At 35.0% G+C, this 142842-nt stretch overlaps 13 protein-coding genes, 3 long non-coding RNA genes, 1 other non-coding gene and 2 pseudogenes across 33 annotated transcripts; 8 read left to right on the forward strand and 11 right to left on the reverse strand.

Annotated features, from left to right (window-relative positions):
* Positions 1 to 3539: 3539 nt before the first annotated feature.
* LOC103828439 (transcription initiation factor TFIID subunit 14) lies at positions 3540 to 5197 on the reverse strand. Of its 2 annotated transcripts, none has more exons than XM_009104042.3 (6): positions 4966 to 5197; positions 4802 to 4890; positions 4517 to 4738; positions 4265 to 4452; positions 4065 to 4198; positions 3540 to 3976 (listed from the first exon to the last, which is right to left on the reverse strand). In XM_009104042.3, exons 1-6 carry the CDS (start codon positions 5044 to 5046, stop codon positions 3908 to 3910), a joined length of 783 nt encoding a protein of 260 aa, XP_009102290.1. In that variant the 5' UTR covers positions 5047 to 5197; the 3' UTR covers positions 3540 to 3907. The 2 variants fall into 2 exon arrangements, with proteins under 2 accessions (XP_009102290.1, XP_033131320.1); XM_033275429.1 differs by having other exon boundaries at positions 4065 to 4192; positions 4966 to 5196.
* A 571-nt stretch (positions 5198 to 5768) lies between these two features.
* LOC103828440 (kinesin-like protein KIN-7K, chloroplastic) lies at positions 5769 to 7875 on the reverse strand. 2 transcript variants are annotated; one of them, XM_009104044.3, is made up of 4 exons: positions 7630 to 7822; positions 7461 to 7562; positions 6192 to 6998; positions 5769 to 6103 (listed from the first exon to the last, which is right to left on the reverse strand). In XM_009104044.3, exons 2-4 carry the CDS (start codon positions 7487 to 7489, stop codon positions 5929 to 5931), a joined length of 1011 nt encoding a protein of 336 aa, XP_009102292.1. In that variant the 5' UTR covers positions 7490 to 7562; positions 7630 to 7822; the 3' UTR covers positions 5769 to 5928. The 2 variants fall into 2 exon arrangements, with proteins under 2 accessions (XP_009102292.1, XP_009102293.1); XM_009104045.3 differs by lacking the exon at positions 7461 to 7562 and having other exon boundaries at positions 7630 to 7875.
* Positions 7876 to 20823: 12948 nt separating this feature from the next.
* Positions 20824 to 22455, forward strand: LOC103828444. Of its 2 annotated transcripts, none has more exons than XR_625284.3 (7): positions 20824 to 21112; positions 21278 to 21510; positions 21601 to 21631; positions 21704 to 21787; positions 21859 to 21974; positions 22059 to 22139; positions 22229 to 22455. XR_625284.3 is itself a non-coding variant. In XM_009104047.3 (7 exons), exons 1-7 carry the CDS (start codon positions 20947 to 20949, stop codon positions 22281 to 22283), a joined length of 756 nt encoding a protein of 251 aa, XP_009102295.1. In that variant the 5' UTR covers positions 20861 to 20946; the 3' UTR covers positions 22284 to 22452. The 2 variants fall into 2 exon arrangements, 1 of the variants encoding a protein (XP_009102295.1); XM_009104047.3 differs by having other exon boundaries at positions 20861 to 21112; positions 21704 to 21777; positions 22229 to 22452.
* Positions 22235 to 22999, reverse strand: LOC103828443. Its single transcript, XM_009104046.3, has one exon. It carries the CDS (start codon positions 22928 to 22930, stop codon positions 22427 to 22429), a length of 504 nt encoding a protein of 167 aa, XP_009102294.1. The 5' UTR covers positions 22931 to 22999; the 3' UTR covers positions 22235 to 22426.
* Positions 23000 to 26980: 3981 nt separating this feature from the next.
* On the forward strand, positions 26981 to 28457 carry LOC103828445 (cathepsin B-like protease 2). 2 transcript variants are annotated; one of them, XM_009104049.3, is made up of 6 exons: positions 26981 to 27215; positions 27469 to 27522; positions 27616 to 27696; positions 27813 to 27969; positions 28038 to 28121; positions 28202 to 28457. In XM_009104049.3, exons 1-6 carry the CDS (start codon positions 27144 to 27146, stop codon positions 28297 to 28299), a joined length of 546 nt encoding a protein of 181 aa, XP_009102297.2. In that variant the 5' UTR covers positions 26981 to 27143; the 3' UTR covers positions 28300 to 28457. The 2 variants fall into 2 exon arrangements, with proteins under 2 accessions (XP_009102297.2, XP_009102298.2); XM_009104050.3 differs by having other exon boundaries at positions 28047 to 28121.
* A 1336-nt stretch (positions 28458 to 29793) lies between these two features.
* Positions 29794 to 34023, reverse strand: LOC103828460. The gene is made up of 2 exons (XM_009104060.3): positions 31012 to 34023; positions 29794 to 30936 (listed from the first exon to the last, which is right to left on the reverse strand). Exons 1-2 carry the CDS (start codon positions 31075 to 31077, stop codon positions 29887 to 29889), a joined length of 1116 nt encoding a protein of 371 aa, XP_009102308.1. The 5' UTR covers positions 31078 to 34023; the 3' UTR covers positions 29794 to 29886.
* Positions 34024 to 35247: 1224 nt separating this feature from the next.
* Positions 35248 to 44286, reverse strand: LOC103828461. The gene is made up of 3 exons (XM_033275408.1): positions 43041 to 44286; positions 42296 to 42922; positions 35248 to 42198 (listed from the first exon to the last, which is right to left on the reverse strand). Exons 1-3 carry the CDS (start codon positions 44250 to 44252, stop codon positions 41623 to 41625), a joined length of 2415 nt encoding a protein of 804 aa, XP_033131299.1. The 5' UTR covers positions 44253 to 44286; the 3' UTR covers positions 35248 to 41622.
* Positions 44287 to 44794: 508 nt separating this feature from the next.
* Positions 44795 to 46168, forward strand: LOC103828446. The gene is made up of 2 exons (XM_009104051.3): positions 44795 to 44949; positions 45033 to 46168. The coding sequence occupies exons 1-2, from the start codon at positions 44884 to 44886 to the stop codon at positions 46038 to 46040; spliced, it is 1074 nt and encodes a 357-aa protein (XP_009102299.1). The 5' UTR covers positions 44795 to 44883; the 3' UTR covers positions 46041 to 46168.
* Positions 46169 to 47565: 1397 nt separating this feature from the next.
* LOC103828447 (vacuolar-sorting receptor 2-like) lies at positions 47566 to 49299 on the reverse strand. 2 transcript variants are annotated; one of them, XM_033275409.1, is made up of 5 exons: positions 49276 to 49299; positions 48627 to 49199; positions 48439 to 48505; positions 48210 to 48338; positions 47566 to 48123 (listed from the first exon to the last, which is right to left on the reverse strand). In XM_033275409.1, exons 2-5 carry the CDS (start codon positions 48651 to 48653, stop codon positions 47978 to 47980), a joined length of 369 nt encoding a protein of 122 aa, XP_033131300.1. In that variant the 5' UTR covers positions 48654 to 49199; positions 49276 to 49299; the 3' UTR covers positions 47566 to 47977. The 2 variants fall into 2 exon arrangements, 1 of the variants encoding a protein (XP_033131300.1); XR_004449371.1 differs by having other exon boundaries at positions 47570 to 48123; positions 48210 to 49035; positions 49116 to 49199.
* LOC103828448 lies at positions 49282 to 59086 on the forward strand. Of its 2 annotated transcripts, none has more exons than XR_004449372.1 (4): positions 49282 to 49603; positions 49760 to 50166; positions 50624 to 52290; positions 52441 to 59086. It is a non-coding gene; the product is annotated as an uncharacterized LOC103828448 (long non-coding RNA). The 2 variants fall into 2 exon arrangements; XR_625289.3 differs by lacking the exon at positions 52441 to 59086 and having other exon boundaries at positions 49328 to 49603; positions 49760 to 49849; positions 49987 to 50166; positions 50624 to 51327.
* A 664-nt stretch (positions 59087 to 59750) lies between these two features.
* On the forward strand, positions 59751 to 63136 carry LOC103828450 (protein HEAT-INDUCED TAS1 TARGET 4). Its single transcript, XM_009104052.3, has 4 exons — positions 59751 to 60769; positions 61516 to 61594; positions 61670 to 62100; positions 62180 to 63136. The coding sequence occupies exons 1-4, from the start codon at positions 60608 to 60610 to the stop codon at positions 62441 to 62443; spliced, it is 936 nt and encodes a 311-aa protein (XP_009102300.2). The 5' UTR covers positions 59751 to 60607; the 3' UTR covers positions 62444 to 63136.
* Positions 63137 to 63583: 447 nt separating this feature from the next.
* Positions 63584 to 65210, reverse strand: LOC103828452. The gene is made up of 5 exons (XR_625291.3): positions 64937 to 65210; positions 64407 to 64857; positions 64193 to 64335; positions 63940 to 64096; positions 63584 to 63832 (listed from the first exon to the last, which is right to left on the reverse strand). It is a non-coding gene; the product is annotated as an uncharacterized LOC103828452 (long non-coding RNA).
* A 4720-nt stretch (positions 65211 to 69930) lies between these two features.
* LOC117127060 lies at positions 69931 to 70037 on the reverse strand. The gene has a single exon (XR_004449818.1). It is a non-coding gene; the product is annotated as a small nucleolar RNA R71 (small nucleolar RNA).
* Positions 70038 to 79981: 9944 nt separating this feature from the next.
* On the reverse strand, positions 79982 to 82443 carry LOC108869040. 2 transcript variants are annotated; one of them, XM_033275844.1, is made up of 5 exons: positions 82087 to 82443; positions 81762 to 81994; positions 81600 to 81684; positions 80636 to 81495; positions 79982 to 80548 (listed from the first exon to the last, which is right to left on the reverse strand). In XM_033275844.1, exons 4-5 carry the CDS (start codon positions 80769 to 80771, stop codon positions 80277 to 80279), a joined length of 408 nt encoding a protein of 135 aa, XP_033131735.1. In that variant the 5' UTR covers positions 80772 to 81495; positions 81600 to 81684; positions 81762 to 81994; positions 82087 to 82443; the 3' UTR covers positions 79982 to 80276. The 2 variants fall into 2 exon arrangements, with proteins under 2 accessions (XP_033131735.1, XP_033131734.1); XM_033275843.1 differs by having other exon boundaries at positions 81600 to 81994.
* Positions 82444 to 92448: 10005 nt separating this feature from the next.
* Positions 92449 to 94870, forward strand: LOC103844478 (annotated as a pseudogene).
* Positions 94871 to 107877: 13007 nt separating this feature from the next.
* Positions 107878 to 111821, forward strand: LOC103844368 (serine/threonine-protein kinase STY46). Its single transcript, XM_009121168.3, is given in 17 exon segments — positions 107878 to 108294; positions 108358 to 108481; positions 108555 to 108616; positions 108695 to 108826; positions 108893 to 108947; positions 109255 to 109362; positions 109568 to 109618; positions 109789 to 109955; positions 110026 to 110133; positions 110239 to 110312; positions 110421 to 110596; positions 110822 to 110917; positions 111065 to 111082; positions 111085 to 111147; positions 111242 to 111295; positions 111374 to 111508; positions 111585 to 111821. Coding segments are annotated over 17 exon segments (1707 nt in total). The 5' UTR covers positions 107878 to 108100; the 3' UTR covers positions 111675 to 111821.
* LOC103844367 lies at positions 111817 to 112472 on the reverse strand. The gene is made up of 3 exons (XM_033275425.1): positions 112262 to 112472; positions 112122 to 112187; positions 111817 to 112050 (listed from the first exon to the last, which is right to left on the reverse strand). The coding sequence occupies exons 1-3, from the start codon at positions 112346 to 112348 to the stop codon at positions 111919 to 111921; spliced, it is 285 nt and encodes a 94-aa protein (XP_033131316.1). The 5' UTR covers positions 112349 to 112472; the 3' UTR covers positions 111817 to 111918.
* Positions 112473 to 112619: 147 nt separating this feature from the next.
* On the forward strand, positions 112620 to 115741 carry LOC103844370. 10 transcript variants are annotated; one of them, XR_004449374.1, is made up of 5 exons: positions 112620 to 113011; positions 113094 to 113827; positions 113966 to 114157; positions 114267 to 114430; positions 114645 to 115741. It is a non-coding gene; the product is annotated as an uncharacterized LOC103844370 (long non-coding RNA). The 10 variants fall into 10 exon arrangements; XR_004449375.1 differs by having other exon boundaries at positions 112684 to 113827; positions 114645 to 115292; positions 115353 to 115741; XR_004449378.1 differs by having other exon boundaries at positions 112684 to 113827; positions 114645 to 115257; positions 115353 to 115741.
* Positions 115742 to 140619: 24878 nt separating this feature from the next.
* Positions 140620 to 142842, reverse strand: part of LOC103844372 — a 6948-nt pseudogene continuing 4725 nt past the window's right edge.

A 142842-nucleotide genomic window follows, 5' to 3' on the forward strand; every position in this document is an offset into this window, starting at 1 on the left:
AACGGAGCCTTGACGGAGAAGAACCATCCATCCAGAACGGTCTTCGCTGAATTCCAAGCGATCAGAGGATCTACGTTTCGATAAACACAATCGACATCAATCGATCCCTCAACGAGTGAAAGGAAAGAGAATCGATAGGACCAATGAAGCCACAGAACCGTAGATCTAAACCATAATCGGGAAGATTCGATAAAACCGCCATCACCACCAAAGAGGAGCGTGACACGGAGACAAGAGCCGGCCGTCCAACACCGGAGAAGAAGGTGAGGGCGCCAGAAGCAAAAGCCGGCCGTTCACCTAAGATAGATGCAACGCCGGAGACTGATATCCGGACGGATGAAACCGTAACCGGAAACACCTGAGTTGGAAGTCCTATGCCGGAGAAGAAAGCATGGACTCCATAACCAAAAACCGGCCGACCATCTAAAGAAGATGCGACGCCGGAAGAGCCCAACCACGGGCGATGAGTCGCCGGAAAAGAACCAGCGCAAAGCTTCTCTTCTTCAACTTCTCCTCTGTGAAAGGTTTTAGAGAGAGAACAGAGGAAAAGGAGAGAGAAAGCTTGTTTAGCCGTTCATTCAATGATTCTAATTGTAACATTTTTTTTTTCATTTACTAGTTTTTAAAGAAAACTTATCGTTAGGACTTTCACATTAGATCATCTAAATATCTTATAATAAATAACTAGTTTTCTTGTAAATTAGTTAGATAATTAACTTTTAAGCGATAAAAATACAAGCTAGAATGACAAAGTGTGATCAAAACTATTTCTTTCAATTTCGCTTATTTTCTCTTCTTCATTATAACTTTTTTATTTAATAGCAAGATACTCATTAAAAATCATTGATGATGATGTCTTTACATGGTTGACAAAGAAAAATATATAGTGTTCATGTGTAGGGGAGATAAGCTAATATATTATAGGCAGTTGATTTTAATTTACAAACTCATGAGACTGAACATAATATCTGCACACGTTAACTATATCAAACTAACCCCAATGCGAGCTAATTTTTTTGAAAATCTACACCAACTGATACAACGAATCTTACAGTAATATATATAATATCTGCACACGTTGACTATATCAAGCGCTCGTAGCTTGGTGGTAAAGGAGGTACAGCTGTACTGCCCGCCACCCGGGTTCGAGTCTTGGCCACAACGGATTTAACATCCCTTCTGTTGGGGCGCTGGACCCCTTCCGGGGGATAGTTGGGATTGTGGCTGCCCAGATACCAGAGTTATCAAAAAAAAAAAAAAAAACTTGCCTAGCATGATGTAATATAGTTAACACTTTCATATAAAATCTAGGTATGTTAAAATATAAATCATGAAAAATGGTACAAGATTGCTCTGAAAACAAAATGCATACAAAAAGAGTTAGTCCGACTACTGCCCCTAATCAATGACAAGTGTCTATTATTCATTGAAGACTAGGTTAAGATCTGCACCTTGTGCGGAATAAATATTTTATATACAAACTATATACTATATTATTATTTATTTTATGATTTTTACATATTAAGAAATAATAAAATAATAAATATATGTTGAAATATTGAGAAATCAGTAATATTACGTATATAATTAAGTTTGCTTGCGCATATAAATCAAACTATTACTTTTGTTTATTAACGATCATTTTATGGTAAATAAATAAAATCATTTTTATCCATTCTATATTATATAATTAAATTTAAATGATATTAACATAGATATAAAATATAGTTTTAGTAAAGCTGTTTATTAAATGAAGTTTTTAATCATATGATTTAATGATTATTTTTATCTTATAACAAAAATTTAAACCATTAATAAACTTTTTAATTTGAAATGTCTAATATTTTTAGCAATTTATAATCATTTTTAATTGAATGCAAATTTAAAAATTAAAATATTAGTTAAGTTCTCAATATTTGCTCAATGCAAATATCAATATATAGTTTGTATTTTATAGGATATGTAGTTTAATTAAATGATATATATACATATATTAATATAAACACTTATTAAAAAAGACTTCTTACTCATGTGGTTTATAACTTTTCATATCTTATTATAACAAAAAATTTAAACCATTGATAACAAAAATTTGTTTGAGACTTTTAATAGTTTAGTAATTTATACTCGTTTTTAAAAATTCAAAATACAACATATACGAAAAAATCTAATTTTTTATTATATGGTTAATGCAATTGTATAATTTATTTTAATAACAAAGATTTAAACAAAAATGATTGAGTATATACAAATTGTTAGCAAATCTTTGTTACTGGAAATCATTAATTGCTATATATATTTAATAACATTAGGTAATTTCGTAGCTTTTATTTAAAAAAAAAATGAAGAATAACTTTTAATACTAATAAATGATTTCATGATCAGTTTAATGAAAACTATATTTTATATTTAGATGGACTTACTTTTTAATGATTCTCAAAAATTATTCTCATGATGACACGTGTCATGCTTCTAATGTTATATAATGCTTCTCTTTTAATATATAGAGGATTATATTTGATCACTATTAATGATTACATTATTCTGGTTTGGATAAGATAATCAAGAGGTTTGGGTTCAATTGATCTAGTGGTTTAAGTAAGGATTTACTAATGTTTCTACACCATAAGGTACGGGTTCCAATTTCCTCGAAAATGTGAATTATGCAGAATATTGGAGAAAAGACTTACAAAAGATTTTCGGCATGGTGCAATAAATACTGTCAGAAATGGATCTCATATGGCGGTTCATGGTGATGCATTCAGTCATGAATCCTCATAAAACATGTAGAATTGTCGGTTGTAATATCATCTATGTAATGTTTCCCATAGTTTGTAATTGCATAATTAACTAGTTTCAAAAAAAGAATGTTATAAAAATTTGAAAGTAAAAAGTATAGGAAACTCATAGACCCACCAACAAAAAGGAAAAAAAAAAAGGTCAGACATGTGATGTTCAACATGTATTCTACAAAAAGTTAACTAAAATTTTGTTAAAAAGAAAAAAGAAACCAGCAGACAAGGTATTAGAAAAAAAGAAAGAGCCAAGAGAAATATAAGAAGAGGCTTAAGTGTGAAGGGACCAATGTCTTGAAATCATAAGACTCACCCATGTGGGCTACTATCCAAAAACCTAAAACATCACCAGCAACACCAACTAAGCAAAGAGTGTCACAACACATAAGCAGACATATATTCCTCACCATCCAATATGAGCCACCAATTTGATTTTATTTCCTTTGGATCACCTAAGGTGGGGCAGTTGATTTCCCATGTTCTATGGCCACAAAGAAAACCAATGATTTTGACATCTTTGTCTCTCTCTCTCTCTGTTTCGGTTTCCAATTCACATGTGATTATTTTGAATCTTTGAGCTTCACAAAACAAGAGCCTGATAAATGTCATTGTCACAAGTCGACCCTACCCACGAGAAGTGAATGTGTGTTTCTTCTAACATAGAAAACAAACTAAACAAATCTGCAAGCGCCTAAAATTTACGCATCCCCACATGTTCTATTGAATGAAAAGACAACAGACAGATCAAGAAGTTGACTTTCCATAAAGAAGACAAGGAAAATGCCAGTTTTTTGAAGGCACTGTTCGCTTCTTCCATTGCCTTTTCTGCTATACAGATAAGGCATGCATGAAAGATAGAAACCTCTAATGCCTAAGTCCGAGTGAAACTTGGATTAAAAAAAAGCTTGCAGCATGTGTATGGCAAAGAAAGATTTGAGCTAACGCATATGCATTTGTCTTCGTCTCATACACCCATATTCGACCATAAGATGGTCTTTTCTTTACATGTTCTAACCGTTAGAAAATGTTTTCTGCACCCCCATACAAAGTGTATCACACAAAACTTCCTAGCAAACTTGTCTCTGTTGTTAACATTCATAGCCAGAGGAAGACTAAAACTGTTCAGGTTGCACATCTACCATGACCAACTGTCTTTTTAGCTCTGCAATATCAGCTTGTACCTGATACATAGTAAATACAATCAGATATTAGCTCGGCTATATCAGCTTGCACCTGTTAAATAACGAAAGGTAAGCAAGCTGCGTAAACCTTCTGACGAGTAGCCGTAAGTTTGAAAAGCTCATCTGCTTCTGAGAACTTCGAAAACCAATGGCTAAGGGGATGATCTTTGGTGTCTCCTTTCTTCATCTTATAGTAACTTTCATCACCAGCGTCTCCTGCAACATTACAGTGAAAACCATGCACCAGCAATAACAAGTGATTCAGAAGAGACCATAACAAGAACACACCTGGAGGAGGCAGGTTGAATCCCTCTGGGAGCTTAGGGACGTGAACAGCCGGGTGATTAATCACACGGGAGAGGAAACACTCAAAAGGGTCAGGGAAGACAATCTCATTGTAAGACTCAGTGACAACAGGTACGTTAGGAGACTGAGGACCACTGTAGATCTCCGGGTTCAGCTTCAACAAGTGAGACCTGAAAGAAGTCCATCACAACTCGATCCACTGAAACGCACAATCAACAAAGTGTAAACACTCACAGCTCTAGCTTCCTTTCACAGGCATCAGCGTGGAAGAAGATGGTGATATCGATTTTGAACTCTCCCCAGCCACACTCAGACAATGTGAAAGGAGGCGAGTCGACAACTCGAGTAGGGCTCTTGAAACTTGGATGCAAATGGAAGATGACCTTCCTTATGACCGCACCGAGATCCTCGTTTGTAGCTCCACGTACGTAGACAGTCCAGTTATGTGTTCGGTATCTACAACAGAATCAAGGTCAAAGATTGAAACTTTGAGGTTAAGTGAGGAAGAAAAAGACTCACTCTTTTGCTTTCTTGCCGCGGAAAAACGCGATCGATCCACACACAATAGGTACAGAGACTTCAACACCATTGACCCTTCTTCTCCAATTCTACAAAATCACAAAAACGTCGTCGTATGGAACGTAAACCTAGAAACGTCGTCGTCGTGTTCATTGTGTATATACCTTATTATCATCGCCACCATCAATGCCAACGCGTGGCTTCGGCGTAGAAGCAGAGAACCTCTCGACATGAGAATCCTCCATGAGTCTCAAATTGCCCTACTGGACGACGGTTCCTCTTTCTTTGATCTTACACACACTCTCTACGTACGGAACAGGCTGACACGTGGATTAAAGGTGTTGGTTTATTTTATTTACCACGTCATTTATGGTTTTGTCACGATGACAAACTAACTCGGACTTCTTGCCGTCTGATATACAGACGTAGTAAGGGTTACATGCCGTTTGTTTGGAGGAAAAATCATAGTAAATCGGATCATATGAACTACCTGTCGTTTTATTGAGGAAAAACACAGAAAAATGAAACTGGTAGAAAACTGAATCGGTTTTGTTGTCGTCTGATATCCAGACGTAAGGACTACGTGCCATTTTGGAGCAAAATTCATGAAAATTGGAATTAGTAGGAAACTAAATCGGATTCGGTGTTGTCTGATATTCAGACGTAAGCACTACCTGCCGTTTTAGAAGAAAACCCATAAGAGATGAAATGGCAGAAAATTAAATCAGACTTCTTGCCGTCGTAAGAACTACCTGCCGTTTTAGAAGGAAAAACCATGGAAGATGACACAAACAGTACATCTTGCCGTCTCATACACAAACGTAAGAACTACCTGCCGTTTTTGGGAGTAAAACCATGAAAGATGGACTGGTGAAATACTAAATCGTACTTCTTGCCGCCTGAACTACTTGCCGCTATTTGGAGAAAAAATCATAGATGGACTAGCAGGCTCTATAAGCCACGAGAAAGTTATAAGAATGTTTCTTTTTATCTGAACCAAAGAACAATAGAGTAAGCAGCTTTGCAACAATTTGGAAGATCTTCTCTTCGTCAAAACCATTGTCTTTGTCTCAAGAAAGAGAAAAAATCATAACAACAAGAGATGAAGCGAAGAAATAAGCAAATGTTCAGATGTTTGATGCACTTAAAGCCATAACTTTGCATTGTTCATTCAAAGCTAAAAGCTGAGCTTCTTTCTTGTCAAGAAGTGCCGTCAACTTCACATTCTCTTCCATCAGTTTCTGAACTTCAACCTCCTTCTGCGCCTTCTCCCCCTCTAGTTGTGTCGTCTTACTCACCAACCTGTTCCACCATCAACAACAATACACACAAAGCTGATGATGTTTTAGTTACACACAAAGGCTGTAACAAAGAAGATAATGAGACAGACCGTTCAAAGAGCTCTTCGATGGTTTTGAACTGTCTCTCAGACGAAAGAAGCGTTTCCCTGACATTGGTGAAAGTGCTGACATAGCTTTTAAGAGACTCGAACTCTCTCTTCACACGACACAGCTCCTCTTCATTCTCCACAGCTTTCTCCCTCTGTCTCATCGTCTCTTCAACTAGCTCCTCAATCCTTTCCCTCATCTCGCTCAGAACACTATTCGTCCCGTGGGCAAACCGCTCCATCTCTTGTAACTTTACAGCCAGCTTCTCGATTTGGACCGTCTTCTTACTAAGCTCTTCCTCTCCCAAGAGTACCATCTCCTTTTGCACAGCAGTCTCAGATTCCGCTACTGAAACTCTCTTAACAAGAAACTCAAGCACGTTAGTAACCATCTCTATGGACTGGAGCATCTCACTAGTATAAGCTCCATCCTCTACACCCAAGGAGCCACCACAGTGACTTCTAGCTTCAGACAATGTATCTTCACAGGAAGATGAACCACCACCGTCTTTAAGTACCATCTGAGATAGATCAGGAATGGCCAAGACTGTAGCTTTTGATCTCAAGTACCGCAACAATGTCGCAGTCGTTCTCACCCTACCAGAAAGAACACCTAACTCCTTCCTGGCGTCTTCCTCTGAACCGAACTCAAGGCAAGCCTTGACATCCAAAAGCTCAGCTTCTAAACTATCTACCTGAAACCGACGAGATTCCAATTCAGTCTTACATATCTCAGAGTCTTCCCGGGTTAAAGACTCTTGCGCAGATGCATTAGTGTCCTCTTTACAAGCCATCCACAGTCTCTTCAAACTGCAATAAGTCATAAAAAAACACAGCTTAGAGCCAAAACCAAGGACAAATCTAAATTATATCTCCTGTAGAACATGTGTTAACTTTCTCCTAGACCGATTATTAGCCTGTTTAGTTTCATTTGAGTTTGAAACAAAGAGTACGAGGAAGTGGGAACATTTCAATTCAGACAACAATGACTGAACTTAACAGCTATAGCCTAATTTCAGGACAGATATAGCTTCTATTTTTTTTAGAACATGTGTTTTAACTCTAGCCTAGACCGATCATTAGCCTATTTAAAGCTTGATTTGAGAATAAAAGAAAGAATATGAGGCAATGGGAACATTTCAATTCAGACAAAGATCATTGAACTAAAAGGAAAAAAAAGGATTAAGACAAGGTAAGGTAAGGTAACAAGTGATTTTGATTGGCGGGTCAAACAAACACAAGGCAGTGAAAAAAAAGAGAGAGAGAGAGAACCGAGTTGAATTATAATGATCTTCAATCATCTAGAGGTATTGAAACGGAATGAGACATAAAGGACGCAGGTTGATCATATTTGACGCGAGCAATGACTTAATCTTACATAAATCGAAATTGATCTTAAAGATTATTATTATACAAAAAAAAGGGGACAAAAAGTTCTCACAATTCGAGATCATAAGCTCCGGCTGCTTGATCGATTGATTCGAGGAACGAATTAGAGGCAAAAAGGATTTGATCTTGCGTTGAGGGTTAGCCGAAGAGAGCGGGTGAGAGAGATTGGAAGGTAGAGGCTGAAATGGGAAAGGAACCCAAAGCTGCTTTGCTTTTCTTTTGTTTTGTTTTCCCCCTCCTCTTCCTCAATTTATCCTTTAATTTCTTTTGATTTTTTTTGTTGGTATAACCATATGCAAAATATCACTAATTCTTTTCTTTTTTTTTTGTGTGTAAAATATCACTAATTAAGAAGGCGGAATAAATCCTATATATATTATTTATATGTATTATATGTTCTTTTATATATTATGAAATAATAAATATATATACATTAAATAAAAAATCAGTAACTATTACGTATATAACTAAATTGATGTGAACACAAAAATAAATCTTATTCATACAAATAATTATTTTTTCTATTTATATGGTATACAATTAAATTTAAATGATATTTTAAATCATTGATAACAAAAAAAATATTGTGGGATTAATAGTTTTAGTAATTTAGAATTTTAAAAATTTATAGTCGTTTAAAAAATCAAAATATAACATAGACAAAAGAATCTAAAATTTATTTTATGGTACATATAGTTGTTTAATTTATTTTGTTAGTTTAAAATTAAACAAATATGATAGAAGATACACTACTTTTATTAATATTTATTACTCAAACCATACTTTTCATATATATTTTAGTCACATTAAACAATTCCGTAGTTTTTATTTAAGAAAAAAATAAAGAACATTAATGATAAATTTATGTTTAGTTAAATAAAAAAACTTATTATATATATATATATAGAAGGACCAACCAATTTTCTAAGGATTCTAAGAGTGTGATTGGTAGTGGTTGTAGGTGTTGTCCACAACCACATTTATTTTTACAGTACTAAATACATAGTAATCAAGATTTAATAAAAAATTCAAAATCACAGCTCTTGAAATAACCTACAGCTGTATAAGTGCTCTGTAGAGCCAAAAATCTAGAGCAAGTTTTTGGATATTTTCATAAAATTTTTAAGCAATAAAATCTAAATCCAAGCAAAAAAATCTACATTTTTTTTTCTACATCAAAATTTTTAAAGTTACAGCCATTACCAATCGGACCCAAAGATTCATTGTGGTGATGCCAGATAGCTACCTAAAATGTTGTAATGTTCTAAGTAAATATAAAATCATTCAAGAGTGATTTGTTTTACGAAAAAGAAAAAGAAAATTTTTGGTCAAACTCTATGAAGAGAATGTTTTGAGTTGGAACATGTGTTTTCTTTGGTTTGCGTTTGGTCAAAATCAGTTGAGTGTAGTTAAAGAATGTAAAGGTAAATCAACATAAAAATGTGTGTGGAAAGTCTAGTGTGACTTAGTTTACAAAAAAAAAAAAAAAAAAAAAGTCTAGTGTGACTTATGCTGTAACTGAAAAGTGAAAAAGTGTCATAGGAGATTATTTTCTCCCTAAATTATCAATATGCTAGCTCTGATCTCAGAATATAACTGTTTACTAAAATGATGAATTGAAAAACAAACTTTAATACAATATATTTAAATGTACTAATAGGCCTAATAGAGAATGTGAAAACATAGGTTACTACATATTCGTTCTCCTTTGGAGTTCGAACATCAATGACTAAAGTTTAGTATGATCTTTCTTCAAACATGTACTAATTAACTTTGTCAAACACGGTACGGCTTAATTATAATCAGTTCGTTAGTGTTCAAAACGAAACAAATTTGGGATAAACAAAGAAACAAATCACTTTGAAAATAATTAACTCTGAAAAATAAATTCAGTTAATAAACAAAGAAACAAATTACAGGAATACTAATTAACTTTGTCAAATAAAATCAGTTGAAATGGAAAGAATATGTGGAAAAATAAGTAAATAATCAAAATAAACTACAATATGGCAACAAATAAACAAACAAATCTTAGTCAAAAGTAAGTAAATTTGTGAAAATAAACAATTTATGATATATCAGTTATCTTAAAATTAAGAAAATTTAATGGCAAAAATAAAAAATTCCATCAAACCTACAAAAGAAGAAAAAGTGAAAGAATCGGATAGACTCGGGACGTAGCCTGTTTCAGGTACGAGTCCTATAACTTACGATCTCTTTCATGGTCCACTTCTGGTCATCAAACCAGATCTTAGAAATATACAATTTTGGTTTATTTGTTTTTGTTTTGACTATACAATCTTGTTTTTATTTAAGAAACTGAGTATTAGAAAGAGTATTAAAAATGGATTCCTTCAAACTGGTGGTTATTTTCACTCTTCTTGCTATGACGGCCATTTCATGTGATTTATTAAAACTATTTTTTGTAATTATTAAACTATTGTTTATTTATTAAAACTGTTTTTTGTAATTATTAAACTATTTATATTTTTGTGATTAAAAACTATTTTTAAACTATTTTTTATTTAAACTTTTTTTTTATTTATTAAAATTATTAGAACTAATTTTTAAATATGTTTTTTTTAATTTACAGGTCTAATGATGATCAGGCCCGGCCTCGACAGCGTCGTGGTCGTGGTGGTACGGGGAGCCAGTCTCGGGGTTCGTCCAGCCATATTCAGGATTCCGTTTCGCCTCACAGCTCCTACCATACATCTCCCTCTCTATTACCCGCTCATGCTCCTCCCGCTCCCACTGCTGCACCCGCTCCTGCTCCTCCGGGTCCTCCGGGAGTGATGAGTGTTGCGGAGTTGGTTCGACAGCCCGGTCGTGACCATCTTCCCTATCTCACTCCGTATCCACATGGACGGGGTCAAACATGGTAATTAAACTTTTATTTTTTTCATTAAAATTTGATTCATTATTAATAATTTGTTCTTTTTATTAGGTTCAACCGATCCAGAAATGGGATCAGCGCATGGATCAACCGTATGATGTACTCGGCCCTCGACAAGGGACATCCAACTTTCACTGACTTCCCTACCGACAAGCAGCATCTGTGGTTTCGTTAGTTTGCGGTAAGTATTCTAATTTTTTACTAATATTTTTAATCTTTAATATAAATTTTCTACTAATTGTGTTTTGTTTTCAGCAAGAATTCAACTGGAATTCCGTTGATACGCTCTTTATCTATCACCACTTCGTCCATAAAGTTATGGACAACTATGGGAAGCAGATCCACGAGTGGAAGAAGAAGTGGGAAATAAACAAGGTTATTTTTAATTTATTAAACAATTTTTTAATTTATTAAACTATTTTTTTATTTATTTAACTATTTACTTTTTTTTTATTAAAAGATTCCAAAGTCGATGAACAACACGGTCTGGAAGGAGTTGTGTGCACATTGGGATAAAGAAGAGACGAAAGAAACTTCTTCCACCAACTCCACCAACCGCAGGAGCGACCGTAAAGGGAAGGGCGTCTTCAAGCATAACTTGGGTGCTCAATCTATTGCCACTCTGGGGGATCGCTTGGTAAGTTCAGCCGTTTTTTCTTCAATTATTTAAGTTTTGAAAATTTGTTTTTTGTGCATTTCTTCAAATTTCTAATGTTTGTTTAATTTATGTTTTTTCAAGGCGGAAGAAAATGATGGCGAGCCGGTTGATGATCTCGCCCTAATGAAGAGGGCGTATATCAACAAGAAGACCGGCCAGATTGATGATGGTCTTGTGAGGGACGTGGTCACCCTGGTCCAAACTCAGGTGCAAGACGAAGTGTCTCAGCTTCAAACTGAGGATGACGATTCGACGGCTTCGACCAACTTGTCTCGGGTTCGAATCAACGAAATCGTTGAATCGGTAAGTTCTTTTTTTTTTTAAGTTCAATTCATTTATTTCTTGATTTTTATTTTATCATCTTTTTATATTATTTAAATTTGGCTATTTTCTATTTCAGTCGGTTCCAAAGAAGAAGGGACGTTTAGTCGGTTTGGGTCGTCGCTCCCGGTCGGCTGCTCCTTTTTCTGCACCACCGCCCTTTGTTGATCCAGAAGTACTTACGGCTCAGTTGAAGGACAATGATGATCGCATATCTGTGTTGGAGACCCAGATGGCGGCTCAACAGGCGGGCTATGAGGCATAGAAGAGGCTGAACGAGCAAATGATGGAGATGATGAAGAAGATGTACCCGAACGAGGTGTTCCCGAACGTGCAAGACCCGTAGTTTTTTTTTTTTTTTCAAAAACTCGGAATGTCTTATTTTTATTTGTACAACTATGAATATTATCTAATATGTTTTCAATTTTAATTTTAATTTTATATTTTCGAATTTAAATTTCAAAAATTTTAATTTTTTTAAAAAATTAAATTTTTAAATTTTTTTTTTTTTAATTCCGAGGAAATGGACCCTCGGAAATTTCCGACGAACATTTCTTCGGAATAAGTCGTCGGAATATACCGAGGGACTCTTCCTCGGAATTTTCCGAGGGCCACGTTCCTCGGAAATTCCCGATGAAAATTCTGAGGAACATTTCGTCGGAACTTCCGAGGATTAGACCATCGGAAAGTCCATCGAAATATCCCGAGGAAGTCCTCCCTCGGTATATTCTGAGGACTTTTCCGACGAACTGGTGGTCCTCGGAGTTTCCTCGGAAATTCATTTCCTCGGAATTCTGTCGGAAATTTCCGAGGGATTTGCGAGGAAAAATGAATTTCCGAGGAGTTTTTTCCGAGGATTTTTTTCGTTGGTATGTCGTCGGAATAGTGTTATTCCGACGATATACCGACAATTTTTTTCTCTCGGTATGCCGCTGTTTTCTTGTTGTGCAATATGGTAGCTCTGATCTTGGTATAGAACTGTTTACTAAAATGATGAATCGAAAAACAAACTTTAATACAATATATTTAAATGTAATGATAGGCCTAATAGAAAATGTGAAAACATAGGTTACTACATATTCGTTCCCCTTTGGAGTTCGAACATCAATGACTAAAGTTTAGTATGATCTTTCTTCAAACATGTACTAATTAATTTTGTCAAACACGGTACGGTTTAGCAAACACGGTATGGCTTAGTTATAATCAGTTAGTTAGTGTTCAAAACGAAACAAATTTGGGATAAACAAAGAAACAAATCACTTTGAAAATAATTAACTCTGGCAAATAAAATCAGATGATAAACAAAGAAAAAAATCACAGGAATACTAATTAACTTTGTCAAATAAAATCAGTTGAAATGGAAAGAATCTGTGGAAAAATAAGTAAATAATCAAAATAAACTACAATATGGCAACAAATAAACAAACAAATCTTAGTCAAAAGTAAGTAAATTTGTGAAAATAAACAATTTATGATATATCAGTTATCTTAAAATTAAGAAAAGTTAATGGCAAAAATAAAAAATTCCATAAAACCTACAAAAGAATAAAGTGAAAGAATCGGATAGACTCGGGAAGTAGCCTGTTTCAGGTACGAGTCCTATAACTTACAATCTTTTCATGTAATTTTATAAATAGATCTCTTTCATGGTCAACTTCTGATCATCAAAACAGATCTTAGAAATATAAAATTTTGGTTTGTTTGTTTTTGTTTTGACTATACAATCTTGTTATTTTTTTTTTTAAGAAACTGAGTATTAGAAAGAGTATTAAAAATGGATTCCTTCAAACTGGTGGTTATTTTCACTCTTCTTGCTATGACGGCCATTTCATGTGATTTCTTTCCTGGTATATTTTTCTTTTCAAAGTATATATTTTATTTATATTGTATAATTTTGTATGCCCTCCAATTTGTTTTTGGTGATTGGTAGTTGAAGCGGAAATTTTTGTCCAAGCTGCGCCTCCGATGTGTGGACCAGATTGTAATGGTACATTCTCATTTCAACAATGCTATAACCATTGTGTTGAATTAGGTTATAAAAGAGGTTTTTGCATTCTATCCGAACCTATCAGATATCGTTGTTGTTGTCCTTCTAACTGATCAAATATGTTGTGTCCTAAAAGTTTCAGAAAAAAATATGTTGTGTCCTTTAAATTTAAAACTATGGTAGTGTTATTTTGTATTGTGATGATCAAATAAATCTATGAATAATACGTATGTGTTTTTTTGTGACATAAATAAAAAATCTGTTTTATGACATGTTTTCTAATAATGTTTTGGCATTCCGGTAAACACATTTGCTAGCAAATATTTTTAAAATAAATATGCATAAATCAGTAATTAAATAACATAAGGAATATATAATAAAATTGATGATTTTGTTCCGTAAATGAGATATGGTTATCAAAATCAATTCTTTTTTTGTTTCCGTTTTATATTATTTCCAAATAACATATATAATAAAAGAAACATTTGTTAAAAGAAACAATTATTATATTAGATTATACATTCATAAAAAGGAAAGTTCACAAAAAATGATGTTGATATTTAAAATAATATATTTCTTTTAAAAAACAATTTTAAATAACACAATATATATATATATTAACTAATAAAATTATTTTCTTTATATCAATATATTTTCTCATATTATTAAAAAAAATTTCAATCACATAAACTAAAATATCTTTAGTGACTTAAAAATATTTTTGAATTAAAACTACAGAGATATTTTATTTATATTTTGTAAAATATATTGTTGATAAATTTAAAATTATGATTTAAACTTTATTTATGTTTATATCAAATGACATAGATAAAAATATCTACAATTTTTAAACTAACTTAATATTTTACTTATATAGTATGCTTTTTCAAAAACAATCCACAAAGGATTTTGTGAAATTGCCACAAATACCACATTCATAGTATCACTTTTCATGATTACACTAACCATTTTCAATCTCACTTTTAATAAAAGATAAAATATATTTATACCCTTAGGGTTAACTAATCTAGACTTAAAGTTTAGAGTTGATGGGTGGGTAGGTTTTTTGGAATTTGAAACGTATGATTCTAATAAATATATAAATAAGTACTTAAAAATAGAAAAAAATAGTTTCAAACATAATTTTTGATTTCAAAAAGAAATTTGAAAACAAAAGCTCGAAAAAAATTCAAGAAAAAATAATTTTACAAAATTTTAAATTTGAAAAAGTATAATAAGGAAACATAAAAAAATATTTTTTAGTTTAATAATTACTTATTATTTATATAGAGAACACAAGTAAAAAAATATTTTGCCACTTAATGAAGAATATATTTTTGAAAATGTTCTTTTAGTGGTGGTAAAAATGAATAATAGTACCATAAAAGTGGTAAACATGAAATTTTCCCAAGGATTTCTGGGTATTTATTTTTTGCAGGTTAAACATAATTTCTGTAAAAGTGTAATTTTTTGTTGTTGTTTATTTAAATATTTAATATGTTATCTTCAAAATACTTTTAAGCAAAATAACATATTTAGGAAAAAGAAGCTATAATAATTTTTACTGTATGTTATTCGGATCAAATAATTATGAAAGTATTACTTTAGAAGTCACTATCCTACGTTTCACATCCACCTTAGTTCTTATGGCGGTTAATTACATTGGTATACTTAATGAAACAAAAATTATATCAAATTGTTAATTATCAATAAAATTATTTCTTTTTAATTTGGTTTCATTTTATATTTTAAATTTTATAAACGAAAAATATATATTTTGATATAAATAATATTTTCCTTAATCATAATATTAAATAACATGATATATATATATAACATATTTTATTGATATACCGAGGTATATATATTAAACATATTTTATTGATATACCAAAGTATAATTTACTATATAATCAGAAATAAGAGACATATTATATATATATATATATATCTAAACGAATAAAGATATTTTCTTTATATATCAAACTATTTTATTATATGATTAAATGATACATATATTTATTAAACTATATATAGAAATGTAAAACAACAACCAAAAAAAGTAAAATAATAAAATTGATCAAAACTCTAATTTGTTAAGAATAAAAACGTTATGGTTGAATTTAGAAACTTATATGCAATACAAAATACCCAAATAATAACTAACTCAACCGGGTTTTGGATATCCACATACCTATATATTATTCGAAAGTACTCATTTAAACTTGCATTATGAGAGAACAAGTTGTAAAATGCTTACGTCTCTGCTTATGGTTACAATGCTTACAAAACATGAATCAACCATGTCAACAACAAAGAATGAAAGTGAAGATGTTGTAACTCGTAACAACGAACCTATTGCGTTCACCCATATCAAAACATGAAGCAATCATATCAAAACGTGAATGAAAAGAAAATCTCTATACCTTTATTAAACTTCAACGCACTGCAAAATGACAAGAGTCATGTTCGTTTCTCTGACGCTGTCGCAGCGTTGAGCGACATAAATAAACAAACAAGACCGATAAATTAACAAACAATACCGAGAAATCTAATTGCAGCGTCGTTATAAAGTTACCACCGGCGACTATTGTTACAAATCTTTTCCGTGTTTTCTTCATTGCTGGAAATATTAGCGGCTCCCATTCATCTGTTGATCTGTCGCTGGCGTCAAACATTATTATCCTTTAACTCTCTGTTTCAACTTGTTGCTGACCTGGCATTTTAGATCCTTTAATATTTTCTTGTCGCTCAAAGCTGACGCAGCATCATAGAAACGGACAAGGCTAAGGATATAAAAACCAATGCCAAAACCCTAAAAGCAACTGTCAAAGCTAGAGCACGACATATCTCAAATGAAAAGGAAATAAAAACCAACACCAAAATGAAAACAAATAGACCTCTCCGGCTTCAAGCTTCAGTCTTCAAGTCTCAAACTCTGAAAAGACAAACAAAACAATATTTAAAACGTGAACAAACGTATGACAAGCTTCTATCTACGGGTTGTATTTGCACAATCATCAAAACAGAACCAACCTTAAAACAAGCTTCTTTCTTCAACAGTTTGACAACTTATAATTTAAATCAAGAGCAAAGAAGAAGGAGACTATCTCTGAGTGTGTTATTGACTTATTTGAGAAAGGAGATGATGTATTTTTTTGATTAGTTTCTTTCTCCATCTCAAACACATGTAACTAAAGATATTCTAAGGTTTACAACTTGCATATATTAGATTCGAAGAGGATAACAATTAGGAAATGATTTCGGGTATCAGATTCAGGGAGATTTTAATTTTTGATATAGAAAGTGGAGATATCTTTAGTTATAAAAATATACTACATATATGTTAATATCATTTATATTTAATTATATGTCACATCAAACAGAAAAAAATTTCGTTTGGATTAATAAAATTTATTTATATGTTTGCACCAATTTAATTATATACGTAATAGTTACTGACTTTTTAATTATTCAATATATATTTATTATTTTATGTAAAAACATATAATACATAAAATAATTTTTATATATAATGTTCATCCCGCGCAAGACGCGGATCTTAACCTAGTATATGTGTATAATAGCTTGAGAACATAATATAACTTGCAGTAATATAACTGTGCACAAAAAAAAGAACATAATATAACTTGCAGTATCATTAAAATTTTCTAAATATATTTCGAACTATTCATAATGGACATTGTTTGAGGTGCCTTATACACACCCATCAATGCCCCACCTCCAACAATGTCTGGCCTAATTTATTCAAAGTCCATTGATGGCCAAAACCCAAATAGCTAACCAACAAAAAGAGCAAAGTAAACGACTTCTGAGTAGCGAGCTAGAGCACATGCGTCCTAACCGGTCAGAGAAGTACATATGATATAGTAATTCACATTAAATGCTTAAGACGAAATGAGCTGAACCTGCGTCGCAGCGAATATGTGACCTCATTCTAACAAAGTCCAAATATATGATCTCATCACGAAGGATGACAAGATGTATTTTGTCTTATTCGGTGCACCTTTTAGCTATAGAAAAGGAGACATTTTCTAACCAAGGAAAAGACTGGTTTTTCTCTCGAGCGAGCATATAACAGAAATAACTTACTGATCTCAATACTCATGTAAGAGCGAGCTCGGTTTGAATATCGAACTCGCCTAACGTTTATAATCTCCCTTTACTTCGATCTACTTTTAATATAAACAATATTTCTGACTTACTTTATCCTTTAATCCTTTCTTTAACACAATCCTGAACTCACTACTCAATCTTCCTAACACGTCTCATTGATGACCATTAGGCACATAAAATGTTGCCTCGTTGAAGACCTTACTAGAAAAACCTAATAGGAAAAACTGTTGTTATAAAAAGTGCAGCGCGCGAATGACTTCCCATCATGTGTACATACATCGAGATATATGAGACAATGTAATCCAGTAAGATGAATTTGCTTCTTTGGAGTAGCAGTAGATAACGCCTTGATGAATAAATAAGCCAAATTGTCACTTGAACGAATTTGTAGGACCCAAACATTGCTATTCTTCTGCAGTGCATGATTCATCCTATTATTTGATCATTTTCTTCGATTTTCTAGATCTCAAGAAGACTTTTATCTTTAAAATTCTAATATCCCCTTTGGTTGTCTATCATTTGTGTGTGTTTTCTACCTTGTTAAAATTTTGTCATAGAAAAACCCAGTAGGATAAACATCCTGATAATGAACAAGAGTATAACCACACACACAAACCAGATTTCTTCCTCTTGAAGCAATATCTTTAGGATATGTATTCCAATCAAAGAATTTTTGTTTTTTTAAGATTTGAGTATAGCAAAATAAACTATTTTTTATTTCTATTATAATATCTACGGTCTTTAAATTTTTTGTCCATAATTCTGTTTTGACATAGACAATAATTCTTGGTCTATTTGGGCTTCAAACTAAATCTCTTTACATACAATCGTCTGCGAATTCTTCTTGTACAAATGAGTTATTTATGCTCTTATAAAAAAGTTACTATTATGACTTTTAATTATCATATAGAAATAATATCTTTCAATCACAAAAAGATTAGTAACTTGATCAAAATAAACTTAAGGTATGGTACTTCAGGACTAAACATATTGATATCACTCAAATTACCCCGAACAACTTTACTCTTTCAAATAATATGTTCAGTTGTAGTACTTAGAGATCGAATCCACATGGAGCGTGAACACACAATAAACTCAAATTGCAATTAAAATAGATAATAAATATGAAAGCAGTAAATAAAGTAAAGCAGATTGAACAAGGCAGTTGTTCAAATGGTTGATTGGTTTGTAAGCAATAAGAATAAATAGCTAGATCTAGGGTTTCAGGTAATCATGATTATAGGGATATATAATGTTTCAGGTATGAGAATGACAATCCTAGAACTCGATATATAATGCAAAAGATGTCCAGCTTCCGCTGTGAGTCTAATCTATTGACTAAGTCCAGTATCTCAGATGTCCCTTGTTGACACAGATCGATCGTTGATCAATGCTATTGAGTTAGCGTCGATCGATGGTTCCTTAGGCAAGCGTTATCGAACTGATCAATTAAATTCACTATATATCTATGGTATATCACATACATAAGATTTTTATATCCCTTGGAAACGAACTTGTTTCTTAATTAAATAGCTATAGTTTCGGGAACATGATTTTATATCATCAACCCTTCATGGATTTTATATGCAACCAAAAACATAAACTTAATCCTATATATTCTACATTGATAAAGACCTTTTTTTGTTCACAAACAACAAGAGAGAGAGAGAGAGAGAGAGAGAGAGAGAGAGAGAGAGAGAGAGAGAGAGAGAGAGAGAGAGAGAGAGAGAGAGAGAGAGAGAGAGAGAGAGAGAGAGAGAGAGATTGTACATAAGAGAAGTTACAATCTGTTTCAGGCGTAGATTGAGAGCAATGAAAGCTTGAAAACTGTATCGTCTTTTCACTCTTTTGCAAATCTCATATCAAGATTACATGATTACACTAAACAAGTTATGAGAGATTCATGTTAACATTGGGGGAAAATAAGAGACCTTGAGATATGAATCCTAATACGATTGAGAGAAACTTCAAAACACAGAAGCAGAGATGAGTGATGAACATGTATCTAGTGAGATGTAGATTGCAAAGGAGAACGGCGATATAAGCAAAAACCTTCTGATCTAAGGAAATGAAAATGTGTCTAAGACCATGATTAACCCGGGTTCTTAGGGTGAGGTTCTTAGCTTCGACTAAGAACCATTTCTTAACTTTTAACTAAAAAAAACTAAGAATTGTCTCTTAAATAAAAGATATAAGAGCCGGTTCTTTGCTGAAAAGTGGAAAAAAATATCAAATCATAAATTAAGAACTTCAAATTAAGAGTCAAGGTTAATCATGCTCTAGTGGGTCCTATTGTGATTAATAGGCCTAGTAGACCAAGTTATTTTAACAATAATTTTTCCTTTTTTTTTTGAACATCAAAAGTGTCCAATATATGTTGTTGCTTACTTCAACTCTTCTCCTTGCATTGGGTGTTTAGATACCCATTCAAATTTTGATCAGATTTTTTAAGAGGTTTTTGAATTCAGTTTCTTTAATCCTGTTTAGATTTCATATATCTTCAAATTAGATTTGGTTAATAATACTTTAAATTGAATATATTTTATAATTCTATATATGACACATTTTGGACCCGGATTCGAGTTCGGATAATTTTAGATCAGTTTGAATATTTTTAGTTCTCGCATCAAAATAAACATAAAAATGTAATTGAAAGATATATATATATTGAGGTTTTAAATGCTATTGCATATACTAATATAGATTTCGAGGTCGGATTTTTGACTTACTCATTCAGATTTGATTAATTTATATTTCAAATATATTCTATACCATTCTACATTTCTACTTAATCCTATTTTTACAGCTTTGATCAGATATGAAATCAGGTTTCAAGTTCAAGTTTTTTTCTAATCGCGGGGTTTCACATTTTGCCTAGGTTTGGCACATTTATTTGGAACCAAAGCATTGTAGCAAACCAAGCCAAAAAGTGATATTTGGTTTGGGTTTCGACCCTATCAATTATCAGAAAAAAACCCTATATTTGTAGAACCAAAAAAAGGAAACACAACTATGATATAGTTTATATATCTATACATTTAGTTTTAAAGTTTAAAGTAATCAAATAATTTAAAAAAGTTATTTATAAACCGGAATACACAAAAAAACTAAATTACCATAATAATTTTTTCTGAAATATTTTAAAAAATTTGAATTATCTAAATCTTTATTCGAAAACTATTTGTTTTGCCCATGCCTACTTCATCCATCTCTCGCACCCTTCCTTCTTCTAATGTGAATAATGGGCCTAAGGTCTTTTATGGGCCTAGTTTTATAATATAAGGTTAGCCCATTTAAATTCCTACTTTCTTCAAAGGTGGAGACCGGAGATTCGTCGCCGGAGAGTGAAGCTTCCGAGAGGAGCAGGAGAAATGGGAGATGGAAGAGAAGGAGATTGGGAGTGTTTAGGTTGCAATAACAGGAACTACGCGTTTCGATCATTCTGCAACAGATGCAAGCAGCCTCGTCTTTTCATGGACAACAATACCTCTCAGAACTCCAAGTGGCTTCCTCGTATCGGTGATTGGATCTGCACTGGTTCGTCCCTCTTCTTATTCAATTCAATTGCTCAATACTCAGATTGTTGATGATTAGATTAGATTAGAGGCCTTAGGTTGAGATGTTTTTGTGTATTCTGTTGTATATGGAACTTGCTTGTGTGCGTGCGTGCGTTTGGGTGTGTGTGTGGTGACGTGGCAATAGGTTGCACTAACAACAATTATGCATCACGAGAAAAGTGTAAGAAGTGCGGACAACCAAAGGAAGTAGCAGCTTCTCTTCAGAGTCATCTCAGTTACTTCGCCCTTGGACCTGATCCAGTCGACCAACTTGGTTCTTTACTCCCTTTCTCTAATCAAGCTTTGGCTCTTAAAGAGTGGAGGAGCGGTGACTGGATCTGCACATGTGGGTTTCACAATTATTCCTCTCGTATACAGGTGAGGATCAAGTGGGGTTTAGAGTTTAGGGTCTAGGCACTTTTCGGATTCTTGTTTACTCATTTTCGGCTTTCGTGTGTGTCTATGCAGTGCAAAAAGTGCAATGAAACAGCTCCACTAGGTATGGCTGTTTGTCTAGTTTGAACACATGCCAATGCTGTGCTATGTTATCATTAAAGTTTTGGGGTTGCAGCATTTGGAACGAAGAGATTAGCATCAGAAGTTTTGGCTCATGAATGGGATAGCAAAAGATTGAACCAAGGATATGTGAGCATTAGTTAGTGTCCACATTCAAGAAACATTCTAGTTACATAATCTTAGCTATGTTTGTTCTGGCTTTTTGTGCAGACAAGCATGCAACAACAGTCATCGTTTCCTGGTATAAGCTCAGGCAGTTTCTCAAACTGGCAACTTCCTCTCCTGTTTCAACAGCAACAGTTAACACCTGCTTTACTTGGAAAGGGGTACGGTTTCTGATCTCTGCTCTCCACTGCTTACTTCGTTTCTCCATAACTTGGCTGATTCTCCATTTGTTACTGATTAAGTAGAGCAAAACAATGGCGTGATGGAGACTGGATGTGCACAAACTGCAAGAATCACAATTATGCATCTCGATCAGAGTGCAATAGGTGAGTTTCAACTCTCTTCGAGTTTACATTTGTTTCTTTGCATTAAGTTAAGGTTAACAAAAAAATGTTCATTTTGGTTTTCATTTCAGGTGCAAGACTAAACGAGATATCATTGAGCAAGCCATAACTCCGGCACAATCTTGAAGAATCAAGAAGAGTGTTCTTTTACTGTCATTACAAAAATACTCAGTATCTCAACCTTGTTTGATTTGGGTACACATTACTCTGAAACTGGCATGAATATAAAGCCTCAAAATGTTTTATAACAGAGAAAGCGAAAAGCTTGTTTAGCCCTTCAAGATGTTTTTAGGATCAAGAGGAGGTGTATCAAGCTGATAAAGATTCAAAGCCGGTCCAACGAACCGGAAAAGAATCCAACCACCAATCACAATGTAGATTGACGCATAAGCCAATTTGTTCAGCCAAAACAACAAACCTTTCTCTCCAACATAAAGCTCCAACGCTTTCTCATTCAGTGTCATCTCTTCCCATGTCTTCTGAACAGTTTTCTCAGCTTTCTTCCCGTTTTGCCCTTCACCTGAACCTTCTTCCCTCATTCTCCTTCTTGACCCTCGTTTGAACCTTATCTCCACTCCATCCAACGGCTGAGAGACCTTCTCTTCACTGCTGTTGTTGTTGCCACTGTTTGAGCAGTTTATCGAGAGAGATCGTCTTTCTTGACGACGCAACACGAACTGGGTCTGCGTTATTGCTCCGTAAGATTGTTGCTTCGGATTGATGATGATAGTTGGTTTAGCTGAACTGGGAGCTAAGAAGTGAAGAGTTTTCATTTTTGTTTAGTTGGAAGATTCTGAAGCTACGAAGAAGATAAGCTCTTTTATCTTCAACCATTGAGAATTAAGATACCTTGTCCTTTCACACGTAGTAACCCGAAACTAACGGACTTTAACTGAAATTAAAAAGCCCATAAAAACGTCATCAAAGTGGCCCATAAGCCCGTAAATCGTTGCGATCATGTCAAGGATCTTGTGGAGAAATCATAAGGTAAACGCGGCTTACCATGGGTTGCGTAGAAACGTCTTCGGGGGCTGGATGGAGATAAAAAATTTGTTCATTTAGAATCATCTGGATTACTTATCTGGATGAATTAAAAAATTTAGGTTTACTTTTTAAAAATAAGATCTAAATCGAACCATCTGGATGAAGATAGTTGTGCCAAAATCATAAAAACGTATTTTTTTGCCAAAACCGAAAAATCGTTTTTTATCGCCAAAACCGAAAATCACGATTTTCTGCCAAAACCAAAACATTTTGTTTTTCCACAACAACCGAAAAATCTTGTTTTTCCCTCAAAACAGGAAATCTTGTTTCCCATTAAAACCAAAAAATCTTGTTTTCATGTCAAAACCAATTATCGTGTTTTCCTGCACTTTCCCAACGAAAAAAACATTGTTCCGCCAGGAAAATTTTGTTTTCCTGTCAAAACAAGAAATCTTGTTTATCCGCCAAAACTAAAAATATCATTTTCCCGCTAAAATCAAATGTCGCGGTTTTCCGTCAAAATGGAAAAACACGCTTTCCTACAATAACCGAAATTTTTTTGCTTTCACGCTGAAACAAAAAAAAATGTTTTCCCGTCTAAATTGGAAAAATCCAATTCCCGCAAAAAAATTAAAAAATCTTATTTTTCTACAAAAACTGAAAATCTCATTTTTTCAGTAAAACAAAAAAAAAATTTCGGCCAAAACCGAAAAATTTGTTTCTCGCAGAACTGGAAACAAAACCAAAAAACAATGGATTATATAGATGGACAAACAAACAGTCCCATAAAATATAAATGAATCATCTAGGTCGATCATATAGATATAAAATGACCTATGGTAAAATGAACAACTCCTTTCAATACACAAAACAACAAGGTGGGCGGGGTAGGCTTCAAGGTTCTTGATTGTTTTAATCATGCTTTTTTGGCGTAGTCTACTATTGTCTTTTTCGCATTGTTTGACTTTTTATGATCACATAGTCATTAAAGTTCTCAGCCATTTTTTACTTATTCTAGATTATTGTTTTGTTGTTAACTGTTGGTTGATAATATCTTTGTTTGGTTTGGATTGTAAGTTGAAGTGATTTTTACCAAATCAGGTATGTCTGTAGATCTCATAAACTCATAAGTTCTTTTAGGAGGCTAGATCACCAAATCATTTATCAGTTACTATATATATACATTTATACATATATGCCTCTGAATAAATGCATACGTAGTTTACACATGTATAATTGTATAAATAGTTTGATGAGTAATAGTTTGATGAGTAATAGTTTATGTGGCATTTTTGCATGCAGTCCTTAGAGAATATGATTTCCGTCCTAAGATTCTCAATAAATTATAGCAATATTCATTCGTTGAATATACATGCTTATAGTTTCTATACAACTACGTACTAGTTTCTTGACTACATAACTTTGTACATGAATTAATTATCGTAAGAAAATGATCATTTACACTTAACATGGAAGCTTAAAGTTCTGAGATCATGCTTCGTGTACTTTTCTATACATTTGGTGGGCATGCCTGCTACTATATATGTATGCCTAGATATACATCTAGGTACAAATCCATGTATGCGCACACACATTAAGGTAAATATTTTTTTATGTAGTCTGTATAAGTGTATCTATATAGTAGATAAGTGTTAAACTTTTTGCATGAAAGATCATATATATTTTCCTGTAGATTTGAGTTATATACTACTGTATAAACTACCCTTCTATTATCCAAATTACTCCACACTTTTTTTAGTACCAAGATTAAAAATTTATACAGTTTTTACTGTATGTCTCAAAAGGATTGTGCATAGTTGGGAAAAGTTATATAAATGTATATTCATATCCAAAAGATTGCATAAATAAATAATAAAAGTAGAGTATTAGAGAAAAGCACGGATGCAATATTGTAATACGTCTAGATAAGTAGTTGTGTAAGAATAAAGAGAATAAATGACGAGAAAAAGACTAGAATAGCACCAAACCAAGTTTTTGTTCCCAAAGTAGCACTCAAGGCTCAAAGTCATAAAAATAGGTTTTATTAAAGAGATAATGTACACTTATACCCCTAGGGTTAATTAATCCAAACCTTAGGGTTTAGAGTTAAGGGGTGGGGTTTTGGAATTAGGGTTTAAAATTTTATAAATAATAAATAATAAAATAAAAAATAAAAATTTTAAAAACAGTTTCAAAAAGTATTTTTAAATTATAAAAATAAAATCTGAAAAAAAATAAAAAAAAAATTTGAATTTTTTTTTTTAAAAAAAATTATAAAAATTTAAAATCTGAAAACATATAATCTGAAACTATAAAAAAAAATTATTTTTTTTTTTATTTTTTTATTTATTTATTTTAGTTTGTTTATTTAATTTTAAACCAATGGTATTATAGATATTTTACCCTTTAATGAATGTCATTTTTGTGACTTTCTCCTTCTAGTGCTATTTTTGAGACATAAACTTCAAAATGTGCTATTATTGACAATTGCCCATAAATGACATGCAATAATTATTGTTAAATAAAATAAAGAATTCATCCTCTCATTAGATTCCTAACCTAAAAGAGACTGCAAATATGTAGGCCAGTTAGGGTTTTTGTAGGCACGATTGATGGGTTCTTCCCTTTCTTACAAGTTTTTCAAATAAAAGTAATAATTTACCATTCAATTCAACTTTTAAGATATTTTTTTAGCAAAAAAAAACTTTTAATATATCATGTCATTTTATATTACTGGTTAAGCCTCATTTCTAAAAACTTGTATTTTGGGAGGCCTGTTGATGCTTGCTATTAATTATATTAAATTATTTTTCAGTTTGTTCACTTGTTGTGAGTGTAGAAATCGAAGATGTATAAATCCAGTTCTTCTATTTATAACCCAACCAAATAAATTTCATAATGGTGGAAATGCGATATATTTGTTAGTTTACAAAACGTATACAAGGCAAATAATCATGAGTTATATATGAAAAAAAGAAAGTCAAGACAAAGATAGTAGCATTACGAAAAGCACTAGATTTCCATTAACTTGAGAATGTGACGTTAAATAGGTTTATTGTGATGTGTAAACTATACATTAAAAGTAAGTGACCTAGAATTTTGGAAAAACGTTTACAAGTCCACAAGATGAAATGAACAAAGGCTTAACAAAAAGTAGGCCCGTGAGAGGGCCCATATAGGTTGACAAGTCATATAGCATGAATCTGGCGGAACCTCTTAATCAAGGGCCTATTATAATAAGAGAAAAAGACTATGATAGCATCAAACCAAGTTTTTGTTCTCAAAGTAGCACTCAAGGCTCAAAGTCACAAAAATAGGTTTCATTAAAGAGGTAAATATACATTTATACTCCTTGGGTTAATTAATTCAAACCTTAAGGTTTAGAGTTAAGGGGTGGGGTTTTAGAATTAGGATTTAAAATTTTATATAAAAAAAATACTAAAATAAAAAATAAAAATTTTAAAAACAGTTTCAAAAAGTATTTTTAAATTATAAAAAGAAAATTTGAAAAAAAAAAAATTTCAGAAAAAAATTATAAAAATTTCGAATCTGAAAACATATAATCTGAAACTATAAAAAAAAATTTTTTTTTTATTTTTTTTTATTTTTTATTTTTGTTTGTTTATTTAATTTTAAACCAAGGGTAATAAGGATATTTTACCCTTTAATGAATGTCATTTTTGTGACTTTCTCCTTCTAGTGCCCTTTTTGAGACATAAACTTCAAAAAGTGCTATTATTGACAATTGCCCTTATAATAATGGTTGGTGGAATAAACTGAACGGCCAAGATCTCTCTTCCTTGGAATAAAATTAATTAAATGAATGATGTGTCATTTTGACCCAAAAAAAAAAAAATGAATGATGTGTCATTTTCAAGCCCCTTCTCTTCTTTTTTATTTTAGAAAAGAGATCATCTTTGAATTGAATACCTTTTATTCAAAAAAAGTCTCTGGGCAAATCATTGCAACAGAATTAGCAGAGGAGGAGGGGAGGGGAGATTCATGGCTGAACATCATCATCGCATCAGAGTCTACTTAGCCTCTGCTATCTTACTTTTAGCGGTTATTAATACGGTACATCTTCTTAATCTCTCTATCATCATCATCATCATCATCAATCATCGTCCTGTTTTTCTTACGAAGATCCAGACTTTTGTGGATGCCTTATCCGTCTGGGAGTATTGAATTTGATCTGCCTTTTGTTTTGGGTTTTGACTCTTTTGTTTAAAAAGGATTCAAACTTTTGTGGATCGCGTCTCACATTTTAGCAGTGTGTCTCTGGATCATAAGTAAAGTCTTTTGACTTTTTTTTTTTAATTTTATTCAGGGAATTGCAGCAGAGAATCTTTCTCAGCAGAAGCTAACTTCCCGAATTCTTCAGGGGTTTTTTTTTTTTTTATATAAATCTTAATCCAAAAGCCCCCATTTTCACTAGTCTGCCTCATCCATTGTTTTGATCTACTTACTTTTGTAGAATGAGATTGTGAAGGAAGTCAATGAGAATCCAAACGCTGGATGGACAGCTGCTTTCAATGATCGCTTTGCTAACTCCACCGTCAGTTTCTTACATCTTTCTCATTTATAGATAGATACATACTAACGCTTATCATTGTTCCTCAAACTTGACTTGTCTCTTTTGTTTTCCTTTTTTTATTGTGTATGTATGCTCAGGTTGCAGAGTTTAAGCGCCTCCTCGGTGTTAAACCAACACCTAAGAACGAATTCTTAGGCGTACCTGTTGTAAGCCATGACATCTCTCTCAAGCTTACTAAAGAATTTGACGCTAGAACTGCTTGGTCTCAGTGCTCCAGTATTGGAAGGATCCTAGGTCAGTCAATTATCTCTTTCTTTCTTTCTTTCTTTTAAAACATGATATTATACTGACTCCAAACTTAGATGCTATAGGGTTTGGGTTAAGGTTTACGGTTTGGGAAATGATCGGATGGTCACCAGAGTGTGCTAGATATCCAGCCGATCGAGGTAAACCGAAAAACACATCTCGTGTTTAGTTTGTTAGAGTAGACTAAAATCTTTTTTTTTTTTTTGTGATTACATGACAGATACATCAGAGGGTTCAGTTTTACATTGGAAGCAAAGAAGAAGTGGAGAAGTACTTGGCTTGAGTGAGTCAGTGTACACCAAACATGAGCCCTTTTAGTTTCTATTGTAAGCCATTTGGTTTGACTACATGGCACATCCCAATAGATGCATAAATGATGAAAGTTCTATTTTGTTATCTGTCAAATATTAGACGTATCAGCTGTTTTACTATTGAGCAGAAAACCAAGTTAAATTTATACAAAAATCATAGTACTAGCTGATTTGGATCGACCTTAGGGGATAGCATTTTCACGTTCCACAGATTCATTTCAAAAACTATCGTCGTAGTTAGACAAAAGCAGGACTTTGCAGCCGCACTTGACCCATTACAAGTCAGAAACTTATTAACTGATGAGTATTTGGTCATTTCAGTGGAGTTTGAGATGAGAAACTGTTGGCTGCTTTAGCAGTTTGTGGGATCCCACTAGTCTCTAATTCAACCGAACTTCAACATGTAGTCATGCACACACACACATAACTAAATTTTTTTTTATAAATGCAATTCAGATTTAACTTTTTTTTTTTTTATCGCCCATGTTTCACCTAACTGATAACCCATTATCAAAGCCCATCCTCTCCATCATTTACACCTTTGATTAAGATTCACAAATGATGATGAAACAAAAAGATGATAATGCATTTCAGAGAAATCGGTGTTTGACAAAAAAAGAAAGCATAAAATAAGAGTAAGGACGAAGCATTGACAACAAAGAACGAGGCGACAAAAGAAAATCGCTGCCTTTAACGCTTTTCACATTGGCCAAGTGCCTCTCTCTCTCTCTCTCTCTCTCTCTCTGCTCCCACCACACACTTTACTTTCAAACCCTAGAAAAAAACCAATCAAATTCAATTAACCACAGCTTGCTCCGCTAATGTCGAGCTTCATTCTCCTCCTCTTGCCTTTACTCTCCACAATCTCTTGCCTTTACTCTCTACTTTCATCTCTTTCTCCGTTAATAATGGTGGCGGGAGACTGTGAGTGTAGATGGTGCTACGGTTCCTGAGGAGATAGGCAGTTTCGCTATAGCTAACTTGGAGGAGGAAGAGGAGAAGGAGAAGGTGTTCTTGTTAAGCAAATCAGAAAGCTTCGAACGTGATGTTCACTAGGATCGAATGGGAACGTTAATCTCCATTCTTGGAGCTTAGAAGCTACAAGTGTCCCTAAGGGTGAGCGGCGATTATGGTGGAGAAGCTTGGCGAAGAGGGAGGGCTTGGGAGATTGTGACTTGCTTTGTAATGACCTTTGGATCTACGTACAGGGCTTGTGTTCTTCGCTATATGGGCCAGCCTGAGGAATGTGGGATCAAGACAAAGGAGTTTGCGTACGAGAAAATGGAAGCTGTGATGAGTAAAACTATGAAAACAATTCAAGTGTTGTGATATCTATGCGTGTGTGTTTAGGATATGAGCTTTTATGTAATCAAGTAGATTCTTCACTGGCTAATGTATCCCCCTTGTTTTCCTTTCATGTGGCAACATTGTTTCTCTTTCGCATGATCAGTTTCATTCAGCATGTAAAATGACTGAGATGGGATACTGGTCTGTGGTAGAAGAGAACAAACAAACTCAACCTCCTACATTAGATATGTAATGCAGTTTACTTTTGAAGAACATTCGGGCAAAGCAAAAAAAAAAAGATAATACATTAAAATAAAAACGTACAAGATGGATTGCTACGACTAGCGTTGAGGTAAGATTGAGGTGGAATGAAGTAAGGGGCAGCGAAATTGGAGAAGTTACTAGTCTTACACTTATCAGCGATAGTGAATATTCCACGTTCGGTTTTGTCTAAGAAATAGATGGAGTTTTTGCATTTCTGGTGGGAGCTAGCCTTGAGACAGAAAGGCTCAGACTTTGAGAGGAAAATGCAGAGATCACCAATGTCTTGAGTGTAACGCCAATGTGAAGATTGTAGCTCGAACACCCACATTTTATGCTCTTCCATCCTCCCACCACCACCCTCCTCGTTATTTCTCTTTCTGAACCGCTTAATCATAAACATTTCTTTCGTCGATCTCGACTCCACCAACTCTTGGGTCTTGCAACACGAGTCTAATTCTTCCCATTCTGACTCCAACAACTCAGGAAGGACAACGCTACACGTCTCCACCTTAAACGTTTCATCAACAGGATTCCAGTATCCTATGCTTCTGCCCCCAGAAGCCACCATGGCGAACTTGTTATCCATCTTTGAATAGATGACTCGGGAGGAGGAGAAGCCGGGGTTTTCGATTTTGATGTTGACCCACTTGTTATTCTTCCCAGCCGGCCTGCATAGGCTGAGCTGAGGTCCAGCGAACTTGACGGCCAAAATGCAGTCGTCACGAGGAGAGGAGGATGACATGGCCACGTTGGTTACCAGTTTTGTTTGGCAATGAGCAAGAGTTTCGAAATGAGGCAGTGTGATTCCACTGAAAGCTGAAGACGCTCCCGGGTTGAGATCATCTGCAAGATACGGGCAGCCGTCTCTCCAAGTCAATACCCAGCCATGAGATGCTCCCATCGTTCCCGTTTCTGTCATCATCTCCATGGGCACCGTCTTTTCCAAAACCCTGGTCCAACAACTAGGCCCAGAAAAATCTGTGATCATGAGTCTACCGATATTCCCTTTAACCTGATCCTCTCCACAATGTTCAACGCCGTAGATGTGACATAGAGGGGTTTCGGACAATAACCGAGCGCCACCCAGGTGTCTCTGCGGAGGATTTATCCGACATTAGAAGCAAAAAAAAACAAAAAGGGCAATGAGACAATAAAGATAGTTGCTTACAACTCCTAGCGCAGGTGGTTTCCTCAGACGGAGCCTCGAGAGACGGCTGAGAAGCAGAGAACTCATAGTGGTGTGATGCTAAAATCCTAATTGAAACATTAAGTTGGTGGTAACAACGACTCTCACCACCTTAAATAAATATGAATAGCCTTGTTCCTCAAGTTTCTTTACCATTAAGTCTTTCCATAACTACTTTTGCCTTTCTGATTTTTCCTGTCAAATTTATTTTGGTTATAAGAAAAATGAATGGACCATGAATCCATTGTTTACCTAATTCTTTTAACGGCTAAGAATTTTTTCCATAATTTTTTTTTTTTGCTGCCTTACTCAATTTTTATATTACTCTTTTATATATTAAAAAAGTACAAGCCCAGTCAAAGTAGATTTATGCACGTTTTAATAAGTTTGGATAAATTTTCTTAAAATTATAATTAAGTTGGGATAGTTTTTGGTATTGACCATTGGTTCGGGTTCTATTTGGCACGACTGAAATTGTTGGGGTCGAAATTGACATTTTTCTTTGTATATCAAAACGATGTCGTTTTATCTTGTTAATGGTTGATTTTATATTGTTAACGGTTTACTAACTTCTGTTACACTCAATATAGATTTAATCACGTTTTAAGAAGTTCAGGTAGTTTTTTTGAATTATAATTGAGTTGAGATCGTATTTGGCACCGATAAATTGTACGGGTCGTAATTGGCACGACCAAAACTGTTAGGGTCGAAATTGACACGTTTCCCCTAATTTTTTGTTAAAAGTTGTATTTAATCATTAAGGTGTTTTTCTATTAAAGATTGTATCTCTTTCTTATTAAAAGTTGTGTGTTTTCAATTACTAAAAAAATAATTAGTGATGAAAGGCTGTGTTTAGAGTTTACCCAAGAGGTTAGGGTTTACCCATTAGTTTAGGGTTCACCCAAGGATTTAGGATTTAGGGTTTAGTGTTTTATTGATAATTTTAAAAATATTTAAAAAGATTTTTTTTTGTAACAACTACTATTTTCTTTTATGTTAACATTTTTATTTTTTTTAAATAATATAGTTTAACAATATTTTGTATTTTTTTCCTTTTTTAAAAAGATATTGAATATGACATAGCTAAATCATATTGTTTGGTGAACCTACAGGTTTACCATAGGAGGTGAACCCAAAAATTAGTCATTAATAAAACCGGATATGACTATTCACTACATTAGTTACACAAGTCTAAGCAACAAAACATTTAATTTAGTAGTTTAACATTCATAATAATTTAATTTACCGGTTTTATAAATCAAACAAAAAAAAGTTACCCGTGTTTTACGCAGGTCAGAATCTAGTACTATTTAAAATCTGATGCTATATTTTTCATACTCTTTTTATCATATTGAATTTATATTGTAGTATTATTTATATGAAAATATACATAAAATAATATATTTATATATTAGTTTATATTATATGTATACATTATATAAAGGCCAAATTGGCTAGAAATACAAGAATCAGAAGTTATTTAGTATAGTATGCATGTTAAAAATTGTTTGCATAGATGGAAAGCGAAAGACAAATGAAATGACCGTAGTCACCCGGATAGCTTCGTTTGTAGTGTCTATAGGGTGCAGTGGTAGGCTAGGCATATCCACTTTAGATTCACTTGTCAGAGATATAAAATGAAAACGACATTTTGTATCACAGTCTTCACACGTTTATTGCATTTTTGGAGTTATCTTTTTCCGCGGAGTTGACATGCAATCCGACAACTGTAATCATATTATTCATATCTATTTATAAATGTAACCTTAAAGAAACGAGAATTAGAATATCTGTCCTTGATTTTTGTAAAATAGACATTTCGTCTCAATATATAAACCGAACGTTGTGTCGTTAAAACATACAAAACAATTAAGCCGATTCAATTATTCCAGTTATTTTGAAACCTGACGTGATAACGGTTTTGTAGCGGAAGTTCATATGTTGGTCTTATCTACAATAAGATCAGAAGTGAAGGCCATGCAGACCATAATAAAGATATATATATTGAGGGGAGAGCCGATCATCATGCTTCCTTTTAAATTGAATGTCACTGTGAATTGAATTATGAAATACACCCATTGGTGTTACTGAGGGATGACGAAGATGCAATCTAACCGGGGCCATATTACAGGAAAACGCCCGTATTTCTCCGCTAATTGACATACATATGCATGTCGTCGTATATGAATGCCAATTTACGATAAAAGTGTATACCATTGGTCACAAACATAGAGTGTTGCATAACAGAATATGAGAAGATTGAATCAGAGCGCAAAAACGAACTCCAAACTTTATAGTGATTACAAATGTTATGTTACGTTAATTGCATATGGAATCCATTTTTAACGGGTCTTCAACGAGTCCAAAATTGTACCTAAAGAGTATATAAATTAGAGGAGGAAAAAAGAACAGCGTAAGAATGAAATGGAGTAATAAGTAAACGGTATACTCAGAGAAAAGAAATCAATTTGAACCGCAAATATAGTATGTCTTAACCGAGTTTGTAAAACAAAGACCGGTTTAATGAAATCGATTATGTCATATTATTTAATAAAATATTCAAAGTGTCAGAGATATTTTCCAGAAGCTACAGTGGAATGATGAGGTCTACTACTAGGTAGCCGGTGCAGATCCAACTTGCGTCTGAGCTGGTTTTTGTGTAAGTAACTACACCTACATATCGGTTTCTCGCTATATAAAGACACTTCCAGCTAGAGAAATCTGGAATCAAAGAAGCCAAAAAAATCCAGTTTACTTTATAACTCCCGGTAACTTCTTCTGATTAGATCTAAAGGTATTTTAATTTTCTTGTTTATACGCTTCTTCATTTAAGGCGATAATTATTAAAAAACTTTAAATTATTTTTTTTCCTTTCTATATGTCGTCAAATTTTATGTTTACTATCATGTTGTTAATGAAATCTTGCAGATGGGAAGGTTGTTTAGGCTTGTTATGGGCCTATGGAGTAAATCCTCCAACGGGGATTGGAGTTTTCAAGAAACCGGTTCTGGTCACGACGAATCCTTGATAATTAACCGGAACGACTCTTTTGAAGGAGTTTTAGAGAGGATTCGCATAATGGTCGATCTTGGAATTCTTACACCGGTGGCACTGACTTATCAACTCCCGGACTGGATGCTTGAGCCTGAGGGGGCTAAAAGCCCTCCGATCACTTTGTTATGCGATAAAGATGTTGAGATTATGTCAACTGTCAGCGACTACATGTATGACCCGGTCCTCTACGTAACTAGTGGGCCTGAACAAGTTGCCAAGTATCAGTTCTACTGTCGTTCACCTTTCAAAATAGATGAAACCACTTACCTTAAAGATGGAGTAACCGAAGAAGAACATCGCGAAGCTATAAGAGGTTCAGTTAATTTTCCAAAACATTTGATTTTTATAAATTATATATTCAACGATATCAGCAATAACGTTTTTTTTTTACTTATATTGCAAGACTTGGTGGGGGGACATCCAATCGTGTGTAGCCACCATATTTTGGAGTTAATGTACAACGAACCACAACTTCTCCTTGTCTACCGTGTTGCTCTTGAGATTGAGATGGTCTACGGTGTACCCAACGACCATGAAGAAACTGAAGATCCCGCTGAGTTTCTGAACTTAACCGGTGAAGAAAATATGGCAACGGATGAAGGTGTCTCAATTCATCCTCTTCATCCAGCAAATGACGATCCGAACATCCAAGGTATGGAGAGAGTTAACGTAGATGAAAAACTATGACAATTAGTTCCGTTGTTGTTGATATAAATTGCTATCAAGTTTGCGGAAACTATGTATGTTTAAAATAATAAATATTAAATTTGTTTAGATTGACTAAATTTAATAGAAACTGTAAGTACAAAAACGTTGCTGTATTTTTTTCAAAACGTTTGTTAAAGTGTATTTGTAAAGATATCCAAGTAACCAAGTCCTTTTTTTGTGTGATTTTGCTAGTGTGATTTTGCTAGTGCTCCACGGAGAACCAATCACAATTGAGCAGCTGGAATATGCATTCATAGACAATTCAAGTCCTTTGGATGTGGAACCTCTTAACGTATGGAGAGAAAGCACCCCCGATGACGCAAATTGGGATGCTATGATGGACAATGAAGATGGTTATGAGGTCTATCTTTCGCAGCCACCACACCCAACTGAAGGAGTTCTTGGTCTCTAACTTGCTCCCAATAAAAGGGTTTCCGCGCCCCAACCAACAACACTTATCATCAACGATGGTAGTGAGGGTTCTTACACCGGTTCTTCAGACAGAGTGAACGACAGCGTCAATGTAACAAACCCTGCTACACAAGATGACGTGGAACCAGTTTCAACGCTCATGATAGGTGATATTTCATTACTGCTAACCTTACGTAGTTGACAAATTTAATGGTAAATATTACCCCTAATGGTCATATAATAATATGTATAGGTGACTCTTCCGCAGCAGTTGGAAAAGAGAAGACAACCTCCGCCGATGAAGTTGTCGTCGCCACGGATCCACCTGTGACTCCAACCAATACTGAACCCTGCCTTGATTTAACCCTTGGAATAGGTTTGGAAAAAAAAAACGACTGCTGCAGTTCCTATCAGTGGTCTGGATGACGCGTCTTCGGAAGCTGAAGCAGGAATCAGTGGGTTTGATCCCCTCTTTTAAACCTAAGGCTTGGTTTGAAATGAAAGTAACATAAATAAATACTACCTTTTGATGTGAAATATGTGGCCGCGGGGAGTTGGTTTTTTGTTGTGTTTTCTGAAACTCTAATGATGCATAATATGTAATCGGCACCTTGTAATGTCAAATAATATTATGAAATATTAATGTAAAATATGTTAAATTAAGAGTGTATTTAGGTTTCTACTAATTCAACGTGGGAAAACATATTTGTAGGTAACGTGCCAAACAACTCAAGTGAACTGTATGAGGGAAAGATATTTTCTAGTAGAGCGGAATTCAAACAACACATGGCATTGTACGCATTGCGACATAAATTCCGGTTTAAAAATTCTCGTTCATCGACCGATGGAATGGTTTTTCGCTGCATAAGTTTAAGATGCAACTGGAGAGTGTATGCAATTAAAATGAAGAACGTGGACAAGTACGAAATTCGGAAACTGATATTGGAACATTCATGTTCAGTTGACGATCGAACAGGTAGAAACATTAATTGAAACAATGGAGGGTTTGTGAAAAATATAAAGCTGGGTAAAAATATGCCGTTGATTCTATAATACGACCCATATATTTTCCATAAATTTGCATTTCAAATAACGTTATAACTTATTCTTTAAACCAAGACGCACATTTATTTAAGTCAATGGATAAAGTAACATTTGGGTAGAGATAGAGAGAATGATCTGTTTTCAATGGGAAAAATAAAATATTGGATTAACGATATGTAGTCCTTTCTATTTTTCACGTAATGTTAACTCTAAACGCAGGTTACGAAGAACAAGCCACACATTCTGTCGTTAGGGAGTTGATGAAGCCAAGATTTGCAGGGAAGGGATGCGGACCGCGCCCAAATGAAATAATTCAAGGCATGCTGAGCGATCACAATATTAGAATTTCGTATTGGAAAGCTTGGCGTTCCCGCGAATTTGCCCTCCAGTATGCAAAAGGGTCGTTCAATACCTCTTACAAGTTACTTCCAGAGTACCTGCAAAAACTCGTTGTAGCAAATCCTGGCACCATTGCAGAAATTCATACAGTCCACGATGCTAATGTTGGTCATCGATTCAAATACATGTTCCTTGCCCTAGGTGCATGTATTACCGGTTTCAAGCAAATGCGTAACGTTATGATCATTGATGGCGCTCATCTTAGTGGAAAATATGCGGGTTGCTTATTATCGGCTTCAGCCCAAGATGGCAATTACCAAGTATTTCCAATAGCTGTGGCCATAGTTGATGGTGAAAACGACAACGCATGGGAGTGGTTTTTTAAAATTCTTTTGGAGTTCATCCCCAACAATAACGACCTTGTAATTGTATCAGACAGACATTCTTCCTATGAAAATTATAAGCAACTGAATATCTTCCTGCTATTAGGGTTTTTGAAATGTGAATAGAACATATTTATGATTCATTCAAATATGACGATATGTGTAGGTCTATCCCGCAGCAAAGCATTGCGCCTGCATTTTACACCTGCAGCGCAACATCACGACACATTACAAAAACAAGCACCTTAGCTACTTGGTCGGAAAAGCTGCACGGGCATTTCAACTCGGTGAATTTTACAACGCTTTCAACGAAATCAAAAACATAAATGGTTCCTGCGCAGAATACCTTACAAGTATTGGTTTTGAGCACTGGGCCCGAGCACATTTCTCTGGAAATCGATACAACATAATGACAAGCAACGTCGCTGAAACATGGAATTCAGTTCTCCGAGAAGCGAGAGAGTATCCAATCGTGGCGTTGGTGGAGTTTATAAGATCGAAACTGATGGATTGGTACGCAGAACGACGTAATGTTACATTGGAGGGAAATGGGAGATTAACTCCACGGGTGAAAGATATTATCGAAACCAACTTTGACAGAAGCGGTGGCCTGATAGTAAGCCGGATTAACAATGATGAGTACGAGGTTAAAGAGATGAATGGTTCATCATTCCACATTAACCTAGTCAAAAAAACTTGTAGCTGTTACTCATTCCAGATGCTACTCATACCTTGCCACCATGCAATTGCGGCAGCAATCAAAGATAAAGTTACTATTGAATCTCTAGTATCTGAGTTTTACACTTTGAAAACGCTAGCTGCTGGATATGCAGAAGACATAGTACCCATAACGGACGATGTCAATAACTGCGGAATAACCGTAGATGGTCAACAGGAACCATTACTAATATTCCCCCCCGCAAGTAGACGTCCTCCGGGTAGACCTCGAAAGAGCAGGATATTGTCTACCGGAGAAATGCGGGTAAAAAATATCTATATATATATAAGTTCGTTAAAACACCATGTTATAGTTAACAACCCATTTCCTTTCCACAGATGAAAACCCCAAGAAGAAGACATCTATGTAGCCGTTGCAAAGGAAAGGGACATAACAAAGCAACATGCAAAGTTCCGATATAAAAAATTTATATGAACTCGGAGGAGGCTCTTCACGGATGATGAAGGTGTTTGATATGCATGGTGGAATGTGAAAGAAAAATAAAACTGTAACATGTGAATGTAAAATATTTTATCCATGTTAGGACTGAGGTAGGTTGTACTATTTTCCGAGAATGTGATATAAATAAGAAGCCAATTCCGTTATCTAAGGTTGTACACGAAATATTTAGTATTTTGTGAGCTTCGTGAAGAAGTTATTGCCCTTAATTGGCCAAATAGCTCACAATGCTTAAACATGGAGGACATATACGTAGCCAAATAAATTCGTTATATACAATTAAGGAAAACATTATCACGCAACAAAGCAGAGATAAATCCAGATATCTACTCAAAAGTCAGAGAAGGTTTGATAAATCCTGAAGTAGTTACGGAGCAATAGTTCACCATATGGGAAATGTTAAAAACAATGTTACTCATGTTCCTTTATACAAAAAACCACACAAATTTAGACATTCAATCTAAAGAATAAAGAACGCAAAGTATCATGTAAAACAAACCGCCTTAAATAGGGAAAATGACATATTAATATCATTCATACCTCTCGAACAAAGATTACCTTAGGTCATCTAATTTTGGACCTTCCCCTCAATAGACAACTCATTTGAGATGTCAACCTACAATAACGTGTTTGATGTCCAATCCATTTTTTTAGTGTAATCGTAATTTCATTTAAAACCTCTCTACTAAAGCGAAGTTGTAATAACTGGAAACTACAATTCCTACTGTGTGTTTACATTTATGTAACTAGCCAATAGAATGACATAATATTAAAAATATAAACGATTCATTCCACATAAACATAGAAATTATGGGTTGCCAAGTACAAGCATCACATAATACATAATGAACATAAACATCCAACATTTTTATCCGACCATGCAGATAATTATACAACAGAGTACATTTATTCAGATAACATAGCTTAGAGGAGAAGTCATTAGAACTTTAAGAGGACACTCAGTGCCTTATTGTTGGAGAAATAGACGAACATGGTTGAAGCAGAGGATTTCACGGAGCGGATCCAGATGTAGGAGAACCAGATTCTAAGTTAAAAAATATAGATATGTTATCTACAATTCATATAATATAACTTAAAAGTCAGGTATAATTAGTATTCAAGCGAACCTTCGTTTCCAAAACGAGCATCGGAACCACTGCCAGATGCACCATTTCCACGATCCTGTTTATACTTTTCAATTTCAAGATGGGCTCTGTAGATTCCTACTAGCTCTTGCTCGTTAAATATGTCCTCTAGAACCTCCTTACTTGAAACAAGTTCGCTTTCAGTTAGGCCTGCAACCAGATTTTAATGTGTTTAAAATATAATAGTGAATGTGAAATAACTAACTCATTTAATATAAAGTCTAACCACTGAACACAAATGTTGCTCCGCCCACGGAGAAAGTTGTGTTGCTCAGAAACTGGTAATGTGCAACATCTTCAGGACCGGATGAGACGCACAGCGTCAGTGCGGCATACCAAGAACGAAGACTCATCATTGCTTCCACTTCCGAAGTTGTAGTTATCGGTGTGGGAGGCGTTCTAGTTCCCTCAGGTTCGAGAAGCCATTCTGGTGGGTGATAAACTACTGTGAAGGGAGTATCCGGTTTTAAATTATAATGGTCACGGATGATACTCTCTAAACCTTCAAACGTCTATGTCGGCTTGATTAACACCGTCAAGCCAAGGTCACTTGGCCTCCTCTGGAAAATCCAATACCCATCATCATTACGGCGCCAAGCCCCGTGGAATAAACGCACAGGTAATACCGTGGACATCTAATGAAAATATGTTCAATTAGTATTGGATATGTACTACAACATAAGGAAAAACTTATTTTCGTACCTTCTTTGATTTGTTCAGCTTATCGTAATGTAAGGAATTTGCAATGATGTATGGTCATAACATTTCAACCAATTTATAGACCCCAAAAGCAAGCAAATAGAAGATAAGATCAAGAGAACCCTATCGTTTCGAAAATAAATATTGGTCTATGGTATAATATAGGTATGATGATGAGATTCGAGAAATCAGTTACCCGACATGATGTGCTACAACAGTTAGCAAATGCCAAGCTCTTACCCATACGCGTGCCTGACTTGAAGAGACGTATCATCTCCAGCCTCCGATTTTCTCGCTTAAATTTATATAAAACCGTTTTTGCAAAGTAAGTGTTAATGTGGTGATTACACTACATTAACACATATAGTTAAGCAGCCGTTAGTGTATAAGGGAGAAGACCGGTAATTATAGTAAGACCAGCATAGGAAATTATCCTAACACAAAGTTTAACATTTTAAGTAGAAAAATGTGTGTAAAAATGACAATGCGGAGGTTAATAATAGGAGATTCAAACATAAAAGGGGGCTACCTAATAAAAGGTGTTCTTAGAAAACAAACATTCCATCACAACATAGAAATGCAAATAAACACTGAGAGAGTAGAGAAACTACAAATGAACTCAAATGAGCGATATTGTACTCTAAGCCGGTACGTAGACTTTTTAAAGTTGAAGTAGACTCTTACAACTGAAGGTGAATTTAAAGACAATTCCAAACTTAGAGAAACATAAAATTAGTCTAATAACAACAACAATCCATGATCTAGAGCTTCTCCTTGAACTCGTACGCCAATATCGCAGCCCTTTTTCCTTCATCCGTTAGAACGTCACTTCTAATACTCTTGCACGCTTCTATGCCATAAACAGCATGGGTCGCCATTAAGATTAGAGACATTAAGCGAGAATCCGATGTTTTTGATATTTGGGGGACTGATTTTGGCCTCGACACATCAAAACACTGGATCACAGGATCTTCTCCTACATCTTGACATGTATATCGAGCTAGATAGGGTAACATCTGGACCAGAGGAGTTAGATATTTCTCCATTGAAGCATCATTATGCAGAGACGTAGCACAGTCAAGAATTGTGATGTGGCCACAGCCAGCATCAAAGCAAATACCAACCCAATGTTTATTGTCGACATTGAATGGAAAGTAGTACCTTCTAGGGTGGTGCTTTGGATCTCCATTTCTGGGAAAAACATCCGTCAATAATGTGGGGAAATTGTACTCCTCTTTATTAGTACTCTTACGAAACTTGTGAAAGTTCCTAATAATTGCGGAGACAATTTTGGTTTCAAGAAATTCACCACTGCGTGAACCATGGGGAAGAATCTGACTAAGGAAGCCACTACGTATAACTCTGATAAGAATATCAACAATCTGTAACAATATATATATCTAATGAGAAACAAACTATATTTAAATCATATCATTTAAATTCTATTAAGTTCAACTCACCTTAGCCGAATAAATACGTCTTTTTTCAACAATGTAAAGGATTTCCTTCACTGATACAACTATTCCCGAAACATTGACAACGCTGATACAACGATGTAGTAGTATGGTAAAACGATAACCAGTTGTTGCAATGCCAGATAACTGCTATATTTTGTTTAAAAAAATTAAAATACTTACGAATTCCTCTTTACGTCTGATGACAGTTTTTCGAACTTCCTTTCCATAGCAGACATATCATCCAATAAGAAAATGAACTTCCGATATTCTCTCAACCGTGACAGTAAATGAGGACCACACTGGTATGTTTCAAGAAGCCCTGACGGAACCGTCTTCTGCCTCTTGCTCTTGCGACATAATTGCCTTTCTTCTATGTTGTCAGCTACATGTATAGGAGGCACAAGATCTGCGAATTCATCCTCGCCTACCGAAACATTAACTATACCCACACTCTGTTCTTCTTGAGTAAGACCAAGCGAGAATGAAGGTTCCTCCTCTACATTATGTGTTTTCCTTTTATGTAACTCCTTAATAATAAACAGGAAAACTAAGTAATATAGAAAAGTATGAAATTGTAAGAATATGAGAAATCTATAAGTAAATTTAAACAATCTTACCAATCGTTGTTGAAACGAACTTTGCCTTGCACGACTCTCGCTATTGGCTGACTGGGCTCCGTTCGGCGGTACCAGAGTAACACACTCATATCCGGATCCATTATTATCCTTCATTGTTGGAGTCCGGTTCTCATCCTATTTGTTTAAACGAACATGGACAATTAAATAACAAAATTAATAAGATGTAATGCAATACGAAGGTCCGAGTCTTAAAATTATTCAAACATATTACCTGACTCATCCGAGTCGACCGTGGCGGAGTAGAGTAGTCACTAAGATTGCGTAAAACATTTCGGATAGTTACTTCATTATGATCAGCCACCGGAGTCGTATGGTTTGATGTGCCTGAAACGTCATTACGAACTGGTGGGGAAACATATTGGGGCGCAACGTGGGCAGCTAAGTAATCTTTGCACAATCCAGAAACCATATCCTTAACACTGTTAATCATGTCCTCCTTAAACTTTACCAGCACGGACTCCACTTGTCTAACAACTCTCCCCTCCATCTCAACCAGCGTAGAAGATGCGACATTTTGGTTTTTCTCCAATAAATCCAACCGAGGTTTCATTTTCTCTATCACAGTTGCCGCAACATAAGAAGGATCATTGCGTTCAACATTATTCTGCAAATTATTTGCTTTCTTTGACTTCGACGATCCTTTACAAAACTGTCGCATATACTCCACATCAATCTGTCTCATCCCACCTTCGAAAGAAGAGTAATTATAATTTATATTACCCTTTATGCCTTCAACCAGGTTCTCGACTCTCGAATCTTGCTCTTCGTCTGAATAAGCTAAGTTTCCAGCATCAAGAGGTTGTAAAGGATCGTCATCAAGGATGCTATGAACAATAACCTAAACATACAAATTTTTGAAATCATTATTTTCTTACAAATAAGGTGAATCATGTAAACATATATATTCCGTCATAAGGAGAAACGGTAAGATTAATAACACTATTGAAATCACTTACATCAGTTCTCTTGTCTACACTTCGCGCGTGAGCAGGGTTCAAAGTGTGTTTCTTCCGGAAAATATCACGGCCAACTCCATCGAGATCTTCGACATCTGATTCAGATGAAGAACCCGTATCATCCACCACCTCTGTCAAGGCAGGTACAGCTTCAACCAACACTAGCTGTAGACCGAGTACAAATCCTTTAACCGCAATCGTATTTTGAGACAGACCAATCTCATCTCTCTCTTTAATACTACCCATAAGCAGGTCAAAAGAAAGCCTCCCCCACGGGAACGCAAAAAATTCCCCAAGATCTTCAATAGCTTCCGCATGCTCTCTAGATATCTTCATGTTGAGGCTTGTAGGAAGAAGGACCGATTCGAGAAGAGCCAAACATGCATATTTAATCCGGATTTCCTTATCCTTTACAGTTTTCCGGTACAGCATCTTGATCAAAGAAGAGACGGTAACCACCTCAACTTTTCCAAACAAAGTTGGCCAATAGGGTTTCTCCGATATAGTTTTCTTAAGCTTCATCTTCGACTTCCGCGGAAAATTATCGCATGGTAATCCCGTCACAATTGCAAATTCTCGAAGGGAGAACCGAACCGGTTTTCCGGAAAATCTAAACCAGGCCTCATGTTTCTTCTTCGTTTTGAGCTGCCTTGATAACAAATACCTTGCGAATCTACCCGAAAATACCGGTTTGTCTGCAATCTCGATCAATCTACCAAAAGAAGATTGCCTAATAATTTCAACTTCATCTTCCTCTAACGCATTAAAAATACGTTTTAAAACGCTCGACGATTGATAAGTAAGAACACGAACACCTACGGGTTCCTCGCCAGCTGCAAACATCATCTTTGGAATTGGCCGCATCTGTTGTTCTTCTGGTGAATCCGGATGATCAACAAGCCGAGCAGAAACCATCTCTAAAATTATCACCCTCCACAATTGCAAAAGACAGTTTGCGTATACTCCGAAAAATAAAATGAAGAAGGAGATTGAATAGTGGTAAGGTAATAATGGAGAAAAACGTTTATTTTTTAGGGGAAATGAGTTTATTAGCGTGCTGTAGAGTGGTATAACATAATCATGACCTCTGCCAGATATAGCGTAGCATAGGTGTGTCAGAGGGAGCTGAAGTGGAGTAGGGGTACTTTTGGAATTTTTGAAAAAACGAACAGTTATAACCGTGGAGCTAAATAATCTTTTTTTCATGTACATCTACTGCAATTGCCTTTATATAAATAATTTAATTAAATTAAGGTATGCTTTATTTTTGTTTAATATGATAAAAACATAATAAATGATTATGATTATATAGTTTCTTAGTGATACTAAATGTAATTTAATAATTGTTTTAGCTTAGAATTGATTTAGGAAATAATTTATTAAATTAGGAAAAGACAAATAATATTAATGTAAGATGTTCACTTAATTAAGTGGCATAGAGTTGTAAAGAAGTGGTAAATCTAAGTGGTAATTTTATATTTTTGTAATGGACTTGTACTTTTTTAATATAGAAAAAAAAAGTAATATAAACAATATATTGAGTAAGGCAGCAAAGAAAAATTGAAGAATTATGAAAATAAAACTATTAGTCGTTATAGTAATTAATTAGGTATACAATGTATTCATATGGTCCATTCATTTTTTATAACCAAAATCCTCGGAAATTGAGAACCACAGAAAGGCAAAAGTAGCTATTGAAAGACTTGATGGTAAAAAACTTGAGGAACAAGGTTTTTTTTTTTTTTGTCAACGCTTGAGGAACAAGGCTATTCATCTTTATTTAAGTGGGGAGTCTTTATTACCAACTAATGTTTCAATTAGGGCTTTATAGCATCACACCACTATGAGTTCTCTGCTTCTCAGCCGTCTCTCAAGGCTCTGTCTGAGGAAACCACCTGCACTAGGAGTTGTAAGCCATCACTCTCTCTCTTGTCGTAATACTTTGTTTTTCTTCTTTTGATGATTATGATGATGTCGGGTTTTACTCTGCAGAGGGGAAGATACCTCTGTGGCTCTCGGTTCTTGTCCCAAACCCCTATCTATCGCATTGTACGCGCTGATGATTGTCGATATAGTTCGGAGGATGAGAGTGTCGGCAGACTCGTGGTTCGCAATGTAAATGCTTCGGAGGAAAAGGACGAGGTTTTGGAAAAGATGGTCCCCACGGATTTGATGAATGGAACGATAGGAGGATCCCATGGTTGGGTAGCTACTATGGACGACTACTTTGTGCGTCTTCACGATGATCTAAACCCGGGAGCGTCGGATTCAGATCCGAAGAGAATCGTACTGGGTCGTCCTAAAACGCTGCCTCATTGCCAAACCGAACTGGTAACCAACGTGGCCATGTCCTCTTCTCCTGAGGACGGAGACTGCATTCTGGCTGTCAAATTCTTGGGACCTCAACTCAGCTTTTGCCGGCCTGCTCGGCAAATTCGGGGATATGTAGAGTGGGTCAACATCAGAATCGATGACCCATGCTTCTTTTCGTCCCGAGTCTCTTATTCAGAGAGATATAAGATGTTCTCCATGCTGGCTTCTGGGGGCACGTACATAGGATACTGGGATCTTGAAAAAAAAGACAGATCGCAAAACTTGAGTGTTTGTAGATCCGACTTGTATACACAGTTTAACCAGTTTGAAATGCAGCACACGTCTAATGATTGCAGGAGCGAACTCTTGGTGGAGGGACCCACAGGTGAAACTTTTATTGTTAACTGGTGGGCAGGGATCTTGAGGCGTTTCATGGTGTACAAGATAGACGAATATATGGGAATTCACACAGCCAGTTTCACTAAAGACATTGGAGATGTCTGTATTTTTGTCTCCTCCAAAGGTCAACCCTTCTGTCTAAAGGCTAGCTTGTATGGACTAACCTCAAACTACATCTATTACGTTTCTGACCGTGTCTCCGGAAAAGTCAGTATCCGCGATAATGTTATTGTTGGTAGATTGGGCCGTTCCTTTGCCCCTTACTTCATTCCACCCCAATCTTCTTAATTAATTTGGATTGCACTTGCACTTCCTTTGTAGCATCACAATGATAGAGCAACTCTGTTAGTTTGGTTGGGGATTGTTGTTAGCTAATTAATTTTATCTTAAAAAAAAAAAGAGATGAGATATTTCCACATACTTGTTGCATGTGTTGGACTTTAATTAATTAAAGGATGCAACACTTCAAACAAAATCGTGTCGGTTATGAGTCTGCTGATTTAAAGGCACCGTTAAGTTAGCTGAGTCAATATATAAAGCGATCAAGTGCAACTAGAGAGAAGATGACTGAGAATCAATTGGATTTAATTTTATTCTTCCCCATAACAAGTTTATGAAGAAAAACTCAAGAGTATAGTAAATCCATCTTATTTATAGGGTTTATAATTCAAATGCATTGCATCTGTTCTTTGGAATAACAATCTTTGCTCATGTAATACAGCAAAGTCGTAGATGTTTGCTCCAGCGACTGTGCGCTTCTACGGTTCTACATAAAGTAAGCTGTCGCCACTACGAACTATGTGTATGTGCTTTTAAATGAAGTTGTTATGTTGTGTGTTTCTACTTGGTTTTAGTGCTCTGTTCATTCAACTAATAATAGTGACAAGTAGTCTGATGATATAATAATAGTACTTTTCTTAAGAAAAGTTTCCTTCCTCTTTGGTATCTTGATCAGTCCATGTAATGAGGTTTTATACATGAAACACACAACTTTAACCATAACCTCTTTGATTTTCAGTTCCAATCATTTAATAAACTTGGCATTGGCCTAAAATAAGAACAATTACACTCAATGAAAATGCAGAAAAGAGCAAGTAGTAAACACACAAATAAAGATAACAAACTGAAACTGATTTGGATAAATTTGTACATACAGAAAAGATTATCATCTTTATTATTTCAGAAACTGCTCGGTGGAAATGAGAGAGTATCTAAACGTTGGCACGCTTCTGAAAGATTCGAGAGACTTGGAACCTGAAGCCCTCAAAACGAACTGGTGGTAGAATGCAGCAATTGCAGCTCCAACAAATGGTCCCACCCAAAATATCCACTGTTACATTTTATTTAATCACCATCAAATAAGCCAAAGTTTCTTAAAAATATGACTAACTATTATCTATATTTATACTATTATTTGCGAAGTGATTTTTTGCAATGGAGCTTCCATGTTAAAAGTTGGAGCAGTTAATATCAAAACTAAGAGTTATCCAAAAGCTAAAAATATATTTCAATTATTTATTTAGATAAGATAAGTGATAAAAATAAATCAATAATAAGAGTTATCCAAAAGCTAAAAATATATTTTAAAATCAGAAGATAATTATTATATATATATTGTGTTGTTATCTAAAAATATTTGTTAGTAAATAGTTAAAAAATTAAAAACACAGATATTTTCGTTTATAAATTTGCTTTTAAAAAATTAAAAACACAGATATTTTCGTTTTATATATACATATATTTTCATTTTTTAAGTTTGCTTTTAAAACTTTATAAATTTTTCCTTTTTTATTATGTATGTTATTTGGAAAATTATAAAAAGGAAAATATATAAAAATTTCAATAATAGTATTTAAATGTAATAGTTTTAATTCATTAAGGGTATCAGGGTAATCAACCATCGTGAGAGTTAACGCGAGCACGACACATAAGAAACTGACTTCTCAAATAATATTATTTTATATATATATATTTTTGTTTTTAAATTTGCTTTTAAAACTTTATAAATTTTTCTTTTTTTATTATATATGTTATTTGGAAAATTATAAAAAGGAAAATATATAAAAATTTCAATAATAGTATTTAAATGTAATAATTTTAATTCATTAAGGGTATCAGGATAATCAACCATCACGTGAGCGCGACACATAAGAAACTGACTTCTCAAATAATATTATATATATATATATATATATATATATATATATATATATATATATATAACTCTAATCAAATATTGAACAAGTATGTTCTAATAAGCATACCCGGATTCTGTATTTGTAAACCGTGTAAGCTCCTAAAGCAGCTTCTCCCAAACCCATTAGTATTATCCATATCACCCCCCAGCTTACGTCTCCTCTTGCATCCTTACCTAAATGCATAGTAAAATTTTAATTTTTATCACCTTGATGATCTGACACTTTTTCTGGTTCCAAGGATTATGTGATGAATACATACTTATGCAAATATCGTGCTCTCTGATGTAAAGCAGGCTTCCACTGCAGCTGCATTCATAGCTTCCCCATGTGTTCTTGCATTTGCAGCCGCGACACTGGCACGCTGTTTTCTCTTCACACTCATTCACATCTGTATTTATAACACATTAACAACATGTGGGGGGGGGGGGGGGGGTTAGTTTTTAGCTCAAGCTCTTATATTTCATATGTATAATCTATCCAAAGAATACCTTCGCAGTTTTTCAGCCCATCTCTCTTGAATCCAGGTGGACATTTGCAGCCTTTCGAATGATCATCCTGAACAACAGCAACAACAACAAAAATAAAACGTAAGAAACAATCATTGTAAGTCAAATATATAGAAAGAGAGGGAATATTTAAACAGAGGATGGAATGTTTTGAGGTATGGACATATTACACGGCAAGCCGAATATGTTCTTCCCATTTGGGTATGTTTCCAGCATCCACCATTGTTTATACCACAACGCAATGCCCCTGACGCTGCAATATCCAAATTTACATGTGAAAAATATCATCAAGTTAATGATAACATACATTTGAGCATTTTTTTACCTTCCCAATGTGTGTAACCATCACCCAAAAACTTGACACCTTCAACAATGGGACATTGACATACTCTTCCTCTGAAAGTGTCCTGCAAGAATGATACTCCTTTTACTGAAACATATACGTAGATATGTAGCATAACTATAACAAAACAAGAAAAATTCGTTAAGATATCTTACACACCATGCAAGCTGTAATGTTGGTAGTCTTATCCTCCCAACACCCTCCATTGTTTTGTAAACACTCATTGGTTTCTATGTCTGCGCAATCACAGAATCCAGAACCATACGTTAAAACTAGTGTATATCAAATAGAGATATGTACAGGAAGTAGAGAGGACCTTCGGTTAAGCATATGGGTGGCTCAGTCGTCTCGCGGAACCCTGAGCAAAGGGCCTTAAGCACCACAGATCTCTCCAACTTCCCTGTGATAATAAAAATATTAAATAAAAACCTAACCAGTTAATAATGTCAAAACGGAAGAACTTCCTTGCTTCTCACCTCTGTATTGTCTGTTGTTTATCATAATAGTTGGTAGTATTGTCACATCTCCTCGCGAACCTTTCCCAACCTTGAACAAAATTAGGAATTAATAGTTAGAAGACTTACATTTGTGAAAAGAGAGAGAGAGGGCTCAGTTTTTTTTTTATAAGACCCTGGATTAAGTTTCGTTCGTGCCGGTTCGTCTTAGATTCGTCTCCTCCAAGACGTTACGGATTCATCAGTTCATCGCCATTAAGAAGCAATTTACTCCTTTGACCCACAGCTACCACAATCAAACATTCAATGTTTCGTATTCCTCTTAGGGTGTTTATCCTCCTATAAAAAGGTCAGACCTCATCTCCCAAATGTCATCTTCTCAATTCATTAAAAAAACTAGAATCTTATTTTCCTGTTTAATGGCGTATTCATCGATCTTTCTTACTGATTTGAAGGCTGGCAGCTATTCTCTCTCTTTTCTCTTATGGGTTTTTGTTGTTCGCAGGAATCCAGGATCGTAGCTCTATAGGTTCACATGATCCATCAAGACCCAAAATGTTCATATTCATCTGTACATCCAATTGTTCCCATAAAGGTTGGGTCTATCTAATTCTCTCCATCAGATTTCTGGAACAGATGATTCTGTTTTTTCTATTAATATAGATGATGTTTTCAGTCTGATTAAGATGTTAACTAGATGTATATATACTCTGAGGACAATTGCTTTTGCAGGAATATAATGAAATCAGCTAAGCTGTTAGTCGGTCAGGCTATCTTGGAAGACCACTGAATATCGAGAGTACTTTCAGAGTTTCCACTGGCTGTGCTCATGGCTTTGGTTTCTTTTTCTTCGCTGGTACCAGTGTTGCTGTGATAGCCATATTGCTCATTCACATCACTGATGTCAAAACTGTAAGTTTTCATCAAATCCCTTTTGAGCCATTACTTCATTGCTTCAGTATCAATCAATCTACTTCCTACAATATTTAGTTGTGAACAGAGGTTACTGCTACTGCTCTTCCAAGTAAAGCTATTCTTTTAATTCATTACTGTTTTTTCCTATGTCTTCTATATTGTCGCAAAAAGCATAAGCGATAGTCTCTTGAAAAATATTTCTCTTGATCTTGGTCAAACGTTTTTGTCTTACGGACAGAAATAATAAAGAGAATATTGGAAATAATAAGTTTTTGTCTCACTCCAACTCAGCTGCTTTCTTGAATTCATTGGTCTGTTTTTATTCACAAGTATGACTATGCCTTTACCATGCTCAAATAAATTGGTTGACATGATAACAAAATTCCAAACATATGAAACATCTGGAGTTTATTATGTATTAACAAAATACACTTTCGCCAATGATATTGTGCAGATAGTTTTACTCGCTAAAAAGTTAAATAGTATTTCCAGAAGCGGTGGTGATCACTGTGGCAGAGGAGGGGGTCGCGGTGGTGATCACGGTGGCAAAGGAGGGGGTCGCGCTGGTGGTGGTCATGAAGACCATGTCGGCATGGAGAAGAAGAAGAATGCGATGGATTGAAAAGATGTGGAATGGTTCGTCGACCAGTGACATGGAGACGATGGATCTGGGACTATTCTAAGGATCACCGTTATTCTATTTAACTAGAGCATGTGTCATTCAAGTGTCATAGAACCTTGGTAACATTCGGAGTTGGTCCTGTGCTCAAACTCCGGTATCCAAAAACAGAATAGCGATGGACATTGCAGGTAGTGTGACGAGAGAGCACATATTCCAATCTTATATTGCAAGGTTTGGCCCAAGTTGGCTACAACAACATCTGCTAACTGAAGCTCTTGACTAGCATGGTCTGAAGGGATTAAGGGTGAATTTCCATTTTCATGTCCCTTATGCCATTGCCTAATTCGTTTTTTTTTTGTTTTTTTTTTGTATGGAAACATTTGAATTTATCAAAAGGAATCATTCAGTGTTAAAAAAAGAGCATGCGTCATCGGTATCAATAAAATTTCAGGATTTGATTTTCGTATTTTTTTTTATCAAAGTTGTAAGAATATTGGTCTCAGTTTGAGATTTAAGATTACACTTTTTGGTTTCAACCTTAAAAATCTCTGACCACAAACTCATTACCAAAACATGGAGAATTTTTTTTACCAAATGATACTCTCTTTTTTTCTACAAAAATATGCTTTGTTTTCTATAAGTGAAATGACTACAATTTCATTTTTGAGGTGTTTTACCTTTGTATTGGTTTGTTGATACTCAAATGATGGTGAACAAAATGCACCGGAACGGAAAAGTACAAGCTATACTAATACCAAAATATTCTGCGACCTAAATATCCAAAATCCGACCTAAATAATATCTACCGAACTCGAACGGAAATGGTAAAATATTGGAATGGTTTCGGAATTTTTATCCGAAGAACTGAAACTGACACGAATGAAATATTTTAGGTACCCAAATTTTGTTTAAATTATAATTATATATTTAAATATAATAATTAATTTAAAAATATAATATCCAAAATATTTAAAATACTCAAAAATACTTGGAGCTGCTTAAACATTTTAAAATGTTTAAAATGTTTGAAGCAGTAAAAAAACTCAAAACACTAAAATATTTAATGGTTCCCCACTCAAATATTGAAACGAACCATTTTTCATGATAGTTTTATGCATTTAGTTATACATAATTATAACATATATATGTATATTACTTTTATTTTGGAATTTGAAGATCTTAAAATATATTTGGGTTTCAAGAAAATAAACATAATTTAAATGGGTAGTCAAGCCCGTTGAACCGGACCCGAACCAAAACTAATAAACCCATAATCTGAAAAGACAGAAACTGAACTCGATCGGATACGTGAATATCTACCCATACATAAAACTAAAATTTAAAAATATCAGAACAATAATTTACATTGTTTAACTGCTCTTAAGAATAAATCAACAACATATCATTCTTATAGTCACGACCATTAAAATATCTCTAACAATATTATAATTCTTTTAAAAATAAATAGGAACTTAACAGTAAAAAAATATGAAACAATTGTTTACAAATATAATTTTTAAAAAGATTATACAAACAATTTTATGCAGTTATAAAAATAATTGTAAAAATATATTGAAAATCATTCTAAAACAGCAATATATCTTTATATATAAAGTTAGGTTTGATTCCCTCCTAGGCTGTCCACATAGGCGGACACGTCACTAATTCGAGACTTGAGAAACCGACACATGTCTGCATTCAAAACGCGGTGTTTCATTAACTTGGAGTTGGAGTTGGAGATCGTGTGGGATTTTGGTGTAACTCATAAACATACGGGAATATTGTCGTGTGGGTCTCAGATCAAATTAAAAATAATAATTTTAAAAGTATACTTTTATATTTTAGTATACAAATAATGTCGTGTTCTTCGTCTTATGAATACATCATAAAAACAGCTCTTTTGATATTGTTGATATTCAATCCGATCATACCGGTATGAGAAAATAATGTAAATCAACATAACCGAGTACAATGATTTTAATTGGATTTACATGTGTCGAAAAAACAATAAAATGATTTTATTTATTTCAATGTGTAAAATAGCCCATAAAAACCAAAAAAACTAGATAAACCGATAGGTTTTTAGTATATTAGTGAACATACATATAAAATGTATAATATTATATAGTGAATGCAAAATTGAATTTTCTAATAAATTGATGTAAATGGGTAAAGAAATAATTATAGGAGCACTATTTATCGTGAAATCATAGGTCCATGATTTCACGATAGATTTCACGATAAATAGTGCTCCTAACTTCTTTTTTTTTTTCATACAATAGCGCAAACATATTATTATATATTACTCATACTTAGCTATTTGAATAACGACACTCTGATATTTGAAAATTTTGAATGACTCTTTTTGTATGGTAAACGGTTTTATTTCAAAGTATTAATACATCAATGCAAAAACATATTTTGCAAGATAATTATACGCATCTGCAACATAAGCTCTGTATTACATACGAGCATGGATTCTATAAAAAAAACGTCCATGCAATATTATCATTTAATTTATATATATATTGTTAATTCATAACGCAAGTTTCCACATTATTAATAACTTCTAAATTAATAGTAAAACATGTTTGATAAATTTTAAATTTATTTAATAACGATAGACCGTATTCAATTTAAAAAGTAACATGGAAGTTGAAGTATGAATTTCATTAATAGAAAACTATCACATCTTAATTAAAACATACACGAAGAATTCCTAGTAAGCGCGAGTCATCAGCTCGCGTTGACTACGTCCCAAGACTTGCTTCGGCGGGTCGATCCGGACGGAGGATATTGTCAGGTGGGGAGTTTGGCTGGGGCGGCACATCTGTTAAAAGATAACGCAGGTGTCCTAAGACCAAGCTACTCACACTAACAAAAAGTTGTTTTGGCTTATATAATATAAGTTTTTCATTAACATATTTCTCTGGGATGATCATTCATAATTGTATGTGGACATCATTAATCTTATTATATTAGTTTTATCTTCATAGAATAATGAAAGTTACTGTCGTTTTAATTCAATCCAAAAATATTTATTAAAAATAGAAACATGATCTCTGAATTCTATTTATTAATTTTTGTTTATAATATCGTTTTCAATCTACAATTGTTTTAAAAATACTTTATAAAATTAATGTAAATTCATATAAAATAATTTTTTCTAACTTCCCGCCCGACCCTAGCATTTAATAGAATAAGAAGTTGGTTAATACCAAGGGAGCGAATAACTTGATCGGCGCATTGTTTGTTGTACTTTTCGTGTTTCATGGGTGATGGGACAACGAATGGCGAAGTCGGTGACATAATCCCACCAAATCCAAGGCTTTCCACTTTCATTCATCACTCTAAAGAAGCAAGCTTGGCGTAAATTTTGAATTATCACGTCTCTCCCGTTGTATCCTCTGGAGAAATCTTGCTCAGGGTCAGGAGCACAGTACCTTCCTCCGTTGATGCATTGCGATTTGCATTGTCTGCTTGCCAGAAACGCTTCAGGACAGTACCAAGTGATGTAGTGGGGAGTGAAGCGAGTGTATCCTCCTAATAGTGTTTGAGCTGTGAAGAAGATGATCGAGATGTAACGAACTTTCTGTTATTTTCATTAACTGAAAATAGAGTACATTGGTTCACTTATATAGTGATTGGACTCCGGTTTACACAAATCGTAACCGGTACATTAAACCACAATAAACCAACATCTATATACTCTAATACCTCCTTTCTCGAGAATCTGAGCCGCTCCTTTGAACCTCTTAAGGAACCGGATCTGTGCATCACACTTGGATCCGCACTCATCATTGCTGTTGGTCCATAGCTCGTAGGCTACTCGGTCGTTCGGGTGTGGAAGAGCCTGAAAGAATATTCTCATATTGTTATTCTGTTTTGTAACTACCGCATACTAAACTGCTGTAATATAGGGAGATCACTCCCGCCAGTCCAGACTTATACGGACGGGTACTCCTTGATCTATGGCCGTTTTGATGGTGCTCCCTAGAGATCTGCTCAACAGCGCTGAAGGAATCGTGATGTTCAGCAGGTATTCCGCATCTGCTGTTTCGTCCTCTGGGGCGTCCATGGTGATGAGTGGCTCCGGCCTGTTATCCGCCACCAATATTGTCGCAGCACCAGCTCGTTGCGCGTTCCAGGCCTTTAAGGTGAAGTAACAATCTGGGGGAGGGGCCAAAATCACAACAAATAACTGAGTCATGGGTTCCTTGCATAGCAAGTCATCCTAGTTTTCATGTAAATCAAAAAGAGAGAAAGGAATGGGGGACCTCCTCGATCGACGAGAACGAATGTGGGCAGTCCAGCAACTCTAGATATGAAAGAGATGTCGAAATCCTCAAAGTTCTTGCAAGCCTTCTGGTTAGCTTTGGGGTAAACCACAGAGCCAGACATGCTTCCGCCGTACTGAGGAACACCAAAGTTGCCAAGGGCGCATTCATAAATTCCTCTGATGAACTCGGCTGAAGTCACTCGCAGGCTATTCTTCTCAACCACGAACATCCCCATGCACGAACCCCACCACATCACCCATCCCATTACAAATAATCTTACATTCTTCATCATCATCATCCCAGAGCCGTGCTTACCCTTTGTCAAAAAAGCCAATGGCCTTAGGCCCCATAATTTTTACTTAATATTTAGGGCCCCATTTTATATATAAAATACATTAGTTAGTGTTATTTATGTTTTACGGAGTTTGATTTTATATATATTTTTATCTAGATTTTAGTTTGGATTCTCTTGTTAGATTTCAATCATAAACATCGTCACTATATATACCATTTTAGTTTTCTGTGAACAAACCAAAATCTTATATGAAAAAATCATTTGAAAAAAAAAATTGTTTTAAATGTTGTCAAGAGAAAAAACTTGCCTGAAAACGCACGCACGGCACCCGATAGATACATTTCTCTGTTTGATTTCTAATATTGGCTAACCTTTCTATTTTCTCTCTTTCACTTTAGCTTCGCTTTCCCTTTAGATACATTTCTCTGTTATGTTTGTATAGGAGTGCTAATTTCTCTAAAAAAGGAAATTGAAACTGTCAAACTAACTCTCAGAGCAAATATATCTTCCGCTTTCTCCTTCCTGGTTTTGACGTGGCAATAAACACACTGACGCGATTTGGGGCTAATAACCTGATTTATGGGTCTTTTCTTCTGAATATATATATTAGACCCATATTTCATTTTCTCAAAGTTGTATATGCCTTATCCCTTTTGAGCAACGTTATGCCTTTATCCAAGAAAGCCTTTTCGATCCCTTTTATTTCCATCTTGTAGTTGTGTAGTAGTGGTAGTAGCCTAGTAGGCTTTTAAATATATTTTTTTTTTTTTTTTTCCCAAATTGTTATTTTATTGATCAAATGGGCCAAGCCCACGGCCGAAGCCCAAATACAACAGAGCACAACCCAAAAAAACCCAGCCACCTAGCGGGCAACAAGCATAAAGAAACGGCCGAAGCCCAATCAAAGAGACATGGCCCAAGGCCCAAAAACCACACCGTCGGGCTTGATCTGGATCGCGTGAAGGAGGCCGAGCTAAACCACGCGTAAGAATCTGGCTAATCAGCTCGCCACGTGTCGTCCGCCTCGACTTCGACGCACCATCCTCTCACAGCCACCGACGCTTACCACCGTAGCCACTTTTCGCCGGAGCTCCGAGACTACAGAGCATCCGCGACATCATCGGTCATCTACGCCGCCTTGTCTTCTCGACGGAGAGTTCAAACGTTGAACGAAATCTCATCCGCCAATGCATCACCGGAAACCCTAGACAAGCAAAACGTGACCCACCGCTATCCTCCTCATCACCACTCGTAACCGTCGCCGGAGATCTTCTTCTTGAGATCTCAACCGCTGCGACCAACGGGTCCATAGCTGACCCACGAAACACCTCAACCTTCACAACCTCGAAACCTTCACCACACCCAAAAGACCTAGGGTTCTAAGACGGCAGGGCGGAGCTTAGTAAGCCTCCACTCTCCGTGACCAAAAAACCGGCGAAGAAAGAGCTGACTGAGCCTCCTCTTCCCGGACACTAGAGCGGCGTTGGTGAGACTGAGAAAGCCTCCATCCAGGCTTTTAAATATAACAGTATAGATTTTTTTTAACAAGTATTAATTATTTTTAAGCAATTTCCAAAAATACTAATTTCCGGTTGACTATTAAAATAACCGGACGAAAGTACGTCCCTCTTTTTATGAAACGCGGTCTTCCGAGTACCCGAACCTGTGGACCATTTATCTGGTCAAACAGCTTTACACATATCAAATCGAACAAACCATGATACCCAGAAATATATATAACTAGTGTTCTTCCCATGCTATGCATGGGTTAAAATAACTGTATTATTAATTATTTGATGATAAAACTGTAAATTTATAATTATTTTATTAGAATAAATTATGATCTTATACTATATAAATGTTGATATGAAAGGCATGTGAGATAGTTGCATTCAAACTAAAAAACTGAAAATGGTAAAACAATATTGGAAAACAAAATCAAAATTTATTATTTAAAACAAAATCAATTATACTTATATGCATAGTCATAACTTTTAATCAAAATCAAGTATTGTTAAGCATCATGTTTATGAATTAGATTTACCAAAATAAAATAATTTTAAATTGAAACACCGAAGCTATACGTAATTTACTTTGGACACACTTCACAAAATTTACCAAAAACTACAGTAACCAAAAGGTTAAACCAAATAGCTTTCACAGAAAATCCAATTGGTTATGCAGTTTATATATGCACTATTATCTAGTTTATTATCTTCATCTTCTTATTTTTTCTAACTCTTATCCCTCTTTAAACAATTATTTACTTTTTTCTTTATTAACATCTTCATCTGCAAAACAAAGGATTCACTTGAATGTTAACAGTAACAAAATCAACATCTAAAATGACAAAGTCAATTTCCTAAGAAATGACAATTCAACATATACCACAAAACTTTTACTATATGAAAATATTTTTTATCAGTTAATTAGATTGTCTAAGTATCTAATATCATGAGCGTCAAGGGATGCAGAAGAGTAATAATTTGTATTTAGATAAAGCTATATAAACTATGGATAAATGTAGCAACTTACAGTTAAGAATAACTAAACTATCTCTATTAACAATTTACCTTAATCTCATTCCCGCAGCGATGTGCTATCTTCACCTTCCTCAGTGGTAAGATGATCTGGCCTTAAGTTTTGCTTGCAAACCAGACAGGGGTTTACTTTAGTTTGTCTTCAAAGTTTCAATCCTTGAGGATATCTTTTAATGGATTTCTAGTTTGTAAAGATCCTCAATATAACTCCCAACTTGGTTTGAAAAAAAAAAAAAAACTCCCAACTTGGAAGTCAAAGAAAAACAATTTTGATTAAGTAAAAAAGTTTGATTGCCATTGCGAATACAAAGGGTTTGATTCAATAAAAAAAATTTGTGTATCGTAACTTGGAATGCTTCTCTGGATACAATATTGAATGGTTTATACTTTAAACCCTCTATAAATTAATATTTCATAAATTAATAATCTCTGTAAATTAATAAATTTCGTACATAAATTGATAAAATAATAAAATAATAATATTTTTAACAATTCTATGTAAATGTACAGTCTCATTAAAATTATAAATTAATAATCTATCTCTATATATATTTTATATAAGTATAATCTCTCTCCCTATATATATTTTATATAAATACAAACTTAAAATTATATCTAAAACCACATAACAATTCTATGAAACATAAAAATATACACCAAATAAGATAATAAAATAATATGAAAGTTAAATTTCTACAATTTAAACAATTTAAATACGGTAAAATCAAATATTTTCTTATTTTATTAATAAAAATATTCAAAAATAGAAATAAATCTAAAAATGAAATTTTTGTAAATTAATATCTCTATAAATTAATATAATTTGTAAGTCTCAATATTACTAATTTATAGTACAAACATAAACTTTCAATAATTAATGAATATATCGTATTAATTGTGAGTATCTTTACTTTAAATCTATCTTATTAAAGTAGAAGTACTTTAAGCTTTTGTTTGGCAACATATATAGCAGTTAAAAAAAATAGTGTTGTTTGGAAATATGGATAACAGTAAGTTATGAAAAAAAGTAATGACTTTATGCTATTAAAAAAATTAGAAGTCTGTTACATTATATTAAAAAGTAATGGGTTTATGTTACATGATATACATATTCAAATCAAAATAATAATTTAAAATTGATTTATATAAAAAATTCATTCAAAAATATACATATATTCAATTTTGATTTTTACTAACATATTTTCCAATAACCATTATAAAAATATTTTTAATATATATAAGAAAAATACAATACAAAGCCCAATTTTAAACACCAACTTCAATTATGGTTTTTATATTTCACTTTGAAATTTAAAAAATAATATATGTGATTATTTATGATTGTACGTATAAAATATTATTAATTATAAAAAAAACTTATTTGATGGTACGTATAAAATACGATTAATTATATGATAACACATATTTTGTAACATTTGATGACACATATAGCTTATTTAATAGTGATTAGGGGTGAGCGTTCGGGTTCGTTTCGGATCTGTTTGGGATTTCGTGTTCGGTTCAGATCTTTGAGGATTCGGTTCGGATTTGGATAACCAATTTAAATTGGTTTGGTTTAAATATTTGGATAGAGAATTAAAAACTATTTAGTATTTTTGGAGTTTTGAGTATATTTTAACTATTTTAGATATTTACGTTTGATTATTTTTATATATTTTTAAGTATTTAAACAAATTTAAAAGTATCATATATATCTGGATGTTTTTATGTATATAAAATCTAAAAATAATTAATATACATAAGTATATAAATATATTTTGGTTAGGATCGGGTTAGGTTTCAGTTCTTCAAATACCAAAATTTTGAATAATTCGGATATTTAATCAATTTCGGTTTCGGTTTGGATTTGGTACTACTTATTCGGATGAGGATCGGTTCGAATATTCAAATTCGATTTTTTTGCTCAACCCTAAATAGTGACATAAAAAACAAATAGCATCATATTTTTTTAAAAATACACTCGCGTGGACGCGCGGATCAAAATCTATTTTACAATTATAGCATGATATCACGGAAAGGAAGATCTTAACGTATTTTGATCACTTTGAGAAAGTTAATATGAACACAATAAGAAACAAAAATATTTTCTCGTTTAAATTACTGAAGTGCACGATTCTAGAAGGATATATATGCATTGCAAAGCATGAAATCAGGGATATCGATTAGCTTGGTCAACTACATATGGAAACTCCAATGAACTGGGTGGTTATTTCCAAATTTGTGACCACGATATCAATGTATTATTCCAATTTTAAAGCAACTTATTAAAATGTCATTTATCGTTAGTATACTTAGAGATTTGTATGTTAGTGTACATGACTATAACGTGAAAATCATTATAATAAAGTCAACACATGTTTGCCTTAACCGAATTTGATTAGATTTATTCATGACTATAACGTGAAAATCATTATAAACTACAGCCACTTCGTTGATTCAACCTGCAAAACTATATTCTTTAATTAGAAATGAAGAAGATCTCGCGCCGAAGTCTTTTTTTCATTCCCACTGTTCTAAAGCCCTAACTCCTCAACCAGGAGTGAATAAACCTTCTTTTATATATAAAGATAAATTTTTTTTGGTCACATATCATTGTAATTTGTAATGTATTTGTAATTAATACGTTAGGTTGCCTACGATGTCGTTTAACCTTGACGACTTGGAAGTCTCTCATTGATCAATGAGAAAAGAAGGAAAAGGCATTCACCAAACGGCCTCGTTTCCATTAAGTAGCAATCCGACGCCGTGTACGCCACCGTGCGTTAGTCTGCGTAGGTTTCTAGAACTTTCTATAAATCACTACGCTATCTTCTTGCGAGTGTCACTCTCCTTTCCTTCTCAGGTAGCTTTCTCCTCTTTCATAGCCGTCTGTCTCTCTGTTAGTTTTCGCTTATCTTGCTTTCGTTCCTCCATTGATTCTGCTTTGTACCTTACCTTTGCCTCTGCCGTGCAACTAATGAACAAAAGCTGAACTTTGATATCTACGTTTAGGGTCTCATTTTTGTTTTGGTCTTAGATTTGAATCTTTCTTTCGGTTTAGTGTTCCTTTGCTATCATGTTACTCTGGTGTAGCTTAAAGCTTCTTGCTTGACCATTTTTTTCTCGGAAAATAACGAACTTTTTGCAAACTTCGAACTTCAATAACGAACTTCGAACTTCGAAGCTTCTTAGCAGTGTCTCTATGCTTTTGCTTTATCATATCGTCTCTGTGAATGTCTGACCTGATTATGAAGCAACGTTGCTGAAGCTTTAGGGTTTAATTTTTTGTTTCTTAGATCTGAAGTCATCTTCCGGTTTAGTGATTCTTTGTCGTCATGCTACTCTGCTTAGTCTAAAGCTGCTCTTTTGATGTTTTTCTCTCTGAAAGTTGCGATCTTTATGCATAAATCGAACCTGAAACCATGTCTTCGCTCTCTCTCTCTCTCTCTCTCTCTCTCTCTCTCTCTCTCTCTCTGATGTCGCTTTATATATCTTCTTTGTGCTTGAATCTGATTGAAAGCAACAGTCTTTAATACTCTCTTGATTCGGTCTACTTGGAGAATGTGTAATGTAACATCTTTTTGGTCTGCAAGTTTCGTGTTTGTGCAGGAATTAAGTCAATTGCAGAAGATGTCTCACGAGTGTCATCCCGACTGCCAGCGATCAATGGCTTCCAAAGAAGAGCATGGTAACTTCAAATGACTAACTTTGATCCGATTTTTGCGTGAGATAGTTATGTTTGGTTTGTTTTCTTGCCGTGTAGATTCAGCTGAGAGAGCTGCCACGGTAGCAGCCAATCTGATCAGCGCTACGAGGCACGTACTCAATCTGGACCGTAAGATGACCGAGTACTCGGCTCAGTTCCTGGTGGACAACGCTCTCCGCAAGAAGAAACCGGGGAAGACCGAGGCCGAGCTTGAAGAGATGGAGAAGCAACAGCAGCGACGGGCCAAGATCACTGTCAAGGACTGCCTCGAGTGCGCTTTCAAGGAAGGGATACCGAAGAGAGAGAGCTGGGCGCATTTGGGATGTGTCTCCCCTGTTCCTGCGTTTGCTTATTTCATGCCTCGTGTGCCCATGAAAGGGAAAGTGATCGAGGTTAAGAACCTTGAGGACGCGATTAAGTTGACGAAGCGTCATCTGATAGCAGCGAAGCTTCTTGTGTTCAGTCCTGAGATTGATCATGTTGGAAATGTACACTACCTCTCTCGTTCTCTGATTAGTTGATGATTAAAGTTTTGATTATAATCTTTGTTTCTTAATTGTGTTTCAGGGAGTTTACGTTGGGCCATCAGGTGCTGTTGGTGAATCACGTTACGTGGGACTCAGAGACGTGATCCTATGTGGAGAGGAGAAGTTCGAGGGAGATGATGTTATGAATGTGCAGATATGCTACAAGAAGAGGACTTCGATCATCAAAGTGTCTTTGACTCGCATGGTTGCCACACTAGCGCTGGCGGATGAAGGAGACGAGTCTCAGACCATTGAGCCGTTGGGTCTTCTCGTTGACTTCGTCGTCCCTTGCATATTCAAGTAAACACAAGGTCTTAAGATGATCTTGTGGTAAGTATCGATCTAGAGAAAACAATATGGTATGTAATAAGTGAAGTAATCATGAAAACCTTATGCTAGTAGTTCTTGTGCGACTTGTTTGATGTTTAAAGTCTTGTTCTAGGAGACTCTTGTGCTGTCAGTAAAGAAGTTTGTGATTTTATATCAGTTTGTTAGACCGTTTGATAGTAATGATTCCAATCAACATCCCTCGTTAATTGCATTCTACTTTCTTATAAAACTATTTAATGAATCGGAGATACCATAGAACATGCAAAGGTGTACGTTTAATAGTTCCATGTGACGATTTGTTCCATAATTTTGTATAATATTTTTTGGGATACACTTTCTCATTAAAGTAGATATATATATATATATATATATATATATATATATATATATATATATATGCCGATAGAAAATACGAAACCAAAAGAATTATATTACTATATAATTGACTACTTTTCCACAGCACGTCAACTCTAATTTATGTATTTAACTCTACAACGCCAAAAATTGACAACTTTTAAAAGTAACAAACAAAATTCTATTACATAAGTATGAAATAATGAATTTACCACGATGGGTCAAGAAGAAGAAGAGGACTAGAGGAGATGACAATTCAGTTTACAATTGCAGAAGAAAATAGACGATTCAAGTAATAGGATTATAGGAATTAGGAAGATGATATTAATTAAGGATATGTTTAGACTTTAGAGCTTTATGGTAACAGTAACGAAAAAAGGTGATAAATTTAGGTTTAAGTTTAACTAGAATTTCCTTTTTGTTTACTTAATTTAACTTTATTGTAAAAAAAAAAAAAAAAGTTATTGTGACATGAGAGAAGCGAACGACCAGCCACATTTAAATGTTAACACTAAGCCACTATACCACAAAGACACATACAAAAATGTGGCCGACATATTTTGATAAATTTGCCGGGCGGAAGCCAGTTCTTGATGGGCTTGGCCCAAAGGCCTGCTCTGCGTGTATCCAAGCAGAATGTTCAATAGCGACATATGATCGAAAACAGTTTTCCAGTGTAACATTTTAGCGATGTTCATGTATCTAGTACAATACTCCAATCTTGTATGTGTGTTTAAAACAAGTTAATGCGGAAGCTTAATACTTGAAAGAAGGCCTGCTTTTTTTTTTAAATAGGACTAAGCAGTTGGGAAAAGTCAAGGCAAATATGACTTTATCCACGCTGTGGTTTGTCGTGCTTTTGACAGTCTATGACATCGCTTATCATGTTATAAAAATATGCACGACATTTCTGAGAACTGAAAATACACTAACATCATCCGTGAGGATAAAAAAGGGTTTCCAACAAGCCTGCTCTTGCTGTAAATCCATCGTCGCCAGTGAGTCCGATCTGAAAAATAATTGAAGCGAGACGATGGTTTTTAAAATTACTCGGAAGCAAGTTCTCTGTAAGCAAGCAAGCATATCAAATAAGAAAGCAGAAACAGGTAGGCTCACCGCTCCATCTGCTGCTTCCAAAGAAGAGCATATGTGTCGCGTATGGTCCCTCCAGAGCTAACCAAGGCATCAACCTCCGCCTGTTTGTTCCTCTCCGACCTCTCCTTCTGCTGTCTGATGAGCGTTCCTCGGAAATCTTGAGGCATGTAGGTCATAACTGTAAAAAGGAAGAAGACAAAAGTATAAACACAGGCTGGCTATTTCTCTCTCTCTCTCTCTCTCTCTCTATGCATCATAAAACAATAGAACTAACCAGTGTTAAAGACGCTCTCAGAGTTTTTCGTCTGGAAGGAAATCATAGCAGCCAGAGCTTTATCAAAATTGTCTTTGAGATGTCTCAAAATGGATAATAATTCAGCATCTTCTGGTTCGCTTCTTCGATCAGGGAAGCTTCCCCTAGAAATATGAAATAAAAATGTATGAGGAGATTCAGCAGAAGGAAATAATACAAAAGTGGGATCGGGAACCTTGAGATGGGGGAGATTGGAGAGTCAGTAGCTGAATCAGAGAAGCCATGTCAGAGGAAAGCCGAGAAACGTCGTCGGAAAGAGGAGGGAAAGGATATTTGTTGTAGTATGACGCCAGAAAAGCCCGGGTGATGGGCACAAGTCCGTCAGTCGAAGCCATGTCTATTGATCTACTCCCTCACACTCCACCACCGCGATCCAAGCTCTCTCTCTCTCTCTCTCTCTCTCGAATTGAGGAATATGATGTGATGGAAGGAGGATGAAGACAAGGGATATTCGGGGAGGTCTTCCGGCATCTAACTTAATTATAAACTAACAGTAAATACCTATTTTCAGCCAAGAAAGACACAACCTTTGTAAAGAGATACAAGAAGCAAATCTCTGTTTCTACATGAAAGCTGGTCACTCAACTCTGGTAAGCTCGCGGATGATCATAAGTCGAATCAACCAACTGAGACACGTCCAAAGTTCAAAGAATATCAAGAAACAGGCAGAGCTGAACACATTCCATATATGTCTGTGTGAGATACCTGAGGGAAGACAGTGATAGGTTTTAAATTGAAACACATCTGAGTTCTTTGCCTTTGTCAATGTTTCCTCCGATAGAGGAATTCCGACGAGATCCAAAGCAACGCCTCCTAGCTCCTCGAAACTCAAATCCAACCCTGATACAGAACCTTCGAGAGATCCAGCTAGACGAAGAGCGTCAACGGCGTCAGAGGTTTTTACGAATTCTAAAAACTCTCTTTTTAGAACCGGTTTATATCATTCTTTTTCTTTTTGATTTATTTTTTTGGCATTTTTGTTAAACAACCTCTATTTAGCAACCTCCAACGGAGGTGCTCTAACCACCAAAAAAAAAATATTTTTCAGAGCCCATTTGCAACTCTCTTAAGTGGCCTTAAACTATTATTTTACAAAGGATTGGGCCTTCAAAAAATCTATCAATGAGAGTTTACCATCCATTAGTACAAATGTACAATATCCTTGGATATTTTAAATCTAACAATACTAAAAAAGGAATATCCTCAACTCTAAAAATGTCCACGTCAAATTAATAAACCAGTCAATCAAAAGATTTCAAATTGCCACATTATTTCATCCTTCATTCGATACATCTTCCAACCGGGCCATTCATGTGGGCTTTAAATTGGACCATTTCAAGCCTATCTCTCATCGCAAGTCGTTTCCGACTCTTTTCCTTCGCTTTCACCGTTTCGTCGTTTCAACATTATGCAATTTTTCGTTATCAATCCACTCTTAAAACATTCACTTATGTTTTCTATTCATTTCACCTTCTTTGTTTCTCTTCCTATAATTTTCTTCATCTAATCTTACATTCAACCAAAATCTACAACCCCACAAAAGAATATAAAAGCTTTGGCTATGGGATCTTATAAAGCCACCCAAAGTTTCCCTTTTACAATTTTACAATTTTTGATTGGATCAAGATGCTGATGGGTTTTGAAATCGTTCACAAACTCGATCTCTGTTTGTTGGTAGTTCTAGAACATTTGGAGCTGTTGAAGTTCTTGCTGTGGTGATATGAAGGCTCCTCCTCCAACACTTCTTCATCCCACCATATCCGCCCTCTACCAAACACAATTTCTTGAAATGTAAAGGTATAGATTATTTTAGAATTTAGAGATAACCTTCTGGGTTTTTGTTTCTATAATTTGGTTCTAGATCAATTCTTCAAAGCTGCACCTTTGGGCTATATAGTTTACAAATCATGGTTCCTCTTTTAATTATTTTCAGCATCTTCGAACATAATATGATGTCTTGGAATCGGTTTCGTTCCAAAAGGTTGGAGAATTTTTGATTACCAATTATTATAAATAGCTGTAAAGATCATGACTCGTGAGACATGTTAACTATGAACCAGTACGAATCATATTAGATAAAAAAAATATTGCTTTAGTTAGGAGTTTATGAACAAGTTTTGTCTTTTTCCATCTATATGGGAGTTCCCATGATACAAAGATATTTTTATGCTTGGTTAATTCTTTTTTTTTTTAATCTGAATGTTTTCATGCATTAGCTGCAAGTTGTAGCATAGGTTTCTTTACACCTTCTTTTTTTTTTTTTGATCAACTGGTTTCCTTACACCAGATGGCGGTTAGAGGAGTATGTCAGCTAAAAAAATTGGTAGTGAGCTTTACACCAGTTCCTAGGCGTAACCTAAATCAATATCTTCTTTGCATAATTCATTAAGTCTCTTAAAGTGGCAGAAATATAAAGAAAAGTTGATGATGTGGATCCCAAGTTCAACTTACATTCTTGTGGGAACCGAAATTCGCACTGTCGATTTACGTTTAAATTAAGAAACTAAGAAAACCCTAATTTCCCAGAGGTCCCGGATCTCTGCGAGAGCCAACGACAAGTGACCAAATATATACGGAAATCGTGAAAAGATAACAAACGAGTTTAGAGAAAACATTATATCTTATTTCGAGTCTGCGTAAGAGCGTTGCGATCATTACAAGAGATCATAAAAGCTTTGGCCGCAAAGGCTGTCAACGAGTTACCTAGTTCTAGCGGCCTAAAAGCTCAAACCTAGTTTAGTCGCAGCTCGATAACAAAAGACGAAAAAGATACAGAAAAGGCTTTTGATTGATTTCGGACTGAACCTTGTTAAAGGCTGTCTACGTACCCCTTTCGAGGATCAAACCGAACGTAGTTCAATTGATAGAGCTGGACAAGAGATCGAACTGCCTGGGCGAGTTCGTCAAGTAATTGAGTGCCAGTCATAGAAACCGAACTTGTCGAGAATAAAACCTAAAGTTTCTAAGTGCAGAGAATTCCGAGTCTAAAAAGTTCTCCCTCATGCCTTTCGCCTATGACTCCTTATATACTATCTCCAAGGTCGGTTTACGCTTTTACTCTTCTGCCCTTAAGCCGTCATAGCATAAAATGGAGATATTCTATATTTTCCGATCTTCGTAATTATCCTCAAAATTTCGTATTTTTCTGCGAACACTTGACATTTATCCTTCCTTGCGCGCAAGCTTAAACCGCGCTACGGTTTACGAGCTTTTGGTTAATGAGTCGTAGGATGGGCCTCGAATCGTGTTTTAGGTCCTTTTGGGCCGTCTTCCGACTCGAAGCGTTTACTGCGACTTCTTTCGATAAAGAACGAACTTTCCGTGGTTTTATCCGCAGAGTTTGATCGATGATTTAGAATGGCGGAAAACATGAACTGAGTTTGCTACGGTCTTCGGGAGATAGCATCGAAGGATAGACGAGAGTGCACGGACTGGTGTCGAATCGACGTTTCTGAAGAGCTCGGTCGCTACGTAGCGACCGAGCGGGACAGACGTACGGTCGCTACGTAGCGACCGAGCGGGATGGACGCTCGGTCGCTACGTAGCGACCGAGCTTGGATCGAGCTCGGTCGCTGCGTAGCGACCGAGCGGGATGGACTCTTGATATCTTGCATATTTACATTGTTTTATCCATTCATCCATGAGCATTTTCATCATATAGATTAGGATTTAGCCATGTCTAGGTTGCATTTTGCATTCATTGTCCTTATTAGGTGTTGGAGTGCCACATGGAGTTCTTGGGGACATTTGGATGCATTTGGAGCTTAAATGACGTGAAATAGGTGATCATTGGACGAGCAGAGCATGGGAGCGAGGTTCCGCAGCGACGTCATGAGGTCGCTCCAAAGCACCCCCCAGAGCGACTTGCCCAGAGCGACGCCCCGAGGTCGCTCGCATCTCACACCCCTCTTGGAGCGACCTCCCAAAGCGACACCCCGAGGTCGCTCGCGTCTCTATGGCGAGACGACACGAAGCGAAGCCTGGAGCGACCTCTCAGAGCGACCCACTGAGGTCGCTCCCGAAGGCCGGAGCGACTTGTCGGAGCGACATGCCGAGGTCGCTCCGCGTCTATTATCTGCTCGATTTCTATTTTACTTAAGGGCCTTTTGGTCATTTCATTATGCACGTTTTACATTTCTAAAACCTATGTTTTAAACATCTTTTGTAGCCACCAGGGCAAATGATCTTTTGATCTATTGAGAAATACACAAAAACTCTGTGGAGAAGTTCATCTCTTGGATTTTGATTGTTATGTTCTTGTGTTCTTGTTGATTTCTTATCTATTTCTCTACATGATTAATCTGAAATCCAATATGGGTTTAAGAGGAATCATGGAGATTAGTGAGTAATCACCTTTTGAATTCATGGGTTAGGGAGATTAAGGGTGATTAGGTTAGAGCTAGGATGTTTTAGTGTAGATCATTCGTATTTCTTGCTAGTAGAGTAATCATAATGCATCTTCTGAGTTGGCCACTCAGTTGTTGATCCTTAGGCATTTCTCACCCGAAAGGTGTTCGATGAAATGCCCGAGACAACTCTCCTAGGCTTTTAGTATACTTTGCCAAAGACATTTGTTGTTAAAGGTGCTAAGATAGCTAATAGACTTGTTAGTAATGATTGCTTTCATATTATTCAACCAAAGACATTTGATGTTTGAGATATGTTAGCAAATGAGCATTCATCTAGACATAGAGCTTGCTTAGAATTGTGTCTAGGCTTAAGGTTGATAGTTTGATTGATCATTTGCCATCTTTAGTTCGATACTTGATCACCCAAGGTCTAATCCCTATGCCCATGAGTTCTCTTTTCCCTTAGTCAAGAAAGTATCATTCTGTTATTGCTTTCTAGTATTAGTAGTAGTTTAAAACTCATCTAAATCATTGGTTGCACTTAGATTAAGTGAGTACTTGCATTCTCAGTGCTTTGATATCCCTCAGAACTGGTTCGACAATCTTTTATATTACAACATTTGTCTTAGGAGCCTTGAAAACTCCTAACATCAAATTGGCGCCGTTGCCAAATTCTGAGTAGATTTAAACATTGAGATTTGGTCACTTGCTTGAGACTAAGTCATTTTTATTTTCTTTTGTTACTGATTCATCTTCACCTCCCTTTTAATCTACAGGTGTATGAACTTGCGGAGCAAGGGTCCATCAAACCTAGTTCCAAGAGCTGCAGACATCAGAGCTTTAGAGAGAGAGTGTGCTAGAAAGAGAAGAGAAGAAGAGCAACAGGCTCACTTGCAGAGATTGGGTACTGATATGGAAGACATACATCAAGATGATGCGGGCGTCAATGGAGCTAACAACGGTCTACAAAACCAACAGCGAGCAGCTCGACCCATTGGCACTTACGATCGCCCCAACATTCATGGTCATAGATTGGGAATCCGAGCACCAGCTGTGGCAGCCAACAACTTTGAGATCAAATCAGGACTCCTCAACGTGATCGAGAACAACAAGTATCATGGCTTGGCTCTAGAGGATCCATTTGATCACTTGGACAGGTTTGACAGCTACTGTGGGTTGTCAAAAACCAATGGTGTGTCCGAAGATGCCTTAAAGCTCAAGCTATTCCCTTTCTCTTTGGGGGATAAGGCACGCCAGTGGGAGAAGTCTCTACCCAGTGACTCCATAACCACTTGGGATGACTGCAAGAAAGCATTCTTGGAGAAGTTCTTCTCTACTTCAAGAACTGCTAAGCTGAGAAACGAGATTTCCAGCTTTCAACATAAGAACTTGGAAGGCTTCAGTGAAGCCTGGGAGAGATTCAAGGGCTACCAAGCTCAATGCCCACACCATGGCTTTTCTAAGGAGAGCTTGCTGAGCACATTCTACCGTGGTGCTCTTCCTAAGTACAGAGCCAGACTGGATACAGCTAGCAATGGGTTCTTCTTGGGGAGAACTGAGGAGGATGCAGAAGAGCTGGTTGACAACATGGTAAAGAGTGATGCAGTCTACAGTGGAGACCACGACAGAGGCAGTAGAACAGATGATAAGCAGACGAGGAAAGAGATCAAAGCTTTGGAAGACAAGATCGACCTACTCATTGCTGAAAAATCCACCCAAGAGCAGCTGACGTTTGTTAGTAACTCCAAGCAGGAAGATCCACTTGCTGTCAATGAGGTTGAGGGTTTGGAAGGTCAAGAGGAGTTGTGTTTCATTAACAACAATGGTAGCTGGTACAAAAAGGAGCCCAACTTTCAGTACAACAACTACCAACAGAAATCCTATCCAAACAACCAACAGAGTGGCTATCCGCCAAGAAACAACCAGCAAGGCACTATCAGCCTCAGCAAAACCCCTCGTCTGGTTCCTCTGCTCCCAAGAGAGCAGCACTGATACCTTACTGAAACAAATCTTGGAGTCTCAGACTAGAAGTGAGAAGCATGTTGGTTATGAGTTGAAGAACCTTCATACCAAGATTGATGGGAGCTACAATGAGCTCAACAACAAATTCTCACACCTTGCTTCTACAGTCAGGAATTTAGAGAATCAGTTTGCTTCCATGAACACTCACCAGAATCGCCAGCAAGGATCTCTACCTGGAAAGTCTGACCAAAACCCCAAGGAGGCCAAAGCTATCACCCTTAGGAGTGGTAAACAGTTACCTCCTAGAACCCTCACCAAGGATGCTGAGAAACTAGGTGAGGGGGTTGCCATCAACATAGATGATGAAGTGGTGATTGTTGATGAGAAGATCAATGACGAGATCTTGGAGAAGATAGTGGAAGCCAAAGGTAAAGGAAAGGTTGGGGAAGAGAAGAAGACAGTAAAGGATGGTGAAGTTGTAACTCCAGCAAGTGAAAGTTATTTTTTTCCTCCTCCCTATGAACCCAAACTTCCATTCCTTGGTAGATTCAAGAAGCAGCTGCTAGAGAAGTACAAGGCTCTGTTTGAGAAGCAAATGAGTGAAGCTCAGGTTGCAATGCCCATCATTGATGGTTTCATGTTGATTCCTCAATACAGCAAGTTCCTGAAAGATGTTGTAGCTGCAAAGAAGAAGGAGATGGAAGGCATGATGATTCTTACCCATGAGTGCAGTGCCATCATCCAGAGGCTTGATGTTCCAGAGAAGTTAGAAGATCCAGGATGCTTCACACTACCTTGTGCTCTTGGACCTATGGTATTTGAGAAATGTCTCTGCGATTTGGGAGCTAGTGTCAGCTTGATGCCTTTGTCTGTTGCAAAGAAGCTTGGATTCACCCAGTACAAGAAGTGTAGACTCTCTCTGGTGTTAGCTGATCGTTCAGTGAAGTACCCTGTGGGCATCTTAGAGGACCTCCCTGTGAAGATTGGAAGGTATGAGATACCTACAGATTTTGTGGTGCTTGAGATGGGTGAGGAGGCTCAAGATCCATTGATTCTAGGAAGACCATTCTTAGCTACAGCAGGAGCTATTGTTAATGTGAAGGAAGGCACGATTGATCTCCATTTGGGTAAAGAGAACATCCTCCACTTTGACATCAAGAGGAAAATGAGGAAACCAACTGTGTTCGGGCAAGCCTTCTACATTGAAGAGATGGACACTCCTGCTGATGAGCACCTTGAAGAGTTACCACCTGAGGACGACGAGGAGGGATCATCTCCCTCTACTCGTTCCCCATAGAAGGTAACCCACCACACTCCCCTGTATATACCATTTTATTTTTGCATATTAGTCTTCTTTTCGGTATCTCTCTCTCTACTTGACAACACAGAGACTGTGTAACTCAAGTTTGGGGGAGGTACCAAGTATTTGATCATGTTTGCTTTGATGTTGTTTCATTGAGTCATGCATTGCATACCTATTTGCATATAAAAAAAAATCAATCATTTAGTTTGCATCATTTGCATTTCTAGGAGAGTCTAGAGCATATAGGTTGCATTCACTTGCATTGGGAGCAATGATTTTAAATGTCTTGTAAAGAACACTACATTGCATCTGAGTAGCTTTTGCACCTCTCAAAAAGACTTGTATGTTTCGAGCCTTGAAAACTCTTCCTGAAACTTGTTGATTGCTGAAACTCAGTCTTTGAAGCCAACTACAACCTTATTTGAACTGAACGAACTTAATGCTTCTTGCTCATGGTCCCTTGTGTACTAAGTCATGGCTATACACACTTGAGTTGTCACATCTTTTATGCTAATTTTTTTTGTCAAACTCTAGTGGTAGACCACTCCCAAAACCTTTCCCTCTTTTTAAGCTTTCATTGTTTGATGAGTGAGACCTTTTTCAGAAAGTCTTACATGTGCATAATGTTGAGAGTATCGGGAACGACAATGCTTGATCTTCATTCTTGCTAGATTGGGCACTCTATTGTCTAGCTATAGGTGGGGGTGAGTGTTGTGATTATGATTTGGGAGAAATGAAAAAGAAAAAGAATAGACTCTTTGTGCTTAAGTGAATTGTTTTATTGGGATAAGTAGAGAAGCCTCTAGCTCAAGTTTTGAAAGTCTTGGCCCCCAACCTAAAAAAAAAACGAAAAAAAAGAAAAGAAAAAGAAAAAAAAATAAAAAAAAATAAAAAAAATAAAAAGGGGCTAGCAAAGTTTTTAGGAGCTAAGAAATATTTTGAGGTTCTGAAAAAATCCCTTGTAGATTTCAAAGAGAATGAGTTAAAGTTCTTAGGATCTTTTGGTGAGAGATGTGAGTTGGGTTTGACATTTGGGAATGATTGTGTAATTGTATGTTTGGGAAAATGGTAGAACAATGGAGATTGAGCATTGTATGCATGAGTTGATCCCTTTCTTAGATATATTATGTGCAATGTCAAGGCTACTTGTTTCGAGAGTAAACCACCTTAAAGATCATATGTTTTGAACCTCTTGAATCACTTGAATAAAAGCCTTCCCTTACCCAACCAAATGACTTGGACCAACTGACCATTTGCAAGAATTCACCTGATGTTTTGTGCTTAATGAATGTGAGAGTTGGTTGATTTGAATGTGTGGATGCTTGATGATGAGTGTAAGAACAAAAAGAGTTAAGATAGGCCTAGAGAAGCTAGAGTGTAATATGAGAGTGTGCTAGTTGTGTTTCTTTTGGCTATGTGCTCCCACCTTCAACCTCTCTCCCTATGAGTTCTAGAAAGTTCACTTGTGGACAAGTAAAAGAACAAGTTTGGGAGAGTTTATATCTTGCATATTTACATTGTTTTATCCATTCATCCATGAGCATTTTCATCATATAGATTAGGATTTAGCCATGTCTAGGTTGCATTTTGCATTCATTGTCCTTATTAGGTGTTGGAGTGCCACATGGAGTTCTTGGGGACATTTGGATGCATTTGGAGCTTAAATGACGTGAAATAGGTGATCATTGGACGAGCAGAGCATGGGAGCGAGGTTCCGCAGCGACGTCATGAGGTCGCTCCAAAGCACCCCCCAGTGCGACTTGCCCAGAGCGACGCCCCGAGGTCGCTCGCATCTCACACCCCTCTCGGAGCGACCTCCCAAAGTGACACCCCGAGGTCGCTCGTGTCTCTATGGCGAGACGACACGAAGCGAAGCCTGGAGCGACCTCTCAGAGCGACCCACTGAGGTCGCTCCCGAAGGCCGGAGCGACTTGTCGGAGCGACATGCCGAGGTCGCTCCGCGTCTATTATCTGCTCGATTTCTATTTTACTTAAGGGTCTTTTGGTCATTTCATTATGCACGTTTTACATTTCTAAAACCTATGTTTTAAACATCTTTTGTAGCCACCAGGGCAGATGATCTTTTGATCTATTGAGAAATACACAAAAACTCTGTGGAGAAGTTCATCTCTTGGATTTTGATTGTTATGTTCTTGTGTTCTTGTTGATTTCATATCTATTTCTCTACATGATTAATCTGAAATCTAATATGGGTTTAAGAGGAATCATGGAGATTAGTGAGTAATCACCTTTTGAATTCATGGGTTAGGGAGATTAAGGGTGATTAGGTTAGAGCTAGGATGTTTTAGTGTAGATCATTCGTATTTCCTTGCTAGTAGAGTAATCATAATGCATTTTCTGAGTTGGCCACTCAGTTGTTGATCCTTAGGCATTTCTCACCCGAAAGGTGTTCGATGAAATGCCCGAGACAACTCTCCTAGGCTTTTAGTATACTTTGCCAAAGACATTTGTTGTTAAAGGTGCTAAGATAGCTAATAGACTTGTTAGTAATGATTGCTTTCATATTATTCAACCAAAGACATTTGATGTTTGAGATATGTTAGCAAATGAGCATTCATCTAGACATAGAGCTTGCTTAGAATTGTGTCTAGGCTTAAGGTTGATAGTTTGATTGATCATTTGCCATCTTTAGTTCGATACTTGATCACCCAAGGTTTAATCCCTATGCCCATGAGTTCTCTTTTCCCTTAGTCAAGAAAGTATCATTCTGTTATTGCTTTCTAGTATTAGTAGTAGTTTAAAACTCATCTAAATCATTGGTTGCACTTAGATTAAGTGAGTACTTGCATTCTCAGTGCTTTGATATCCCTCAGAACTGGTTCGACAATCTTTTATATTACAACTTTTGTCTTAGGAGCCTTGAAAACTCCTAACATCAACTCTCGGTCGATACGTAGCGACCGAGCTGTGTGCATGCTTGGTCGCCGCGTATCGATCGAGCTTGCTTGTCCGCGGTCCGATTTCCATACCCGAGCTTGTCCGCGGCCGATTTGGATACATGTCTGTTGCCTTCGTACAATCGGTATTTAGTGGTTCGATTGAGATTTGAACAAGATTTTACCGCAAGGCTCTTCGTAAAGATATCTTTACGAAGATTAGTTTTCGTAAAAACATTCATGCTGATTTTTATGGACTTTCAGACATTGATTCCGTTGTGACAGATTTTGACCCCAACAGTTGGCCCCCCAGCTCGTTAGAACCATGAGCTTCTAGCGTGAGGTTCTAGCGAGTGGCTTGGCAAGTTAGGCAAGTTAGGTGAGTTAGACGGAATTAATGGTTGAAAATGCATGTGGTAAGTGGTATTCTCGCTCTCCTAAAAGTAGAACGCGATAAGATTGGGGATCAAGCCTTATGACGGCTGCCTACGTACCCTTGTCGAAGGGATCAAGCCTTTCGTAATTCGTCTTGGAGTTAAGGTTCTTATTACTAGTTTTCCAGTGGGACCTTTTATGGTCTAGTTTTTTTGTAGCAGTTATAAAGCGTGTTGCTGCCGATGGCATTTTGTATGGATGTAAAAGGAAGACTACGAGTTGTCATCTCGTAATCTAACTCTGTGTGAACTGCTATATCCTATAGACTAGGTTTTCATGATAAATGGGTTAAGTGGATCATGCAATGTGTATCAACAGTCTCATATTCCTAACTTATAAATGAGACAGCACAAGGAGCAGTGAAACCAATATGAGGAATTAGGCAAGGAGACCCTCTATCACCCTTATTATTCATCCTATGTGGAGAAGTGCTATCAGGATTTTGCTCAAAAGCAGAAAGGGAAGGAACCTTACGTGGTATCAAGGTCGCTCGAGGCAGTCCGAGGATAAATCATCTATTATTTGCTGATGCACCATGATATTCTGCCAAGCAAATCAAGAGAACAGCCTTCAGCTCAAGAAAATCCTCCTACAATATGAAGAGGCTTCAGGTCAGAAATTTAATCCATCAAAGTCTTCGGTCACTTTCTCTTCGAAGACGCCAACAGAGTTAAAAAAACAAGTAAAACAGATTCTAGAAATATCAAAAGAAGGTGGATCAGGTAAATACCTAGGTCTACCAGAACATTTTGGCAGGAGAAAAAGAGACCTCTTCACCTCCATAGTGGATAGAATACGGCAAAGAGCTTCATCGAGATCGACAAGATTCTTATCCAAAGCCGGCAAGCTTACGATGCTGAAATCAGTACTTACAACAATCCCCACTTTCTCCATGTCATGTTTTGAGCTTCCTGCAAGCTTATGCAAAAGAATCCAGTCAGTTTTGACGAGATATTGGTGGGATAACTCAGAGGAAAGTAGGAAGATGTGTTGGGTGGCATGGGACAAGTTAACAAAACCAAAAGCAGCAGGGGGTTTGGGTCTGAGAGATATTCAATTATTCAATCAAGCTCTCTTGGCTAAACAAGCATGGAGAATCCTAACAAAACCCCAAAGTCTTCTAGCAAGAATCCTACTAGGTAAATACTGCCATAAACAAGCATTCCTTAAAGTACAAGCTCCAGCAGTGTGCTCCCACAGGTGGAGGAGTATTCTACATGGCCGAGACCTATTGAGAGAAAACATTGGTAAGGCTATTGGAAATGGACAGACAACTAGAGTGTGGCAGGATGCATGGATATCTCTAACTGAACAAGTGAAGCCTATTGGACCTATACCAGAGAATGCACTCGACTTAACAGTCACCGACCTACTCACTGATGATCTACAATGGAACAGGAAGAGAATTGAAGAAATCCTACCCATGTTCGCAACACAAATCCAGAGCATCATGCCAAGCACAAAGGGAGCGGAAGACATCTACATATGGCAACCAACACAGTCAGGAGTGTACTCCACTAAATCAGGATACAACACAGCATCAAAAAAAGGGAGTTTACCTCAGAACCCTGCAGCTCTCACCCCTGCAGCTCTCGAACTGGATTGGATCAAGGACGTCTGGTCCAATGTATGCTCTCCCAAGATGAAGATCTTCTTATGGTCTATCATCCAAAAAGCGCTTCCATTAGGAGAAAATCTATAAAGTAGGGGAATTCAAGCGGAAGGTCTGTGTATCAGATGCAAAGAGAAAGAAACAGCCATTCATATTTTTCTCCACTGTCCTTTTGCTTAAAAGGTCTGGAAACTGATACCTCTCCATGGAATAGCTCACATAGCTACGGTCTCGGACTTCAAGGAATTAATGGTGAAATTCAGAAAAGTCATCTGTCTCCCACCAACAGGAATCACAGAATCATTCTCCCATGGATCTGTTGGGCCCTCTGCACCGCTCGTAACCTGCTAATTTTCGAACAAAAGAAGCTAACGGTCGAGGAAATTGCAGCAAAAGGACTCAGGCTAGCTAAAGAGTGGAACAACGCTCAAAGTTCAAGCAATCAGATTAAGAAGTCCTTACCTGACACCAGCCAGCAGAGATCGATGCGGAACTCAACGGAAGCCATAGCAATATGCAAAACGGACGCAGCTTGGAGTAAGGACACCAACAAGGCGGGCTTGGGATGGATAATCACAGGACTACCGAATCAGCAAATCCACAAAGGAGCAGCTCCTCAGGACTTAGTCAGCACGCCTCTAGTCGCAGAAGCCCTAGCCCTTCGATTGGGCATCACCGCAGCAGTAAGCTTGAATCTGACCAAGATCAGGATGCTGTCTGACAATCAAACGCTCATAAGAGCAATCAACAACGACATCCAGATCAAGGAGATTTTTGGTGTCGTCAAAGATATCCAAAGGATCGCCTCTGTTCTTGTCGATATCTCTTTTTCTTCTATCTCTCGTGATCACAATGAGGAAGCCGATCGGCTAGCCAAAAGAGCCCTTAGTGGGTCTCTATCTGTAAACCCAACTTTGGGTTAACTTGGGCTCGAGGCCTTTATTTTTTATAATGCATTATTCAGTTACAAAAAAAAAAGAAAGGTAAAGAAACAGCAGAAGAAAGAAAAAAGATGGTTTAAAATGATAGTCAATCACAGCAGCAGAAGATAATACATAAGAGAAGATGCCTTCAATGATTATAGATAAGGAGAGCTACGGCTGGAAGTATTGGAACCAAAGATGAAGGTATGAAACGCCAGCCATAGTGGACGAGTGGGTACCCATCCGAGACAACCTTTCCTTTTGATCCAAGCCATGGAGCTTGGCTCTTAAAATTGTCTGAAGCTCTTTCAACAGGGAAGTAACAGACCTTGAAGTTGCAGTGTGGATCCTTGTGTTTCGTTCTTTCCAAATAAGATAAACTGCAGCCTGGAAAATGATCTTACACAGTACCTTAAGCTTTGCATTAGTCGTAAAGGACCTGAACCACACCAGAATATGCTCAAAGCTATTAGGTGGTGAGAATGGAGCTGCTTGAAACAACAAATTCCAAAGGTCCAGCCAGAAAGAACAAGCGAAGAATAAGTGATGAAGACTCTCATCAACCGTATCGCAAAGAGGACACAAAGGAGTAACATATAAACCCCACCTTCTTAGCTTATCTCGAGTCGGCATTCTATCACGAGCAGCAACCCACGTGATAAATGTATGTTTCGGAATATATCCTTGGAACCAAACCGAGGTGGCATCGGGTGCAAAGTACTCCAAGTTAAAGCAGAGGAAAAGACAGCAGGAGGTGAATGCAAAGTATTATGCCATAGAAAAGTATTCGGGAGAGAAGAGTTTATTTCAACAGGCAAGTCAGGAAGACAAGCTCGCAGCAGAAGAAGAATGGGATGTCTTCCCCTTGGCCTAGACCAAGCACCCCTCGAAGCGGCCTATTATTGGAAAACACATTGTCGAACCGTTAGGCTTTTATATATGCTGCTAACATTCTATTATATCGATTATAATATTTTGACGTATACATCTCCAATATTTATTAGCTTTAGAGAGCTTTACGTATATAGGTACTTTCGGCTTCCACTTTTACAGTTTAACATATTTGTAGTTAGTGATGTACTTTGTGCCTTGCTTTTGAATTATTATGACAAAAATGCCTTTTACAAAGAGTCTCGTGACTAGTTGGGAGGTTTCTGGAGTCTTGTGCTTTTATAGTGACAATTGATTAGTGCAAATTAAATTTGATCTGATGGATGTGTGTTTTGTGGTACGTAAGAAGTTTTTTTTTTGTGATTAACTGTATGGTAATTTTTTTTAGTTATGCATATCAACATAATGTATGCTTGATTTGGGAATGAGTTGTTATGTTATAATAGAAGGTGTGGTTAGTAAGAACATACATTTGTGGTCAAGGTCATAGCGTAGGTATGATCATTAAAAAAGTGTGGTCATTTCTTTGAAATTCATAATATTGTTTTGTAACAACTTTTTACTGACACTACAATTCAATAATTGTGGTTATCCCTTATATATTATTTTAGGGGCATTATAGTTAATTAACCTTGAATTCATGTGAGATTTACGTGAGTGTCATTTCTTAGGTGTCACTTCCACAAGCTTTCTCACAACAAAATTGTAAAATTTTTTAATTTATTAGACAATTTACAACAAATGCCATTGGTCATTTTATACACATAATGTAAGCTTTACCTTTATATATATATCATAGCTTTATAATAACTCATGGACTCATCGTTAACTCTTTATGTGCACCATGATAGCATATTTTATACAAATATCTTCATACCAATGCATTTCATACTTCATGTTCGATATTATTGTTGCATTCTATCATTTTCGGTCAATTATATATACTTGGAACGCTAATATATACTTATATTTTAATGATATAGATTATTTGGGTTAGTTTAAAGCTTGGGAGTTGATGACATCTGAAACTAGCTTTTATCTTATTTAGTTAAAAAAAAATAAGCGGAAAAATTAGAGGAAATGCTTCATGTTTTAAATTTTTAATGTAAGATATATGCCGGCTAATGTATTACAGAAAATGTATTTCACCACTGTAATCTTTCTTTGTAAATGAAATTTTAGTGTTAAAGAGATATTCTGTATATACTAATAGTATTGTTTTACAAAGAAAATAAATAAAACTTCAGATTGTATAGATTAGTCTATTTACAAAGATATAAACGTGAGTTTTTCAAAAACAATTAAATATAGGGATTTTTTCAAACAAATCTCATTTATTTTTTAAATTTATACAGTTAGAAAATATAAGGTTAAGAGATCTAGTAATATTAACAACACTTAATATGAAACAGAACAATTGACCAAAAAAAAAAGAAACAGAACAAGTATTTTAATGACATAAACGGCAGCCTGATTCTATTTGCCTCTTTAATTGCCGAAGATTTTAACTAGTGACAAATTTTTACTAGGAACCATCAAAATATATATCACAATCAAAAAATTGCACCCTCCCATTTGCTAAAACTAGAAGTTCTTCGGTAAATGCATGATGTAAATACACCATTAGGATGATAAATAACCTTTGCAGTGGATACGAAAACGAAAAGATATTTTCACTTGACAGGTGCAAGAATGGTGTAGAGAAGGAGGAATGAGACAATGACGATGGCTCCAACTAATGTAAACTTTGGACTTGTCCAAAGCATGAGATTGGATCTCTCTGTTCTTTTGATAGGATCAACTTCTTCCGACAATGGAAACTCCGATCTCGGAGGATTCCACGTCACGTACTTGTCAACGTTGAACTGAGAGAAGAACGTCTTCTTGCTTTGTTTCTTGAAACTCTTCCACGCTTTGTCCCAATCCCTCGACGATCTATTATCACCTGAGAGACCATAATAAAATCAAGAATCCAATTTGTTACATAAGGCACTAACTTCGAGATTTTCAAATTGATTTGATTCTTTCTCACCGTTGTTGTTTTCGGGAGATTCGTCGGGGTTTCTTTGGGAGCAGAGGAATCTAGAGGAAGATGAGGATCTATGATTTATCAGACAGAGATTGGATGATCTTAAGACGGAGGAGGAGATTCGAACAGAATTGTCCATCGTTTCAGTACGGACAAAACAAAAGAGGATCCTTGTGAGTGTTGTTGTTTCTGCCAGACAATGTGATTTTTCTTAGCCTTTCAATCTTTTGGTCCATCTTCATTAGCGACACGTGGGATGTCAATGGGACTCGTTTCTGTGCGAACCGGGTTGGTTATTAATAACTTCTTCAACGGTTAACAGGTTTGGGAAATATCAGCTCAGGACCGGACATTTCTTGCTTTAACACCTAACCGGTACGATTTATAATTAGAAAAGTCGAACCTACTTGTGTTGTGGGATTTGTGAGTTACATTACTGTGGGCTGCATGGGCCGGTAAGTGGTCCTGAGCCCAATGCTCAATTCTTTCCGGTTCTATATGATGCAGTCCTATGCAGGACCTAGCTTCCTTAAGCAAAGCGCCATTAGGAAGAACCCCTATGAGGTTCTTAATTTTTTTTTTTTTTTAGAAATTGAACCAATTAGTAAGATGGAAGTGTTTTAGATTTTTACAAGTATTTGAGAAGACAAACAAAAACTAATACACGAGAACCAAATGGTAGGATGGAAGTGTTTTAGAAGATATATTGAGGTGATCTTACAAGTACCTTGATGCCATGTAACTCTGGAAGTAGCATAGAGGAAACATTCTAGTTCCTAAAACATGTTGAGGTGATCTAACAAGTACCTTGATGCCATGTAACTCTGGAAGCCCATGACTCTTGTACAGACGACCTACCTGATCTATAACACCCATACAAATGGTTCAACATATGACATAAATTAGCTAAGCTTCAACGGTGAGCCACAAAAAGTTGAACTTGATTAAAAAAAAAAAAACAGAGTACCTGCTAAGGCTAGAGACAGATAAGCCATGATCTAAAGCTTCTTTACAGACATGCGATCCCACAAACCCATTTCAAGGACAAGTAGCTGTCAGGAAACGAAACAATGATCATGGACACAAATTGCAATGTGAGATTCCCACAAAAACTGAATAAAGGTCGTACCTTTTTTTTTTGTACAAGTCCAACACATAAGACATTACATTCACAATCATATTCTTTAAATGTTGGACCCATCACAGAGTCTGTCTTTTTCTAAACCCAACATTGATCGCACACTTAGATTAAGCCACCATTGATCGCACACTTAGAATCTGAACTTGCTCCACACTGCAGATAAACCCAACTTGTTCTTATGGGTAATTCGAGCACCGTGTACAAGAAGTAGGTTCATGATTCTGGATAACACAAATATACCATTCTCAAGTTTGGAAGAATCACCATGCGACGTTATTGTATACGATTAGAGTAGTAAGGAGAGTACTCATACCTGGTTTGTTGCTTATGTGGCACAGATGAGAGATTTTCTGTAACGGCCCGGTTCCTGGCCCAAAAATTTTCATAAAAGAATGGGCTTCTCTACGGCCCATTTCACAAAAAACCTAGGGTTCCCTTCACCCTTTCCTTTATAAAGAGATGCAGCCCATTCTTTTCTCTCATTTTCTGAAACTTGAGCGAAGCTCTGCAGAGATTTAGAGAGACTTGGAAACCCTAGCCGTCAAGCTTCTCTTTTCCCTCTTCCCTCTTCTTCTCTCACGCCTCTCTTTCTCTCCTCTCTCCCTCCTCCTCGCCGGTGCCATGTGGTGATGGTGGTGGTGGTTGCAGCCGTGGTGGTGGTGACCAGATCTCGTCTCTCTCTTGTTTAGTTGTTCCAGATCTGTTCAGATCTCTTCATCCTTGTTTCCAGATCCAGATCTAGGCTAAGGTGGAGTGTTTCGAACCCAACCTTCTTTCATGGTTCTGTATACTCCTATATGTTGGAGTTAGGTTTGCTTAGACCCTGTTTGGGAGTTAGGTTGATAGTACATGGTATTGCTAGGATGATAGATGAATGGATCATGATGCATAAGAACCCTCATACTGATAAATGGGACTTGATGAACTGAATTGAATTGTTGTGGTAATGGTTGATTGGTAGTTGATACTTGTATGTTTGGTTGTGATGTCCCATGTGTTGTTGTGATTGAAGTTAGGATGCTAGAGAGAAATAAATGCTAGGATGATAGGTGAGCAGTGATTATAAAAGTTATTGAAGTAGAACTTGAATGCGATGTGTATTGTGTGTGACACCGATAACGGGTGGCGTCTAGTGATTGAGTCCAAGTACAAGTATGAATGAAAAGGGGAGTAATTGGGAATGAGAAGGGTTAAGTGGAAACGATAAGGAAGTGAAAGGATAAGTAAAAGTATGAAAGAATGATGTTAAGGTTAAGCATGGGTGGGAAAGCATATAGAGAGTCTAAGGAAAGTAGGTGGGGTAAGTAGTCCACGCTAGGTATCCATAGGAGATGTGGCGAATCCACATGAATATGGAAGCACCCATAGGAGATGTGGCCAATCCACATGAATATGGGGTAGAAGCCTAGTGGGGGGCTACCCACTGAGGAAAAGTATGTGTGGCAGCAGTTCACGCTAGGTATCCATAGGAGATGTGGCGAATCCACATGAATATGGAAGCACCCATAGGAGATGTGGCGAATCCACATGAATATGGGGTAGAAGCCTAGTTGGGACTACCCACTGATGAAAAGAACGTGTGCCAACCGCGAGAGGCGGGATATAAAAACGTGCATCATGGTCGGGTAACGGGGAGTTAAAGGTGTCATAGGATCGAGTTGGACTGGTAAGATGAGTCGGTTAAGTCTAGGGTTTGACCTGTGTGGCAATGAGTGAGATCATTGTATTGATTGATCACTAGGTTGTTAGAAATGAATGGAAGTTAATGTGGAAATTACAGATGACGATAGGAAATGATAAAATGCATTAACTGATTGTAGTGGCTAGTCGGTCCTAGTTCCCGCATAGAGTAGTATAGAGTGTCATGCGGGCAGGCTGGTCTAGAGCCACTTCACTGAGTAACTTGTTGCTCACCCCTCCATTTCCATTTTTTCCTGTGCGCAGGACTGTAAGTAGAAGTATATGGATGTGGGTGTGACGGTATTTCAAAGAAGGTTATGCGCTCGTCTCTCGGGACCAGTAACGGGATACGTAGGGTTGTCTAAATGAGTAGACACGTGTCCATAACGCCCCTTCGATAACCCCGGTCGGACGCCGGGGGATCGGGCTGTTACAATTGGTATCAGAGCGGGTTAAGATCCCTTAGTTCTGTCCTAAGGGATCGGCATTTCCGACGTTTAAAAAAAAAAAAAAAAAAAAAAAGAAAAGAGAGAATTGTTTTAACTAAAAGAAAAGAGTGTGTGAAAAGTTTTGATTTTTCTGAAAGTTGTGATTTTTCTGAAAGTTATGAACGATTTCAAAACCACCCACTATATCTATACTTCTATTATGGTTCTGATCGGATGTCTACTTGAAGGATGTCTTCGACAACCAGTATCGACCAGAGTGACAATTACGGGTATCGTGGACCTGCATGGTGGAACCCGAACTACACTCGGACTCAGCGCATCATAAAGAGAAAGGTGGTACCCCATCGGTGACGTCCATTGATGAAGTTCCATCGCCAGACACATGAGTTGGAGTGGTTGGAGGAAAGCCAGAGATGGAAACCCGACTAATGTAACTACCGAGAGCGTGAAGGTTGTGGCGGATATCATGAGTTTAGAGGAACATTAGAGGTGCAGTGAAACAAGTTGAGGCCATAGGTCAATGAAAGTATTTCCCGAAGAATGACATATATCTAATGGAGGGTTAGTTCTAGGATATCTGCCCGAGAGACATGATTGTAAGGGAATACAATAAAGATATAACCCCTGAGGAGATTGTCAGGCACTCTCTAAGGGGGGCGAGAACTGATTCACAGCTTCCTGAAGGAAATGAGAACCGATCTGAAGAATAGTTGTAACGTGCAAGATTACTGGGATCATGAACTAATCTAAAAGGGTGCAGAGCTATTGTTTGGTGTAAGAAGATCATAGGCTAACCAAGCATCACATACTCAGAGCCCAAGGAGAACTTGCGACATCGTCATTAACACAAGGCGGTTTCGTTGTGACAAGAGTGGAAGTGCGAGAAGAACCACACTAGGTGATAATGGATGGGAGCGTACTACCAGTATAACCAGTACAACTAGTAGGGCTATGATAGGAGGTTCGTTCATCAAGGAAAACATGGCCAGACCGAAGGACTCAGAGGACGAGGATATGTTCGGTGTGGAGTAGCTCGTTAAGTTTCATGAGATGAAGTGCTCGCTAAGTTAATCAACGGAGATGTGGTTGGGTACCACACAACGGTGAAGGAAGAGATCATGGGACAAGTTTATCGGTCGCAATGGCCATTGTAGTGGGCAGCAAACAGATTTATCCGGATTCGAAGAGGAACTGCCAAGAGGGTTTTAATGGAGCTTTGCAACTAAGACTTGTTAGTTGAGAATAGTGGGATGTGAGGCCGTATATGATTGATGCAAGAGTTTTATGTGTCAAAATGGAAATGGAATATGATAACAATATATTTTTGTTGTTGGGTCGCCAAGGACATGGCAATCAACCTATGTGATGTACATGTGTGTGGAGCTTAGAGAGGAAGTTGGTTAATGGATCAGATATTAGTTGAATCCATGCAAGACATTAGCTATGACTCAAGCAAATGGATATCCCCTATGAGGATTGTATGAACAACCATGTTGAATCCCTTATGTAGGACCAAAGTGGGGGAGATCAGAATCTCGAGCCTGAGATGATCCAAGAAACCGCTTAGCAGATATAATTGTTGATGATGAGCTGCTGTACGAAAGGATAGAAGAGGTACATGACCATCAGAGAATTACGTCGACAAGAGTGGTGGTGATGTGGAAATGCATATGAGATGAAAACAATCTAGGGATGAGAACGCTGATGGAGAATCGATTTGGGAATTAAGAGGACGTTGGATCTCCGTGAGGAATATGGAACCTGGTCTGTTGCATGAACCATTAGATTTCAAAGGACGAGTTGTTTACCCATTCGGGTTCAGGATGTTAGAGTTGGAGTATCGACATATAGAATTCGGGGACGAATTCCATTCAAGTGGGGGAGAATTGTAACGGCCCGGTTCCTGGCCCAAAAATTTTCATAAAAGAATGGGCTTCTCTACGGCCCATTTCACAAAAAACCTAGGGTTCCCTTCACCCTTTCCTTTATAAAGAGATGCAGCCCATTCTTTTCTCTCATTTTCTGAAACTTGAGCGAAGCTCTGCAGAGATTTAGAGAGACTTGGAAACCCTAGCCGTCAAGCTTCTCTTTTCCCTCTTCCCTCTTCTTCTCTCACGCCTCTCTTTCTCTCCTCTCTCCCTCCTCCTCGCCGGTGCCATGTGGTGATGGTGGTGGTGGTTGCAGCCGTGGTGGTGGTGACCAGATCTCGTCTCTCTCTTGTTTAGTTGTTCCAGATCTGTTCAGATCTCTTCATCCTTGTTTCCAGATCCAGATCTAGGCTAAGGTGGAGTGTTTCGAACCCAACCTTCTTTCATGGTTCTGTATACTCCTATATGTTGGAGTTAGGTTTGCTTAGACCCTGTTTGGGAGTTAGGTTGATAGTACATGGTATTGCTAGGATGATAGATGAATGGATCATGATGCATAAGAACCCTCATACTGATAAATGGGACTTGATGAACTGAATTGAATTGTTGTGGTAATGGTTGATTGGTAGTTGATACTTGTATGTTTGGTTGTGATGTCCCATGTGTTGTTGTGATTGAAGTTAGGATGCTAGAGAGAAATAAATGCTAGGATGATAGGTGAGCAGTGATTATAAAAGTTATTGAAGTAGAACTTGAATGCGATGTGTATTGTGTGTGACACCGATAACGGGTGGCGTCTAGTGATTGAGTCCAAGTACAAGTATGAATGAAAAGGGGAGTAATTGGGAATGAGAAGGGTTAAGTGGAAACGATAAGGAAGTGAAAGGATAAGTAAAAGTATGAAAGAATGATGTTAAGGTTAAGCATGGGTGGGAAAGCATATAGAGAGTCTAAGGAAAGTAGGTGGGGTAAGTAGTCCACGCTAGGTATCCATAGGAGATGTGGCGAATCCACATGAATATGGAAGCACCCATAGGAGATGTGGCCAATCCACATGAATATGGGGTAGAAGCCTAGTGGGGGGCTACCCACTGAGGAAAAGTATGTGTGGCAGCAGTTCACGCTAGGTATCCATAGGAGATGTGGCGAATCCACATGAATATGGAAGCACCCATAGGAGATGTGGCGAATCCACATGAATATGGGGTAGAAGCCTAGTTGGGACTACCCACTGATGAAAAGAACGTGTGCCAACCGCGAGAGGCGGGATATAAAAACGTGCATCATGGTCGGGTAACGGGGAGTTAAAGGTGTCATAGGATCGAGTTGGACTGGTAAGATGAGTCGGTTAAGTCTAGGGTTTGACCTGTGTGGCAATGAGTGAGATCATTGTATTGATTGATCACTAGGTTGTTAGAAATGAATGGAAGTTAATGTGGAAATTACAGATGACGATAGGAAATGATAAAATGCATTAACTGATTGTAGTGGCTAGTCGGTCCTAGTTCCCGCATAGAGTAGTATAGAGTGTCATGCGGGCAGGCTGGTCTAGAGCCACTTCACTGAGTAACTTGTTGCTCACCCCTCCATTTCCATTTTTTCCTGTGCGCAGGACTGTAAGTAGAAGTATATGGATGTGGGTGTGACGGTATTTCAAAGAAGGTTATGCGCTCGTCTCTCGGGACCAGTAACGGGATACGTAGGGTTGTCTAAATGAGTAGACACGTGTCCATAACGCCCCTTCGATAACCCCGGTCGGACGCCGGGGGATCGGGCTGTTACATTTTCGATGAAGAAGATGGAGAGATCAAGCTTTCGAGGAGGAAGTAGGAAGAGAAGCAAAATGATTTTTAGAGAAAATGAAACGTAGGAGAGAGAGAGACATTTCAGGATAGGTCGAGTAGGAGTGTGCCACCTTAGGGGTCCTTACCGAATCCAAAAAATGTCATTTAAACACCGGTTCTGATCCCCCATGGACATGGTCTAAGGGTTTGTAAATATAGTAGTTATTTATATTGGTTTTATAATTTATAAATTTTTATAAATTATCTACTAATTGCATCTAAAATGAAAATCATTCAATTATAAAAACAATAACAGCATGACACTAACAAACATGACACTAACAAACATGACAATAATAACATAAGACACTAACAACATAAAACACTAACAGTAACATCATGACACTAACAAACATGACACTAACAAATATGACAATAATAACATAAGACATTAACAACATAAATCTGACTAGTTACCCGATGAGGATGCACCATCATCACCACCTAGTGGTGTACGTTTTCCAAGTTCTGTTTTGTAGAACTTCAACAAACACTCATAAGGTGGTGTCAAGTGTGGAGGTAAACAAATGATGTGTTCCGTGAGGTGGTCAACTCTTGCTGATAAGTACCTCCTCTGCTCGAGATATACCCGACGTTGACCTTTACCAATAGATTTGAGCTTTTCCTGCAATTCCGATACCCTAGCCTTCGCTTCGAAAGAGTATGGAAACGTCTTTTTCTTGATAGCAGCGATTTCTTGAATTGTCAGCTCAATTTCAGTTTCCGGTTCCTCCATAGTGGATCCTTCATGAAATAAGCCAAGGAAACGATTCACCGTATGAGAATTAACCGAGTGTTCGTATTCTCTCTGTTCCTCGTCTCTGACCCGAACAGTCAGAACTGACGGGTTACAAAAGATTGAAACCTCTTTTGTATAGTCAACAATTGTCAGCGAATTGTCAGGACCCGAGATGATGGAACCTTCTGCATCCGCGTCTACCTCCGGGGCTAGCTGAGAAGAAAGATATTTCGCTATCTCATAACTCGTTTCTTTCCAGTAACCACCTATATCAAACCTTCTTCCTTGACGACCATAACGACCTGGATTCTGGATGATATGAACGTGGGCTGAATCCACGATTAAGTTAACTACTTTCGTTGCAAGAACCTTCAGGTAATGCACCATTCTCTCAGATTTTTTTTTCTTTCTTTTTTGATTATTGTAGTTACTTGAATGCCTCCCACTCTGTATTTATTCATCTCTACACACACTTTTATTTGTACCATTGTTATCTCTGCCCACTCTTTTCTTTAGTAGCAGAGAAGTTTTACTCAAATTAGTGTTTGAAAACAGATAACACGGAGCATAAAGACTTTATCTACTTTAGTGATTATAAAGATTCCATTTTCAAAAAAAATTTCGACCCAAAAACTTAAGTATATGTTTCATTTCATTTCATTATCTAACCTAACCAAAGTTACCAAACCATTTGGTAGTATTATTATAATTTATACACACAATATTACTACATAGAGGAATACCACACATACATATAAAAATGCTCTCAACTAACTAGGCCTACTTTAGGTATTTGGATATAGGTTTTTTTTTTTTTAGTTTCTTGTACCCTAACCCATGATTGAGATGTTTAAGATCCATTTAAAAATCAAGGAAATTCTAGATTGGTTAGGTTCCGATAATAAAATCAGAAACTTTCTAATATAAAAAAGTTTGGTTATGATTTGGTTCCTTTTAATTTTTGAATACTTCTAATAAAATATTGCATAATTCAGATTGTTCCAAAAAAAAACATTGGATAATTCAGATTATTTTGATTATTTCAAATACAAATATTCAAATAATTTTAATTCATTTGATTCTTTTAATTTTGAATAATTTGATTTGATTTGATTATGTCTTGATAAGAAAAGTAGTTATATTATATGTATGTTCTAATTTTGATAAAATAAAGCATCCATAATACCACCATGAGTAAGTATAGCTATTTGGGTTTTTGGTTCGTTTTGAGTTCTAGATATTTTGAATTTATATGTATTAGTAACAAAAACTTGCTGGATGTCCCATATATTAAATCTTAGCACTTTGCTTTTATGATCACATTGGAAACACAACAAAAAAAAGGACAAATTCAAACGTTAGATTTTTTGTACTTTGCTTTTATCATCACATTGAAAACACAACTCAAAAAAAAAGGACAAACAATGATTCTTTCAATTTAGTTGAAGACATTTATAACTGAGGAAATGGGTCACCCGTGACATCTTTGATTAATTTCAAAACAGAACAGGGATCAATTAGCAAACCATTAACAATCAGAAAATTTTGAGAAGTGATAACTATAAAAACGAGAGCTGTGTGAAGGGATCTTAAAATCATCTCAGAATATACTGCAAATTTTGTATAGTTTTTTATTATGAAATATGAAGTTATCATGTCTAAAAAAGTAGTCTAGGATAAGCATGAAGAATGTGAGTTTATTATTTAAGTAAGAACTAGATTCTAACCCGCCCTTAAAAGGGCGGGTATATTTTTTGTTTTATATTTTTTTAGAAATTTAATTTTTATATTTATGTTTTATTAATATTTGTGTTTTTCTTTGTATAATATATTTATTATATGATTAATAAGACATTTTAATAATTTTACCACGTTTATGTCAATAGATCTTGATGTTGTTTTAATATAATAGATTAAAATAAAATATTTAAATTATAACCCATTTTGTATTAAAATCATTTTTATACTTTAAAACTTTTTGATACAATTTGTTAAATTTACTTATATAATTTGATTTTGTTATTTAAATTACAATTGATATTTATAAATATATAATATGAATAGTGAATTTAATATGATTATTCAGTTGTAGTTGTTTCAAAGTTGAGTAAAATGCAAAAGTTGATTCTAATATTAAAAGGTTGTGGACAGTTTTTTAGTACATTAGGAAGAAATGGATTCCTATTAATTTGGAATTATAGAAGTGGTTATAAAATAAGTATAAGATAGTTATTGTGGGACTAAATTTCAATCAATTGGTCAGAAAAAAAAGAAGTTTCATCTTCTTCGACATTTTAGGGTTTCCTGCAACATAACAATGGCCTCCGCAATCACACAAATGATTATTTTTTCGTCTTTTTCCTTGTTGTTTTATCTTAAAAGTATAAATTTGCCATAAAAGATCTGATTTAAACACATTAGGACCCAAAAAGAGAGAATTTCTTAAATCTACGATATGTTCGCCGTATAAGTTGAACTGTTTACACACTTCTATTTGCAAGTTGGATCGAGATTCCAAGAGTAGAAAATTGTTTATGTATCTGGGTTAAATCTTGAGAAATTGAGTATACATCAAAAATCAAAAATAATAATCGAACTGATTTTCTTGGAGAATGATCGATAACTTCTTTTGTTGTTAACAAAGAGAACATGGTTAGTGATTTAATTAACATATATACAGTTATAAAATAATTAATTAGATACAGTTATATAAAAATAATAGTAAGTAGTTCCTTAAATAAAATAAATAAATAGTTGGACTCAACTATTATCAATAGGACATGTTTCTGTTTTAATAGTATTGATAGGATATTTGACAAATGTTTTGAGTCTATCAAATATGGAATACAATGAATATTTTTCTAGAGAAAATTCCGATTCTCCCCTTTTTTTGTGATGGTCTTACCTCAAAGATCTTCATTTCTTCAAAATCACCATGTTTCTAGACTTTGTTGTTGTCTATTTGTTCACAACTTGAGTTTCAGATCTTCCAATACACTTCCAAGTATATCATCAGCTAAATCTTCCTCAGATTTTCTCTTTTGTTATATTATAAAGCTATTGCCAAATTGATTCGGAGAAACTTATCGTAATCATAAGTGGGAAGAATTCAAATGAAACACAACAATCTCGTGTTAAGCTAATATGAGAAGTTAAATTATAATATATACACAAAATAATATAATAGAAAGAACAAATGCCAAGGGAATTTTGGGAAATCCCATCCATAAAACAAAAATGATCTTCATCCTTGTCTACTGCACCGCCCGTATCTCTGGTACAATCTTCTTGAATCTTGATTTTGGCTCGGTTTAGGATCATGTGGTTCAGAGGTTGAGTTTGTTTTTTGGCTTTAGAAGAAAAAGTGAATTAAATAAAACTGAAATCAATCAATCCATTTTGTCCGTTAACATGTCAAGTTACGCGGTTCGAAAGGTTTAACTGATAATCATCAGTCCATCAGAATAACATTAGGAATAACAAATAAAACGAGTGAAAAAATATGAATGAAGAGGAAGAGTTAGTTATTTTTTTTATCCAAATTTGGTGTAGAACTAACTTATTTTAAAATGTTTGCAAACGAATAAATGATCTTTTTTATAAATTGTATCATTTTTAGAAATGATAAGTTTAGTGTTTTCTTTATTTTCTGGTCATCATTCAAAGCCGGAATGTTAGGTTCCATGATAAGAAAACGGGTCGTAGAAACATTTATTAGGGGTTATGATTAATAAAGACAGTTTAGCTTATCCGAGTTAAATACCCTTAACGGGAGCGTACCGATCAGGATTGAAACCAGTTAATTGATTACATAGCGTGTCTTTTTTTTTTTTGGTAAAATGTTAATATTTATACAATTTTTGAATTTTCCACAATGTTGCTGACAACTTATTAGACAGAAAAAGGGAAACAACAACAGAAACAATAACAACACAACTCGTAGCCCAAAAAAAGAAGACCGCTCAACGCGGCCGATAGGAAGCGAAGTACAGAAGGAGCAGCGAGGGGCCTGAAGGAGACCTCGCGGGGCAGGAGAGCAGTCGATCACGAATCAGACGGTCAACTGCAGCACGCAGAACCGGTAACGGAGTTGAGATGGAGGTGAAGATTCTTGCATTTCTTTCTTTCCAAACACAGTACATGATGAACATTTTGAACTTTGTGTGTTTTCCTAGGTGGTCACATTAACCCTGCAGACTGCAGTGACATTTGGGCTACTCTTGGCACGTAAAAGTGTCGTTGGTTAGAGACATATTGTATATGGTAGCTCAGTGTTTAGGTGCGATATGTGGAGATGGGTTCGTCAAAGCCTTCCAAAGTTCATACTACGTTCGTTACGGTGGTGGAGCCAACTCTCTAGCCGACGGCTACAGCACAGTATCCAGCCTGGACGTAGAGATAATTGCACCGTCTTCTCGGCCACAGACCCTAAACGAAGTGCAAGAGACTCCCACGTTCCAGTGAGTCATTAATAACATTGTTTATAGAAAACTGATATGTTAAATCATATACTAATAATAAATGAAATTATAATGAAAGGTGTTGGCTCCACTTCTCATTGGATTTGCGGTGTTCATGGTGCACTTGGCTACCATTCCCATCACCGGAACTGGAATTAACCCGGCAAGGAGTTTCGGAGCAGCCGTTATCTTCAACGAGAGCAAGCCATGGGATGACCACGTATGACCTCCTTTGGTCCCCATTCTCTTTAACTAATTACTTTAAGACTAGCTAATAACCCGTGCTTTGCGCGGGATGTGATTATTAGTTTCGTTATTTTTAATAAAATTACATTAAATCTGTTTAATCTGGATATCAGTTCGGTTTTAAGTTATTTTTTGTTTTTAATCTCATAAAATATAACTATTACTTTAAATTAATATTTATTTTGGTTTATTTGGTTAGAATGTTTGATTTTTTTATTTTTTTTTGGAAAAACCAAAAAATTACTATTATTTGTTTATTTTTCATGTTATGAATTATAGATAGTTATCATGTCGAACCAATGGTTTCATATCATAGTTTCTAACCGTATAATAGTTCAAAAAAAAGAATAAAAATTATTAAGACAAATTATTTCACTACAATTTGGTTAGTAGTGAAAAAGCATTAAAAAAATATTTCAACTTAAAAAAAAAAATAGATACTTCAATTGTGATAAATACTTAGTCACAAGGTGCTCACACCAAAGTGCACATGTATTTTTATGTAAATGTAAATAAAAATAGTTGACAAATATATAAAGATATTGTTAATTAATATTAAATGACATTTTTGTTCAAAATAATGCATGAAATATAAAATTAAAATTAATTAAAAATTAAAAAGGCCTTGACATAAGTGAATTTTTTCATATAATAAAAATAAGCTGTATCCATAAATAGAGGTGGAGACATATCAAACATCCGGATATTTGGAGGCATTCAAGTCGATTCAATCTTTAGCCTCCTCGATAGTCGGTGACTCTGATATCCGAAATGATTTAGAATATTAAAGAATATATGATTTGATCCGTAGATAAAATAAAATTTTAAAAATAATTTAAATTTTAATGATAACATTTTACTACAAAAATAAATATTATTTAACTTTTTAAATTTTAATACCTAATATAATAAATTTAATTCATAAAAATATTGTAAACCTTATATAAACTATAATATATATAACATATATATACAGTAGAACTTCTATATATTAATACTCGATAAATTAATAATCTCTATAAATTATAAATTTCACCAGTCTCAACTTGGACCCATTCAAAATTTGACACAAATCGATAAAATAATAAGATAATATTTTTTTTTAAAACAATTCTATGTAAATATATGGTCCCATTAAAACTATAAATTAATAATTTATAGGTATACATATTTATATAAGTAAGAACTTATTATTATATTGTTTGTTTTATATTCATAATGGAATTATTTTTATATTTTCTTAATACTTAATATATATTTGAGGAGATTTAGTAATATTATATCTAAAACCACATTTAAGTTCTATGCAATATATATTATATACACAAACTAATTTAATAAAATTAATATAAATGTCAAATTTCAAAAAATAAAAATCAATGTCTATAAACTAAAATCAAATGAAACTAATAATTTATTGACTTAGTTATCTAAATAAATTAAAAATGCTTGAAAAAGGTAAATTCATTTCCAAGAAGACATTTGTACATAGAGGGTATAAAGAGTATCTGAAGTGAATTTTCGTAATATGTAAAAAGCTATCAAAGTCTAATAGTGAGAAATCTTAAACTAAAATCCCCCTAGTTCCATTATATTTTATACAATGTCATGTTTTAATTAGGTTTAAGCTGAATCATTAATTTATTAATAGTTTTTAGTTGAGTCCATAATTTATTAATTTAAATAATATAACTATAAAATATGTAATTAGATATATAATTACTTTGATTTTGCTTATTTGTCATATTTTTTTATTAGGTTTTAGCTTAGTCATTAATTTATTAACAATTTTTAGCCAATCACTAATTTATTAATTTAAAAAAATATCTGTAATATATTTTTATATAATTAAAACGAATTTTGATTTAAAATCTATATGTTATATTAAAATTTTCATTTTCCTATTTGTCATATTTTATTAGGTTTTAAGCTTTTATATAGGTCATTGATTTATTATTAGTTTATAACTAAGTATTTATTAATTTTCACAAAACCCCTAATGAATTTTATATATAATAAATCACGAATTTTATTTTAATAATATTAAATTTATATGTTATATTAAATAATTAATTATAAACTAATATAATAAAATTGAGAAAATATATTTAAAAATGAAGAGAATTCTTATATATATTGTGTTACTATCTGAAAACAATATTTTTTATTATAAAGTTAAACAATTAAGATATAAAACAATTTATAATTAAATATTAGTCAAAAAAATATTTATATAAAGATATTTTCCAAACTATTTCTAATATATGAGTGTTTTAAAACTTTTAACACAATAATAAGTACATAGTTTGATGAACATTTTTTTTTTACATCTATAAATAATTTGATGTTTGATTTAACTATTTAAAATCATAAATAATAACTTAACTTGTGACTGAGTTCAAAACAATTTTTCTTGCTTTTATTTTAAACCAATTTAAGTTTAATCCGTGAAACACTATAGTTTCAGTTGGTGACCGCTAGAAGAATGAAAAAAAATGAAAAAATAAAAAATAAAATTTCATTTGAGGAATTGAAAAAAAAAATATATATGAATTTGTTCAATTTGTTCCTTATCAAAATTGCATAGGAAATTTTTTCTTATAAATCATTCCTCCATGGGAAATTTAGAAGAAAAAAGTGGGATCTACCTTTCAATAATTTGACTAAAATTTAAACATAACTGATATAAATTTTGAGGAACAAAGAATCTATACTATACTAAAAGTTCTAAAACTAGAGCAAAGAGGGCATCCACGTCAGCCAGTTAATTGTGGCCAATAACAAGGAGACAACTGTCAAAAAAAAACCAACTCACTCATATTATTTGTTAAAGTTACACCACCGATTTTGACCAAAAAAGAAAAAAAAAAAAGTTACACCACCGATGGAGACAAAAATGATCCGCCGAAACCCATTTATTCACATGAATTTATATTACAGTCCACATTAAAAGCCCAAAACTGGTAAATTTAACTCATCTCCTCATTCTCAATCTCACGTTCCATCTTCCTTATCCTGAAATCAAACCTTAATAGCATGAAATCTCTTAAGCACCAATAAATATGTAAACACTAATAGCCAGACAATTTAATTTCGAATGGAATAGGATGTGTAACGTCTCCCTCCATTACTAACTGCCATCAAAGATTTACAGAACTTATGACATCCAAACTCTTCACCTCCCATCAAACTCGAGCTACATATACTCACATGAATGGGAAAACTTTTCTCTTCCCAAATCCCCTTACAAATAACCAATCGTACACACCGCTTCAACGGATACGAACCATGAGATTTACAGTGACACCGGTCCGGCGAAATCAAACACCAAAACCCAGCCGAAATACACCACCACTTTACATGGAGACGATTCGGTGAAATTGACTACCAAAGTGATGGCAAAATGGACCATTGATTTAATGGAAAAAATCGCTCTGCAAATCACAGCTCCGGCGAAAGTGGTGCCGAATTCACGGGCTGTTTTGTCCTCCAAAGCGAATAAAGCTCTGAAGAACGTAGAGATGATTTCTGCTTGGCTGCTAGCTGTTATAGATTGAAATGGTCAGCTGATTTTTTATTTTTTTTTTGTATTTTTATCCGTCACGTTCACTTACCTCCACTGTTACCAAATCTTTTTAGCTTCTTTTGGATTTTTACTTGAATCTCTTTTTTTGTCTTTCTTAATCTTGAAATTCATAGTTCTTATTTTGCTAATCCATTTGTAGAATAGAGATGTATAACAAACCATTGTCATACCTGAATTTCTCTAATTTCTAGGCACGAAATCTTGCAGATTTATAGCTAACCACTTACTTTTCTGAGTTTCCTGCCAAGGTCTGAATGAAGATAGGGAGATGAAATGACCAGACAAGAAAACTCATTTGTCCACCTTCCACTGAATGGATGCATCATACAAGAGAGGATTCTCCTATCCTCAAAGATTCCCGAGACAGTGTTGTATCCTAAGGGATTTTTGTTTTACTTTTGTTGCCTTCTCCACCATGAGCTCATGCAGGGTTCAAGAGTCCAAAATTACAATCAGGTTGGTGATTCATAAGAAGCTAACAACTTTTCTTTGATTACTATTAGATTTTTGTCTTTCCTATACGTTTGTCAACATATCCGAATGAATATCAGTTTCTCAAAAGATTCATGTGTAACAGAACAAAACAACAGTAATTTTCTCCCAACTTTGTGTATAAGAAATATCTTGACGTTCGTTCTTTGGGTTCTGCAGTTATTTAGTGACTATGATTCTCTATTACGGATTATTATATGCATACATTTAGTTTATGTTGTAGTATTGTAAGTACTTTCACGCTTAACATAAGCATGTTATTATTTTAAAAAACATAATACAAGCTGTTTACGATTTTAAAATACATAAATCCATGCTTTTTGCTATTTATTTCATGTTAGAATTCTTTGTTTTAGTTTGAAATACACAAGAGATTCTCGCCTTTCTAGCAGCCAAGTATGAAACTCCAGATCATTTCCCGCAAGAGTTGTTAAGACCGCTTGAATATTTTTAAAAGGACTTAAAGGAAAAAAATAAGAATTGATGCGAACAAATAAAAAGGATTGTAAGAAAATAAACATGACTTAATAGGGAATATGATGGTGTTGGGGATGTGGGTAAAGCAGTTGAAGAAAAAAAATACTAATTGGTCGATGAGAGCCCCTCAATACTTAAATGACGTTGATGGCCAATATCTGAGAATAATTGTAAATAGCTCTGTTAGCCAATGTAAATGCCCCCTTCACGAGAATTTTTCTAACTGTTATTGTTTGTTGATAAATCAATGACTAATAGTTTAAATATTTTTTTTTAGCCTTATATTTTTTTCAGAGCTGGCTATGGAGAGAGTATATATTATGCAAGAAAAAGGCGAAGATGATTGACACCAACAGTGTGAGCTCACCCATAATCAAGTTGGAAATGTATAATATAGCTGATAGGAACTCATTTTTCACTCAATGTGAGATGAAGATGACCAAGTTTCACAATGGTTTGGATGACTATAAAGTTAGGTGATCAAAAGAAAATGAATGCATCATAGTGAAAAATGTCTAGATCTAAGGACGTAGAGGAAAAAAAAAGAGGGAAAGAAGTATGAGAAATAATGAAGCAAACAATTAAATTCTTTTGCGTTGATAGTTTTGGATATGGGGACCAACTATTAGTGAAATAAATGTTGATCAAAAGAATACAAACATGGATATAATTCTTCTATTAAAAAAAAAGCAGCTTTTGTTTCTCCATGCTCCATAACAAATTGTGAGATATTAAAAACATGTAAGGACATCATAGTGAAAGTTAGGAAGTTTAATAGATATCCCAAAGAGTAACACATACTACAGTTTTATCATCATCAATTTGTTTAACAGAAATAAATGGTTCAATATCTTATCAGCACAATAGACTCGAGATCGGGGAGGAGGTGAACAGTCCAAATATTAATAATCTATAATATAAAACTGAGTACACAAACCATTAAAAGTGTACACATAATGTTTAAAAGACCAATATACTATTTTAATTTTATATTTTTTAAAGTGTCAAAAGTTTATAAACATATATTTCTTTTAAATAGGATAAAATAATAAGGAAGCTAAATTAACAAAAGAAAACATGAGAATTTGATTGAAAATACAATAAGTTGAATATCAATTTTCAAAAATAAGCTAATCAAAAATATACTAAAATTTGGGTTTAGTGATTATTTCTTAGGATTTAGTATTTAAGGGTGACTTGGGTTTATAAACTTCTATAATTAATTCTTAATTACTTATAAATATGTATATAGCAAATCTTTGTAACATTAGCATAAATATTAACCAACAAAAAGAGTAATTTACTTTATAGAATGTAAGCTTTTCCAGCAATTAAAGAAATATAAATTTTAAAGTTTATGATATATGGTATTGAAAATATTCCAAAAGACTAAATATTTGGAAATAAAATGAAAATTAATATAAAATAAAATAAATTAACAGAAGAAAAATATATTAGATAAAATAGCTTAATATCTGTAAAAGAATATTTGAAACACTAACATAGAAATTAAATAACAATAATAAAGTTTAAAGAATTCAAGCCTTTCAAATAATTAAAGCTATATAAAATTTTAAGATCCGGAGATTCCCGAATAGGTTAACTTTTTGAATTTCTGCTGAATCCATGGGCATGCAAGAGACAACATGGAACGATAATTTTAAATTTTTTGGCTAGATACAATTGAAATCATTCACAAAAATCTAGAATATAAAATTGATTTGAGGCTATAAGCATTTAATGGTATCTATATATGATTTAAAATAACCAATTAAAAACAAACTAAATTTCTTAAAATAAAATTAATTGAATTTAGAGTTTAGAGTTTAGTATTTAGGGGTGGGGTTGGATTTATAATTTTTTATAAATAATTCTTAAATATTTAATTTCTTATTATCTAACAAAAAAATATTTAATGTCCATTACTTTTTATAAAATATTATTGTGATATTGAATTAAAATTAAAGTTTTATATTTATTCATATTTAAAAAATAAATAAAAACATGTATGTACAAAAGTGAACAATAAATTATAAAAATCAATATCCGTTAGGAGTCTTTGCAGAAAAATCAAAACTAAACAAAAACAACAATTAGTTACCCACAAATTGACAGACTTTAAATATATTTGAAATCATAAAATAATTAAATCTAGCATTTAAATAAAAAATTGATCAATGTAAAAATGAAAATAGTGGTCAAAAATAACTAGGAAAAAAATTAAGCAACATATAAAAAAACTGAATTTAATAGCTGTATCAATTCCTTAAAACCCAAGTTGAAGAAAATTAATTAATTACACATAATATCTATCAAAAATATACACTCCCTATAAATAACCACAGCCAAAACACAAAAATAATAAATAGCACACCACTCTATAGATTATTTCAACATCATTCACTCATAAACTTTATAAAATATAACATTATGTAACAAAACACCAAAATTTGAAAAAATAACACGGATCAAACATAAAATATAACCTATAAAAATGAACTACTTTAAATAGAAAAACACCAAATTATGAATACTGCATGCAACCACACTTAAAAAAAATATCACATAGCAATTGATAAAAAAATATATAAAACAACATTTTGTTTTAATAAATAGAAAATATCCAAAAGTTATTAATATACCTTTAATAAGAAACGACAGTTAATCAACCAATTACTATTTTGTCTTAAAAATATGTTAAATTTTTAAACGAAAATATGATATCAGAAAATCAAGCAATCATAAGTTGACATTTCAAAATAATAAATAAAAATTAAAAAATATAACAAAAATGAATTAGATATTATATGATGACAAAAAAGAATTACATTAATATAATTTATAATGTATTTTATATACTTCTAATTCTTTTCACTTTACAAATTCTTAAATCTGATTTACTAAATTCAATATTACACAATCAAACATTTTAAAAATCGTTGTAGATATTCCATAGTTAAAAAATTGATATTTCACATTAACAACTTAATCTATAATATTATTTTTAGTGCATTATTTGAGAATTGTGTTCTTCCTATTCATTTATTTATGATATAATTTATATATTTTTCAATTACGATGATCTAAACTGCCTACAAAAATGACACAAAATTTTCAAATTAGTTATAAAATTTTAAAAATATAATATAGTATAATATTCAATAAATCACATGCACATAAAATGATAAATTTTAAAAATAAATAAACCGCGGGTAGCGCGGTTAGAATCTCTAGTTCACTATAATTTTTCCTTCAACATGTTCACCAATTAAAGTTTTATTATGCCGATTTTTGGATTAATAAGACTTAAAATAATATGCACTCGTAAGATGATTATGCCTGCATTTATGGACAAAACACATAGTAACCACATATATGAAGTTCTTGTATTCCATTTTTTAACATTAGCATTAATTTTTCTTTCTCATGTTAAATCTTTGTTTTGATTGGTTCAATGTTTTCTAAAGAAAATGTACCTGAGTTTAGATTAATATTTTTTTTTGAGAAATATAATAATCTTTTACATTACTTGTTTCAGACCAAAACTGATATGATAGATCTTTTTGGTTTCCATTGTACAAAATATAACGTAACTTCCATCTTCATTAAAGAGAAGCCTCAAGAAGTAACTGATGATGTTGAGTTGGTATTTTATGTTCAATCCGATAAATACATACATATATGGTTAACTTATGTTGTAAACATGGGTTACAATGTTGGTCACAGAATCTTTCCTTTTTTTTTTTGCTAAATTGGTCATAGAACTTAGACGGGATCATACATAAGAAACGAAAGAATTTGCTCTTTATTCGGTCGGTAGATATTTGCACCTTGGAGCAGAAGCGACCTTTCGAACCAACCAAGTAAAAGGGGCAATTACATTCTTCCATATTTCATATAAATAGAACTTGTTTTAATATTTATTTTACGATGCCTCTCTTCTTCTTCCTACGTTCTTCTGTCTCAAAGAAGCTTCATCGAAATAGCACTAAAAACAAATATCAAATGGACTGAATCGTGCCTTATTCACGAGGTGCTTTTTTTTTGGTCTTTCTAGTTCGTACAAAAGGAAATGTTTTTAGCTTTATCGTTACAAAAATTATTGATAGTAGTTACAAAAAAAATAAAAAAATTATTGATAGTAGTAACCGTGCGTGTCTTATGTACAATTGGACAGCGTGAGCGCGAATACAAACACGTACGATTATCTAATCTTTTAATAACATTTCGCTGTTTAAGATAATTACAAAAATAATGAAAATCTGAAATTGATGTATATTCTGTTCTACACCGCATGCGGTGGGTAGCTCACGTGGTAAGCTTTTCTATGAATTGACTCTATGAATTTTGTTTTCTGATTTTATTTCTTCAAAAGAGTATCAACCACAACTCTACAAACGACAACACAGAAAAATAAAATAGCTACTAATAAACTAAAATATCTTGAGTATTAAACTTATAGTAATTTTTTTAGCAACAAATTTCTAGTAATTTATGCTCCTTTTTTTTTCCCTCTATATTTTATTAAACGGGCCAAGCCCAAACACCGAAAAAAACATACAGCAGGCCCAACTCCGAAAGTTTAAACCAGCGGACCAAACCAAGACAAAACACAACGGCCTCAGGCCCAAACGACAAAATCGGACAAACCGACATTACACGTCAAAGACACGTGTCAGCCCAAAAACAGCAAGGGGACACGCGTCACACTAGCAGCCACCGCTACCGAACGAGACCCCACACCAAGGATAACGTCGACGGAGATGAAAAACCACCGCGAGCTTCGCCGGAACACACCGGAATCAGAAATGTCTAGTAATTTATGCTCCTTAAAAATAGTAAACATTCATCCGAATAATTTATTAAATATATATATCTTAAAATTATACTTAGAATATCTTTTAACAATAATAACTAAACTAATTAACATAATTCACCGATTTGGATAACTAAACAAGAAGTACATAATCAATATACAATAAAGTCGGAAAAAATGCCGATCATTTTGTTTAAACTTATCTGCCATTAAATTTTTATGCTCTTAGTATATGCATAATAAAGAAGTTACAGAAGAAAATTTTACATCGCTAAAACACATCTATATTGATAGTAAAACATGTTTTTGTAAGATGTTGACATCATCTCTTTCACTTGATAACCCAAATTAAAACTTCACATTCTGCATATAATAAAAGATTCATCAAATATTAATCACTCCCTTCATTTAATCGTCTGAGCCTATGTTTCTACAGAGCTATCATTGGCTTCTCTCCATGTCCTGTATAATTCTCATCTGTTCCGTCAAAGAATCTTGATTAATCTTCTCTTGTTCTTCTAGCTTTATAAGTTGTGTCCTTTCCTATAATGCTCCAATTTTCCATTATTTGAAAGATCTCTTGTGGATTTTATTTTTTTGTTCTTATAGATTTTTTCAATTATAATTCGATGAAAATACCTAAGATCGTAATTTTGAAAATCTCCAAAATAGATAATGAATGTTGGGAAAAATCAAAGATATTGGAAAAAACCAATTGTGTTGGAAAAACTTAAAGTCAAAGAACTTATATTATCTAATCTATTAATTCAGGTCTTATTTTTATCTACTATTAACAAATCATAGTAACACCGTTCAATTAATTATTTAATATGATGACATATTTGATTATTTACATTAACCAAAATATGTAAAAAATCTAGAAAATCTTAATAATCAATAAAAGTATTAATAATAAATCAATTTTAATCATAAATTTAAATTTTACTTTTAGTCATAGAAAAATCTGTTGAATTTTTTTTAACAAAAACTTACTAAAAATTATTATTTTTATTCAATAATGCATCAATAAATTTTGTAATTAGTTATATTATTACTATAAATTAATGTTAATCAAAAATGTATCATAGAAAAAAAATTTGTACCATATTTTACAAATTTATAATTATAGTCTATATATTATATTAAAATAAAAGTGTTATATGAACTAACTATGACAAATTATATTAAATTGGTAAAATAACCTATTTTGAAATGTTTTGAATAAAATAGCATTCACCGTTAAAACAAGTTATTTTTTTAATATATTTCATATTTTTATACACAAAGTAAAATTACGAACATATGTTAAACTTCATATATATACAACTACATATTATTTTTTTATTTATTCTGAAATTAACATCAATATAATATCTAAAAATAATTATATAAAAATATAATAGTATATAACTAACCTTTAGGTCATTTATTATTAAAAAATATGCTATTTAAAAACTTTGAAATCTTAATAGTTCATTAAATATTTTAGTGAAAATGTAATTTTAAATATAATTTTAATTTTAATTTTAATTATAATAGAATCTGTTAAGAAAACATACAAATCTCACCAGAAATTCAATTATTTCTTTTATAAAATAATGAATTAGTTTCGTAACAAAAAAAAAAAATTCAAAAGTCATATAATCTTACAAACTCAGAAATAGTTGTTTAATTTTTCAAATTTCTCTTGACCAAACAATATTTTGAAAATAAAAATTCTTAACTAAAATTGGCCATTATTTTATTTTTAGATATTTATAAAAAAAAGAAAAAAAAACATAATCTAATGATAAACTAATAAATAATGGTTGTTGGGGAAAATCAAAGATACTGGAAAAACTTAAGTGAAAGACTTATATTTGTATTTATAGTGCTGATAGGCACTCAAAGATGACATGACTAATTTGTTATTCCTCCACTCCATACATACTATACCACATAACAAATACTGAGCAATAAATAACATAAAATATAATAAAACTCATATTTATAATATACTATTATTCAAATATACTAGTTTTTGAACTACTAACCAACTACTCCGCAAATTTTAAATATTCATTTTAAACACTTATATGTTTTTAAGGAGAAATGACTTTGTGTTATTTTAGTTGAAAATTTCTTAGTTAAATTAAATATATATATATATATATATATAAGAATAAATATACTAATCAAAATTTAGAAAAACAATAATTGTTAGTAAATAAAATTTAAAATTGAAAACAAATATCTAGTGGCATAATTTATATAATTGTCATCATACCTTTCACGATTATCTTCTATACAAGATTAGGAAAATATGCAATTCAAAATCCATGTCTATTAAGATTTCTAAAATGAATTTCTTTAAAAAGAGAGAGATAAAATATTTAATAATATTTTGGTTTTGATTAGTGACGGTTAAAAATTTTAAATGTAATAAAGAAAAATGAATAAACTAGATTTTAATGAAATTATCCCATAATTTGAATAAATTTTCTTAAATTAGCCAATATTTTATTTTTAAATAGTTAAAAAAAAAGTAAAACATAATTTTAACGATAAACTAATAAAAGTTGGAGAAAAAATATGTTACAGTGTTGAAGATTATTTTCTCTTAAAATTGAGGAATGTGACATTCCTCTATATTAATTATAATAGGAAGAATTTTATAATGAAGAAAATTGAAAACATTTGGTGGAAATTGAATATCAACACTAGGCGAAGATAAGTTACAAAAAAAAAAAAAAAAACACTAGGCGAAGATACGAATATGTAAAATATATGCTATGACCTAACCTCTTGGAGATACCAAATCAACACGACAACAAGCAACGAGACACGTGGATGGTTGTAATTCAACTGAACGTCGAAATCTTTTTAAAAAATATAAAAAACAAAAACAGAAAATCTCTCACGTCTTTACCAAGGAGAAATATTTAAAAATTTGAATTACATAAATACCCTCGTCTCCTACCTCAAGACACACTGATAAATATGAAACAACTCGATGCAGAGCTTTTATCTCTTATCCAAAATCAAATTGATCTCTCTCTTATCATATTGTTCTCAAGTTATCGTATGAGTTGGTTATTAAAATCTTTACTCATTAAGTTAGCTTTGCCTTAGCTTTCTTCTATCAAACAATAAACAGTGGAAAGTTTATCTTATTATCTTTTGGTTTTGAATTCGTAATGGTTAAGCAGAAAACAGTATCAAAATTGAAGTGAAGACAGAGGAGATCAGAAAGAATGGAGGAGAAGCAGAGAGGGGCAGTGTTGGGGAAGTACGAGGTGGGGAAGTTGGTGGGATGTGGGGCGTTCACGAAGGTGTACAGAGGGAGGGACACGGGGACGGAGTAGAGCGAGGCGATCAAAGTAGTGAGCAAGCAGAGGCTGAACAAGGGAGGCCTTAACGGAGCCCACGTGAAGAGGGAGATCGCTATCATGCACCGCTTGCGTCACCCCTACATCGTGCACCTCTCGGAGGTCCTCGCCACCAAATCCAAGATCTTCTTCGTCATGGAATTCGCCAAAGGCGGCGAGCTCTTCGCCAAGGTCTCCAAGGGCAGGTTCTCCGAGGATGTAAAAAAGAAAAGTCTTTGTTTTGATTTTAAATTTTTCCCCGATGAGATCAAAGTTAGACTGAGAGTATAACACAGACCAACAACAAAGGATCAATCATCGTCATTTCAAGCCTCACTCGTTGACTGGTTTCAGTCCATTTTTACCCTTGCCAGATCTGAAACGAGGGCTGTCATGCTCATGCACAGCAATTGTGTTCTTGTTCTGAACTGTTCCGGTGCTGTGTCGGTTCCGGTTGGAGGCTGTCTTCGGAACCTCTTCGCGGACTGCATCGCTGAAGCTTTTTCTCCGAGAAAGAATTGAGTTTGGCGACTTGGGACGTATCAAAGGAAGCTAGAAAGTTACATAACATGCTACTTAAGCCACAAGAAAGAACAATGCTGAGCTCTAAGCTAAGCAAATATATACGAGTTGTGTTTCTAAATATACTTCTTGAGCTCAGGTTTAGCTGGAGGCGCCTCGTAGTAGTAGAAGTTGGGGACAGGTTTAGCCTTGAACTTGAGATTCTTTCTTATTTGTTTCAAAGCTGCTTCTTGTTCTTCCGGCAAAAACATTGATACGACTACAAGATATTGCATTTAACATCAACAAAGAAGACACTAAATTTAAAATCAGTAAATTTCAGAAAGACTAGTCTTTCAAATCTGCTTTGGAGTCGTCCATATCAATCTCACCCATGCATTCTTCAGCAGCAGTAAGAGGAGGCACTTTACGAGTCTTACGCTTCAAGTTGTGTTTGTGCCAATCACTCTTACAATGCTCTCTGTATTGCTTAGCTTCCCCAACGAACGTGTGGCAAGTGCTGCACTTGGTTCTTCTTCTTTCTTTGTACCCATCTCTTGCTTCTGCATTTTCTTGCTAAGTTCAACGACGGGATCAATAGGCAACAAGGGCTTGTTCGTCTGCAATGCCATATCATCATGCTCATCGTAATGATCCATGCTTGTGTCACCTTCAACATGAACTGATACAGCGAGTATCTCTAATCTCCCCTCACAAGGGAAATAAGTAAGAAGCTGACGTGGAGAGCGTTGTAACTGATTCGGTTATGGCTGTTAGTTGTGAAGAGAGCAGTATAAATACTTGTAATAGAGTTCGAGTAAGAGGTTCGTGTTTCATCAATATACGGTGTGTTTCTATACATTGTGCTCTATCAATCTCCTTAACCTTGTCATCAGCACATCCTTCCCATAATCGCTTCTAGTCAATGTCCAAGCACTCACATGGCCAGGAGTCATGCTCGTCCCTTTTTGGATGTTTTGCTTTTCTGCAACCTGCCCTGCAAGGAAACTTACAAATAAAAAAGTATACAACCTGCAGTTACTTGGTTTGGAATAAACTATAATGTCATCATCATTTTGTTAGAAAGACAAAGCCAACATGAAGGTACATTTTTATAAGAAAATCATGCCTCATTTACGTTATGTATCTTCAAATCTGTACACAAATATATTCAATACTTAACGGCTTCTAGGTGCCCTGCAAAAACCCCTGCACGTTGAGGAGAAACAACACCCGGTGGTCTCATCAATCTCGGATGTTTATGATAAAATTTCATTGAATGTTTAAAGTTAATCTTTTGTGATGCATCTACGACCCCTTACTTCAAATCCACTATAAGCTTGATCACTACTGCTCTCTCCCCCGCTTTCCCCACTCGTGTATCCTGACTTTCGCCTGTGCTTCTTAGTCCTTGTAACTCCACTGTCACTAAAACTCCCATTCAAAAGCGGATAAGTGTTGGGGGTGTAGGGGAGGAATGTATTTTTGTTTTTGTTTTTGTTTTTGTTTGATCTCCTCTTTAATTAGTTAATCACGATTGTAAAATGGGGATTAAGAAAAAAAAAAGGAAGTCGCCTGCTTGAAATGACAAACATACCCTAAAACATTAAAGGATTAGTATGGCCACGGCGGCATGAGTAAGATGCGGCGGAAGATGAGATAAAAGCTCATTAGACCACAATACTTATGAGTGATTGATGATCATCTCTCTCTCTCTCTTTGCATTTGAATTGATTTTGCAAATCTCAATCAATCTTCCTTCATCAATCGATCGAAAGGGGATAAAAAAAAAAAAGAGGAATCGTTGAGTTTAATTTGCTCAATGGTGGTGATGGAGAGTTGCGGAAGTAGAGTCTTACCGATGATGTCGCAGGCGGGCATGGAGCGGCGGGAGCGGATGAAAGTGGAGGTGTTCGAAGAGGTCATCCTTCGTCTCCGTCAATCTGATAATATTGACACGGATCTCCCCGGTTTCGTCGACGACCTCTGGGCTCACTTCAATCGCCTCCCGGCCCGGTAAACAGATTAATGTTTCGTATAGGCAAATGAGCAGCTCAAAAAAGATTCTTCTTGTATTAGGTATGCATTGGATGTGAATGTAGAGAGGGCTGAAGACGTTGTCATGCACCAGAGATTGCTTCTTTCGGCTCTTGATCCGCATAACAGTAGGCCTGCTATCCAAGTTCGTCTCGTCCAGGTCCAGGTCCTTTTCTTATCTTCTTTCTTTCTTTCTTTCTTACTTGTCTTTTATGATCCTCACGGAAAATGAATGTTAGGTTCAACAACCTCCAGCTGACTCGGACTCTCTTACCAATGAAACTTCTTCTTCTCCTGCCAGGTGACCAACCAACCAATTCTTCATTCTCTTTAAAACACGCAAAGCAAAGCAACTAACCTCTGCTTTTCCACTTTCCAGCATTCATCCTCCGCCTGCCTTTGGTTCATCTCCCAATCTCGAAGCACTTGCACTTGCACTTGCACTTGCACTTGCTGCCCATGACCACGATGAGGGCGACAACTCTGTGCGTAACAATTCTCTCTATTCCCGGTATGTTTTGCTACTCTTCTACTCTTGTGGCACTATTCAACTCCTAACTCCACCTCTTTGTTGCAGTCCCCTGCATGAGATCACCTTTTCCACACTAGACAAACCTAAACTCCTTTTGCAGGTATCATCTTATTCTCACATGGAATCTATATTGCATTATGTAATCCTGCATTACACGTCTTCGGCTTTTCTTTTCTTCTTTCCGCAATGCTTGAAAATTGGGATACTTTTATTGTTTCTTCCTCCCAAATACTTTTTAAAATATGGTATGTAGTTGGAATAAGTATGTCTGAGTATTGATGTCAGCAATTTGAATATTCGTATTTTGCAATTACAGTAATACCTATGAATATATATGACTGACTTTGAAATATATTTTGATCATTTTGATTCATCACTGCGTTACTAAGCCAGCTTAAACGATGCAGTTAACTGCATTGCTTGCTGAGCTTGGGCTGAATATTCAAGAGGCGCATGTTTTTTCTACAACCGATGGCTTCTCACTCGATGTTTTTGTCGTTGATGGTTGGTACGAGGTACCTTCTCTTGTTTTCCCTCTCCTTTTTCTCTCTATTGCAAGTTGTTCTTTCATTTTAAGAAACCCTTTTACCTTTGCTTTATTTTTTCAATCGTTTAGTGATTTAGTAGCTGAAATGCAACTTGAAAAAAAAACAAACAAACTTATATGAAGAAAGCTTCCTAGTCAATAAGCTGGTATGCTACCTTTTTTTAATTATTCAGGAAGTAGACAGACTTAGAATGGCATTGGAGACAGAAGCAGCAAAGATTGAGGTAATTTAATACTTTCGTGCAATATGCAGACTGGTGATTTATGGACTACGCTTTCTTTCCAATCACTTAATTCCTAATGAAATAGAGTTGGTAGCTCTGTACACTTTCTCAACATCTCACAATAATGTCATGTCGTGTTGTGTGTTATTAATGAATTTCATTACACTCAGTTGCAGGACCAAAGCTGGCCTATGCAGCAATCCTTCTCTCCTGAAAAGCAAAACGGGACAGCGAAAGATCATGTCGTAATACCCACTGATGGAACTGATGTTTGGGAAATCAACCTTAAACAATTAAAATTCGGGCATAAGATAGCATCTGGTTCTTATGGAAATCTGTAAGTCGGCTCCACCTATTAAATACATTTTCTCATTTTAAGATGCTCAAATCTATCTTGTATTATTCAGGTATAAAGGTACATACTTAAGCCAGGAAGTTGCTATCAAAATCCTCAAGCCAGAGCGTCTAGATTCTGAGCTAGAGAAAGAGTTTTCCCAAGAAGTCTTTATTATGAGGTTTGTGTGCCTTCCTGTCTTGGGCACGCTGTGAACTTATGTGTTGATAAAAAAAAATATCATCTGAGACTCGTAAGATATCATTCCAAATCTTTCCATTTTCAGGAAAGTTAGGCACAAAAACGTTGTTCAGTTCATTGGTGCTTGCACCAAGCCTCCACATCTCTGTATTGTTACAGGTATGCCACAGTGAACCTATTTATGTGCATTACTATACTTGATATAATTTTGTTCTAGGCTTATTATTTATACTTATTTTTTCGTTACTCTCTTTGTTATTTAATTAGAGTTCATGCCCGGTGGAAGTGTATATGACTATCTACACAAGCAAAAGGGCGTGTTTAAGCTTCCAGCTTTGTTTAAAGTGGCTATAGATATTTGCAAAGGGATGAACTACTTACACCAAAATAACATAATTCACAGAGATTTGAAGGCTGCCAACCTTCTAATGGACGAAAATGAGGTAACACTCTCATCTTAGTGTGAATTGGCATTTGGGCGGAGCTTGCATACTTTGGTTGAAAATCTACTCTATGTAAATGTTCAAATAAAGATAATTTGCCTGCATCACATATGCTATATCCTAGAGCATGAGTTCTACAGGATGCTACTTGTCATCATGTTCTTTTTAGTACACAGTTGCGGATTCATAGTGGTGTGTGGATTTTTGTTTTGTCTGTTGGTACAGGTTGTTAAGGTTGCAGATTTTGGGGTGGCTAGAGTAAAAGCACAAACTGGAGTTATGACAGCTGAAACTGGAACATATCGGTGGATGGCTCCGGAGGTATGGTAGTGAGATGTCCTTTGATACTGTTTGTATAGTTTAGTATGTCAGTAGCATATGAAATATCGGTTAGCTATTATGAGATGACTAGTAGCTTGTGTGGTTGGTTCTGACTTCTGAGACAATAAAAATTTGGTGGAAATCCAGGTGATAGAACACAAGCCATATATGATCACAAGGCAGACGTTTTCAGCTACGGGATTGTGCTATGGGAGTTGTTGACTGGCAAGGTAATTGGGCGTCTTTTGTCTTGAGAAAAATAAAGTCTTACAAAGGAAGGTGACAGTATAACTAACGTTAGTGAGGTTTTTTATGTAACGGCAGCTTCCTTATGAATACATGACGCCATTGCAGGCAGCCGTAGGGGTGGTCCAGAAGGTAAATTGCCTGTTTTCATTTGTTTGCTTGGAAACGCAGATAGCTAAAAAGGGGGCTGTGTTGTGGGTGGGAAAACAGGGATTAAGGCCGAAAATACGAAAGAAGACACATCCGAAAATGAGAGAGCTAATGGAGAGATTGTGGGAGAAGGATCCAAGCCTGAGACTAGACTTCGCAGAGATCAAAGAGAAGCTAGAAGAGATAGCCAAGGAAGTAAGTAAGAGAAAGAAATGGTTATGAAAGTGGATTGAATAGAGAGAGTAATTGAAGTGAATGTGTGTGTGTGTAGGTAGGAGAAGAGGGGGAGGAGAGGAAAAAAACATCAAGAGGAGGGGGTATCTTTGCAGCACTGAGGAGAAGTGCAACAACACATCATTGAATAACATACATACATGGCTGTGCATATGATATTATAATTGTTAGCTGGTATTCAATTGATTTTGTAAGTTATTATATACACCCCATACTCAGAACTCTCAAGAATTTGTTGTTGTTGTACGAGACTGTTAGTATGTTAAAGATTGACCCAAAAAAAAAAATCAGTAACGTTGAGGGAAATCAACAATTGCATACATAAAAATATCTACCACAATACATATTACAAGTAAAAACAGGACATGGGGCTACTTGAGAAGAGGAGCGGCATTGCGAATGGAGAGATAGTGGTGGACTTGGTGGGTGGAGAGTGACCTTAGAGTCTTGAAAACATGAGCATTTGCATAGCGGAGGTTTGTTCTGGGGTCTACATATGGCGCCTGTCACCAATCCAAGAGATGATCAAACTAAAGAAAAGGTCGAAAATCAGAAATAAATTAGAAATACATACCTCGAATAGTGACATCGCAAATTCTCTTGCATGGTTGAGTGGATGGAGGCGACTCGATGTTGATATCTGCACACGAAAGAAATATTGATTATAGTGAAGAGGAGGAGTATTTTAATTTTTCTGAATCGAGAGAGAGATACAAAAGGGATGATGATCAGGGTCAGCTTGGAGGATCTGCTTGAGATGTTTCCACCTTCCTCGAGACTGGCCCTTTGGGTACTTTTCATAGGCCTGTGTCTTCTTAAAGCTCAGATGCATCGGAACCACTATATCTGCCTCCACCAACTCCCCCTCCATCTTCTCTTCTGTTTGTTAAACCCTAGCTCCATCCATTCGAGGAGGAGGAGGACGATGCTTTTTATACGCCGTCTCTCGGTTGTTAATAACCGGTCCGGTCCGGTATTGTGAATTAAGAAAAACAAATGAGTAAACCAAGAGTTTCTTCTTCTTCTTCTTCTTCTACCACACAAACAATCAATCTGTAGATCTTCTCTCTCAGATTATGGCATGATTCAAATTAGGAGCGGCTCTTTTCAAACTGAATGTGCACCAATTCAAACGCTCAATCTAAAGGTCAGAGCTCTCCTCCCTCGAGTCTGAGAATTAGGTGGATCCATGAATTGTTTGAGTTAGTAATGGATATTTCTATTGCGGCTGAGTGAGACAGATGATGATGATGCCTTCTTCTTCTTCTTCTCTCCCACTAGACTGCTTTGCTTGCTTATTCCAACACTGACGTGACAGCTTTCTTTTTCCCATTCCCGTTGCCTACAACCCTGATAAGGTCGGCATTTGGCGTCTTATTCTACTCAAAACTCCTCCTTATGATGAACCTAGGCTAGGAGGAACGGCAAAGTCCCCAAAATCTTCATTACTACTGTTAATTAGTGGTAATTAACATAAATAAAACAATGTCTCCTTGTTAATAATGATGCTAAGTCCTTTCTCTTGTTTTACACACACATGTTCCAGAGGGAGCGGTGATAATTGCCCCTAGGACAATTCAAAAGCTCAAATGGAATAGAGTGAGTGAGTGGCACCGCAGAGAAGATTGACAGCCAGCTTCGGTTTGAGGCTGCAACCTAGAGGGTGGGTAATCTCCGTTTCTCATCCACTCGGAGTTGTCGATGCAAATCATTGTCGCCTACGCACCACATCCGATCCACGAATCAATCTATAATACTCAAAAAATCAGGAAGAAGCAGATGATGAAAGCCGAAAATCACCTCGAGGACTTTTTTTAAAAAATTTTGTTCTCTTTCCTCACCCTTGTATTTTCATGTTTATTTAATTTTAGCCACATTGATTCTTAACTTAGCCAAACAATTGGCCCTCTTCACAATTGTTTTCCCAACACTACGTCTTTTATTCAAAATAACCCCCCCCCCATCCCATCTTTATCTTTATATATAAAATATGGTTTTCTCTCTCTTGAGGCATGCCACCTATGATTCCACGTCATAAACTTGGGCTCTGTGAAGACGACATGTGTCCCGGACATGAAACTTTGCGTTTCATTTATTCAAGATTAATATTCGTTTGGGCTTTTGATTTCACACAGATTTCTTTTTAATAAAGCTTTGTAAAGCCCATCTTAGAAAAATAGTAAGTAGACTTGGAACACGTCATGTTCTGTTTCAAGGGTTGAACCCTTATTGTTCTCCGCCGTCGTGATGTCTGTCCACATTCTCTTGCTTGATTTAAAGGTCAGTCCGTTTTTGAGATTCTGATAATAGTGATGTTTTCCGGCAATCTTATGAACATTGTTAGCTGTTCTATATGATTTTTCATTCAGCATATAGCTTCTGTTTCTTGATTATGAAACCTTCTCAATTCTGTTTCAGGTTACTCTTATGCCAGCCACCATAAGTGCTAATCGGGTTCCAACCTTATCTTCAAGCGTCGGCGAGAAAGAAAGCTGAACAAGGCCACCCGCATACCATCTTTTATTCTGATACCCAAGGATATGTAAGACAGCGTTATTCACAAGAAATAGGTGAGTTTCCTGGATCATTGGCCTAGCGTTGATTGGAACGGTGCGTGTTACCTTGAATTATGTTTAACGCTTCAAGTTTGTTCCAAAAGCTGTTTTTTTTCTCCCTCATCATGTTCATGTGTTTTTTTGGTGGTTGTTGTTTCTTGCAGTATCCAACTCAGCAGACTGCCATTGACAAGTTCATGGTCTATGAACTTTCAGTAAAGCTATCCTTGAGAGGAAGAAGTCTCCTAATCGACGTATTGTCGTTTCTCTCCATCACTCCACCATGGAAAAACGCTCCAGCTTTTCCGGGGATGCAATTCTCATCAAGGTTTGTTTTTTTGTATTCTTTTTTCATATCTTAAGTCTGAATCTGAGATCGAATGTTGCTTTTAATTGTTACCAAATTAGGGTATTTCCTTGCTTGATTGATGAATTGTTACGTGATTGCACTTCTTCTCTCTTGATTTGTTGCTGAATTGTACATCAAAAGGATATTGCATGTTTTGAACTCTGTATGTGATTCTGATATTCTAAGAATGTAGGATATTGACTTTTTCTGCACCAAAAAGATCACCGGTATCAAGATGGACAAAGTTGGTGTTACGTTTCTTGCTCCAACTGTACCAAGAAGCTTCAACGGACTGTCTCAGCCTTTTCCGTGTGCACTGCAACAATACTAATGGTGTTGGTGTCGTCCGATATGTATCTATATAACATGTTGTTTCCATTCATTGCACTGAATGTCCACACATATGTAGTTACCCTTGACACTTAATATATATTTTCTGACTTCTAGATATCGTGGGGAGATGACCATTGCTGATGATATTGCTGAAGGTCTATTTGTTGGTTTTGATGGGGGTAATGACGAAACTACATAACATCAGAACCTATGAAACTGGTCATCTATTGGTACGTGACTATTCCATCTCATATCATCGTTTGGTCCGATTTTGTTCTCATACACTTGCAATCAACCATTGGTCACTTAACCTAGACAGGGTGTGAACCCAGAAGAGACTCAGGTCCCCACCCCCCCCACCCCTTTTATTGCAGACATAGTAGTCAAGACCTACACGTTCTAGGTCAAGGTTAGTACCTACAACTTCACAGCAAATCATCAAACTTTCACAATCTCATTCATCCTTAGCGAAGGTGACCGTATGCCACTCTCTGCCTTTGTTGACGATGTAAGTTTCATTCTTCATTCCTTAGTTTGTAAATAATTATAAGTGATTCGGTTTGATCAGGGAGCAACAATGACAATGGAGATGATATATGCTTGGTGCTAACTCATTACCTACTAAGGTGGACATTGGTAGTAGTTTTCAGGAAGCATCGACTACATGAGCAGCTCCAAGTGGTGTTGACACCAAAAAAGCCTCCAGCGCAAGCAGCTTCCAAGATGGCCAAAAAACACGCATGGCATAGGTTAAGATAATGAGAGAATTGGACGCAGTATTTCCTCTTTCAACAATGCTAATGCATCAATATTTTATTTGAACAAGTATGTTTTTGTTTAGCCCCTTTTGGGTAATCTATGTTTGGTTTAGACGATTTTTATAAAAATGTCTGAGATTTAATTGGTTTGTATATTTAGTACCATACGTCATTTAATTACTAAGATTCAGTTTAAATACGCAGAACTCACATTCTGCTTTAATTGCCTGTCTTCTTTTCTTTTTTAATCAAAGTCTTAGATTGTCTGTCTAAGCTTGAATAAATAGATACTTTTATGAAAGATGGTCAGCTATAGAATAACATAATCTGTCTAAGTTTAAGGTATTTGTTACCTTTTCGTGACCTTTAAACTCAAGGTTCATTTTCTATAAGGCGCACTTAAATTCATCTTGAAAGAAAAAGGGTATATACTAATAAATAAAAATAATAATGCTATACTTTTTTTTTTGGCATCAATAATAATGCTATACGAGTACGTGTTTCAGTAATAAATTAAAGACACATTGCACCCATGACTTCACATTTTTTATAATTCACAAACCAACCAATTTTTTTTTTTTAACGTCAAACGGCCATTTAAGTAATGTATATTGTTAAGCTGATACTCTTTGTATATTCTATAGTAATGTCAATTCTATTTTTTCTCTTTATTTTTCTTACCGGTTACATCTCTATTAAGGACAATGTAAAACAATTAAATTTAGATATTTTAATGATCAAACAAGTATATAGTTTATAAGTATAGTAATAAAGAAAATAAAAAAAATTGTAACTATTAGTGAAAGTTAATATTACTTATAATTGATAATAAATAAAGTAATTTAAATATTTTCAATAAAAAGGTTTAATTGTAAAATATATATACATGTATATGTATATATATGTATGTATATATGTGTGTGATTTGTTAATAAAATGCGCCACTTACTACTTCAAACAAAAAAAACTATCAATATTGTATCCAGAAAATAGAAAATGTTTTATAGAAATTATGTATTGGATTAAAAAGGTCAACTATAGTTTCAGTAATGATATGAAAATAGAAAATATATATAATTGCATAGTACGAACGATAAACCAATATAAAAGAACTCGACAAATAACACATAAAACAAAATCAAAATTAGATTATTAAAACAAATAGATTAAAATATCAACACAACCATAATAAAATAAAACATATCCCCATTCAAATTATTTCAACAATTGTAATATGAAATTTAGTCACTTGCAACAGAAGTAAAGATTCCAACAAACAAGTTTAAATAAAGTGATAAAAGATAATAAAGAAAAATAATTATGTAAATTTATCTTCATATTTTTTTCAATATTCAGATTATGACATCCGAAGGGTGATGAAGCTGCAACTCAGGAGGATGAGATGGTTGGGAAGGAGCCTGAGGTAGAGAAGAAAAGCAAATTGGAACCCATAAGGAGCAGAAGCAGAAAGCTTTGAAGGAGAAAGAGATGTATAATGTTGTGTTCAAGGAGAGATGGATGATATGCTAACAATAGTTTGTCTTAAAAAGTTTTAATTATTTTGGATGATATGATAAGTTAAAAGTTGAATTAAAAAATGATAGTTAACGTTTAATTTTTGCATAATTAAAAACAATGGATTTCAAAAAAAATGTGCAAAATGTATTCAAAACAACTTTATATTGAATAAGAAAAAATTACGTTCTCAACTGTAATTCTATATAATTTTTTATTTATTATTATAATAGAGGCAAAACCAGTTTTGAAAAATGTAAAATAATTACATGATTAAAAATGACAATATTCTTATTAGTTAGATAACCTATTATTTTAAATAAGAATAAAAAACAAATGGTGAATATATATTAATTTTGTTTAGTTGGGTGTTTGCTTCACTCTAACTTCCTCTAATAAATTATTTGATATGAAGTGGAATGTAACTAAAATCAAAATATAGAAGTATACTCTTTGGTTAATTTATAAAATACTATTTTAAAATAATATTTTAATATAGCATGAGAAAAAATTCTAACAAATAATTTTGTTACCAGACATAGTTCAACAAAAACTTTAATAAGTTACAAAACATAACCAATAAAACACTAAAGTTTCATTAATATTTCATTTCAAAAATAGTTATGATCTGAAACAAATATATTTGAAAACATCATTTCCTGATAAATTAGAAAATATTATTATTTTTATTTATGATATTATTAAACTATATATAAAATCACTGATATTTTGATCAACACTGAGCAGCTACTTCTCTACGATACTTAAGTTTAATCGTCTTCATTGATTTAAACGAGACGGATCCATTACTATTAAAAACTATCGCCATCAATATATTAATTTATATTAATTTTATTATTTATGATATTACTAATATATACCTAAAAATATTATTTTAAATGCATCATAAATTAATATAAAATCATGTAAAATAGTTTTTATTATAACTTCCCGACCCTAGTAACTCTATAAAATAGTAGTTATAACAACTCGGGAATTTACTCTACAATGGTGAACAACAAGCACAAGACATTGGTTTCATCTGCTTCTGTGCATTAACAGCATTATTTGGGAAAAGTCCAAAAATACACTTTTTTCTACACAAGTAAGTAAGAGCATACTATTTCTGAAACAAGAAAGGAATGGGGCAAAATAAGAGTATTAGAATATTTACAATTTAGCTCCGGAGCCCGAACACTCGACCTTACCGGAGCCGCAGTCAGCGGTTAAGCAGGAGAAAGAACCGGAGCTGGGATCTTGGGAGCACAAGGTTCGAGCCCAGAGACGACCGGACCACGACGCCGGAATTGTGACGGACTTGGATTTTCCACGGGAGAGGCGAAAGCCAGTGGTGGGGAGAGGGGGTGAGGTGGCGCCGGAGAGAAAACCGGGCCAGATGGTGTTCCGGCAACGATTGGTGATCTTGAACGAAACAGGCTCAACTTCTGAAGAAACAAAAAAAAAATCAACTTGGATACGCATCACATCACAAAAAAAGAAAGAAAGAGAATCGAATCGAAAGAGAAACCAACAAGATCACAAACAGGACGATTCGATGAGCCATCTTCTCTAGTTCTCTGTTCCGATTTATCAAAACTCTGATGAAACCCAAACAACTTTACTTTCATAGCCGCGGATGATATAATAGTGGAGAGAGAGAGAGAGTGAGTGAGTCTTGAGTGGAACAAGAGAATTATTAACCCGAATCGAATCGAACCTAAACCGATGATGATGCTAGTCCAAACCCGGTTTTCACGTGGGGCTCTTTGTGTGGGCCTTTCTTTACACATGGGAAATTCTATTGCACTCCCATTCATCTAAAATCTTTCAAGTTAGGCCCTTTTTATTTTACACTCTACTTATCATATTCTCGTCTAAAACCTCTTTCACCAATTCTTGATAAAACTATTCACTAAAACAATATTGTCCCTCTCTCTCTTATCTCTCTCAAATTTTTAGAGAGAGAGAGAGAGTCGAAACCTGAGTCTCGTCGGTGGATTTCGGCGGTGTGATTCTTGTTGATCGAGAATCTGTTCTGGCATAGGTGGATCCTTAATCACCTTTGGCTGGTTTATGTCTCCAACGGCGGTTCTTTCTATTGGAAATCCGTTGGCTTTTGACTCCGGCGACACATCAGAGACTCCGGTGTAATCGTCGGCTTTTGGCTCCGCTTCTACCTTCCTGTATGTTGTAGATGGCAACTTCTCTCCAGTTTTTTTCTTGATCTAGTTGTTTTTCGCTTCCTGCTTCTCTTTAATCCAATCGTTCTCTGCTTTCCACAATCGATTGACGGTTCCTCTCCTTGGTCAAGGATGTTGCATCTTCGGGCTTCCATCTATCTTCAAAGATGTCTGTCACTACTTTCAGGAAAATTAATTGTTTGGTTGCGGTTGTGTTCGATTGGTTCTTCTATTATGAAGCTAAGTTTTCGTGTCTCCATCCTTTGGCGTTTTCTGTGGCTCTGGTGTTAAGGTTTGCTCTCGACTTGGGTCGATTGGAGGCTCACATGTTTCTGGTGCTGGCGACAAAGGTTTCGGTTTGGCTTGTCATTGCTAGAATTATCTCGACGGTTTCTTCTCGTTGACGTCCTGTTTCCGGTGTGTCCGGTGGATCAACGGCGAGTTGTTCCGGCAATGACTCTCCAGTCGTGGAGTCGGTGGATATGAGTCAACACGTGTCTCCCAGTTTCTCCATGTTCAACACGTGTGTCGTGTTCTCGACTCTCTAGGACTTTTTTGAGTCTGGGCTTAGGGTTTCAAACAACAATAAAATCGCTATTCTAGAGAAACGAAGACAACAAAGGTTTCAAATTTCTCTGGCCATCATCATATGTTAGTTCATGATACAACTATGCATTAAAAAAATATTGTTATATTTTTCGAATTTTTCTCAAAACCTATGTGTTATAACCCCTATAAAATATTCAGTTTTTTCGGTAAATGGTTAATATACAGAAGCCTATAATCTTTAGTGTTGTTTTGAAATTTCTAATCACATTATACATTTGTACTAATGTATTCTAAATTCTCTTTCACGGTATATTGGTATCTTTTTATTTTTTTATTAACTAATTTAGTAAAACTTCATTCCCTAAATCAGTGGATAAACCACAATAAAATTACTATTCTAGAGAAACGGAGACAACAAAGGTTCAAAACCTTTTTGCCTATCATCATATGTTAGTTCATGATAAAACTATGCATTAAAACAATATTATAATATTGTTTAAATTTTTCTCAAAATCTATGTGTTAACCCCTAAAAAATATTCAGTTTTTTCGGTAACTGGATAATATAATGAAGCCTATAATCTTAAGTGTTATTTGAAAATTTCTAACCACATTCTACATTTGTATAAATGTATTGTAAACTATATTTCATGGAACATGGGCATCGTTCTATTGTTTTATTAATTAATTAAGTAAAACTTCATACACTCCCTAAATCAGTGGATAAACCACAATAAAATCGCTATTCTCGAGAAACATAGACAACAAAGATTCCAAACCTCTCTGACCATCATCATATGTTATTTCATCATGATACAACTACACACTAAAACAATATTGTCATTTTTTTATTTTTTCTCAAAATCTTTGCATAACCCCTACAAAATATTCAGTTTTTCGGTGAACGGTTAATATACTGAAGCTTATAATCGTAAGTGTTGTTTTAAAAATCTTAACCACATTCTACATTTGTATTAATGTATTTTACACTCTCTTTCATGGTACATGGACATCGTTCTATTTATTCATCAATTAATTTAGTAAAAATTCATGTGCTTCCAAAATTAGTTGACTAACCACAATAAAATCGTTATTCTAGAGAAACAGAGACAACAAAGGTTTAAAACCTCTATGAGAATCATCATATGATATTTAATAATACAACTATACATTAAAACAACATTGTCATATTTTTTGAATAATTCTCAAAATCTATGTGTTTACTCCTACAAAATATCCATTTTTCTTTGGTAAATAGTTAATATACTAAAGCCTATAATCTTTAGTGTTGTATTAAAATTTATAACCACACTCTATATTTGTATTAATGTATTCAAAACTCTCTTTCATGGTACATGAGCATCATTCTATTTTTTTAATCAATTAATTCAGTCAAAACTTCATATGCTCCCTAAATCAGTGGACAAACCCCAATAAAATCGTATTCTAAAAAAACAGAGACAACAAAGTTCCAAACCTCTCTAACCATCATCATATGTTAGTTCATTATTTTAATTTTTTTGAATTTTTTCTCAAAATTTGTGTGTTAATCCGTACAAAATATTCAGTTTTTCGGTAAATTGAGAATATACCGAAGCTTATAATCTTTCGTGTTGTTCAAAAATTTCTAACCATATTTTACATTTGTATTAGAAACAATTACATATAAGGTTACTTTTACACTTATTAATAACACTCTAGGTCAGTTTGTACTACTCACACACTTTCTTTAATTCTTATCTATCTCATATTTAGTTAGGTTTGCCAACTAAAAGAAAACCATATTATAATTGATGGGTCCCATTTCTCTTCTCTTTTCGTTTCTCTTTTCCTTTGTGTACTCTCTCTTCTTCTCATTTTATCAGATCCATGGTGGTCCACATTCTCTTCCCTATTCTTCTCTTCTTCTTTATCATTAAAAAACTAAACTGATTTTTTCCCCGTAAATATATGCTTCGGGTATTGCACTCAGCCTTCACCGTCGTCGGAATCAAACCTCGGAATCAAACCTCGACGTCGTCGTCAGTGGGATCCGGCGAGAAGATATATCGGGCAACATCAATGGAGGAGTTTCATATTTTTCAACTTTCATCCTCTAGTTTCCTTCTTCTTTCAAAATATGTCTCAAACTTCCAATTTGATCACATTATTTCACAAATTTACCCTAATACTTTTAATGTTTCAATCTAGCATTTATTGTATTTTATAGAAATGGTCCGTCGGCTTTTGATTCTTTTTAGTATGGCACTGAAATATTAGATAGTGAAGATTAGTCTCCAATTTCATTCCCAAACGTTCAATTGTACATTCTCAAACTTTCAATTTTTTATGTACACATTGATGTACACGTGGATACTACAGTATCTAATATCTATGTACACATGAAAATATTTTTATGTATGTATGTTCTACAATTTTTAACCATAAGAAATATATATAACATATACATATATGTAAATCAAAATATATATTGTTTTTGGACTCGTCATGCTTGTATATATTTTTAACAATCACATGAATAGTTTTTTATGCTATTATACAGTTAAATGACTTTAATTTTAGAGGTTCTTATTGAGATTTCTCTCCCAGGCGCCTTTCTCGAGAGATTTCTTAACCGCTGGATACTTTCCTGATTCCGGGAGTTGACTTCCCCCTTTCAGCTGCTGTCCACCTATCTCTGTCCTGCAAGATTCAAATCTTCTCCTGCTTTTGGGAATATCCTCGGGGTAAAAGCACTTCTGGTTATTATTCATCGGGTTCTTCCCCCGACCTTGTCGGAGGGACCGCCTTCTCCGGCCATTCTCGCCGGTGAAGTCCTATGCTGCTAATTCTGGACTCCATCTTAGACTCCATGGATTTAAATATCTCAACCACTGAAGATCTTGGCTTTGTCTCCATGAGAGCGGCAACATAAGTTTCTTTACTACCCTGTGTAGTTTTTTCCTCCATCGCTGTTTGGCCTCTACTACCTTTGTAGTCCACTCTCTCGTCAGTATCCCCTGTATCAAGCATGGCCCATCGTCTTTCACGAGCTGCGAAGGGCAAATGGAGCGACGAGAACACTCATCTGAGGAAACCTCTGGTTCGCATCCCTGAAACGAACAACTTGGAACTCATAGAACGTAACAAGCTTACTCTCATTGGTAGAGTTACAAACCCTGCTATCCAAAAGACAGGGGCACTGGTGGATTTCTTTCTCCAACACTGGAATGTAGTGGGTCGAATCACCGGTAGAGCGCTAGGACCGGCTCTGTTTCAGTTCAGCTTTGAGTCTGAAAAAGACTTGCAAACCATTCTGTCGAAGGCTCCTTTCCACTTTAAAAGATGGATGATGGTGCTTCAAAGATGGGAGCCAGTTGTATCTGACACCTTCCCTGCCTTCATTCCTTTTTGGATCAACATTCATGGCATTCCCCTCCATTATTGGACGGAGGATACGATTAATGCAATTGGAAAAGCACTGGGTCCTATTGAAACCAAAGAAGTAGACAAAGCTCGGTTGAGAGTATCAGTTAATGCCCTCAAACCACTGATTATGCGCGTGGACATCGAGCTTCCATCAAAAGCAGTGGTGGAAGTGGAACTCGAATATGAAAATCTTCAAAAGCATTGTTTTTTCTGTAAATCTCTCACTCATGAGGAAGGTGACTGCAACTTTCGCCCTCCAGCAAGATACCCAAGTGATGGCAGACGAGATTTGGGTATCTCCCAACTTAACACCCTGGAGATAATTGAAGATGGAAAAAGACGTCAGGAAGATAGGAGACTAGCTCGGCAACACCAAGCATCACAACGCTCCGGGGCCCGATGGACAAACTATAAGTTAGCTGAGGATAGAGCCCCCCGCAGTTACTCAAGAGAGGTCGCATCTAGAGCTGGTTCTGAAAGAAGCTCGGGTTTTGAGGAAAATCGAAGACGCTTCGATGATAGGACTTATCTACGTCGTCGATCCCCATCGCCATCGCGACAAATCTCACCCAGACGCTCAGCTCAGAACCATGACTTACCACGACACTCTGAGTCAGGTAGCAGGCCCCCGGACCCGGTAGTGAGAACTCCTAGAGGCTCGCTCTCAAAAGAGGCAAACTCAAAGTCTTACCAGTCTCCCCCAGGTAACTCGGGTGGGGGACAGAGGAAGTCCCCCTTAGCCTCTCGTCTCTCAGACCCTCGAACCAGAGAAGGAACTAGCGAAGAAAGAACCTCTGCTAAGGAGAGACTCTCTGTCCACACTCGCAGGACAAGCCGTTCGATGCAAGAAGTATCATCATCTTCTCAGTCTAAGCATCTACAGGATGTTGAAGTGCGTTACTTGGAAGACACGCCAATCCCAGAAGCGGCTGGCATCCTTAATCACCCGTCGAGCTCCAATGTTTTTGCGTCAGGGCGACTGGGCCCTTGTGAAAGGTCACCCATTCGAACGCTCAGTGAGGATAGAATCCATGTTTCTTTACGCCTTGGACCGCTCATCTCGGAATCTGAGAGCGGGGAACAAGACGAAGACTCTCAGCAAACAGATCTTCCTCTCCTCTCAAAGGCAGCAGGCAAAAGAGTATTGGATAAGCCCCACTCCAGAAAGAAAACAGGACTCAACCCAACCTCAGGAATCATTGTGAAAAGAAGGCGTGTCACAAAAACCCATAGCTCCCCGCGTAGGAAGCTTCTCATGGATGCTATTGGAACTGGTGGTAGGAGTAAAACGGGCTCAGCAAGAAACACATCTACAATACCAAAGCTCATCCCAGCTATGGTGAAGAAGGGGAAGGATTTTCAGCCCCTTCCAAAGCCTCTTCCTTAGCCTGTGTTAGCTGGAACTGTCAAGGAATTGGGACCACCCTGACAGTCCAGCGAATACAGGAGTTCCGTAAGAAAATAGCTCCTGCTGTACTCTTTCTTATGGAAACCAAGAATCAAGATGAAGCTCTGCTCAAGCTGTTCAGAAACTCAAATCTCACTAACCACTTCACGGTCCCCCCTATTGGTCTCTCAGGCGGGCTTTCGCTGTCATGGAGGGATGATATTCAGGTTGATATTCTCTTCTCCTCTGCAAATATTATTGATACTCGTATTGAGGCGCAAGGATCCTCTTGTTTTGTATCCTTCATTTATGGAGCCCCCCTTGCCGCGAACCGCCCAAAGTTCTGGAGAGAACTGACGGATCTTGGTACCGGAAGGGATGAATCGTGGCTGATCACAGGAGATTTTAATGATCTCTTAGATAACTCCGAAAAAGTTGGAGGTCCTGCCCGCTGGGAGGGCTCCTTCTTATCGTTCAGGAGTTTCGTCTCTCAGATGGGGCTATGGGATCTTCAACATTCCGGGAATCAACTCTCGTGGAGAGGAACGAGGTATAATCATTTTATCCAGTCAAGACTGGACAGGGCGATGGCAAACTGCGCCTGGTTTGAGCGTTTTCCGGCAGGTCGCTGTGAGTATCTTAGGTTTGAAGGTTCTGACCATCGACCTATAGTTATCCACTTTGATGTGACCAGAAAAAAGAAACGGGGATTGTTCCGTTTCGATAGACGGCTCAAGGATAAACCGGAGATCCGACAAATTGTCTGCGACCAATGGAGCAGCACGACAGCCGAAGATGTCACTTCGAAGATCAACAGGATTCGCCACAACATCATACAGTGGACTCGGGAGCAGAATATTAACAGCAACTTTGCGATAAGAAAGGCCCAAGAGGAGCTGGAGGCGGCTCTTTCCTGTTCCTCACCGGATACACTCATCATCGCCACAATCACAGCTTCCCTTGAAGCTGCCTACAAAGAAGAGGAGCTCTACTGGCGTCAACGAAGCCGTATCCAATGGCTCCACAGCGGTGATCGTAACACGGCTTTCTTCCATGCATCTACACGAGGAAGAAGAGCGCTGAATAAGTTTTCAGTGCTGGAAGATGGTGTAGGCAAAGCGGTTTTTAAGGAGGAGGAGATTGTTCAGACTATTACCGAGTACTATACTAGTTTATTTACGGCTCAAATGTCGGACTCCTCTCAGGTGGTTCAGGAAGGTATCTCTTCAAAGGTCACCACAGAGATGAATCAGACATTGATTGCTCCTCCTACCCCGCTGGAAATTAAGGAGGCCCTGTTCTCTATTCATCCCGATAAAGCTCCGGGACCGGATGGTTTCTCGGCAAGCTTTTACCAATCTTTTTGGGACATCATTGGCGATGACATCACAAAGGACATCCTCACTTTCTTTGCGACAGGATCGCTGGATCCCCGGCAAAATGAAACCCATGTGAGGTTGATTCCAAAAATCGTTAGCCCGAGGAAAGTGACGGAATACCGGCCCATCGCTCTCTGCAACACCCATTATAAGATCATTGCAAAGCTCCTTACCCGTCGACTGCAACAGTTCCTGCCGAGGCTGATATCCGAACATCAATCAGCTTTTGTCAAGGGACGGTCAATAGCGGATAATGTCTTGATCACACACGAAATTCTGCACTATCTACAGCACTCAGGAGCAACAGTCCGATGCAGTATGGCGATTAAGACGGATATGAGCAAAGCATATGATCGTATCGAGTGGGGATTCCTACGAAACGTCCTTGCACAGTTTGGTTTTCATGATACTTGGACTTCTTGGATAATGAATTGTGTATCCTCTGTATCCTACTCGTATCTCATAAATGGTGCAGCTCAGGGTCGAGTAGTACCCACCCGTGGAATCCGTCAAGGCGACCCCCTATCTCCGTATCTCTTCATCCTTTGTACGGAAGTTCTTTCGGGGCTTTGTAAGAAAGCGCAGGCACACGGGGAGATGGTTGGTATAATGGTCTCTCGGAATAGCCCGGCTATAAACCACTTGCTTTTTGCGGATGATACTATGTTCTTTAGTCGGACAGACGCTAGGAGTTGTTCTGCCCTGCTCTCAATTCTCAAGAAATACGAAACTGCGTCGGGACAATGCATCAACCTCGGAAAATCCTCGATAACTTTTGGAGCAAAAACCCCGGGAGAAGCCAAAAGACGCATCCGTGAACTGTTTCACATAGAAAATGAGGGGGGCATAGGTAAATACCTAGGACTGCCGGAACACTTCGGGAGAAAGAAGCGCAATATCTTCGCAGCCCTTGTAGATCGGATGCGACAGAAGGCACAGAGTTGGACTACTAGAGTCCTTTCGGGGGCGGGCAAAATGGTGCTGTTGAAGGCGGTCTTGGCTGCTATGCCTACTCACTCCATGTCTTGCTTCAAATTACCTTTATCGCTTGTTAAGCAGCTCCAATCCGTCCTTACGAGATTTTGGTGGGATCTTTCTCCGGAGATCAAAAAGATGTGTTGGGTTTCTTGGAGTAACCTCTCAAAACCAAAAAATGCCGGGGGACTTGGATTCAGAGAGATAGCACAATTCAATGATGCGATGCTTGCAAAAATTTCTTGGAGGATCCTAAAGGAGCCAAATTCTCTGCTCGCAAGAATAGTGATGGGGAAATACTGTGGGAAGTCTCCTTTCCTTGAAGTACCGGCCACTAATGGAATATCTCATGGATGGCGGGGTATCCTGCTGGGGAGAGACCTGCTATTAAAAGGGCTTGGGTGGGCCTTGGGGTCGGGACGGGGAGTCAGCATGTGGACTGAGCCGTGGTTATCTACTTCTGAACCTGTATCCCCAATAGGGCCTCCTACTCGTGTGAATCATCTTTGGAAGGTGTCGGAACTAATAGACCCTATCTCTAAAGACTGGAATGTAGCTGTTATTAAAGAAAACCTACCTCAGTATGAGGAGGATATCCGTAAGCTCATTCCTAGCTCCTTCCAGCTGGAAGATGATAGAGTTTGGTTACCAAACGCAAATGGGAGCTACTCAACAAAATCAGGATATGCGATTGCAAAGCTCTTCAATGGCAATGAGAAGGATAGGGAGTTTGATTGGAAAAAGTGTGTTTGGCAGGTTGAGACCACTCCGAAAATTAAGCACTTCCTCTGGAAATCAAATTGCAAGGCGCTACCGGTTGGTTCCCTGCTGGAAGCTCGTGGACTCTCGGTTTCTCCAGTCTGTCGACGTTGTGGTGCTCAGGAAACTGAGTTACATGTCTTACTCCAATGCCCTTTCGCTGTAAAGGTCTGGGAGTTGGTTCCAGGCCTCCACAAACCATCACATATCAACATCGATTCGATTGGCCAACTCCTTCTACACTGTAGAAGAATGATATCACTCCCTCCAACAGGTTTAGGAGGCACCCCACTGTATCCTTGGGTATTGTGGGTTCTTTGGACCAATCGGAATAAACTTCTGTTTGAGGATAAGAAGTTCTCGGAAGAGAACTCAGTGCTGAAAGCGATTCAAGACGCTAGAGCTTGGAAGGCTGCTCAGACTTATGTCGAAAAGCCTTCTTTACCACCCGCTGTGGTCCCATATGGTCCTCTACCTACTGATAATTCTTATACATGGTCTGTTTTCTCAGATGCAGCTTGGGACTCTTCAACAGGTAACTGTGGCATGGGCTGGCAACTCCGAGATTCCTTGGATGTGTGCGCAGAAACATCTTCCTCTCACCGACGTTTTGTGCCCTCGGCTCTTGTGGCTGAGGCTCTGGCGGTTAAAGCTGCAGTAACGGCAGCTCTCTCATCACATGTTAGTAGTCTTCGTGTCTACTCGGACTCAAAGTCTCTCATCCTGCTCTTGAAGTCTCAGGGACAAGATGTTAGCTTGAAAGGCGTACTCCATGATATCAAAATCTTGGCGCGTTCTTTTGAATCTATCTCCTTTTGTTTTGTTCCGCGTTTAGCGAACTCTGTTGCTGATTCTATTGCTAAAACTGCTCTGTATTCTCTGCACTCCTCTGTTCTTGTAACAGAGTAACTCTCCTTTAATTAATCAAGTACTATTTTGATCAAAAAAAAAAAAAAAATACAGTTAAATGAAATTGAAAATGATCTAAATGAACTCAAACAAGATACTCAAATGAACTGGTGTACATATATAAATGCACTCAAATCAGATATCATACTTGTGCAATGTACAAACGAACCGGTGTACATGTAATTTTTTTTGAAACCGTTGTATACATGGACAACGAAATATATGTGTACACGTGGATTCTTGCACATGTATTAGAAAACTTACATTGTCTCTATGTATTATTATACAAGTTAATTGATGTACGCATGAATCATTGTACATGTAGATAATAATAAATTGGTGTAAATGGTATATAGTACATATGAATCAAGATGGAGGTAATAGATTTGTCTAAAAACCATTAAAATGCACTATACACACCTGATGACAAAAAAAAATGCACTATACACACCTAAATAAAACCTAAAATGATCTAAATTAATTTAAAAAATATTTTAAATGTATATAAATAAAACCGAAAATGTATTTACCAAATTTATTAAGTGTACAAACTAAGTGGTGTACATTTGCATCGTTGTACACAGAGACAATGAATATTATGTGTACACCTAATCATGTACATATAAAAATACACGAAACACATACATATGTATGTACATATAAATATAGACAAAATATCATATGTATTGCACAAATTATCACAATTTGTACAGTGTACAAATGGATCGGTGGTGTACGTATAATTTTATATGAATCATTGTACATGTGGACAGTAAAATATGTGTGTACACATTAATAATATTTTATCGTCTAAATATTAAAACTTGCAAATATATATCAGATGTACACCTTAAATTGTGTACATATGAATTATTATACATGGGATAAGGCCAATTTATGTACATAGCGTAATGTATACATATAGATATACAAATGTATCACAATTGTGAAGTTCATAACAAAATTAAACATATATTTTTATGCAGTTTGTCAGTTCAATTCAAAACTTTCTCATTTTACTCTATTCAGTACAATATTAATAGAAATTAATATTCTTAACAGTAGTTAATTAGAATCGGAGCCATTTAATTTGTGGCCAGAAAAAGGTATGAAAAAAAATAAAAAATGTATGAGAACTATATTATAGGGGCTAGATTGCAAAATTAGAAGTTTCAAGCAATTAGAAAAGATGTATGTGCACATTTGGTTGTTTAGGCCCAGCTTGATAATAACCTAAAAATAAAGGATCAAACATGCAAAAACATGAGATTTGGCCATTGTTGCTCAAGCTTCATTAGCGACTGAATCTTCATTGCGCGACAGAATCGGTGGCCACCGTAGCGGAATTCGAGCATCACCGACCACGACAAGCTGTTGTCACAGCCAAAAGGAGAAGAGTTGCAGACCACGACGTGGAGGAGGAAGCTGTTCATGTTGATTTTACGGCGGAGGAGAGACGAACCACCACAACTTGGAAATCAAGCTTGCTTGATATTACCAGCGTTCATGGAAGAGAACCAAAAAACACATCGTAGAGGAGCATAATTTTTCAAAAAACATAAAGTTGTGTTGTAAATGGTGGTAGTGAAAGGAAGGAGGGACAAAAAGAAAGAGATAACGAAAAAGATAAAATATATTAAAAATATCATTTAGTTAGGAACCCTTTTTAGTTACATGTCTTTAGTAATTTAATGAATAAAATATAGAATTCTATTTAGAAAAAGTGTCTGTGTAACAACATGTGACCTACACTGTAATAAAAACTCAAAAGTGACCTGCAGTGTTAAAAACTCTATTATAATGTATTATAAACTCTATTTCACGGTACATAGACATCGTTCTATTTTTTATCAATTAATTTAGTAAAACTTCATATGCTCCATAAATCAGTGGAGAAACCCCAATAAAATCGTTATTTTAGAGAAATAAAGACAACAAAAGTTCCAAACCTCTCTAACCATCATTATATGTTAGTTCATGATACAAATATGCATTAAAACAACATTTTTATTTTTTTGAATTTTTCTCAAAATTTGTGCGTTAACCCCTACAAAATTTAAGTTTTTCGGTAAATTGTTAATATACCGAAGCCTATAATCATTCGTGTTGTTCAAAAATTTCTAACCACATTGTACATTTGTATTAATGTATTATAAACTCTATTTCACGGTACATATACATCATTCTATTTTTATCAATTAATTTAGTAAAACTTCATATGCTCCCTAAATCAGTGGAAAAACCCTAATAAAATCGTTATTCTAGAGAACCAAAGACAACAATGGTTCCAAACCTCTCTAACCATAATCATATGTTAGTTCATGATACAAATAAGCATTAAAACAATATTTTTATTTTTTTGAATTTTTCTCAAAATATGTGTGTTAACCCCTACAAAATATTCAGTTTTTCACTAAATGGTTAATATGCCGAAGCATATAATATTTCGTGTTGTTCCTAAATGGTTAATTTAGTAAAACTTCATATATTTCTAAATTACTGTACAAACCCCAATAAAAACGTTATTCTAGAGAAACAGAGACAACAACGGTTCCAAACCTCTCTAACCATAATCATATGTTAGTTCATGATACAAATATGCATTAAAATATACTGATTTTTTTGAATTTTTCTTAAATATACCAAAGCATATAATCTTTAGTATTGTTTTAAAATTTCTAATCACATTCTACATTAGTATTAATGTATTCTAAACTCTATTTCATGGTACATGAGCATCGTTTTATTTTTTATCAATTAATTTAGTAAAACTTCATATGCTCCCTAAATCAATGGTCAAACCCCAATAAAATCGTTATTCTAGAGAAACGGAGACAACAAAGGTTCCAAACTTCTCTAACCATCATTATATGTTAGTTCATGATAAAAATATGCATTAAAACAATATTTTCATTTTTTTAAATTATTCTCAAAATTTGTGTGTTAACCCCTACAAAATATTCAAATTTTCGGTAAATGGTTAATATACTAAAGTATATAATCTTTAGTGTTCTTTTAAAATTACTAACCACATTTTAAATTTGTATTAATATATTATAAACTCTATTTCATAGCACATGTGCATCGTTATATTTTTTATAAATTAATTTAGTAAAACTTCATAAGCTCCCTAACCTCTCTAACCATCATCATATGATAGTTCATGATACAAATATCCATTAAAACAATATTTTCATTTTTTTGAATTTTTCTCAAAATTTTTGTGTTAACCCATACAAAATATTCAATTTTTCAAAAATTGTTAATATACTGAAGCATATAATCTTTAGTGTTCTTTTACAATTTCAAACAACATTATACATTTGTATTAATGTATTTTAAACTCAATTTCATGGTACATGGACATCGTTCTATTTTTTATCAATTAATTTAGTAAAACTTCATATGTTCCTAAATTACTGTACAAACCCCAATAAAAACGCTATTATAGAGAAACGGAGACAACAGAGGTTCCAAACCTCTCTAACCATCATCATAAGTTAGTTCATGATACAAATATGCATTAAAATAACATTTTCATTTTTTGAATTTTTCTCAAAATTTATTTGTTAACCCCTACAAAATATTCAGTTTTTCGGTAAAGGGTTAATATACCGAAGCATATAAATTTCAGTGTTGTTTAAAATTTCTAACCACATTCTACATTTGTATTAATGTATTCTAAACTCTATGTCATGCTACATGGGAATCGTTCTATTTTTTATCAATTAATTTAGTAAAACTTCATATATTCCTAAATTACTATACAGACCCCAATAAAAACGCTATTCTAGAGAAACGGAGACAACAAAGGTTCCAAATATATCTAACCATAATCATATGTTAGTTCATGATGCAAATATGCATTAGAAAAATATTTTTTTTTTTAATTTTTCTCAAAATTTATGTGTTAACCCATACAAAATATTCAATTTTTCAGTAAATGGTTAATATACTGAAGCATATAATCTTTAGTGTTCTTTTCAAATTTCTAACCACAATATACATTTGTATTAATGTATTCTAAGCTCTATTTCAGGGTACATGGGCATCGTTCTCTTTTTTATCAATTAATTTAGTAAAACTTCATATGTTCTTAAATTACTGTACAAACCCCAATAAAAACGCTATTCTAATGAAACGGAGACAACAAAGGTTTCAAACCTCTCTAACCATAATCATATATCAGTTCATGATACAAATATGCATTAAATAAATATTTTATTTTTTTTGAATTTTTCTCAAAATTTGTGTGCTAACCCCTACAAAATATTCAATTTTTCGGTAAATGGTTAATATACTGAAGCATATAATCTTTAATGTTATTTTAAAATTTCTAACCACATTATACATTTGTATTAATGTATTCTAAACTCTATTTCATGGTACATGGGAATCGTTCTATTTTTTATTAATTAATTTATTAAAACTTCTTAAGCTCCCTAAACTAGTGGACAAAACCCCCTTATAAAATCGCTATTCTAGAGAAACGGAGACAACAAAAGTTTCAAACCTCTCTAACCATCATCATATGTTAGTTCATGACACAAATATGCATTAAAACAATATATTCATTTTTTTGAATTTTTTTCTCAAAATTTGTGGGTTAACCTCTACAAAATATTCAGTTTTTCGGTAAATAGTTAATATACCGAAGCATATAATCTTTAGTGTTGTTTTAAATTTCTAACCACATTCTACATTTGTATTAATGTATTCTAAACTCTATTTTATGGTACATGGGCATCGTTCTATTTTTTATCAATTAATTTAGTAAAACTTCATATGCTCCCTAAATTAGTGGACACAACCCAATAAAATCGCTATTCTCGAGAAACATAGACGACAAAAATTCCAAACCTCTCTAACCATCATCATATATTAGTTAATTATACAAGTATGCATTAAAACAATATTTTCATTTTTTTTTTTGAATTTTTCTCAAGATTTGTGTGTTAACTAACCCCTACAAACTATTCAGTTTTTCGGTAAATGGTTAATAAACCGAAGCATATACTCTTTAGTGTTGTTTTAAAATTTCTAACCAACATTCTACATTTTTATTAATGTATTTTAAACTCTATTTCAACGTACATGGGCATCGCTCGGTTTTTAACAATTAATTTAGTAAAACTTCATAGGCTCCCTAAATCAGTGGACAAATCCAAATAAAATTGCTATTCTAGCGAAACAGAGAAAAAAAAAGTTCCAAACCTCTCTAACTATCATCATATGTTAGTTCATGATACAAATATACATTAAAACAATATTTTTATTTTTTTTGAATTTTTCTTAAAATTTGTGTGTTAACCCCTACAAAATATTAAGTTTTTCGGTAAATGGTTAATATACCGAAGCATATAATCTTTAGTGTTGTTTTAAAGTTTTTAACCGCATTTTACATTTGTATTAATATATTCTAAACTCTATTTCATGGAACATGGGCGTCGTTCCATTTTTTATCAATTAATTTATTAAAACTTCATATAATCCCTAAATTAGTGGACAAACCCCAATAAAATCGCTATTCTAGAGAAACGAAGAAAAAAAAAGGTTCCAAACCTTTCTAACCCTCATAATATGTTAGTTCATGACAACAATATGCATTAAAACAATATTTTTATTTTTTGAATTTTTCTCAAAGTTTGTGTGTTAACCTCTACAAAATATTCAGTTTTTCGGTAAATAGTTAATATACCGAAGCATATAATCTTTAGTGTTGTTTTAAAATTTCTAACCACATTCTACATTTGTATTAATGTATTCTAAACTCTATTTTATGGTACATGGGCATCTTTCTATTTTTTATCAATTAATTTAGTAAAACTTCATATGCTCCCTAAATCAGTGGATTAACTCCCCATAAAATCGCTATTATAGAGAAACATAGACAACAAAAGTTCCAAACCTCTCCAACCATCATCATATGTTAGTTCATTATAAAAATATGCTTTAAAACAATATTTTCATTTTTTTTTGAATTTTTCTCAAAAGTAGTGTGTTAACTAACCCCTACAAACTATTCAGTTTTTCGGTAAATGGTTAATAAACCGAAGCATATACTCTCTAGTGTTGTTTTAAAATTTCTAACCAATATTTTACATTTGTATTAATGTATTCTAAACTCTATTTCAACGTACATGGGCATCGTTCTGTTTTTTATCAATTAATTTAGTAAAACTTTATATGCTCCCTAAATCATTGGACAAACCCCAATAAAATCGTTATTCTAGAGAAACAAAGACAACAAAGGTTCCAAACCTCTCTAACCATAATCATATGTTAGTTCATGATACAAATAAGCATTAAAACAATATTTTCATTTTTTTGAATTTTTCTCAAAATTTGTGTATTAACCCCTACAAAATATTTAGTTTTAGGGTAAATGGTTAATATACTGAAGCATATAATCTTTAGTATTGTTTTAAAATTTCTAACCACAGTTTACATTTGTATTAATGTATTCTAAACTCTATTTCATGGTACATGTGCATCGTTCTATTTTTTATAAATTAATTTAGTAAAACTTCATATGCTCCCTAAATCAGTGGACAAATCCAAATAAAATCGCTATTCTAGAGAAACAGAGACAACAGAGACAATATTTTCATTTATTGTTTTGAATTTTTCTCAAGATTTCTGTGTTAACTAACCCCTACAAACTTTAATAAACCGAAGCATATACTCTTTAGTGTTGTTTTAAAATTTTTAACCAACATTCTACATTTGTATTAATGTATTCTAAACTCTACTTCAACGTACTTGGGCATCGTTCTGTTTTTTTATCAGTTAATTCAGTAAAACTTCATTTACTCCTTAAATCAGTGGACAAACCCCAATAAAATCGCTATTCTAGAGAAACGGAGACAACAAAAGTTTCAAACCTCTCTAGCCATAATCATATGTTAGTTCATGATACAAATAAGCATTAAAATAATATTTTTATTTCTTTGAATTTTTCTCAAAATTTGTATGTTAACCCCTACAAAATATTCAGTTTTTTGGTAAATAGTTAATATACCGAAGCATATAATCTTAGTGTTGTTTTAAAGTTTTTAACCACATTTTACATTTGTATTAATATATTCTAAACTCTATTTCATGGTACATGGGCATCATTCTATTTTTTTATCAATTAATTTAGTAAAACTTTATATGCTCCCTAAATCAGTGTTCAAACCCCAATAAAATCGATATTCTAAAGAAACAAAGACAACAAAAGTTCCAAACCTCTTTAACCATCATAATATGTGAGTTCATGATACAAATATGCATTAAAACAATATTTTTATTTTTTTTGAATTTTTCTCATAATTTGTGTGTTAACCCCTACAAAATATTCAGTTTTTCGGTAAATGGTTTATATACCGAAGCATATAATCTTTAGTGTTGTTTTAAAGTTTTAACCACATTTTACATTTGTATTAATATATTCTAAACTCTATTTCATGGCACATGGGCATCGTTATATTTTTTATAAATTAATTTAGTAAAACTTCATAAGCTCCCTAAATCAGTGGACAAACCCCAATAAAATCCCTATTCTAGAGAAACAAAGACAACAAAAGTTTCAAACTTCTTTAACCATCATAATATGTGAGTTCATTATATAAATATGCATTAAAAAAATAATTTCATCTTTTTGAATTTTTCTCAAAATTTTTGTGTTGATACCCCCTACAAAATATCCAGTTTTTCGGTAAATAGTTAATAAACCGAAGCATTTAATTTTGAGCGTTGTTTTAAATTTTTTAACCACATTATACATTTGTACTAATGTATTCTAAACTCTATTTCATGATACATGGGCATCTTTTTATTTTTTATCAATTAATTTAGTAAAACTTCATATGCTCTCTAAATTAGTGGACAAACCCCATTAAAATCGCTATTCTAGAAAAACAAAGACAAAAAAGGTTCCAAACCTTTTTAACCATCATAATATGTTAGTTCATGATACAAATATGGATTAAAACAATATTATTCTTTTTTTGAAGTTTTCTCAAAATTTGTGTGTTAACCCTTTACAAAATATTCAGTTTTTCGGTAAATAGTTAATATACCGAAGCATATAATCTTTAGTATTGTTTTAAAATTTCTAACCACATTCTACATTTGTATTAATGTATTCTAAACTCTATTTTATGGTACATGGGCATCTTTCTATTTTTTATCAATTAATTTAGTAAAACTTCATATGCTCCCTAAATTAGTGGACAAACTCCCCATAAAATCACTATTATAGAGAAATAGAGACAACAAAAGTTCCAAACCTCTCTAACCATCATCATATGTTAGTTCATTATAAAAATATTCATTTAAACAATATTTTCATTTTTTTTTTAATTTTTCTCAAAATTAGTGTGTTAACTAACCCTTACAAACTATTCAGTTTTTTTCGGTAAATGGTTAATAAACCAAAGCATATACTCTTTAGTGTTGTTTTAAAATTTCTAACCAACATTCTACATTAGTATTAATGTATTCTAAACTCTATTTCAACGTACATGAGCATCGTTCTGGTTTTTTATCAATTAATTTAGTAAAACTTCATATGCTCCCTAAATCAGTGGACAAACCCTAATAAAATCGTTATTCTAGGGAAACAAAGACAACAAAGGTTCCAAACCTCTCTAACCATAATCATATGTTAGTTCATGATACAAATAAGCATTAAAACAATATCTTCATTTTTTTGAATTTTTCTCAAAATTTGTGTGTTAACCCTACAAAATATTCAGTTTTTCGGTAAATGGTTAATATACTGAAGCATATAATCTTTAGTATTGTTTTAAAATTTCTAACCACAGTTTACATTTGTATTAATGTATTCTAAACTCTATTTCATGGTACATGGGCATCGTTCTTTTTTTTTATAAATTAATTTAGAAAAACTTCATATGTTCCTAAATTACTGTACAAACCCAAATAAAATCGCTATTCTAGAGAAACGGAGACAACAAAGGTTTCCAAACCTCTCTAACCATCATCATATGTTTGTTCATGATAAAAATATGCATTAAAACAATATTTTAATTTTTTGGAGTTTTTCTCAAAATTTGTGTGTTAACCCCTACAAAATATTCAATTTTTCGGTAAGTGGTTAATATATTGAAGTATATAATCTTTAGTGTTCTTTTAAATTTCTAACCACATTATACATTTGTATTAATTTACTCTAAACTCTATTTCATGGTACATGGAAATCGTTCTATTTTTTTATCAATTAATTTATTAAAACTTCATAAGCTCCCTAAACTAGTGGTCAAAACCCCCATATAAAATCTCCATTCTAAAGAAACGGAGACAACAAAGGCTCCAAACCTCTTTAAGCATCATCATATGTTAGTTCATGACACAAATATGCATTAAAAAAATATTTTCATTGTTTTGAATTTTTTTGCTCAAAATTTGTGTGTTAACCTCTACAAAATATTTAGTTTTTCGGTAAATAGTTAATATACCGAAGCATATAATCTTTAGTGTTGTTTTAAAATTTCTAACCACATTCTACATTTGTATTAATGTATTCTAAACTCTATTTTATGGTACATGGGCATCGTTCTGCTTTTTATCAATTAATTTAGTAAAACTTTATATGCTCCCTAAATTAGTGGACAATCCCCAATAAAATCGTTATTCAGGAGAAACAAAGACAACAAATGTTCCAACCCTCTCTAACCATCATCATATGTTATTTCATGATACAAATATGCATTAAAATAAAATTTTTATTTTTTTGAATTTTTCTCAAAATTTATGTGTTAACCCCTACAAAATATTCAGTTTTTCGGTAAATGGTTAATATACTGAAGCATATAATCTTTATTGTTGTTTTAAAGTTTTTAACCACATTTTACATTTGTATTAATATATTTGAAACTCTATTTCATGGTACATGGGCATCGTTCTATTTTTTATCAATTAATTTAGTAAAACTTCATATGCTCCCTAAATCAGTGGACAAACCCCAATAAAATTGCTATTCTAGAGAAACAAAGACAACAAAAGTTTCAAACTTCTTTAACCATCATAATATGTGAGTTCATTATATAAAAATGCATTAAAAAAATATTTTCATCTTTTTGAATTTTTCTCAAAATTTTTGTGTTTATACCCACTACAAAATATTCAGTTTTTCGGTAAATGGTTAATAAACCGAAGCATTTAATCTTTAGCGTTGTTTTAAATTTTTTTAACCACATTATACATTTGTACTAATGTATTCTAAACTCTATTTCATGATACATGGGCATCGTTCTATCTTTTATCAATTAATTTAGTAAAACTTCATATGCTCTCTAAATTAGTGGACAAACCCCATTAAAATCGCTATTCTAGAAAAACGAAGACAAAAAAGGTTCCAAACCTTTCTAACCATCATAATATGTTAGTTCAAGACACAAATATGTATTAAAACAATATTTTTATTTTTTTGAATTTTTCTCAAAATTTGTGTGTTAACCTTTACAAAATATTCAGTTTTTCGGTAAATAGTTAATGTACCGAAGCATATAATCTTTAGTGTTGTTTTAAAATTTCTAACCACATTCTAAATTTTTATTAATGTATTCTAAACTCTATTTTATGGTACATGGGCATCGTTCTATTTTTTATCAATTAATTTAGTAAAACTTCATATGCTCTCTAAATCATTGGACAAACTCCCCATAAAATAACTATTATAGAGAAATAGAGACAACAAAAGTTCCAAACCTCTCTAACCATCATCATATGTTAGTTCATTATAAAAATATTCATTCAAACAATATTTTCATTTTTTTTTTGAATTTTTCTCAAAATTAGTGTGTTAACTAACCTCTACAAACTATTCAGTTTTTCGGTAAATGGTTAATAAACCGAAGCATATACTCTTTAGTGTTGTTTTAAAATTTCTAACCAACATTCTATATTAGTATTAAAGTATTCTAAACTCTATTTCAACGTACAGCATCGTTCTGTTTTTTTATCAATTAATTTAGTAAAACTTCATATGCTCCCTAAATCAGTAGACAAACCCCAATAAAATCGTTATTCTAGGGAAACAAAGACAACAAATGTTTCAAACCTCTCTAACCATAATCATATGTTAGTTCATGATACAAATAAATATTAAAATAATATTTTTATTTTTTTGAAGTTTTCTCAAAATTTGTGTGTTAACAACCCCTACAAAATATTCAGTTTTTCGGTAAATGGTTAATATACTGAAGCATATAATCTTTACTATTGTTTTAAAATTTATAAACACAGTTTACATTTGTATTAATGTATTCTAAACTCTATTTCATGGTACATGGACATCGTTCTATTTTTTATAAATTAATTTAGAAAAACTTCATATGTTCCTAAATTACTGTACAAACCCAAATAAAATCGTTATTCTAGAGAAACGGAGACAACAAAGGTTCCAAACCTCTCTAACCATCATCATATGTTTGTTCATGATAAAAATATGCATTAAAACAATATTTTAATTTTTTTGAATTTTTCTCAAAATTTGTGTGTTAACCTCTACAAAATATTCAATTTTTCGGTAAATGGTTAATATATTAAAGTATATAATCTTTAGTGTTCTTTTAAATTTCTAACTACATTATACATTTGTATTAATTTACTCTAAACTCTATTTCATGGTACATGGAAATCGTTCTATTTTTTATCAATTAATTTATTAAAACTTCATAAGCTTCCTAAACTAGTGGACAAAACCTCCATATAAAATCGTTATTCTAAAGAAACGGAGACAACAAAGGCTCCAAACCTCTTTAAGCATCATCATATGTTAGTTCATGACACAAGTATGCATTAAAAATTATTTTCATTTTTTTGAATTTTTTCTCAAAATTTGTGTGTTAACCTCTACAAAATATTTAGTTTTTCGGTAAATAGTTAATATACCGAAGCATATAATCTTTAGTGTTGTTTTAAAATTTCTAACCACATTCTACATTTGTATTAATGTATTCTAAACTCTATTTTATGGTACATGTTTCCTTGTTTCAGTGTGTGTTCTATTTTTTATCAATTAATTTAGTAAAACTTCATATGTTTCCTAAATCAGTGGACAAATCCAATAAAATTGCTATTCTAAAGAAACAATGACAACGAAAGGACTGGACGAAAATGACATATGGTGAAATGAACAACCCCTTTCAATACACAAAACAACAAGGTGAGCGGGGTAGGCTTCTAGGTTCTTGGTTTTTTTTTTTTTTTCCGTCAATAGATTATATTAAACATTCGATGGAATACAACTTCAGCCGGCAGAACACGATGAACTCCCCGGAAACTTATCCCATAACAGGGAAACTAAAGCCCAAACATGGGCAACAAGAAGACACTGAAACATAATTTTAAACTAATGCAAATTTCTACAACTAGACCTTCTTACAACCCTTAAGAGAACAAAGATAAAAAGCCGAGGCTTAAACCAACCGGAAGACCAGCGAAGATCACAGTCAGCCAAACGAATAAGCGGCGAAAAGGACGAAGCAGCCGAAACTCACCTGAACCTCCTGTTCAAGATGAAAAGCCAGAACCACGCCGAATAGCATCAAACACACACACCAACACCGAACCAAGAACCAATAACCAACACCCGGGACAAACCCTCCTAACAACCACATCTTCATCTGAATGAACCCAAGCCTCAACCTCGTTATACTGCTTCAAACCTTCAAAAAGAAGCCACCGAGGTATTATGAACTCAACGAACAAGTCCGGAGGAGACAAACACTTATCAAGAGATGCAGCAAGGACTCCTTCACGACTGAGAAAGGAGAGGTGACACCAACCAACTTCTTCACAATAGAGATGCTAACTCTGGTCTGCTTACGGACTCGCCAAAACACCACTATCCCACTGAAGATGAAGAGCGACTAGAGAAATCAATGTCAATCAAGGATTTAGAGGATACATCCTCTCCGTTGAATGGGTAAAACAAGGCAAAACAGAGGAGGTGAACCAAAACAGAGAAGGGAGAGATTAACACAAAATCAACCAAACACTCCATGGAAAGAATCGCAGATCTAAAAGCCAGCACATAAATCAGATCACCCACGACCTAATACTGACCAAAGAACATCTAAACCTCTGCATACCGACGATTCAACACCACCACACGAAGGAAAAGCTCTCCACGCGCCTCTACACGGATCCACTCGTCTTCAAGCCAACGAAATAACCCACCCCGGAACAAGAAAGATCTATAAAGCAGAAAAGAGTAAAAGACAGGTGTGTTAAAAACTAGAAATAATACACAGAGATCTGTCTCCAGTGCTATGGAAGCCACTGGAGACGAAGAGCGGCGGCCAGAAACTTAGAAACCCTAGATATTGTCTTTCTCTCTCTCTTTTTCTGGCTTTTTAGGTTCTTGGTTGTTTTAATCATGCTTTTGTGGCGTAGTCTACTATTGTCTTTTTCTACACCACCGTTGTCATACACTGTGTGACTATCTCCTCATCTTTTCAGTTGTTTTTTTTTCTTCAATTTCGGGTACCAACAACCATAATCAATTGTTTTATGTTATTTGTGTAATGAATATAGTATATATTCGTGTTCAAATAAAATAAAATATATATATATAGTTTTGTAAATAGTTACTCATATACATATAGCGCGGATAAAAAAAGCATTTGGTCCATTTTTATGAAAAATTGTCACATCAAAACTTTACTTTATTATATGGTTATTTGGTGAATATTATCTCTTAATAATATATAGACATTTTCTAGAATAATCTTTTTTTAAGTTTTTATCACAAAAATAGTCTTTTATGAAAAAAAATGACCAAAATAAGTTTTATTAAAAGATAAAAATTATCAAAATATGTATTTTTACCTTAGGGTTAACTAATCTAGACTTAAGATTTAAAGTTAAGAGGTGAAATTTTGGGACACAGTTTTAAATTTTAGAAAATAATAAATATTAAAATTTCAAAATAAAAAAAAAGCTATTTTGGTCATTTTCTTTCTTGAGGACTATTTTGTGAAAAAAATTAAAAAATGGCTATTCGAGAGAATTGTCATAATATATATATATGATTACCTTACAAATAACCCCTTTAATGTATTAGGCCGCAATGATGTACAAAAAAAAACGACCGTTGTTTCGACCAATCAGTTCAGACAATTAGGTGGATCCATCTTGCCAGAGGCAGAACCTTCAATGTTCTCACATAACGCCGTGCGGGCCCGCCGTTTCCACTGTACGATAAGTTTACGTCAATTAATTGAACA

This window comes from Brassica rapa, chromosome A07 (genome assembly GCF_000309985.2).
Source record: "Brassica rapa cultivar Chiifu-401-42 chromosome A07, CAAS_Brap_v3.01, whole genome shotgun sequence".
NCBI lineage: Eukaryota > Viridiplantae > Streptophyta > Magnoliopsida > Brassicales > Brassicaceae > Brassica > Brassica rapa.

Coding starts and splice junctions, on each gene's coding strand:
- LOC103828439 (XM_009104042.3), bottom strand. CDS start 5,046: ATGGAGGATTCTCATGTCGAGAGGTTCTCTGCTTCTACGCCGAAGCCA. Junction 4,453..4,516: donor TGTGAAAGGAAGCTAGAGCT/GTGAGTGTTTAC, acceptor GACTTCTTTCAG/GTCTCACTTGTTGAAGCTGA. Junction 4,199..4,264: donor ATTCAACCTGCCTCCTCCAG/GTGTGTTCTTGT, acceptor TTCACTGTAATG/TTGCAGGAGACGCTGGTGAT.
- LOC103828440 (XM_009104044.3), bottom strand. CDS start 7,489: ATGATTGAAGATCATTATAATTCAACTCG. Junction 6,999..7,460: donor GATCATTATAATTCAACTCG/GTTCTCTCTCTC, acceptor GACTTATTGCAG/TTTGAAGAGACTGTGGATGG. Junction 6,104..6,191: donor ATCGAAGAGCTCTTTGAACG/GTCTGTCTCATT, acceptor ATGGTGGAACAG/GTTGGTGAGTAAGACGACAC.
- LOC103828444 (XM_009104047.3), top strand. CDS start 20,947: ATGGGAGATGGAAGAGAAGGAGATTGGGAGTGTTTAGGTTGCAATAAC. Junction 21,113..21,277: donor CGGTGATTGGATCTGCACTG/GTTCGTCCCTCT, acceptor ACGTGGCAATAG/GTTGCACTAACAACAATTAT. Junction 21,632..21,703: donor CAATGAAACAGCTCCACTAG/GTATGGCTGTTT, acceptor TTGGGGTTGCAG/CATTTGGAACGAAGAGATTA.
- LOC103828443 (XM_009104046.3), bottom strand. CDS start 22,930: ATGAAAACTCTTCACTTCTTAGCTCCCAGTTCAGCTAAACCAACTATC.
- LOC103828445 (XM_009104049.3), top strand. CDS start 27,144: ATGGCTGAACATCATCATCGCATCAGAGTCTACTTAGCCTCTGCTATC. Junction 27,216..27,468: donor TTTTAGCGGTTATTAATACG/GTACATCTTCTT, acceptor AATTTTATTCAG/GGAATTGCAGCAGAGAATCT. Junction 27,523..27,615: donor TAACTTCCCGAATTCTTCAG/GGGTTTTTTTTT, acceptor TTACTTTTGTAG/AATGAGATTGTGAAGGAAGT.
- LOC103828460 (XM_009104060.3), bottom strand. CDS start 31,077: ATGAGTTCTCTGCTTCTCAGCCGTCTCTCGAGGCTCCGTCTGAGGAAA. Junction 30,937..31,011: donor AACCACCTGCGCTAGGAGTT/GTAAGCAACTAT, acceptor AATCCTCCGCAG/AGACACCTGGGTGGCGCTCG.
- LOC103828461 (XM_033275408.1), bottom strand. CDS start 44,252: ATGTACATGAAAAAAAGATTATTTAGCTCCACGGTTATAACTGTTCGT. Junction 42,923..43,040: donor GTGTAGACAAGAGAACTGAT/GTAAGTGATTTC, acceptor TTGTATGTTTAG/GTTATTGTTCATAGCATCCT. Junction 42,199..42,295: donor GGTCGACTCGGATGAGTCAG/GTAATATGTTTG, acceptor TTAAACAAATAG/GATGAGAACCGGACTCCAAC.
- LOC103828446 (XM_009104051.3), top strand. CDS start 44,884: ATGAGTTCTCTGCTTCTCAGCCGTCTCTCAAGGCTCTGTCTGAGGAAA. Junction 44,950..45,032: donor AACCACCTGCACTAGGAGTT/GTAAGCCATCAC, acceptor TTTACTCTGCAG/AGGGGAAGATACCTCTGTGG.
- LOC103828447 (XM_033275409.1), bottom strand. CDS start 48,653: ATGGGAAGAACATATTCGGCTTGCCGT. Junction 48,506..48,626: donor GAACATATTCGGCTTGCCGT/GTAATATGTCCA, acceptor GCTGTTGTTCAG/GATGATCATTCGAAAGGCTG. Junction 48,339..48,438: donor TGGGCTGAAAAACTGCGAAG/GTATTCTTTGGA, acceptor TTATAAATACAG/ATGTGAATGAGTGTGAAGAG.
- LOC103828450 (XM_009104052.3), top strand. CDS start 60,608: ATGAGAAAAGAAGGAAAAGGCATTCACCAAACGGCCTCGTTTCCATTA. Junction 61,595..61,669: donor GGCTTCCAAAGAAGAGCATG/GTAACTTCAAAT, acceptor CTTGCCGTGTAG/ATTCAGCTGAGAGAGCTGCC. Junction 62,101..62,179: donor AGATTGATCATGTTGGAAAT/GTACACTACCTC, acceptor ATTGTGTTTCAG/GGAGTTTACGTTGGGCCATC.
- LOC108869040 (XM_033275844.1), bottom strand. CDS start 80,771: ATGGACAATTCTGTTCGAATCTCCTCCTCCGTCTTAAGATCATCCAAT. Junction 80,549..80,635: donor ATCTCCCGAAAACAACAACG/GTGAGAAAGAAT, acceptor ATGGTCTCTCAG/GTGATAATAGATCGTCGAGG.
- LOC103844367 (XM_033275425.1), bottom strand. CDS start 112,348: ATGAAAAGTACCCAAAGGGCCAGTCTCGAGGAAGGTGGAAACATCTCA. Junction 112,188..112,261: donor CCCTGATCATCATCCCTTTT/GTATCTCTCTCT, acceptor TTTCGTGTGCAG/ATATCAACATCGAGTCGCCT. Junction 112,051..112,121: donor TTGCGATGTCACTATTCGAG/GTATGTATTTCT, acceptor GATTGGTGACAG/GCGCCATATGTAGACCCCAG.